Source organism: Lepidochelys kempii, chromosome 2, assembly GCF_965140285.1.
Source record: "Lepidochelys kempii isolate rLepKem1 chromosome 2, rLepKem1.hap1, whole genome shotgun sequence".
NCBI classification, from domain to species: Eukaryota; Metazoa; Chordata; order Testudines; family Cheloniidae; genus Lepidochelys; species Lepidochelys kempii.
In genome coordinates this window covers 39,253,948-39,398,126 of record NC_136381.1, presented here as the reverse complement: position 1 = coordinate 39,398,126, position 144,179 = coordinate 39,253,948, and the positions used below count along the sequence as shown (strand labels likewise).

The 144,179-nt window shown below is 42.4% G+C and overlaps 2 protein-coding genes across 3 annotated transcripts; both read right to left on the bottom strand.

Moving 5' to 3' along the window:
* Nucleotides 1-7,680: 7,680 nt before the first annotated feature.
* On the bottom strand, nt 7,681-18,573 carry COX6C (cytochrome c oxidase subunit 6C). Of its 2 annotated transcripts, none has more exons than XM_073330459.2 (4): nt 18,467-18,573; nt 17,117-17,244; nt 13,174-13,312; nt 7,681-9,134 (listed from the first exon to the last, which is right to left on the bottom strand). In XM_073330459.2, the coding sequence occupies exons 2-3, from the start codon at nt 17,228-17,230 to the stop codon at nt 13,187-13,189; spliced, it is 240 nt and encodes a 79-aa protein (XP_073186560.1). In that variant the 5' UTR covers nt 17,231-17,244; nt 18,467-18,573; the 3' UTR covers nt 7,681-9,134; nt 13,174-13,186. The 2 variants fall into 2 exon arrangements, with proteins under 2 accessions (XP_073186560.1, XP_073186562.1); XM_073330461.2 differs by having other exon boundaries at nt 13,178-13,312.
* A 19,140-nt stretch (nt 18,574-37,713) lies between these two features.
* Nucleotides 37,714-128,199, bottom strand: RGS22 (regulator of G protein signaling 22). The gene is made up of 25 exons (XM_073330455.2): nt 128,142-128,199; nt 115,088-115,309; nt 108,981-109,066; nt 106,505-106,670; nt 105,629-105,797; nt 103,461-103,544; nt 100,099-100,798; nt 93,204-93,365; nt 92,000-92,180; nt 89,817-89,980; nt 89,028-89,136; nt 83,103-83,228; nt 81,423-81,524; nt 71,237-71,431; nt 68,056-68,148; nt 67,217-67,383; nt 65,046-65,208; nt 62,517-62,675; nt 60,468-60,536; nt 56,769-56,930; nt 51,060-51,239; nt 49,340-49,501; nt 44,546-44,644; nt 42,928-43,030; nt 37,714-42,295 (listed from the first exon to the last, which is right to left on the bottom strand). Exons 1-25 carry the CDS (start codon nt 128,178-128,180, stop codon nt 42,126-42,128), a joined length of 4,032 nt encoding a protein of 1,343 aa, XP_073186556.1. The 5' UTR covers nt 128,181-128,199; the 3' UTR covers nt 37,714-42,125.
* Nucleotides 128,200-144,179: the final 15,980 nt, after the last annotated feature.

Below are 144,179 nucleotides of genomic sequence, written 5' to 3'. Positions count from 1 at the left end.
AGGCGTGAGAGCAGCAGCACACGGATGCTGGCCTTAAAAATATGCCTTTTTTTTTTTGAACAGACACAGCACTGGTAGATATGGCCCCATGGGAAGAAACTAAGAGAGCAAGGCATTCAGCAGAGCTGCAAGAGCTTATATTAAAGGCACAACTGCAAACGACCACAAGGCAGCATAGTAAGAGGCTACTATGGTGCCAGGCTTGTTACTGAGCTGATAAAGCAAATGGTGGCAACATAGACAAATTGCTAAGGAGCCGTATAGAAGAATAGCACAAGTTTGTAGGCATAAAATCAAAATGGGTTACACCACATAAGGGACATAAAGTGTTTCTTTAACGCCGTTAGGAACAAGCGAAGGAAAGGGCAGGTTGTCTACTTACCACATGGGTGGGCAAACTTTTTGGCCTGAGGGCCGCATCGGGTTTCGGAAATTCTATGGAGGGCCGGTTAGGGGAGGCTGTGCCAGGCTGTGCCTCCGCCCCCTATCTGCCCCCCTCTTGCTTCTCACCCCCTGACCTCCCCCCCGGGACTCCTGGCCCATCCATCCCCTCCTGCTTTCTGTCCCCGGAACCCCTGCCTGCTGCCGCCCCAAACTGCCCCCCTTAGGACCCCTGCCCCCCTTCAAACCTTCCTGACCCCTATCCACACCCTGCACTCTGACCACCACCCCGAACTCCCCTCCCCTCTATCCGACTGCCCCCTTACCGCGCCGCCTGGAGCACTGGTAGCTGGCGGCACCACGTCAGGCCGGGCTCTGCAGCTGCGCTGCCCGGCAAGAGCTCGCAGCCCCGCCTCCCAGAGCATTGCGGCAGCGGCGCAGTGAGCTGAGGCTGTGGGGGAGGGGGACCAGCAAGGGAGGGGCTGGGCAGGAGGGGCCCACGGGCCGTAGTTTGCCCACCTCTGACTTAGCAGGAACGCTGAACTAATAACTGGCGACACCAAGACAGAGATGGTTAATGCTGATTTGGCTTCGGGCTTAATGGTGGCCAGCTACTTAAGGGAGATGAACTGCAAGCCCCAATAGGGCGAGACCAGGCTAAAGTATATTTAATTAAGTTAGGTCTTCAAGTTGCCAGGGCCTAATGAACAGCCCAAGTCAGTGGTTCTCAAACTTTTTTTTCCGTGGACCACTTGAAAGTTGCTGAGGGTCTCGGCGGACCACTTAACGATCTTTCCAGATGTTGTGTGTACCATTAGCTAGCTATTGTGAAGCGCTTTGGATAAAAGCACTATATTAAAAAAAACTAATAATAAATGTATTTTTGTTCTTCAAATAAAAGCACACAACTCATATTTTAATATCCATAGTCTTACCTTTCTACTGCGATGGATGTGCCCTCTCTCCCCTGTCAGCACCTGGGGCTGGGAAGGGTGGGGGTGTCTCTCCCCCAATACAGCAGCCACACAGGTGGAGCTGGGAAGAAAGGGGGTCTCTCCCCGGGAGCTGCAGCCCTGGAGCTGGGGAAAGGCACCTCTTTCTCTGGCCACCGCAGCCCTGCACTTCCCAAATTCCACCCCACACCCCGCTCTTCTCACCCCACTGTCCCCTTCCACCTACCTCCCGCCCCCATTCTCCCCAAGGCCACCACCTCAATGTGCATCTTCATTCTTGTGTGCGGACCACCTGAACAGAACTTGAAGACTACAGCTTGAGAACCTCTGGCCTAGGATACTTAAGGAACCGTTAGCAATTAGAGAACGCATGCTGGCTGGGTGAGAGCTGCAAGGACCTGGAAAGGGCAACCATATCTTGAAAAAAGAGTCCTGAGGGCCTGATAGACCAGTCAGCCCCTCCCTATCTGGAAAGATACAACTTATTAAATTTGTAAGCACCTGGAGGAGACTAGGAATAGGGTTATAAGTAAGGCTAAGATTTCTTGTCATGGATATTTTTGGAAAAAGTCAGGGACAGGTCATGGGCAATAATGAAAAATTCACAGAAGCCCATGACCTGTCCCTGACTTTTACCAAAAATATCCATGACAAAATGGGAAGCCTGGGCAGCTGCAGTGGGGTGGGGAGCTCCCACCACCCCTGGGGGGCTCGGCGCTCCAGGGTCCCCCTCCACTGGCAGCTCCGTGCCGCAACGGTCCTCCCGTGGCAGTGGCAGCCAGGAGCTGTGGTGGGTCATTCCCCCCTCGCCCAGCTTCCTGCAGAGGTGGCAAGCTCTGGGGGGGGGGTCCCCCCTGCTGCCAGGGAGCTGCGGGGGGCTCTCACTGCCTGGGGTGCTGGGGGTACCCTGCAGCTCCCAGCCAGCACTGGATGACGTCACAGAGGACTTTGGAGGTCACAGATTCCATGACTTCCGTGACTAAATTGCAGCCTTAGTTATAAGTAATAGCCAGCATGGCTTTGTCAAGAACAAATCATGCCAAACCAACCTATTTTTCCTTCTTTAACAGGCTTATTTGGCTACGCTATGGTTGGGAGGGGGGCAGGTAGGAGGAGGGCAGAGAGCTATGGCTTGAGTTTAGTAAGGCTGTTTCATACGCGGCCTAGGAACCTAGTCGTCTAGGTGAAAATACTGTCTGGTGGATGCTCAGCTGGTCAAAAGTCCATAGAGTAGTTCTCAATGGTTTGCTGTCCGACTCGGAGGTGTGTGTGTGTGTTCTGGGATCAGTACAATTCACTATTTTCATTAATGACTTCAATAAATGGATGGCACCTCTGCTGATCAAATTTGCAGATGACAACACACTTGGAAGGGAGTAACAAGCACTTTCGAAGCTCTGCTTAGAATTCAAAAATCCCTGATAATTGGTCTGAAATCAAGACGAAATTCAAATGGAAAGTAAAGTATGTTGGAAGGAAAATCAAATCAAATGCACAACTACAAAATGGGGAATAGCTGGTGTGACAAAGCTCCTCCTCTGCCTTCGTGGATCCTGCGCTTTTTGGTGGATTTTCTTGCCTCAGAGGTTCACGGCAGCCCTCAGTTTGGCCACTTTCGTGACTCAAATCTACCGTTCACTCAGTTAGCCTCATCCCTGGCCAGCACGGGGAAAGGAAGAAGAACAATCCCTGCAGTCTCTGGTGATCCACCTAGGGGATCGGGGAACAGGCCAGAGACCTTCTCCTCTGGTGGAACCCACAGTCCAGGTCAACTCCTCTGGTATCAAGTAGGGAGTTGGGGGGAAGGAGGGAACCCAGGCCCGCCCTCTACTCTGGGTTCCAGCCCAGGGCCCTGTTGATTGCAGCTGTCTACAGTGGCTCCTGTAACAGCGCAGGACAGCTACAATTCCCTGGGCTACTTCCCGGAGGCCGCCTCCCAACACCTTCTTTATTCTCACCACAGGACCTTCCTCCTGCTGTCTGATAATGCTTGTACTTCTCAGTCTTCCGCCTTCTCACTCTCAGCCTCTTGCTCCCAGCTCCTCGCATGTGCACCACAAACTGAAGTGAGCTCCTTTTTAACCCAGGTGCCCTTATTAGCCTGCCTTAATTGATTCTAGCAGCTTCTTGATTGGCTGCAGGTGTTCTAATCAGCCTGGCTGCCTTGTTCCCAGAAAGTTTGAGTGTTCCGGAACCTTCCCTGTTACCTTACCCAGGGAAAAGGGACCTACTTAACCTGGGGCTAATATATCTGCCTTTTATCACTCTCTTGCAGCCATCTGGCCTGACCCTGTCACACTGGTGAGGCAGTAATACTGCTGAAAAGGCTCTGGGGATTATAATGGATCATGAATTGACTATTAGTCAACAGATGCATCCCAGACGATTAGCCTTTTTCATAACTGCATTGACAGGAGTCTTATATGGAAGGCAGAAGAAGGGATAGGCAGCAAGTGTCCCATGCGACTCAGCCTTGGTGAGGCCTCAGGTAGAGTACTGGTTCCAATTTGGGTGCAACCCTTTAGGAATGATGGGGACAAATTGTAGCAAGCTCACAAGAGAGCAACAAAAATGATAAAAGGTTTAGAAAACTTGACCTAGGGCTATGTTTAATCTAATGAAAGATGACCAAGGCGGAGAAACTGATACCATTTGAGGCATAAGGGGTTGCTCTATTGTTCTCCATGCCCACTGGAGGTTGAACAAGAAGTAATCAAGAAGGCTAGGTATTAGGAAAAACTTTTCAACTCTAAAGATAGAAATCTATTCCAGAATGTAACTAAGGAGGTTGTGGAATCCTCCTCACTGGAGGTTAGTAAGTACAGGTTGGACATACACCTGTCACAAATGCTTTAGATTTACTTAGTCCTGCCTCAGCACAGACGGCTGGACAAGTTGGTGTCTCCAGCTCCCTTCCAGCCCTATATTTCTTTAAGAAAGGCACATTTCTCTTCCAGCTGCGGGAAGAGGACACAGGACAGAGAGGGATTTTTTGTCTCTATGTAGTCTGCCTTTTTGAAGCAATCTTTACTACAGCAATCAACTTGGTAAAACAGAAGTCAGGCTTCAAAAGCAAAATGATTTAAAAGCTAAATTTGCAGAAAGGAATGAGAAAAATAAGGTCTGTTTAGATAGTGGCCTGCGCAAGAAATTGACTCCACGAGCCTGCCATCTGCCATTAACAAATTAGTGTCACCAAAGCTCTGTGGAACTAAAATATTAGAACCTATAGATGTGCTTGAGACAGCACTAGGCAGTAGAAATGTTTGCTGCACATGCTTAACAGGCTGGGATAGTTACAGCTTTGAGAGAGCAAGGATTGTCTTTTTCTATCATGCTATAATATTCAGTTTACATTTGTGGGAGAGAGTGTTTCCCTACCACCGTTAATACTATCTATATGAAGCTCAAATAAAAGTAACAAGGAGTCCGGTGGCACAAATTTATTTAGGCATAAGCTTGTGTGGGTAAAAAACCACTGCTTCAGATGCATGGAGTGAAAATTACAGAGGCAGGCATTATATAATGACACATGAAGAGAATGGAATTACCTCACAAGTGGAGAACCAGTGTTGACAGGGCCAATTCAATCAGGGTGGATGTGGTCCACTTCCAATAATTGATGAGGTGGTGTCAATTCCAGGACAGGGAAAGCTGCTTTTGTAATGAGCCAGCCACTCCCAGTCCCTATTCAAGCCCAAATTAATGGTGTTAAACTTGCAAATGAATTTTAGTTCTGAAGTTTCTCTTTGAAGTCTGTTTCTGAAGTTTCTGTAACAGCTTTAAAAGTAGCTATACTTGAAGAAAGAATGTCCAGGAAGATTGAAGTGTTCTCCTACTGGCTTTTGTATGTTACCATTCCTGATGTCCGATTTATTCTTTTACATAGGGATTGTCCGGTATGGCCAATGTACATGGCAGAGGGGCATTGCTGGCACACATAACATTAGTAGATGTGAAGGTGAATGAGCCTCTGATGGTGTCACAGCTTTGCCTCTCCTGGAATTGACACCTCCTCATTGGGAGCAGACTACATCCACCCTAATTGAATTGGCCCTGTCAACACTGGTTCTCCACTTGTGACATAACTCCCTTCTCTTCATGTGTCATTATATTATGCCTGCATCTGTAATTTTCACTCCATGCATCTGAAGAAAAGCTTTTGTGGTAAAAAAAAAACATATGCCCAAATAAATTTGTTAGTCTTTAAGGTGCTACCGGACTCCTTGTTGTTTTTGTGGATACAGACTAACACAGCTACCCCTCTGATACTTGACATCAAATAAAAGTGTATTCCCTACTTCACAGCAAAACCTTTATGGATGGGATTTTCTTCAAAACACTAATATGAAGTAACACAGAAGATTTGAATCAACTAAAAGTTACACAAGGAGTTTCATTACTGTTTCTGCATGGTCCATACTGAATGTTGAAAAGTTAATGGTCTATTTGAAATATAAATGCTATGCCAACTCTATTTGAACTTAAGACCTTCCAAATAGAATACAAATGGCTTAATTTGCTGTGCTTCTTCATGGGAAGACTTTATTGTCTGCTTATGGGAGAGATGGAGTCTATGTTCTCTGAACAGTAGGTATTACAAGGAAAATTACTTTAAAGACATTATTGAGCAACTCTAGAATCTTTTGTCAAGCCAAAAACACTCTGAAGCAGTTTCCTACATTCTAGCTATAAATGTGACACTGATTCACATTATTTGAGGTTAGTGTGTTCTGTTTAATGTAAGAACAAGAGTGTTTTAATTACTTCTTGTAACAGGCCATCTTGTCCAAGTTTGAGAATGTACAGGATAGCTTGACCTAAATTCAGTATGGAGGGTTGGTTGAAACACCACAGTGACTGAAGCTAAGCCTCACTCTATATTCCTAGACCTTATCTATGATAAAATGGAATTACAGTTAACAGCATGCATCATTACCTTAAAACACATTGCACAGCTGCTTTAGTTATCCCAGAACCAAACATAAACCCAGGAAATTCAAAGCCAAGATAACATGTTTGGATTCTTTTTAAAGTGTAAACGTAAGAAAGGCAAGTAAGCTATCCAACCGCATTTGCTCCAACCCCTCAGACAGAGACAAACACCTACAAGATCTCTATCAAGCATTCTTACAACTACAATACCCACCTGCGGAAGTGAAGAAACAGACTGATAGAGCCAGAAGAGTTCCCAGAAGTCACCTACTAAAAGACAGGCCTAACAAAGAAAATAACAGAACGCCACTAGCCATCACCTTCAGCCCCTAACTAAAACCCCTCCAACGCATTATCAAGGATCTACAACTTATCCTGAAGGACGACCCGACACTCTCACAAATCTTGGGAGACAGGCCAGTCCTTGCCTACAGACAGCCCCCCAACCTGAAGCAAATACTCACCAGCAACCACATACCACACAACAGAACCACTAACCCAGGAACCTATCCTTGCAACAAAGCCCATTGCCAACTGTGCCCACATACCTATTCAAGAGACACCATCACAGGGCCTAATAACATCAGCCACACTATCAGAGGCTCGTTCACCTGCACATCTACCAATGTGATATATGCCATCATGTGCCAGCAATGCCCCTCTGCCATGTACACTGGGCAAACTGGACAGTCTCTACGTAAAAGAATAAATGGACACAAATCAGATGTCAAGAATTATAACATTCATAAACCAGTCGGAGAACACTTCAATCTCTCTGGTCACTCGATTTCTGATCTCAAAGTGACTATCCTTCAACAAAAAAACTTTGAAAACAGACTCCAACGAGAGACTGCTGAATTGGAATTAATTTGTAAATTGGATACAATTAACTTAGGCTTGAATAGAGACTGGGAATGGTTGATTCATTATAAAAAGTAACCTATTTCCTTGTTTATTCCTCCCCCCCTCCCACTGTTCCTCAGATGTTCTCGTTAAACCCTGGATTTGTGCTGGAAATGGCCCACCTTGATTATCATACACATCGTAAGGCGAGTGATCACTTTAGATAAGCTATTACCAGCAGGAGAGTGGGGTGGGGGGAGAGAAAACCTTTTGTAGTGATAAACACCCATTTTTTCATGGTCTGTATGTATAAAAACATCTTCTGTATTTTCCACAGTATGTATCCGATGAAGTGAGCTGTAGCTCACGATACCTTATGCTCAAATATATTGGTTAGTCTCTATGGTGCCACAAGTACTCCTTTTCTTTTTGCGAACCCACCTTTAATGGCTCTGTATTGATGTCATGCAGTAATCACAATGGACATTTTAGTGTTCGCAGTCCCAGAGTAAATTAAACTGACTTTTACAGAACATTTTCCTCTCAAATCACCACAGCACAAAGGAAAGTTTGTTTAGGTACTTTAATCATGCATTTTCTTACTTCAATATGTTTGCACCTGAGTGCCTTCGGCTGCCACTAGGTACACTTGCCCTTGTCTTCCCTAGCCCCTCTCCTTGACCATACAGTGCCTGAGGTACAGGCATATATCTAGGATCTGGGGCCTTAAGTAGTTAAATGATCTTCCAATTGTCATGCACTGCTGCCTATACCCAAAGGTAGCGGGCTGGTGCCAGCCCTAGGAGTCACATTCCAGCACTATTGGGGAAGGGTGTTAAGGGGGGGCACACAGGGGAGAAAAAAAGTAAGAAGGCATTTTCAGCAGAAAGGGGAATAAGTAGGGGCCTTCAGCTTGTAGCAGGAACCGTGAGAGTTTAAGCTTCTGGAATGTGTTGGAGATACAGAGCATTGCAGGACAGAGGGGAAGAAAAAAAGAGTACTCCTAAGAAAGAAAAGGGAGGTGAGCCAAAGACTAAAATGGAGGAGAGAGGAAAACCAGCAGAGAACTCAAGAGTAGTGAGTCTAGGAACAGAAAGGAGAAGACCAGACAGCAAGCAAACAGGCAACTTGATGGGAGAAAGTATAAAAATACATTGGGGGAGGGGAGGGAAGATCTCACACTGTTCTCTCACCTTTCCCCTTCCCTGTGTCTGTTTCTTCCCCCTTTCCTCCAATGAATGTGAGTGTGATAGGGAAGGAAGTGCTAATGACTCAAAACTCTCCCATGCACACCTCCCAGTCAACCCACAACCCTTAAAGGTCATTTTATTTAAGAGTTCTATCAGTCAAAAGTTTGGAACTGCCAGATTAAGGTTGCATGGGCAATATTAATTTGCAACCCCTTTTGTGTATGCATTAGGATGCTGTCTTTAATTACATGACCACATATTCTCAAGAGGACCTTGCCTCATTCAGTAGTACAGGTTGAATTTTGAAGGGGAAGGGAGGAAATTATGTGGCCCTGGAAACCTTAACTCTGGTACATTTTAAACTTTGTAACCTAAGCAAAAAACCTTTCAATTTTTTGTAAATACTATTTATAGGAATCCTCTGAAAGTGCTGTCCAAGCAGCTGTTGCCTATTGAACACTTTAGGCCAGAAAGCAAACAATGCTGTCTGTATTGCCTACCTGCAAATTTGTTGGCTCAGCTGATTTTGGCCAGAATAATGGAGATAACACTCCTACTCTTGGGAAAAAAACTAGTTTTAGTAACCACAAGGGTTCAGGATCTCTATTTTATCTCTCAACTTGTCTTTAGCATTATATGAAGAGTACCACCTGAATTTCCACCCCTTCCCTCAGCATCTAAACAGTCATGGTCAACAGTTAAGATAAATAAGCTTCATTAAGTATTTAGTTTATTGAATTACACTATAGCATGCCCGCCACTGAAGTGTATTACACATTTTACAGTTGACTGAAGAAACAAGTTTAAGCTGTCAAGTCTCCTTGAAGATGATCTGCAAAATAAGAAAAACACGAGTTAATATATTTGGACAATCCTAGCTCTCAGAAGTAAAAACATTAGGATGTATGAATTCAAACAGAGAGGAAAAGTGTTTATGCCAGTAGTTTAGTCTAGAGAAATTTCCCACTATGATTTCCTCATGGCTTATTAAGACACTGCATGTGGTAAATAAAACTGAAACATGGAACAAATCAAGAGCTACAAAATAAGATCTGGAACAGCCTTCAAGATTCATTATGTACACAGCATTGATAAATGCACAAGTGTATGATGGAAAAAATAAGACATCTTACTAAGTACTGTAGCAAGAAGCCTAAAAAAGAAAGGAATGCAACAGAGGAAACAAATGAATGCAGGTGGATTACCTGGAAAGGAAGAAATCCATGTTTGTTAAATTACTTCTCTGTATTAAACTAAACACCCTCAATCTCAATCCTTCACAGCTGCGCTCTATGACAAGAGTCATGCAAGACCGTAGCACCAGAACATCTATATTGTATGTCCCCATTACCACAGTATCTGAGCACCTCACAGCCTGTGTGTTTATCCTTAACACGCCTGTGAGGAAGGACTATTATCCCCATTTTACAGATGGAGAATGGAAGTACTATGGGCTTGATCCACAAAACAACTTGGTGGTACCTAAATGTTGGACTGAGGCATTTAAATTCCTCAATATCCCCGCTCAGTTACCACCTAACTCTGTAGGTCCCCTAGGTACCTAAAAATCTGCCAGTGAGCATTCACACAGCTGCCTAGGTCTAGATGCCTAGCATATGCCTAAACCCCAGCAGAATCCTCAAACTAGCTCTCTTACATGCAGGGCCCTATCCAATAGGCACTCAGACTAAACCCACCCAAAATAGCTAGAGGAGCCAACGTTCCCCCTTATAACTTTTAGTCTTTCGATTAGGGCACTCACACAAGCTGTAGGACACCCAGGCTCATTTGCTACCCTAACCCCAGGGGGGAAAGGGATTTGAACTCTGGTATCCCCAGGAGAGTGCCCTAACCACTGGGTTGGGGTATTCGGCAGCAGGTCTCAATCTCTCTTGTAGAAGCTGTTCCACTGTGTATAAATACTTAAATATGAGCTGAGCAAAGGCAGAGATTCAGAGACCTGCCCCAGAATACCCCACGGCACAGTGGTTAGGGCACTCTCCAGAGATGACAAAGACCAGAATTCAAACCTCCCTTCTCCAAATCAGGCAGACAGGGGAATTGAACCCAGATCTGCAACAGCCTGGGTAAGAGTGGCTCCACTGCTGACACTATTTTTGGGGGGAGGAGGGGGCATGGGGGGAAAGGAGGACACACAGGAGGCGGCAAGAAAGAGATTACACACCTAACTTCCAGGGAGGGTTCATTCATGGCTGTGAATGCAAATGGAGAGAGGAGCCTCTCTCCAAACCAGACCTAGTCACCTGTCTTTGAGGAACGGGGTTTAGGTCTCCTCAGCATTTTCTTTTGGGTACCTTCAGCAGCTCCCCACACAGCATGCTGGTTTTTCTAGGTCTCATTCTTAGGCATCTAACTCTTTTCATGCATTATAAAACATCCTAGGTGCCTACCTTGGGGCTGTGGATTCCACCCGGTAGCAACACACCCAAAAGTCAAGCATTGCAAGACTCAGCACTGCAGTGCTGAAAGCTCTTTGAAGTGCTAGTCCTACCTCTTTGCCCTATGTCATGCATAAGTTTATAGCGGAGCAGGGATTTGAACCTCAGTCTCTCAAGTCCTATGCTAATCACTGATCTACTTCCTCTTTGGTAACTGCAAGAAACATTCCAAAAACAGCAGGTTAAAAGCAGTAGTATTAGCCCTAAAATTGGGGAGAAGGGATGGGGGGGAAACAAGAGGATTTTCAGAGTCTATTTTTAAGTTAGTCAGTCCAAACCACTGGATTTGCTGCAGTATTAGATATAGTCTAACACATCTTCAGCATGGATCACGAAAGCCTATGACAAATTTTCTATTTACTTATCCAGACCTTCAACAGGTTGGTATTAGTACAGTTCCTACAAGACAGGTGTCCATAGCAAAAATAGCATCAAAACTGAACCTTCATCCAGTTTCATATATATATTTGGAGGGGCTGGGAGATCTCCCCATTCACTATATAGGCAGAAAGTGCAGGTGCAATCTTCCACAGATGTCAGAAGCAGCAATGTTAAATTATATCTCCTCTTTCCCCCTCCTTCTGATTTACCTAGATCAGTGGTTCTCAAACTTTTGTATTAGTGACCCCTTTCAAATAGCAAGCCTGAGTGTGAGCCCCCTTATAAATATATAAAAAAGCATTTTTAATTTAACACTATTATAAATGCTGGAGGCAAAGCAGGGTTTGTGGTGGAGGCTCACAGCTTGTGACCGTTCCCCCCGCCCCCATGTAATAACCTTGTGACCCCTGAGCGGTCCCAACCACCAGTTTGAGAACCCCTGACCTAGGCAGTCATATGCACCCTACAATCACTGTAGGTCCCAACCAGCTTCTCTCCTACTGCAGAAGTTGAGGATATTTTTGCATTACATCTCCACATCTGTTGATAATTCTTCTAATGCTCTACCTAAGCACAGTTACAGATTAAGATTATAGTATTTGTGCCACTCTCTCTCAACTAATGCCACTGGGTAAATGATGAGGAAAGGATAATCCCAAAATCCCTTTAAAGCCTTGAGCTAGTTAATGTTTCACAGTTCTAACAAACAGGTGCACTCAACCTGGTCAGAGAAAGACTTTTGTACATTGGTTGCATACTGGAATGCGTACAGTGTCTTGGTGTAATCAAGAGTTTCTTTTAGCTCTGTTTGCACAGCAAAGCTCTGTTCTTAGTTTCAATTAAAGAGTTTTAAACTTGTAAGTTTGTTGGCAGTAGTCTTTCAGTTGATTTTCCTCCCATACTTAGATCTGACATTCTTGCCAGATAGCTTTTCAAAACACCCTGAAGAAGGCCACCTGACCAAAGCATTGGTGATGTAAGTGCCTGAAAAAGTTAGTTTACATAAACATACATTAGCAGTATTCTTTATTATGATCTTAAACTGAAGGTAGGAGTACAAAGGTAAAGTGATCCCTATGTTATTTACCACACTCTTACATGTTCCTAAAAACATGCAGAATTTCCATTGGGAGGAAGAATAAAAGGATGGTCAATAATCCCATTATTAGTTTACACTACTCTGTTTTGCATTTTTACTTTACAACTATATGAGAAGCATCCATCATCCTTCGTTTGTTATACCAGAACCAGCTGCTATCTGATGTTATGTTTGTGTGTGGAAGCAAGACAAACATTAACACCATTAAGTCCAGTACTTGACCTGTTCATTTAACAAGTAACAAACTGAATGAGACTAAAAGTCAAACCCTAGTTGGCCAGGATAATTTAGAAAGATAAATCATCATGTGATGATCACAGTGAACATTCCTGAGCACCGAAAGAATGGAGAAGCCATTGCCCTTGGTCAGTCTTTGAAGAAGTAGTTTTAAGAGAAATGGAAGAAAGTTGTCAATGAAGAAATCAATCTCAGTTTCATATCCCATATCCCAATTCTTCATCGAGTGTCTTCCTTTTTGAGATAGGGTTACCATAACTGCACACTATTGCAAGTTAGGGTGAACCACTGATTTATATAATATTTTCTACTCCCTATGCATCTTAACATTTTGCTTTTTTGACAACTGCACATCACGCAGAGATGAGGATGATGCCAAGTCCATTCCTTAAGTTAATACTGTTAATTTATTAGCCCCAAAGGGTGTATAAGTAGTTCAATTTTTCCCCTCAATATGCAATACTTTGCATTTATCATCACTGGCCCTAATGATATAGTAACAAAAGAAACATTATCTGTAGTTCCCACTGAGACCCTTTTTCCTTTTCTAAACTTCAGGAACTCTCACCTCCATTTAACTGGAAGCCAATTTAAGGGTAGAACTTGATCAAAAAAATCAAAATGGGAAGTTTCCAGTGTATCAATGTAAACAGAAGTTAGTGAGATCAGTTTGATGTAAGGCATTTTATTATTACCTACATATGCTGCTTATGAGTTTTTGGGTTGTACACTTTCAAACACACCAGCTTCCCTCATGGCCTCAAAGTCCTTCATGGAATCATAGTTTTTATAGAAGTCTGCATATGCTTGTTTTCTGGGTTCAGACACGCCGTACTGAAATGCAAAAAGGTAGAGAATTAAGTTTTAAGGAGTAGAAAAATTTGTGTAACAGATGCAGAAAGCTTGTAATTCACTTGGTGGTGCCGTATCACCTGATACAAGACTACTGCAATCTCAAAAAAGCTGTCTTTAGTTCAGCACAGAACAGTTAGATATTAGCAGGTTACAGCAATACTTTTATTCAGATTTAGATCCTGAACTATTTAATGGATGGGAAAACAAATGTTTAGTGTTGTTTCATCTAAAAATTGGAACCAGATTTACAAACAGCATTACTAAATTTTCAGGACACCAGTAAATTTATTCTTCCTTGTCAGATAACGTGCAGAAGTCCAAGTGATCATCTTCTCTCAAAAAATTGTCACCAACTGGTCATGGTTCTATTCTTAAAGGATTTAGAAATAAACTTTTAATATGCCCATGGACAATCACACAGTTAAGTGAATTAGGGATGCCCTTTTATCTATCGTTCCTACTAAAACTGAGTTACAGTTAGAACAATTCTGTAAGGTTATAAAAGGCGGAAAGGGGGCTGCCAAAGCAAATAGCCAAAGTGATGCACCCACTTTGGCCACATCTACACTAAGAAAAAGGTGGGTTCACACTCATTAATTAACACACAATTAAATCCTAGAGAAGACAAGGCAGTTTAATATTAACATGGTACTTAACTTCACACATATGAACACTACAAATTGCTTTGTCTTCACTAAGATTTTACCTTGTGCTAATTACCATGTGTTCACATATAAGGTGAGAACATCCGCCACCTTTTTCCTAGTATGAACACACCCTTGTGCTCCATGCTGTGGTTCATTTGTTTTGATAGAATCTTTTAGTCAACCGAATGGCCATATAAATCTGGGAGCTCCTTGAGGAATCATCTGATTGGGCACAGCAGTGGCAAAGGGCAAGATACCATACATGAATTTCTTTACCCATCCCCACCTTCCTCAAATTCTATACCAGCTGTGAGCATAGCTGGCTAGGAAAGGAGAGAAGACAATTGACAATATTCACAGACCAGGGGCATATTCTGCAGGTATTTTAAACTGATGTAAATCTAGACGAATGCCAGAGGTCAGTGGAGTTATACACCTGTACATTTGCAGGATTTGGCCATGTATGCACATAATTAAGGGACCAGTGGATGAAGACTAGTCCTCCCACACATACCCCTTCAGTTCAACGAAGTGTGCCAAAGCAAGGAACAAGAGTGTAGGAAACTAACTGCTCTTATGTGAGGAGCTTGGCTCTTCACACAGAAGACCCAGGTGGAAAAAGCACAAAACTGAGATTTATACCCTATCTGCATTCCCAGTTTTTGTAGTGTGCTCTTTGTACATACCCAAAAATCTGACCCTATATTTTTTTTTAAAAGATTGCCCCACCACATATGCTCCAGGTTTGTTTAAAAAAAGAGAAGCATTGCAGTGATTAATGATACATCAAGTGTCAGTTTAGTTATGTCCTGGTAAGTTGCTACTTTACTTTAATGGACTCTTTTTCAACTCTCCAAGGGGAGCTGAAGCCTTTGACTGTGCTGGTAACAGAGCTAGGCTTTACTGATGAATAACAGTAATTAAACCTTAATATTTACAGCTATCTTCAGCTAGGGCTTTCTGAAAATTTAAATGTTGCAAGTGACAAAAACGAAGTTTAGTAAGAGACTGGAGGGTCAGTTATTCTATGTACTTAGAAATGAGTTGCTGAATGCGTGTGTTTAGACTGCCTAGGTAATTAATTTTGAGTGAAACTTTTTTTGCAAGATATCACACCTCATCAATCTAGCAAACATTTAGTAATAAAGGCAATCAAGCCATCCTAAGACATAAAAAGTGATAGTTGTGCATTCAGTGTATTAAAGGTATTTAAAGTGTTTAATTACCGCTATTCTGTCTGCACGACTCTTTAGGGTCCCAGAAAGCAAAGCTTCACTCATGTGGCATTGCCCCTAATCCTTAAAGAAAAAGGTCTTCAACCTCACACTTAAGCCAGAGTTCTATTTTTTCACCATGTTGTCCTTATCCCTCCAGAGATATCCTGTATCCACCTTGCCCACTGTACCTTATCAGACAGATTGTCAACAATAATGATAGACGCTCCACTGAGCACATAGGTAGTCTTCTGACCAAAGCATGATATCAAGGCTATTAACAATTCTCTGGCTTTCAATGGTGGCTAAAGATAGTTGAAAAAAGTGGCTCTCAACCTTTATGAGCATCCAGCAGATAATAATTAATACAATAAAAATACTACTTCTATTGCAGCGGCATCTGAAGTCCCTTAAGCACTTTGCAAACACAGAGGAAGACCTCATCTTACAAGAGATCAGTCTAGATGTTTATTTTACACTCTACAACAACTTTACAAAATACTCAGATGCCAATGCGTATGCCAAGAAGGGTTAACCCACTCTAAGAAAGCAGAAACGGCTGAGAGATGTTTGACTCTCCTAAATGAGGGGGATGAGGGATAGCTCAGCGGTTTGAGCATTGGCCTGCTAAACCCAGGGTTGTGAGTTCAATCCTTGAGGGGGCCATTTAGGGAACTGAGGCAAAAACTGGGGATTGGTCCTGCTTTGAGCAAGGGGTTGGACTAGATGACCTCCTGAGGTCTCTTCCAACCCTGATATTCTATGAAATGAAATTAAGTTACACAAGGCAGAGATGACAGGTTTCAGAGTAACAGCCGTGTTAGTCTGTATTCGCAAAAAGAAAAGGGAGTACTTGTGGCACCTTAGAGACTAACCAATTTATTTGAGCATAAGCTTTCGTGAGCTACAGCTCACCGATGAAGTGAGCTGTAGCTCACGAAAGCTTATGCTCAAATAAATTGGTTAGTCTCTAAGGTGCCACAAGTACTCCTTTTCTTTTTACAAGGCAGAGAGTTTGCCCATCTTGCTTAGCTAAGAGTTTCAAAGACCATCACTCTGTTGATAACTTCATAAGTGGGACCCTCCTCAGGAAGCATCTCTCTCTCCCCTCTTCCCCCTCAATAAATATCCTACATTAAACATAGGCCAGTCCATGAACCAGTTTGAGCACCACCAATTTTAAATTTTTTAGGTCAAACCAGCATGAGCTGCACACAGCACTAGGGCTATGTCTGAACGGCACAAGTAACCTGGGTGATTGCATCCATGTTAACCTACCCTGGGTGTGGGCATCCTAACAGCAAACCCCTACCAGTATTTGTGTCCTCATTCACCCATGTGTGTATGCAGACATATCTCATTGTTCTTAGTTGTGAGATGCCCTAGGATTCTTTCCCACTCAACTGCAGGAAAACTTGACTGTCCTTCAGGAAAAATTGTGGGAAGGCATTGGAGGACTATCTCCTCACTTAAAAGCAGTCTGGATTAAAGTGGAGCCTGTATTCTAACCCCCACCTCCACCAGATAAAATAACCCAGGCTTAAAGCACTTCCAAATCTGGGTCAGATTTTTTTTTTCTTGTATGAACCATGTGGGCTAAAAGCCAGGTAAGAGTTCATGTTAACTGGGCAGTGTAGACATGAATTGTGCAATGCTTGGCTCCTAGGATTAGTCCAAGGTTTGCCAACAACTGCGTGGCCTCGGTCAAGTCACTCAAACTATCAAAGGTTATCTGTAAAATAGGAACAACTCCTCTCAAAGAAGCACCAAAAAGGTTTTACATAGCACTCTGGAGACATGCTCATGAGAAATCCACCACAGCAGTTTTCTCATAAACAGATAAATCAAGTCAAAGTCCTGAACCAGAAGGCTATATAGATTGGTCAAGATGAACTGGGTTCACAGATGTTATTAGACCTCACCTTGTACAAAACTGCACTTCCCAGGGATATAATCATTGCCCCTACAATATGGAATCTCAGCCGTTTGGCCAGGAGGCCTCTCATCTGTGGTTTGGGCAACAGAGTAGATGACATGGTGATGATTTCTCCTAGGAAAGTAATACATTGGAAATTTATTAAGAGATGTACACAGAAAGTTCCTGTCCTAATTGATGCATTTTGTTTTCTATGTATATAACAGACTTGTTAGACTAAACATTTCACAAGAGAATACTAGAGTAGCTTCACAACATATGCAAAATCATCCCCTCCATTAAAATACCTCTTTACAACATCTGAGATGCTTTTTGAGGACAATCTATTTGTAAGAGGAAACTATCAAAACACAACAGACCTTAAATACTTTACATATAATAGACTAGTTGATAAGAGTTTTTCTTTCTACTGTTTATGGTGTCTTATCCACACAATACCCTTCCGTCTCCTATGAAGTCTACTGTCATTTTATATTCCTGAGACAAGTCATACTCAGATTCTTTTAGGCCAGGAACCGTATTTTATTAAGCTAGATAGCATCATGTATGACTAATGCACTAGATTAAAAAAATAAAGGTGAGAGACAACCCTACTGTAAAGTAATACATCTCTTCAACAGGGATTTATTGTGCCATGTACACAGTAGTGCAGCAGACTGTGCACACGGTCGTATGAGACATAGAACTGAATGTAAGGAATTGTCTATACAAGAGTTTTGCCAGTTCAGCTATGCCAGCAAAGCCCTCCAAATGCAGATGCAGTCATGCTCAGATAAAAGTGCTGTTGCTGAAAAAACTCCGTTTGCACCTCGCGGTCTGCCATCTCCTGGCAGGGAACGCAAGGCAGTGGTGGTCTGTAGGTCAGACCCCCATGGTAACAGAGACCCTACTCCACTGTCCAACTTTATACACATCCCCGGGGATCATACGCAGAGAACTAGGCCAGGGCCCGCCCCTGGCCTGCGGCAGGTGCCTAGGCCACAAACACCAACCGAGTGACAAAATGGGGACAAGATTCACACGGCCCAGGCACGCCCGGGTCAGTACCAGGCCCAGAAGTGACCGAGCCTCCGGGCAACTCTTTCGCACGCGCCCCCCTCGCAGCCTCGTCCTGCTTCCCAGGCCCTTCGCTCGGCCCCTCACTCGCACGATGCGCGGAGGCTGGTAACGGCCGCGCGGCGCCGCAGGCCTCAGGGACACGGAGGTCAGAGGCGGCCGCGGGGGCTCCCGGAGCGCCGGGGCGGGGAAAGGGAGGGGGGAGGGGGAAGAGAAAGGCGGGGGCGCCTGGCTAGCGGACCAGCTCCGGGAGAGCGGGGCGCGGGGAGACGCCACTCACTTCAGCAAAGTACCAAGGTCCTTCCGCACTGAGAGCCGGACACCGACTACGGAACTACAGCCGCGCATGCGCAACACACTGACTAGGCTACGGCAAGCCGCCCGGCTCAAACCGCGAGCCACTAAACTCAGATTCGTATGGGGGTGGGGCTAAGCAACACAGCAGGGGACCACCATGGAGGGGGAGGAAGGAGGGAGTGAGGGAGGGCAAAGGAAAAGCTGTGGGGAGGGAGAGGACAAGCTCCCCTGCTGTGGCTCTGGCTACCCCACCATCTCTCTAGGCAAGGGCATGACAGGAGCCCCACCCCCACCCCGTACTGCTCCTTTTGCAGGAGCCTTCAGTGTGACAGCATCATCCTTGCATGCACATTGCAGTGCGCAACAGTGTCCTGTCCCACTCTGACCAACGATAGCCCCGCCCCGACTGACCAAGGCACCCCCCAACCTGCTCAGACCCACCAACAGTGGCGTCACCCTGACCAGCTCCGACTGGCCGCCCTACTCCAACCAACCGACAACAGCCCTGCCCCAGCTTGCTCCAATCAACCGACAGCAGCCCTGCCATGACCAACCAAGGCCAGCCCTTCCCCGGCCCGCTCCAACTGAAAGACGACAGCCCCGCCCCTTCCGACTGATGACAGCCCCACCCTGACTGATGACAGCCCCTTTCAGACCAACAACAGTCTCATCCCAGCTGGTCCATGATAGCCTCACCCAACCCTGACCAACAGTAGCCCCTCTCCGACCCATGACACCCCATCCCAACTGACTGACAGCCCCACCCCAAGTGACCGATGACAGCCCTGCCCCGACTGACCGATGACACCTCACTCCAACCAACGACAGCCCTACCCTACCCAAACCAACAACAGCCCCACCCTGACCGACCGACCACAGCCCCATCATGACCGATGACAGGCCCATCCCAATCGATGACAGCCCTGTCCCAACTGACTGATGACAGCCCATGTTGCTACCATCCGATGATGGCCCTGCCCTGTCCCGACCAGTGACAGCCTTGTCCCATCTGACTGACAACAGCCCTGGCCTCCCCACTTAGACTGAGAGAGGGGCCTTCAGATGTGGGTGAGCTTGGACCTATCCACCTCCCGGACTTCGATAGATGCCCTCACCATCAATAGCCCCACCCTACTCCACCCCAACAGACAGCAGCCCTGCCTTGACCAACCGACAACAGCCCCTCCCTGACCAGTGACAGCCCTGCTCCAATTGACGACCTCCCCATCCTGCCTTAACCGATGATGGCCCCACCCTGACTGCCCTGACCAATGACAGACCTGCTGCAACCTCCCCAACCGACCAACGACAGCCCCATCTCTGCCTGCTCCGACTAACCAATGACAACTTCATCCTGACCAATGACAGCCCCATCACAATGAACTGATGACAGCTAGCCTGCCCCAACCAACAATAGTTCTGCCTCACCTCAATTGATGACAACCCCGCTGAGACCAACTGATTACAGCCCTGCCCCAGCCTATGACAGCTCCATCCCACCCCAATCAACCAACAACAGCCCTGTCCTGCCCCGAATAAGAGTAGCCCCACCCTGCCCCAACCAATGACATCCCCACTACATTCAATGACAGCCCCGACCAACAACAGCCCCATTCCACCCCAACCAACCAATGACAGCCCAGCCCTGCCCCAAACAACGGAAGCCCCATCTTGCCCCAATTGACGACAGCCCCCCCACACCCGACAATAGCCCCGTCCCACCTCAGCTGACCGACAACAGTCCCCGCCTGTCCAACTGACAACAGCCCCATCTTGACTGACCAACAACAGCCCTTGCTTGTCTGACTGACCACAGACCCGTACCACCCCTCCCAACTGACGACAGCCCGCCCCACCCCACATGACTGACAGATCCATCCCGACCTCCAGACCAACAACAGCCCCCTTCATAAGTAAAAGGCCATCATGTCCAACCCCAGAAAGGCATAGAATCACACCTAGGAGGCAAGCAACATTGTTGTGACACTGCAATAAAGTCCAAATTAGACCCCTGTGCCACCTGGTTGAGCCCTGCACTTCAGGATTGCTGGCATTTTTCTTTCACTTTGAGCAGTGATCTTAGTAGGCCTGTGTACATATGCAGTTGCACAGGGCCCCTTCCATTTAGTCATCCTTGTCAGAAATAAATACTTTCCTCGCTGTTTAGCCAACAAACTAATGCCCCCTGCTCCACTTCCTATCCTATACCAAATGGTGATTCTCACACATCTCCAGAATTGGTGCAAGAGCAGATGGTAGATAAAATGAGATGATTTAGTTCATTGATAAGCATGATTGGTGCAGTCTGTAAATAAAACAAGCACTTTGTTGACGGTTAGCAACTAATAGGAAGATTTTTAAAATAAAGTGATGATTTGCCCATGTTTCCCTTCTAACTACTACCTTAGTCTTCTTTTATGGTCACCCGAAGTAAAGGGGATTTCTTGTCATTACAGGTTTGTGTATTTTTTACCTAAAATCTTCCAACACAACATGTTACCTTGGTCCTGTCAGCAATAACATCACTTTTAAGCAAATCAGCAATTCTATTTAAAAGGAGAATTAGTTAAATGACACTCATGTTGGCCTAAATGTTACCTCATCTAAATTCATGCACTATCCATAATTGTAAATTAAAGTGTAACTAACAAAGCTCTTAATCTTAACCATTTAGCAATTCTTTATATTTCAATATCACAATTCCGTTTGTGTGTATTATCATACCCCCTTAATCCATTTGGGGGCAGAGGATTAAAGAGCACTTTGACTCCAAAATATTGTCAATAGTTTCTTTATCTTCCTTTAGTATGGGTGTTCAGGAGCTCTTTTTCACACAAAGTCCAGCCTTATGGTTGCAAATCATTACAAAAAGCTTCGTTAGTAATTTTCCCTGTGTTGCATTTTGAGGGGAGCCTATATTTTAGGGCCTTAATAATTGTTTGTGCTGCCCCTTCACCTAGCGTTGGTGGCAGCTGCTGCTGCAGTCTAACGTATCAGACGTGGGCACCAATGATACTGCCAAGAATGACCTTGAGCGGATCACTGCGGACTATGTGGCTCTAGGAAGAAGGATAAAGGAGTTGGAGGCGCAAGTGGTGTTCTCGTCCATCCTCCCCGTGGAAGGAAAAGGCCTAGGTAGGGAGCGTCAAATCGTGGAAGTCAACGAATGGCTACGCAGGTGGTGTCGGAGAGAAGGCTTTGGTTTCTTTGACCACGGGATGGTGTTCCATGAAGGAGGAGTGCTGGGCAGAGACGGGCTCCATCTTACAAAGAGAGGGAAGAGCATCTTTGCCAGCAGGCTGGCTAACCTAGTGAGGAGGGCTTTAAACTAGGTTCACCGGGGGAAGGAGACCAAAGCCCTGAGGTAAGTGGGAAAGCGGGATACCGGGAGGAAGCACAGGCAGGAATGTCTGTGAGGGGAGGGCTCCTGCCTCATACTGGCAATGAGGGGCGATCAACAGGTTATCTCAAGTGCTTATATACAAATGCACAAAGCCTTGGAAACAAGCAGGGAGAACTGGAGGTCCTGGTGATGTCAAGGAACTATGACGTGATCGGAATAACAGAGACTTGGTGGGATAACTCACATGACTGGAGTACTGTCATGGATGGTTATAAACTGTTCAGGAAGGACAGGCAGGGCAGAAAAGGTGGGGGAGTAGCCCTGTATGTAAGGGAGCAATATGACTGCTCAGAGCTCCGGTACGAAACTGCAGAAAAACCTGAGTGTCTCTGGATTAAGTTTAGAAGTGTGTGCAACAAGAGTGATGTAGAGGTGGGAGTCTGCTATAGACCACCGGACCAGGGGGATGAGGTGGATGAGGCTTTCTTCCGGCAGCTCACGGAAGCTACTAGATCGCATGCCCTGATTCTCATGGGTGACTTTAATTTTCCTGATATCTGCTGGGAGAGCAATACAGCGGTGCATAGACAATCCAGGAAGTTTTTGGAAAGCGTAGGGGACAATTTCCTGGCGCAAGTGCTAGAGGAGCCAACTAGGGGGGGCGCTTTTCTTGACCTGCTGCTCACAAACCGGGTAGAATTAGTGGGGGAAGCAAAAGTGGATGGGAATCTGGGAGGCAGTGACCATGAGTTGGTTGAGTTCAGGATCCTGACGCAGGGAAGAAAGGTAAGCAGCAGGATACGGACCCTGGACTTCAGGAAAGCAGACTTCAACTCCCTCAGGGAACGGATGGCCAGGATCCCCTGGGGGACTAACTTGAAGGGGAAAGGAGTCCAGGAGAGCTGGCTGTATTTCAAGGAATCCCTGTTGAGGTTACAGGGACAAACCATCCCGATGAGTCGAAAGAATAGTAAATATGGCAGGCGACCAGCTTGGCTTAATGGTGAAATCCTAGCGGATCTTAAACAGAAAAAAGAAGCTTACAAGAAGTGGAAGGTTGGACATATGACCAGGGAAGAGTATAAAAATATTGCTCGGGCATGTAGGAATGTTATCAGGAGTGCCAAATCGCACCTGGAGCTGCAGCTAGCCAGAGATGTCAAGAGTAACAAGAAGGGTTTCTTCAGGTATGTTGGCAACAAGAAGAAAGCCAAGGAATGTGTGGGCCCCTTACTGAATGAGGGAGGCAACCTAGTGACAGAGGATGTGGAAAAAGCTAATGTACTCAATGCTTTTTTTGCCTCTGTTTTCACTAACAAGGTCAGCTCCCAGACTGCTGCGCTGGGCATCACAAAATGCGGAAGAGATGGCCAGCCCTCTGTGGAGATAGAGGCGGTTAGGGACTATTTAGAAAAGCTGGACGTGCACAAGTCCATGGGGCCGGACGAGTTGCATCCGAGAGTGCTGAAGGAATTGGCGGCTGTGATTGCAGAGCCACTGGCCATTATCTTTGAAAACTCGTGGCGAACCGGGGAAGTCCCGGATGACTGGAAAAAGGCTAATGTAGTGCCAATCTTTAAAAAAGGGAAGAAGGAAGATCCTGGGAACTACAGGCCAGTCAGCCTCACCTCAGTCCCTGGAAAAATCATGGAGCAGGTCCTCAAAGAATCAATCCTGAAGCACTTGCATGAGAGGAAAGTGATCAGGAACAGCCAGCATGGATTCACCAAGGGAAGGTCATGCCTGACTAATCTAATCGCCTTTTATGATGAGATTACTGGTTCTGTGGATGAAGGGAAAGCAGTGGATGTATTGTTTCTTGACTTTAGCAAAGCTTTTGACACGGTCTCCCATAGTATTCTTGTCAGCAAGTTAAGGAAGTATGGGCTGGATGAATGCACTATAAGGTGGGTAGAAAGCTGGCTAGATTGTCGGGCTCAACGGGTAGTGATCAATGGCTCCATGTCTAGTTGGCAGCCGGTATCAAGTGGAGTGCCCCAAGGGTCGGTCCTGGGGCCGGTTTTATTCAATATCTTCATAAATGATCTGGAGGATGGTGTGGATTGCACTCTCAGCAAATTTGTGGATGATACTAAACTGGGAGGAGTGGTAGATACGCTGGAGGGGAGGGATAGGATACAGAAGGACCTAGACCAATTGGAAGATTGGGCCAAAAGGAATCTGATGAGGTTCAATAAGGATAAGTGCAGGGTCCTGCACTTAGGACGGAAGAACCCAATGCACAGCTACAGACTAGGGACCGAATGGCTAGGCAGCAGTTCTGCGGAAAAGGACCTAGGGGTGACAGTGGACGAGAAGCTGGATATGAGTCAGCAGTGTGCCCTTGTTGCCAAGAAGGCCAATGGCATTTTGGGATGTATAAGTAGGGGCATAGCGAGCAGATCGAGGGACGTGATCGTTCCCCTCTATTCGACATTGGTGAGGCCTCATCTGGAGTACTGTGTCCAGTTTTGGGCCCCACACTTCAAGAAGGATGTGGATAAATTGGAGAGAGTCCAGCGAAGGGCAACAAAAATGATTAGGGGACTGGAACACATGAGTTATGAGGAGAGGCTGAGGGAGCTGGGATTGTTTAGCCTGCAGAAGAGAAGAATGAGGGGGGATTTGATAGCTGCTTTCAACTACCTGAAAGGGGGTTCCAAAGAGGATGGCTCTAGACTGTTCTCAATGGTAGCAGATGACAGAACGAGGAGTAATGGTCTCAAGTTGCAGTGGGGGAGGTTTAGATTGGATATTAGGAAAAACTTTTTCACTAAGAGGGTGGTGAAACACTGGAATGAGTTACCTAGGGAGGTGGTAGAATCTCCTTCCTTAGAGGTTTTTAAGGTCAAGCTTGACAAAGCCCTGGCTGGGATGATTTAACTGGGAATTGGTCCTGCTTTGAGCAGGGGGTTGGACTAGATGACCTTCTGGGGTCCCTTCCAACCCTGATATTCTATGATTCTATGATTCTATCAGGTGTTAGGCATACTCAGATCATGCATGAGGACTGGGACGCTCTGGCAAGATACTTGTTCCCCTACTTAGTTTAAAAATCCCACTTCAGGGCCTTGGCTTGAGCTAAAGCTCTGAGCAGCTTGTTATCTGTGGGGCAGCATCAGAGCTAAGGGTTTTGACAATGCTGACTGGTGAAAACTTAGGTGCCCAGGGGACTTAGGCACCTAGGAGGGTTAGGTAGTGCCTGAGCTGTGGCTGTGAAAATGGCAGTGGCACCTCCTGATGGTCTTAGGTGCCTATCTGCCTGTTTAGGGTCTAAATCCCTTTAAAAATCTGGCCCTAAATATCTAGTTTGTTTGCTTGAGTTTTTTTATTTGTTTTGTAAAGAAAAGTTGCCAGATTTACAACTCTGGAGACAAGTCCTCTGTTTATCCCCAGGATGGTGTAGCACTGGCAGGAACTGAAGCACCCTAGTACCTTTTGGCATAAAAAGATCACTTCTAGAGGCAGGAAGGAGGTAGTTAAAGCTCATTTATTGCCTGCTCCTGCTCCTACAGAAGTCAATGGGAACAGGATAGGGCCCGGAATCCTTGGCTTTGCTACTGAGACTTTCTGAAAAGGTACCCATTATCCTAGGGGTTTTTGTGACATGGACAATGGTCCACTAGGAACAACGCTGTAATAATCAATTATTTTCACACAGGCCACGAAACAGTCATTTGATGGCAATGATTGTTAGCCAACCTGGATCGAATTAGAAAGAATACTCTCGTGGAACAAGGCTGTGTGTCACAATAGCAATCCTCCGAGCCTGCCACATTCCTAATTTGTTTGTTATAAAGTCTAGTACTCTATCACCAGGAAAGGCTTTTTTTTTTTTTTTTTTAATAAAAACAACACTAGCTGCTAGCTTTGTGCTACAAACAAAAACATTTGTGCTCCTCATGCTGTTTCTGAGCTAGAAATTAACTAATTAAAGACTTCTTTTCTCAGAAATGTGTTGGCATCAATCAGAGGTGCTGGGGCACAAACATAGATGCTATGGTATGATAAGGCATTTTATAAAATTGAAGTGGCAGTTAAACAAAACAGCTGTATTAATCTCAGCTGTATTCAGAGCATCAGGGACGGGGCAAATCAATGATTCCCAAATGGAAAGAATACAAAATTGGTAGGGGAAAATAATCATTTTCAAACTTCTAAAAGGTATCCCAAACAATGGAGGAAAAAAAGCAAACATTAAAATCCAAATAAACTCAGTGGATGGGGATTTCATGAGCCTTTTGTTGATTTCATAAACTGTTTATATCATTTTAAAATCTCATTTTACAATTTTTTTAACTTTGTTGAACTTTTTAAAGGGCCAGATTCTGATGCCTGTGCTCATGTGGTACAGTACCTTTATTGCCTGCTCCTGCTCCTACAGAAGTCAATGGGAACAGGATAGGGCCCGGAATTCATTATTCATTATTCCATGAATGACACCCATTGATTGTCCAGTACATGGTGCCATGATTTATCATATTATCAAACAGGAGACTCAACTATGTCTCAAAATAGACAAATGTCATAGCTACAGGGCTAACTGCACCTGCCTTTCTGGTACCTCTGAGGGCACGCCTTCAGGTGTTAGGCCTCATGCTTTTACTTGTCTGAGGCTGGAATTTCACAATTCTCCCACTCCTAGACTGAGCCCTGTATATTAGCCATTCTCACCCTTGTAGTCCAACTGAGTTCAGACACCTCCGGTTCTTCCCTTCAAGAGTCCGTGACCATGGAATACAGTGACCAGACTGCCTTCTTAAAACAAAAGTATTGTTTACTTTAGCAGTAAGAACAAAGCTTTTAGATAAATAGGATTTTAAATCAACATCATACATACGTCTGTCTTACCTAAAGGTTTACCATCCCCTGATGCTAACTTAGGCAGGGCTAGCTTCTTCAGACACCCCCAGTGGGGTCCTGTTTCTCAGTCTATCTCCCCTGAATGATCACTGCCTCTCTTGAGAAAACACAACGAGGAGTCTTTGTGGCACCTTAGAGACTAACAAATTTATTTGGGCATAAGCTTTTGTGGGCTAGAACCCACTTCATCAGATGCACGGAGTGGAAAATACAGGAACAGGTATGAATACAGGAAAGAATTGAGTTGCCTTACCAAGTGTGAGGTTTAACAAGACAATTCAATTGACAGCAGGATACCAAGGGAGGAAAAATAACTTTTGAAGTGGTTATGAGAGTGGCCCATTTCAGACAGCTGACAAGAAGGTGTGAGTAACAGTAGGGGGAAATCAGTATTGGAGAAATTAGGTTTAGGTTTTGTAATGACCCAACCACTCCCAGTCTTTATTCAGGCCTAATCTGATGGTGTCCAGTTTGCAAATTAATTCCAGTTCTGCAGTTTCATGTTGGAGTCTGTTTTTGAAGTTTTTTTGTTGAAGAATTGCCACTTTTAGGTCTGTTATTGAGTGACCAGGGAGATTAAAGTGTTTTCCTACTGGTTTTTGAATGTTATGATTCCTGATGTCAGATTTGTGTCCATTTATTCTTTTGCATAGATACTGTCCAGGTTGGCCAATGTACATGGCAGAGGGGCATTGCTGGCACCTGATGGCATGTATCACATTGGTAGATGTGCAGGTGAACGAGCCCCTGATGGTGTGGCTGATGTGATTAGGTCCTATGATGGTATCCCTTGAATAGATATGTGGACAGAGTTGGCACCAGGGTTTGTTGCAGGGTTTGATTCCTGGGTTGGTGTTTTTGTTGTGTGGTGTGTAGTTGCTGGTGAATATTTGCTTCAGGTTGGGGGGCTGTCTGTAAGAGAGGACTGGTCTGTCCCCCAAGGTCTGTGAGAGTGATGGATCATCCTTCAGGATAGGTTGTAGATTCTTGATGATACACTGGAGAGGTTTTAGTTGGGGGCTGTAGGTGACGGTCTTTTTAACCCTGTCAAAGTTCTTTTGTCCTTCTGTGTTCGGGTACCTTTTCCTGTTCGGATCCAAACCAGTTTCGTAGGTTTACTGGAGAATAGGCAAAATCATCAAAGCTAATAGTTCTGGCCTTGTTCCTTATCAACTCATAAATGTTTGCCAAGAGCTCGCTTATCTAGAACCATTTTTTCCTTGCTATCTGTTTTTCTAGTCAGACTCCTGCTGAGTTAAATTAATATAGTCATACAGGAAACACCCCAATAACTAGGCCAACATATAGTATTCATAAATCCTGATTTCACCTGAAAATCAGGAAGTTTCTAACTGCCAACATTTCTTCAATTAATTAATTCTGCCTGCAAAATTGCATCTGCAATTAATTGTAGGCACAAAATTCTGAGTGCAAATTTGGAAGCTGGCTTTAAGTATCAGCTTACTGGTGTCAGGTAACACCTATGTTCCACACAGGAAAGCCTCACTTTCCCCTTCTGTGGCATATATTTGAGATGGACATTAAGACGGTTGCTGGTTCACAGTATGTCCTTGAGGCTCCCCTGCACTTCTTTTTAATAAAGAAGTCTTAGTATGCAAAGCTTGTTCAAGTATAAAAACTTCGCATAAATCTAAGCTACCAGGCATCAAAATTATTCTGAAGTTACTTGCAACGGCAGCCTTTTACACAAAACTTTCTTAGCCCTTCTGTTTTAGCGGATTTGAATTCCTATTGAGATGCTGATATGACAAGTCTTATAAGATCATTGCAAGTAACTTTAGAATAATTTTGATGCCTGGCAGCTTAGACATGCGCAAAGTGCATTTTTAATGGAGAAGGTGCATTTTTGATGGAGCTAAATGTCCCACATTACTTTATTGTAGTGACATGTCAGATTAATGATGTCCACCATTTGTGAAATGAGAGTTCATGAACAGTCATGACTACTGCTTTCCAGTACAATGTAGAACGAGACCCATAATCGATATAACACACTATGTCTCCAGGAGCAAATTGACAGGCAGCAGGTGAGTCATTTTCTTTTTTGATAGCTATCCAGCAACAGCCATCTTTGGAAGAGGAGGTGAACAGGGCCATCGCAGACTTGACAAACAAGTCCACTGGAACAAATTCTCCCTCAGCTAGCACAGTGTTTGAGCCAGAACCACTCCTCCCTGATTTTGAGACACTGTCAAAATCTCTACCATCCTCTGTAATTTTTTTGGATGGGTTATGACAGGCACTTACCATCTAACAAATCATAATGTATCCACCTCTACAATCTCAGCTCTGACACTGACTCCCTCATGGCTATGGGAAAGATGCTTAATCTCTCTCTGTCAGTTTCTCTATCAACAAAATGGGGATAATAACAACCTAACTACCTTCTAGCTCTGTGGTGAGGCTTAATTAGCTAATGTCAATAAAGCTGTTTGAAGATGAAAAATTATAGGTGTTTATTATGATCTATGTATGTATTAGGCAGACCAGACAGATTATATGAAAGGGACACAATTAGGAAAACATTTTGCCATTCAGCAAACAAATTACCTACATTCTAAACTAATCATCCTCTCACAATCAGACAGCACCGTGGATACCCCCATATTTTTAAGCAGTCTGATTTTGCTGTTAGTATCGTCTCATGCATCTGAAAGAACACTGGGGAAACTTTAAAGTTTAAGGCTTTGTTTTTTCTCCTGCAGCAGGCATGTTCTCTCATCAAACCAAAATAATAATAATAATAATTTAAAAAACCTTAGGCAGAAACAAAACACTACAGATTACTAACTGTAAAAATAATATAAAATAATACTTAGCATTTCCATAGCCATTTCCCAGTGAGGATCTCAAAGGGAAGGATAAGTATTATCCCAATTTTAAAGGTGGGGAAACTGAGGCACCATGACTGGCATTGATTTATCCAAAGTCACACACACACAGCAAGATTGTGAACCCCCTTTGTCGATAGATATGTCTTCACTGCAGAGTTAATGCAGATGATCAGCATCCAGGTCTGAGCACCCAGGTTAACCTAGGTATGAGCAGCCACACTGCAAAGCCACACTCGAGTTACTCTGTCCTCACTGGTGCTGCTCTCACCCGTGCGTATGTGTCATTAGGATTTCTGGAGACCTATTCCATAGTTCTTTGTGAAGCATTAAGCTGAGTTGATTCTTTCCCAGGAAATTGTGGGCAAACTTGTCTCTCCTTCTGGGCACACAGGGAGATGTGTGAAGGCGCTGGAGGGCGATCAGCATGCAGGTAGTTCAGCCTGCAGCTTTACTACAAAGTGGGCAGGTTACCAGCCTAAGTGAAAGCTTCACTCAGGCTTTAGCCTCTAGTCCCAGACAAGCTAGCTAGCCTGAGGCCAAAGCACCAATGAACTCTGGTCAGAGGTTTTTCTGTGTGGCCAGGAGGGGGCTTAGGGGAAACACCCAAGTAAAAGCCTGGGTTAACTAAGCAGTGCAGACATACCCAGTGGGACTACTCCTGGGAGAAGCTGCTCACAGCAGGAACAAGGAGGTCACAATCTGGTCGATATATAGCCAGTGGCAATCTGAAACAGAATCCAACTTTCCTGTCTCACAGCCTCTGCGCTCTCCACTAGAGTACACCACACAGCACATATCAGACTAATTAAAATATTCTGTCTGGGATATTGTTTGTAGTATAAGCATGACAGCACAGTTAAAGTATTATTATCTCATTTGAACCACTTTGCATTTCTTCATGGGTCTGTAACCCTTGCTGCCTGCAAGGCAACACTTTTCTAACAAAAGCATTCTTCCGTGGTCCTGGTCTCAAACTGAGCTGGAAGGCCATTTCTCTCTCCCCAAGACCTGCTTTTTCCAGAATACCTACAAAAAGGTATAGGTTGAGGAACAGATGGGTATAGCTGAAGTGTTTGTGTTCATTATTTAAAAAATATTAAAGTACATAATTTGCATATAAATGTTGCATAATTTGATTGTATCCCTCTCCCTTACACTGTGTACACTGCTTGTCATCTTAGAATGTCAGTTCTTTGAGACAGGGACCATTTCTGCCTCTTCCTGGTACAGCACCTAGCACCATCAGGTGCCCAATGCAGGGACCTCTGGCACTACTGCAATACACATCATAACAAAAAGAAGGACTCTGGATGATATGGATTCATTTATAACATATGAGGGACCATCAACTTAAAAGAGCGCCATGCTCGACTGCTAAGCTGTATGCCTCTGCCTGTAATGTCATTTGATGTTCAGGATTTTATAAATAAAACTGATTTTATTTATGATCATGACGTTAACAAGGTTTGTCATCCTACCAGTTAGTGATTCAAGTTACTTGCTCCCATCATTCTGCACACAAGATTCCTAACTAAGCTAAAATCAATGTCAGGATATGGTCCCAAGTTTGAAAGATAAGACAAGATAATAAGACGGGACTTTCAGAAAATCACAGAATTATCTATTTTTATTTTTTACCTAATCTACTGATGGCATTCAACCGGTTTTAAAGAAATCATAAAATGGCCTGGTTTTACTTTATTGTTGTGTTTGAAAAGAATCGAATGAGGAAATTGTAGATCTCATGTTTCGACCGCATTGAAATGTTTGAGCTTTGTGATTAACAGAGCTGGCAATAGATAACAGTGTAATCCTGGCTAAATGTATTTTGATTAAATGAGTCTAGAGTACATTTTCTTAAGACACATTTGGCCATGTTCAGTCTGGGGCTAGATGTATGTGAGTGGAAAAATTGCAGCATTTTTCCAGGCAGGAGGCATGAGATTGCTACAAGCCATAGCCTCCACCATGGTATTAATTAGCGTGTCTCACCAACCAGAGCTGTAATATTTGTAAATGAAATTCTAGAAAGGCATCAGCAGAAAACAGGGTGATGAAGCCAAATGGAAAACAAACCAGTAAAAGGCTTAGCTAGCTAGAAGTGCAAGCTCAGCCTTTGAAGTCAGTTCAAGTATTGCATGCTTTAATTTTGGTGTAATCTGTGATGAAGGGTACAAACGAACTCAGAACCAGCTTTTGTAACTTTTGGCCCACTTGTAGATGAATCAGTTTGTTGATGGTTACCAGTGATTGCACAGCCAACAAAGCTGTGGTCTTCATTAAGTTAGATTTGAATAATTGGCTTCAGTGGAAGTTTTGGGCGCAGAGGGAGTGCAGTGTCATGCCCCAAATCATACTTTAATAGAGGATGAGCATTTGAATTCAGAGGAAGCTGTATATCTCAGTGACTTGGAAAAGTGGATACTTCTTTATATCTCTGTACTGGTGGTTTTCTTTTGCTTTTTTTCTGTTGGCCTCAGCTGTAGAGCTGAGGTGGCACAGGATCTAGTGCTGTCCCGGCATTTCAATACCTGGATGGTGGATAAACAATGGAAGGACCAGCTGGATTACATTGCTCTGGCCCTATGGATAGCTTTCTTCGGACCTACTGCTGCCAGATGCTGACCATCAATGAAGTCAGTGGGAACTGAGATTGCTCTGCACTTGCCAGATCGGGCAGCCAGGCATTAAGAGGGCCCAGGAATGGCCTAAACACAAATACTATTACTGGGAGATACACACACACACACACACACACTTATTTTTTATGTCAAACATTAGTTATTATTTCTCCAGCTTGAAAACAGTAACACACTAGTCTGAGGCCAGCAGTTAGCCATCTGCTGTTAATTGCTACTCAGTAAAACCTATGTACCTATTTTGGGAGGAAAGAATAAAGAGAGAGTTACTCTTCTCTTGTAGCTGTTTCACAAGGCAAACACACTTAAAACAGGGGTGCATTTTCTTTCCCCAAATGGTGATACATGAGTACAGAGCAGTAAAGGAGGAATAACTCTGGACCAAGGCAGTATTATATCTGCATCCTCTGAGATGCAAACGGGTAAAGAACCAAACCCTTGAACCCAGTGGTCCCCAAACTTTTCACGGTCATGTCCCCCTTACCCCTGTCCATGCCCACCCCCCTGGAAGCTGGGGCCAGGAGTGGGGCCACGGCTGGGAGGGAAGCATGGACAGGAGTAAGAGGGCCAAGACTGAGGCCACAGTATGGGGCGGATCTGGGGCCAGGTTGGGGAATAGAGCAGCAGCCAGAGGCCGAGGCTGGGGGCGGGAGTGGAGCTGCAGCTGGGGGCCAAGGCTGAGGGTGGGGCTGAGGGTGAAAGGGGAGAGCAAGGTTGGGAGCCATGTCCGTGGCTGGGGCCAGGGCCAGAACAGGGCTGGGTAGCACTCCCTTCCTGCCCCCTATAGGGCCTGGCCCAGATCCCACCATGCCCCCCTGAACGTTCCTCTGTGCCCCCCAAGAGGGGCTCATCCCACAGTTTGGGGAGCTCTGCTTTAACCAGATACCATAGTTTAAACAATGATTTGGAAGAAAATGGCTGGAAAATTATTAGGGAAGGTGATTTATACTGAACTTAAACCCCTATTGATTGCAACATTGAAATAGTTCACAGAACAAGACAATTTAATGTTTCATAGGTTTTAATTTGAATATATTTCCCAAGCGGCAAAGTTCTAAATTCTCATAGAAATGTGCCAGGTTTGTTTCACAATCTACTTGGTTCACGCATGAATGGTATTCAAGCCCACCAGTATCTTTTGTTTCCAAGATGGATGCCTTAATATTTGACCACCATATCGGGGGGGGGGGGGGAGGGGAAATGCATATGGGTAAAGAGTACTAATGAAGACTGAACAATGGTTAGAAAGCGAATTGTCTAATAGATGCACTTACTTAGCTTTGTGTATTTCAGACTAGAGTTGTTTATATATCTACAATTAAATCTCTTTATTTGCTTGCCTTGAAAGCTACTGTGTTATGTATAAGCCCTTGTGTGTTGATGCATTCCGGAATTCTGACAAAGGTGAGGTTTTTTATTTGTTTGTGCTATTGTTTCTTTCACTGAACTTCCTTGCTGAGGACAAGAGCACTTTTCTTTGTTCAAGAATCCTCTTCTGAGAACTGATAATTCCTTTAAAAAAAAATCTTGTTAACAAAAGACCTTCAAACACATACTGCACAAAGGGATCTCGTTCAAAATAGTTCTAAGAGAGAAAAGAAAAATCCCAAATTAAAAAAGTAACGCTGTTAGTGCATTTCTGTTTTCTTTTGACGTTTCGGAAATGAAAAGTCAAAATGAGTACACACAGTTCATCAGAATACTAAATAACTACATGTTCTAAACAAACATTTAATTAACATATGGAACAAGCAACCGCTTCAACATTTTTAGTTTCTTTAAAAAAAATAAACATTTTAAATTCAATAGAAGAAAAATAGTAGCAAATCCAACATAAAAGCGTGTGCATTAGAGAGGTTACAAACCTTGGCTAACTGATTATTTAAACTAGAAACAAGACCTCATATTTATACCTAGAATATCCATATCATGTTCCGGCAAGCCCAACAGACCTCTGCATATCCCTATCCTTTTCTAGTATCTGGGCAGTGTGGAAAATTATTATTTGGCACTAAAGCAATGCAGTGTATTGTGTATTTGTTTTCTAGCTACATTATTATATTGCCAGTGCAAATTGCAAAGTATGAGTACATTTGTTTGGAGGTGGAAAATTGTATATTTTTAATGTTTCATATCAGTCCAATTCAGTGATGGAATTTTGTTGCAAGATTTGTCTTCATATTAAAGGAAAAATCAATTCTGTCTGGTTTCTAGTTTGGGGACTACAAACTTAAAATATTAGATATGGGTCTGTTCCAATACTGCATATTCAAACAGTCTGGTACATAGGGGTTCAAAATACAGATCTGAATAGTGAATTTCCCTGATCCTGGGAGTGTTCTGAATCAGGTCATTAGAGATAGGTGTGAATGGTGAGCTTAGATCCAAACCCAGGCACAGATCTGGAATTTTGGTGCAGACCCATTTCTAAATATATTTACAGAACCACCAATAGTCTGCAGACACTTTGATCACAAAGTTTAAAAGCTCTAACTAACCATTCTTAGCTATATTCTGAAATGATTTACAATTGTTAACTGAGAGCACTGTAATCAAAAAGTGAAACAAATATTGACCAACCAGCTATATAGCACTTTTAAACCCCTCGGTCAAGTTCATCTTGGTGTAACTCCACTGGCTTCTATATATTTACAGCAGGACTGAATTATGTCACATTATTTAAAATTGGATACACACATTATTTCAGGAGTTTTATTAATTATGGGGTGAAATCTTGAAGCACTTACCCTAGTTTCAATCAATTTTACCCAAGCAAAACATCCATTGCAATCAATAGTTTGAATAAAAACAAAGGGCTAGATTGTGTCTGTCCTTCTAACGTTTCCAATGGGGAGGGCACCAAGAGCCTTTCTCTTGCCTTGCATGCCTGTGTGCACTAGCTGTTACGGCTGTAGAACGATGAGGGTTTGTGGCTGATAGCCTCCATTTTGGCAGGCAGGGTTCTGGACTGCAGGAAGCTGAGGGCTGCAGTCAACACTAGCTTCTGGTTTCAAAATTTGATAGTTAAATACAAGTTTTCCATGACTTAATAAGAACAACACAACTCTCAGCACAGGGACAAGACTACTCCCAGCTAGCAGCCTCTCAAGCATGCTCACCAGAGGTGATGCGAGGCAGGGGGCATGTGGGGTCCCATGCCCCCCCAGACTGCTTGGTCATGTGGTGCAGCTGAGCCCCCTCCCTGCTCCGCTGAGCCAGCGGAGCAGGGAGAGGAACAGCTGGGAGCAGCTTAGAGTGCAGCTGCTTTAACTGTGCTGGGAGAGGCAGAGGAACAAGTGGACGCTGCAGAAAGGGGCGGCTGCTTTCCTGGGGGGGCTGCTTTCTGGAAGGGAGAGGACTGCTGAGAGGGTGGGGTGTGTGACTCTAGTTCAGAGGTGGGCAAACTTTTTGGCCTGAGGGCCACAACTGGGTATGGAAATTGTATGATGGGCCATGAATGCTCACAAAATTGGGGGGTGGGGTGCGGGAGGGGGTGAGGGCTATGGCTGGGGGTGTGGGCTCTGGGGTGGGGCCAGAAATGAGGATTTCAGGGTGTGGGAGAGGGGTCTGGGCTGGGGCAGGGGGTTGGGGTGGGGGGGAGGGGAGAGGGCTCTGGGGGTGGGGCTGGGGATGAGTGATTAGGGGTGCAGTAGGTTGCTCCGTGCTGGGACAGAGGAGTTCGGAGGGTGGGACGGGGATCAGGGCTGGGGAAGGGGGTCAGGGTACCGGAGGGGGTCGGGGTGCAGGCTCCAGGTGGCGCTTACCTCAGGCATCTCCCAGAAGCAGCAGCATGACCCCGCTCCAGCTCCTACGCAGAGGGGCAGTTCCCGGCCAATGGGAGCTGTGGGGGCAGCGTTTGGGGCGGGGGTAATGTGTGGAGCCCCCTGCCTGTCCCTACATGTAGGAGCCAGAGGGGGATATGCTGCTGCTTCCGTGAGCTGCACGGAGTGGGGCAAGCACCCGACCCCACTCCCCGGCTGGAGTGCCAGAGTGGGGCAAGCCCTGGATCCTGCTGCCTGGCGGGAGCTCGAGAGCCGGATTAAAATGTCTGGAGGGCTGGATGCGGCTCCAGGGCCAAAGTTTGCTCACCCCTGCTCTAGTTGTCCTGGGGTTGTGCCCCCCCACTTGTCAGCAGGCATGTATCATCTATGAATGACAGCCACCCTCAAAGGGATCAGGATGTAGAAAAGGCAATGGCCAGCAGCACCGGCTGGATACACTAGGAAGATCATTCTGCTCCCTTTTAAAGGGTGGTGCAGCAGCCAAGCCTGCCTGCATATCAGGGAGCTAATATGGATCTATGCCTTAACGTCACAATCAAGGCCTATGTATTTCAGCTGTAGCAACTTGCATGGAACTTGTGAGGAGCATGGGTTGCTGGAGGCAAAAATTTAGATAAATAATAGATAAAGTTTAGGTAAATAATCCTTTTAATAAAGAGTCAGTTTAGCTTTAGAAACAGAGTCCTCTCCTGTTATTAATCAGTATATGGCATATGAAACATTGGCCATTCATCACACAGTTTGATGGCTTGTTTCATACATTGGCAGGTTTCCAGGCTGAGAGATATGTATAGGGCCTGATCCTGAAGCAGGGGCGATGGATTCCTCCTAAAAGTGTGAGGGGGATGAGGCCCCACCCCCTCTGTGGCCTGCCCCCACCTCCTCTTCCCTCCGAGACCCCTCCCGGCCAAGCCAGAAGCTGGAGCCAGGTCCGGGATCCCAGGGGCCAAAGAGACACAGCCAAGCCATGTTAAGAGCCGCCCAGCCAGCTGTGGGGAGCCGTGGGCCCTCTATCTGCCCTGGATTGGAGGCCCAGGAGACGGGGATGTGGGCCAGGGGCTGCTCTTGGGCTCACCCCACGCCGGACAGGTGGAGGGTCCACAGCTCCCCACAGCAGCCCAGGCTCCCCGGTCCAGGCTTCAGCTTCTGGCCCGGCCAGGGAGCTGGAGGGTCTCAAAAGGAAGAGGAGGGGCAGGGGCCAGGCCCATGGCAAAGAGTGGACAGGACAGACCCATCCACTTTCAAAAGTGGGAGGGCCTTGCCCCCACTCCATTCCAGTGCCGCTGTTCTGAAGTCCTTATTCAGTCAAAACTTCTTTTGAAATCAAGGGGAGTTTTGACTGAATAACTTCATGGCTGGGCTTTTAAAAATAAACAGTCCACTCTAGACAAAGAATACAAATGATTTTCATAAAAAATGTCGGATTTGATGGGAGAAATGTGAAGTAATATGGTAAAGGTACTTAGTATAAATACCTATATATTCAAAACATCAGTTAAGAAAACTCCAAACAGTTTCAATATATTTGAGTTTGGAAGGATTAATTTTTTATTGGTAAATGTCAGTGAACATCGATTACATGTACAAATGTATGAAAACATATTTCCATCAATAATAATTGAAATTTACAGAGAGACACAGAAAAGTGCTGCTTGAGAGCTTATTAGAGTTTGATTTAAGGATATTTACTTTGAATATTTTGAGCTGTGATGTTTACAATTTGTGTTTTAACAGCTCTGAAGCTTGAAGTTTTTGAATCTGTGTCTACTGCCATTAAATAATAATTGCCTGACCCACCCACCCCAAAATTTGCCACAGCTGTGAAAATTTCAGTTGATAAACATTGGAAAAAAGGCTTAATGATATTATCCTTCAAAATGATAAAAAAATAAAAACCAAATTCTGCTAAGCCTAAATATATTGTATCCCATGGCACTAAACGAGAAAAGTATATGTTCAAATAAGTATAATTAGACTCTGTGTTTTCACCACCGCTAGAGCAGATAAATCACCAATCAGATTGGAATGGTTTCTGATATTGCATATTGCCAAATAACAGGAGTTTTTGCCTCAAGCTGTAGCAACAAACTCCATACAAAACTGTTGTTCTGCTAGAACCCTACAGTTTTCTAAAAGGCACATTTGATAAAAGCCAAGGTACCCATGGTTGAAGCTAATGGAAATGAAGTGTGGTTTGACAAAAGGGAGGGATCTTAGACATACACAATGTAACCTTTTTACTTCTTAAAAAAAATATTTACTGCATTGAGTGCTAAAGAAAAGTGCTGGATCAACAGCCCTAGCGCTGATTTATCCATAGAACAGGGAAAGCCAAAGGCAGTGCTGACATTCCCATTTGTAGTGATCTAGAGTAATCCCATTTCTTGGGTCAGAAAATAATTTAATCTCCATACCTATTTAATCCTCAGCCTCTCTGCTGAGACTGGTAATTGCCATTACCTGACACTAGGTGATGGACTAAAGCTAACAGTGCTTTTCAGATACATCACCAAACAGCCATTAGGTGGTAAATTTCAGTCACTGTTGGATAAGATTAGAGCCAGTAACCTGGAGCTGAAAGGAGCTCTATCACTTAGCTCTGTCCACTCAGACACCCATTCCCCCAAATTTACACCCAACCCAGCCACCTTCTGTCTAAAACAGATGTATAAAAATGATGATATATTCCTTATATTTGGTGGTTTTAATAACACATGACCATCATCAGATGCATACTCAACGGGATACTGGCTACATGTGATTTTTTTATATAACATAGAAATTCAAATGTGAAATGGACTAAAGAACATCAGAGAGACAAGGTGGGCGAGGTAATATCTTTTATAGGACCAACTTCTGTTGGTGAGAGAGACACACTTTTGAGCCACACAAAGCTCTTCTTCAGGTCTGGGAAAGGTACTCCAAGTGTCCCAGCTAAATGCAAGGTGGAACAGATTATTTAGCATAAAGAGTTAGTGCATATTGTAAGCGACCATTAAAGGTAGAGTGACCCATTAACTCCTCTGAGTCATAGGACAAAAAGAGGGGGTTAGTGGTTAAAGATTGTTGTAATAAGCCATAAATCCAGTGTCTCTGTTCCGGCCATGATTTTAGTGTCTAGCAGAATTATGAATTTAAACTCCCAGGCTCATCATTTGAAAGTGTCATGCAAGTTTCTTTTGAGGATGACTGATAGGTTAGATATAGAGTGATTGCTGTGTGATGCTCTCTGCGGGACCTTTGGGTTCATAAAGCAATGAATGGATTGTACCAGCCTTGCAAAATTCTAATCCCTGACTGAGAGAAGTATTTTTTTTAAATAGGCAAGTAAGGTAATTTTTTCATCATCATTGTCATGGTAATGGGTGGGAGAGTAGTTTTTGTGCGTGGGCTGGTAAATGTTCGTGACAATATTGCAAGGCTGAAATACATTCATGTGGAGTGTTATCATCTGTGACATATATCTGGATAATAGGCTTCATTTAATAAGTAATCCAAGTATGACTCAAGTAAAAAGCTACTAATGAAAGATAAACATTGTCTTCATGCTATTTAACTGTTTCAAAATACCATGCAGGCGAGAATACAACAAATCAGAAACAGACCATCAGTCTGCAGCATTTCATACCATGCCACACACTTCCCAGAATACAGGTAGAGTCACTCACTGACTTTTAGACTAGGACATGCCACTGCCTTGGTGGCATGGCACAACTCTCTTTTGCCTTTCCCTTTAATGAGAGGCCGGCCACATGCCACTGCATGTGCTCTGCTAGCTGCAAACAGTTGCAATGTGTGCTGTTCAGGCATACAATGCAGAAATAGTAGAACCAAAAGTCTATCTGAACTTTAGGAAGTTCTGTGATATGTGACGGGCGGGCCTGAACCTACGAAAGTGAGGTTGATCCATCTTTGCCCTCAACTCTGCAGAAACCCTTCCATAAAAGCTCCATATGGTTCCAGCTCCCTGAGCTTAAGAAAAAGGGGCTGGCTGGACTCTTCCAAATTCCCCCCGCAGCCCATATGCTGCATTAATTTCCCACAGCCTACCACTCTGTGCTGTGGAATGAATCCTTTATGGGGAGGGGCTCTAGGAACAGCAGAGGGCAAGGATGTTCTTGGTAGGGGGCTACACTGGCGTTACAGTGGATAGCCTGGTCTCTGGCAGGTCCCTCAGATTCACATGTATCCTTGCCTTCTTCTACTGGGTGTAGAGAGAGAAAAACACCCCATCCTGTAATTGGTATAATTCCTAGGAACCGCCACAAACTGAAACTCAATGAATTTCCGTTCCCATACCTGGGTTATGCCCATGTACAGCAGAAGCCACTAACCTTGTGGCTTGGAATCATATTGACTGAACAACAGGGCTAGGGTTTGGTTTTGACAGCTCTGCAATCTCATGAATCATTGTCAGTAATGGAATGCGAGTTGCATGCGAGTATGTAAAGGCAGAATCAGGGTCATAGTGCACAAAGCCACCCTGCTTGACAATTATAGAATCAAAGGCAGAGGGATCCTTTAGCAAATGCATTGTGCTGTATTTAAGATGGTGTAGCACTTATTCACTAGCTCAGGCACTGAAGAAGCTGAATCCAGTTGTAAGATCTTTGGGGCAGGAACCACATCTACCTGTGTGTTTATATGTGTGATTGGACCTAATCCTGATTGCAGCTTCTAGGCACCAACCAGCGTAAATAAGAACAATATATTGCCACTGAGTATGTTGGAGGGCTTTCCTTTGTTATATTGATTCTAGCGTCTGTTGGCTCTTATAATATCCAAACTGATTATCTGTGCTCTGAAAAGATGAGTGCAAACCAAACCACACATTATTTATTTTGACTGCTAGCTCGTCCCAAGGCCGCCATAATTCATTATCTCTGCGTTCTGTTCTTCACTTAGGTTTTAAATCCTCCTGCAAAGGGTAATAGAATACCATTAGCAAGACGGCAACCATGGGGAAGGGATGGAACTTGTAATCACCAAGATATCAAGAGGCTTTAGTTCATATCTAGGCAGTAATGAGATGTGCTGCTCTTTGGTAATACAAGAAGGAGAGGAGCAGTGCTAAGAGTGAGCTGCATTCCTGTGTCAGAGGCAGAGTCACAAGAGCAGACAATCACATCACAGTCAGAGTCAGAGTCTCAGGGCCACCCTAAGGCAGCCAAAACCTTGGGTTGTTTGTGGGGAAAAGGAAGGGACAAAAAAAGAGATGGAGTACTAAGGAAGTTAGTGGGGCAACAGAAGGTAGCAAGGAAATGGGATGGGATGAGAGGAAGAGAGAAAAGGGAACTGATAATGAGGAACCAAAGATGTGGGAGTGATTTAGAGAGCATAAAGGAGGACAGAGTCATGAGGGGAGGAGTTGAACAGGCTGAAAAACCATGGGAAAGAAAGACAGAATTTGAAACAGTGATGAAGAAAACCTAGCCTATCGCATATTGCTCCTTCTGCTGGTCACAGACAAAAGGTGTTGCCTCAAGAAGGGCCCATCCAGGCACTGCGAAGTGCACTAGCAATAGGGAAGGGTTGAGTCCACCTTGCCTAAAGCAGGAAAATTAAAAGAAAGCAATAAAAGATGAAGGGGAAACTGAGGGCTTGTTTACACTTACCAGGATATTGACGTGCAGCGATCGATGCACAGGCGGTCGATTTAGCGGGTCTAGTGAAGACCCACTAAATCGACCGCAGATCGCTCTCCCATCGACTCCTGTACTTCAACTGAACGAGGTGGGAGAAGTGTCTACTGTCGACATAGCGTAGGGTGGACCCCGTGGTAAGTAGATCTAAGTATGTCGACTTCAGCTACGTTATTCACATAGCTGAAGTTGTGTAACTTAGATCGATGTCCCCCCATAGTGTAGACAAGGCCTGAGAAGGAATGGAGGCATGTTTCCATAGACATTACAGTAATTCTAGACTGCATCAATTTAAAAAAAAATTCAAGAGAGGCACCATAGGTTCAGCCTAGCCTGAAGGAACCCAGGGGACTCTTAACCTGGGGATTCAAATTGTAGCAAAATCTGTTTTTTCCTTTGACATCTCTTTCATTTTCTCTCCTCTACCCTTTTTTATTCTGTTTTAGCTGCAGTGGCAGAGTTAGTCTCTAGCTAGCTCTGAGTCATAATCTGAGAATTTCAGAATCCAAGGATGTAATTCAACAATTAATAACAAACAGAAGCAAATTATTAACTATTTGGGACTCACTTCCCACGTCTTTGGGAAGATTGGACTGTTTCTCCCAAATCAGACTAGTGTTTGATGAAGTGATGGATTTCTCTGGATTTGCAGTGAAGTCAGGCTTCAAATAGGTCATGGATGAGATACCTGTATAAAGAAAGCAATTTGAATTTGAGGGAAACTGTGCTTTTGCTTAGGAGAAGTGCCTATTTTATATACAATCATACACAATCTCCAAAAAATTAATGGATCACCACAGTTGACTGTATAGTTTTGGGGCATGGACTATGAGGACACTAAATTCAATGCAGATATGAGCTGCTGCAACTCCCAATACCTTCAGGGAGAGAACACTGACAGTGTAATAGAATGTTTAAACTTATTTTGTCCACATAAAGTTCAAGTGGCTGTAGTGCAAGGAACTGGGGAGGTAAAATGCAGCCTAGAGCACAGAGCTGAAATGCACGGCTGCAGAGTCAGTGCACGGGCTGAAATAGAGTGCATTCTCCTCTGTGCTACATGTGCATGGCACTGGTAACATTGGATCCCAAGGCCCTTCCCCTGGCTGCTCTGAACACCACCCTTATCACTGAGCAATATGGGGCTGGCGTGAAGAGCCAATCCACAGCAGACAGGGTAGTTTGCTAGTGGAGGCGAGGACCACCTACACAGCCCTAAAGCAGAACAAATGAGGAGGGCCTCATGCTGTGTGACTTTCACCATATAATGTTTAGTAGTCAGAATACTGTCCTCCTAAACCACAGAACATGATTAATAACCTGTAGAAAATAATGATGTCCTTTTCTCCAGATCTTCTTGTATTTTAAGGAGTACTCTCTCCTGCTCGAGGGCTTCTATGTACTTGGAATAAGACCAGGAAACCTGAAAGAACCATTTTCAAACATCAGCCTCTATACCATGTGACTGGTAGTTGATGGTCTATTTCAGCAGCAGGAGGGCTTGTTTATGTTAATACAATACCAGCTTTCTCGCAGCTGAAGAAGTTATTGAAAGGGGAGTTATGCCATTAAATACTGAAATTATGAAACAATTCACTAGCAAGAAGTGAATCACAAAGCATTGGGAGGTGCAATTCAAAAAAGTCTGACAGATTGGATGCTTATCCTAATTTATTTTGGTCTCCATTTTCTTTTACTCTTCCCTTCTCCATGTCACATTTTTCTTCCTTTCCTCTTCCTAAAACATTACAGAATCTTACCCCTGCCAAAATTTCATTCTTTTTGTTCCTTTGAGCACTCAAAAGTGCCCACTCCCCTGTCACCCCCCCACACCGCCGTGAGCCTCTCTATGTTCTAGCTACCCCTCCCAGATCCCAGCAGGTGATATGAAATCTCCCGATTCTTTCTGTCCACACTTGGCAGCACCTTTCTACCTACTGAGATGGTTGGTCTACGACATGGTACCTTCTCTCCTGCAGTAAGGAAAAAATGCTGCTCTTTAAATTTTAATGTACCCAGTCAGGTTCAAAGTAAGCTTTAGGGCACTCACCCAAACGTTATGAGACTGTACCTCTGTTTGGTTTAAGGCAGGAATGTTCTGTATCAGCCTTTTTTTCCCTAAAACATTGAAAGTCTGAGGCTAATTTTAGATTTGGTGGCTCAGTGGGAGGAACTTTAATTCACTTCCTACATTAGTACAGGTTTTGAAGACAGAAGCTGGTTCAGCAGAGGTTACCAGACTCCTAGAAATTCTGAAGCCTCTCCACCCTGGCCTGTCCATGTAGGATAGCATCCTGGCTTCAGAATCAGCCAATTGAGCCTTTTCCAGAGATGGATGTCAGCAAAGGTAAAAGGCCTCTTTGAGGGAGAGGACTGTGTAGGGGACAGTGTGCTTAACCAAACTTCACTGAACCCAAAAACATGGATTTTGGTTGGTTTGAGATTTTGGATGACATTCAAGCTGGTCTATATTCCAAACTATACTCCATTCATCCATTTTACACTATAAACCATCACTTGGTATTCAGAAGCAGCTGTGCTCATTCCTTTTGTTATTTGAAAGAAAAAAAAATTACTATTCCCCTGGCATTATAGATCCCCAGTCTTTGGGAAAGTTCTGATATGAATCTGAAACTCCATTGCCTTGGTCTTATCTCAAGTGTAAATCAGTGCTACCTTCACTTATAAACTCAAAAGGCCTCAAGTTGTTAGAAATACTCCCCAGCATCTAAAAGTGAAAGAACATTAGAAGAGGCAGGGAAGGCTTTTAACGTGAAAAGTTAATGTACCAGAAATGACCAGTTCTTTAAGAACCCTGCAACAGCAGCATTAGTAGCCAATCCTCCACCTTCCCTTTACATCAGCACCCTGCCTTACTTCTCTCAATTGATGCAGGTGGGGGGTGTGGATATCTGTAGCAAGATATTTTATTACTCACCTGTCGTCCATATCCAGTTACAGATGAAGGTCTTCTTCTACCCACACTGTTCTGATCTGCAGAAATACTGTCTGATAAGCTGACAACTTTTTTCACTTGCTGTTACCAATAGAAACAATTCTTTGATTAGTTGCAAATAATTGCAGCTGAGCTGGGGTGAAGAATTAAAGTCAGAGAAGATAGTATTGTTGCATTTCAGCTGACACATGCAATATCACATAGCACTCCAAGCATATTTTGTGCATCTTTTGTATTTCTCATGCCCAGTTTTGTAGTTTATCATTCTTGCATGCTAATAAGATTTTGGTTTTTATAGGCGTTGGGATGTGAATCTACCTGCTGTGGACTAACTGTCTGTGTGGACCCCGCTAATGCACATTAACAACTTGTTAATGCATTTTGATCTAGTCCTCTTTGAAATAGGAGTAGATCAAAGCTCATTAACAAATGGTTAATGTATGTCAGCAGAGTTCAGTGGACAGTTAGTTCACAGCAGGCTAAAGCAGAGTAGATTTGCATCCCAATTTGCCGCAAACTAAATGTTTGTGTAGACAAACTCACATAATCTAGATTTTTAAGGCCAGAAGGGACTGTTGTGATTATCTAGTCTGACCACCTGCATAAACAGGTCACAGAACTTCCCTGAATAATTCCTGCTTTAAGTCCAATAGGTCTGGGTGAACTAGAGCAGATTATTTAGAAAAACATCCATTCTCAATTTAAACATTTTCAGTGATGGAGCATCTACCACAACCCTTGGTAAAAACCCTCACTGTGAATGTTTTTCTGATGTCATAATAATGCTTTGCATTTGAACCTTCCATCTGAGGAACTCAAAGTCCTTTACAAACATTGATTAATTAACTCTCACGACAATCCTGTGAGGCAAGTGTTACCCCTATTTTGCAGATGGCACAACTGAGCAAGAGAGGTTAAATGGCTTGCCCATGGTCATGCAGCAGAGATGACAGAGCCGGCAAAAGGACCAATATCTTCCAATTACCTGCCACAGAAGAGCATCTTTCCTCTATACTTCCCTCATTCTCCTCACCATCCAACTGACCAGAGCTCCTAAAACACTGCCCAACAGGGTCCTGAGCTGCCCCTCCAGCACGAATTTTATCTTCCATCCCAAAGCAGGACCTCCTGAACCCTCAAACTCTCCGTTGATTGGACAGAGACACAATATAACCTTGAGTACAAATTTTATACTTCCTATTCTTTAAACTGGGAATGGGGGATTTGTGAGAGTTTTTGGATGATGACAGGTTTCAGAGTAACAGCCGTGTTAGTCTGTATTCGCAAAAAGAAAAGGAGTACTTGTGGCACCTTAGAGACTAACCAATTTATTTGAGCATAAGCTTTCGTGAGCTACAGCTCACTTCATCGAATGTATACTGTGGAAAGTATAGAAGATCTTTTTATATACACAAAGCATGAAAAAATGGGTGTTTACCACTACAAAAGGTTTTCTCTCCCCCCACCCCATTCTCCTGCTGGTAATAGCTTATCTAAAGTGATCACTCTCCTTACAATGTGTATGATAATCAAGGTGGGCCACTTCCAGCATAAATCCAGGGTTTAACAAGACCGTCTGGGGGGGGGTAGGAAAAAACAAGGGGAAATAGGTTACCTTGCATAATGACTTAGCCACTCCCAGTCTCTATTCAAGCCTAAGTTAATTGTATCCAATTTGCAAATGAGACTGGGAGTGGCTAAGTCATTATGCAATGACTATTTCCCCTTATTTTTTCCTCCCCCCCCCCCCCCAAGACGTTCTTGTTAAACCCTGGATTTGTGCTGGAAATGGCCCACCTTGATTATCATACACGTTGTAAGGAGAGTGATCAACAGGAGAGTGGGTTTGTGGGGGGGGGGGGGGGGGGAGGGGGAGAAAACCTGGATTTGTGCTGGAAATGGCCCAACTGGATTATCATACACATTGTAAGGAGAGTGATCACTTTAGATAAGCTATTACCAGCAGGAGAGTGGGGTGGGGGGAGAGAAAACCTTTTGTAGTGGTAAACACCCATTTTTTCATGCTTTGTGTGTATAAAAAGATCTTCTGTACTTTCCACAGTATGCATCCAATGAAGTGAGCTGTAGCTCACGAAAGCTCATGCTCGAATAAATTGGTTAGTCTCTAAGGTGCCCCAAGTCCTCCTGTTCTCTTTGCGGATAGAGACTGACACGGCTGCTGCTCTGACACCTGTCATGCTGATCTAACACACTAATGACCGTATGTTGCACTGGCACAAAGTAGTACCACTTGGTCAACAAGTCACCCACTGCAGGATTTTAAAGCAGAAATCGGTTCAACAGCAGCAATCCATTCATGTAATAGATCGTCTCTTCCTCTAACCTTGGATTTTCTGTTTCCTACATTCCTTGGAATTTTCATAACATTTTATTTATCTTCCTCCCCTAATTGTCCTAACATACCATAAAATCTTGGAAATTAAAGTTAAGTAATTTTCCTATCCACCAAAGAACTGAAAGGTTTTATAAAATAGTGACTGACTAACTTACATCTTCCAAGAAACTGCTTTAAAAAAATAGTTAAAGCTTTATGGTCTAAAATTTAAAGATCCTGTTTCTGCTAGATACTGAGCACCCTCAACTTCCTTGGATAAGAGAAGCTTAGCACTTAGCAGGATCTATTTAGTAACCTACATTTGTGCCAAGCGGCTAAAGAGAAGGAAAAGTCAAACCCTGGCACGGGGGATTGTCCTCTCTTGGTGGAGGGCAAGGGAAGGATGAGCACAGATTTAAACTAAAACTAATTGCAACTTTTCAGTCAGGCTTTGGGTGCTTTTCTGGTTAAGATTGCAAAAGCTCTTTCTGTAAGTGAAGTGCAGCTGCTTATGCAGAAATATTGTCATAAGAGCAATTTATAGAGTGACTAATGCAAATAGGAATAAGGAATGGAGCATGTATAGCCTAATGCCTTACCCAGGAGCAAATCCATAGCTCAAAGCCCAGGATGAATTGCTGGGTTTGGCCATGGGTAGATGTGCAGAAAGGGAGGGGGGAGAACAGCCTCCCTCAAGCTTGCGACCTTCACAACAGCTACTTCAGCCCAATAGCTGAAATACTGGTATGTGAGTGAATCCTCTGGCCCTGCTATGGGCAACCTTCACCTCACGCCCACACAACCCAGCACATTGCCACCCAGGGACTGTGCATAGAGCTGGACTCTGCACTGGACAGAGATGATGCAACCCGTGTATAGCTCCCCTGTGTCCAGCCCCTCTACATTGGATTCACTGCCACAGGGCCATCAACAGCCACAGATGAAGGAGCTGGATTTTCCCCTAACGCTGACTGGCACATACACAGAATATTAAAATATTCAAATAATGTAAAGAAAAGATTTTGCACAGGCATCAACTTTTCCTTACTCCATAACAATCTCCTCTTCTACACGGGACTTTCTTTGTGCTATATAAGGGCTAGGGAGTTTCAGCTTTGTTGCTCCAAACTCCATTCAAACAATAGTCTTCAAAAAAAAGAAAGAAACTAGAGAGAAGGAAAAGTCTGTTTTTACCGAGGTGAAGACACAAACATGCACTACCCATAAATGTTGCACTCTTTATCCATGCCCATGCAGGCATTTCAGTAGGGAGAAGATGTGCTCTGGAGCAATGAGCACGAGCTGGGGGTTTCGGTCTTGGCTTGACACTGACAGCTGTGTGGCCTTGGGAAAGCCACAGCATTTCTGTGTCTCTGTTTCCCTTTCTAAAAGGGGATAATAATAGTTACATGATCTCCCAGGCTGTTGTGAGGATTTATTAGTTAATGTCTCTACCTATCTAGCTACTCATATAGTTCACATCACTACAGTATCTGAGCACCTGTTTGTACGGTATTTTGAATACGTACAGTGCTATATAAGTGCTAATTAGAAGGCTTGCAGGTGTAATAATTTATTTGCTCTTAAAGGGACACACACGTATCACAGTTGGCCCAACATTTAGATTTTGTAAACGCAACCTTTCATCACACAAAATATCAACAGAATTTTTTCCATATTTTAAAAACAAAATTTCAAGATAAACAGCTTCACAAACATTCCCCTGTAGTAGCTGCATCCCAAACACTACTGCATGAGAAACTAACAACTCAGACAAATTAGAAACTACCCACTAACAAAAGTGAAAGTGAGTAGACTGATAATGTCATTGTCAGCGCTTAGGGAAATGCAAAAAATAAACAAAGAGGATAAGGAGAGAATCTTGTATTGGCATTTCAAAATCTTTGTTTGAATAATCTAAAAGTGCTTTTTATTACATATGCAAAGAAACATGTTGATTTTAAATATAATTTGTGGCCTGATAGTAAACAGCTAAGCATGGTCTACTGACAATGACAGCGTGTTCTAATGCAATTCCATGTGCAACTGACAGTTTTACGTATGCAGCACATGCAGGTCCGTTTGAAAATTTAGCCTTTCATGTTTTTACTTTTTCCCTCACCACAAGAGATGAACAGAAATATATTTCCACCCTATTTAAAATGAGAGGGAGAACAAATGTCCCAATCCTGCAAACACTTACCCATGGACTTATCTTTAAGCACACAATTTAAGCATATGCGTGAGTGTTTGCAGGACTGGAGCCTAATTCTCCAAGGACTGAATTGTATCTGAAGCCTGTATTCTAACAAAAGACATTTAGGGCCTGATCCAAAGCCAATTGAAGTCAATGGGAGTCTTCTCATGGCCCATAGAGGGAATATTTGAATGTTTTACTCTTGTTTGCTGAAAAATGTGTTTATGGTATTTCAGCTTCTCACCTTTACGAGTGCAAGTCTTTCCTCTGTTGTTTTTCTTTTCACTTTTTGTCTCTTCTTTTCCTTTTTTCGCTCCAAAGTAGGCAAAATTTTCTCATCTGCCAAATTGCTTCTAAATTCACAAAATTTTGGCCAAAATTTAAACAGAAGAGCAAAAATAGTCATCTGAGCAGAAAGAAAAGGAAGCATAACATGACTATGTTAAGAAAACAGAGTGTACTGTAAAAAGTAAATGTAGTTTACCATAACAATGCAATAACTATTTCCTTTTTAGTACACAGCACGTTTCCTCCCACGTATTGTCTCTTGACATTTCAGTCTAGCTTTGCTCTGCACATGCTTCTCATCAGTATGTTTGTTACTGGTGAGAAATATTCCTAAAACACAGTTAAAAGACACTCTTTTTTATATTTCCGTAAACAATTGTTTACATTAATGAAAACATCCATCAATTTTACAAGTATTCTTTATAAAATATTCACCACTTGGATTGCTTTTTACACCATTCTTCTGCTTAAGTATTCCAAATATTCTGTTCATCAGGGAGACAGCTTTGTTTTTTTGCCCTCCTTAAGAGAAAGGAATTTTTTTTTTTTTTTTTTTTTTTCCTCTGGAAAAGCTCTTAAACCACATTAGAGATCTATGAGCAAATCTTGGATAATTTTTAAATGATATAATCTCTCATGGGGTCTTTTTTGAACTGGAATAAGAAAAACAATAAAAAAAAAGCAATCAGAGAGCAATACATTCTACTAACACATTGTACTAAGGCATGATATTGCTGAAAGTCCTGTATTGTCACTTGACTTCAGTGGGAGTTGAGGGCGCTCACCACTTTACAAAATTGAGGTCAATGTGCTTAATAGTGATATTTGATAAGAATGTCAGTCATATCGTTGTGCCAAATTCTTCCATTAGTCCCACGCTGTATTTCTGGACTTTGCTGCATTCTATACAAGTTGGGCCCTTAAATCAGCATCTTCCCTTATCTTATGATCTGTATGAATCCTCCTGTCTTCCAAATCATTCACCTCATGATCTGAATGTTTTGTGGATTTGCATTAATAGATTTTTTAAAAAGGGGTAGGAATTTGGTGGGAAAAGGCACAGCTACATGGTTTTGAGGAATAGAAGTATAAAAGGTAATGACCATAGAAGGTAAAAAGTGTGGGTTTACAAATGACCTTATTTGGTCTGTGCAGCAGAATGAGCAGAGAGAGAAAAAACCTGTTCACAGCCTGTTCCTATTACACAGACCTTCTGAAGAAAAGGAAAAAGAAAAGGCAGCATTTTCAGTAAGTTATAAGCTGCCTTTGTGTTTTGCTAATGTCCGTAACATTTTTTGTATCTACTTAAGTGGTTCCTCAAACCACAAAATTTGGTCCCTACATTTTAACTATTCACATCAAGCAATTCAGTAAAATGGAGTAGTAGGTCTAAAGCAAGAACTCCTAATGCAGGGCTGATCACCCCTTCCCATGGTAAAACCAGCTGAAAAAGATTATACAGTGTATTGGTGATTAACAATATTCAGAGGTCTCTCCCACATCTTGACCCTTTATTTTTCAGGATAACAATTCATATAATGACAGCAACTTTGTGCCCACAATGATTTCTGGGCCCAAAATTGTGCCCATAATAACAGAGACCATCTCTAAAGATCAGGCACAACATCTCTAACCAAATCTGATACTTTTCTCCTCACCCATCCCCATCGTCTTACCTGTGCCTCTCTAAATACATATGGCCCTAGTTCTCTCCTGTGCTCTATAATCTTCTGAGCTTGCTCCGGTGGGATGTCAATTTGCAGAGCTGGTGGGATGGTGGAATTAATAAAGCAGTTGATGATAGCTGTGATCTTATTCTGGATAGTGGCATCATCACAGTGAGAATGGCACAAATCCTGAACAGTGGAAAATGCAGCATACAGTGAATGTATTATTCATCAGTAACTAGTCATTCAGTCCTTACTCAGATTGCTTAGCTTTTGTAAAGATCAGTTATATGCAAATAATTATGACACACAGTGGTGCAAGTAGATTTTAACTCTTACCGATATGACGACTCATGGGAGGGACACAAAGTGGGGCACCAGCTAAAGGGGGGCATGCGACCTCCTCACGTGACCCCCACACACGACCTCCCATGTGACCTCCTCCCTGCCCTGTTCCCAGCCCGGGGCCACTGTGCTCTCCCCATCCCCCATTACCTGGGAGGAAGGCTCTGTCCTCCCACTGCACCGGCTCCTTCTGTAATTCGGCTGCTCTTCCTGGCAGCCAGGCCCCAGAGCCACTCCCGGATGCTGCCCGGTGCAGCACAGCAGCTGCCTGGAAGAGTGCCTGGCTCTCCCAGGCAGCTGCTGCACTGCACTGGGCAGTGTCTCAGGCAGCATGACTGGAAGAGGAGAGGCGCTGGCCTTCTAGCCCCTTCCTCTCCCAACCACAGGCCTAGGGAGGGTCACTTGACCCTTTGTGCCCCTCCCGCCAGTCGCCCGTGCCTCACAAAAAATGTTCTATGACTAGAGCCCTGCATGAATACAAATTTATACTTGTGGATGTGGATATCCATGGACAGAAATCGGTATCCACTGAACTGCAAGGCTTTCCCAGGAACCACAGTGGCAAAAGGAGCAGAATGTGGGGCTGCCAGGTGGTCCCACGCCAGCAGCTCCTACAGCGCAGCTGTACCGCCCCCATCCCCGCCCGCAGCCCTGTTCTCTGGCAGGGCTATACAGACCCCAGAAAGGAGATACAGCTGTGTGGAAGAGCTGGGGGCCGGGACCGGGGATGGTACAGCCGTGCCAGAGGAGCTGCTGGCGTGGGGCAACCCAGCAGCCCCATGTTCTGCTCCTTTCGCCGCTGTGGTTCCTGAGACAGCCCTGGGTGTTCAGCAGATACCGAATGTGTCTTTCTGGTATGGTGTACCAGCAATAAATATCTTAATGGTACAGTGTACCTGACCGTACCGGCTTACTTGCACCACTGATCATACACACACACACCCCCTTAACTAAGATGCAACAGAATTCTTGCATTGACTTTTTTAACAACAAATGACACCATAAAAGGCCAATGACATCCTGGGTTGTATTCATAGTCATTGAGCAGACGTGATAGTCCCTGAATGTGCTTCTGGTGAAGCTGTGCACTTGATATTCTAGATTCAATGTCAGCATGTTATTGACAAAAGTAAGGTAGTTCCAAACACGAAGGCGTGAGAAGGACTGATTTCCAAAAAAGGCTATGGTGACTCATAACTAAAGGGGACAAGGAGACTCCCTACAAACAGTGAGATAAGAATGACTCAGGATGGTATAAGGAGCTCTAACCAGGAGAAATGGCATGAAATTAAGAAAGGGAACAATTTAGGCTCACGAAAGCTTATGCTCTAATAAATTGGTTAGTCTCTAAGGTGCCACAAGTACTCCTTTTCTTTTTGCGAATACAGACTAACACGGCTGTTACTCTGAAACCTTCCTGACACTGAGATCTTCAGGATTGTTTTATAGTTTCCCAAAGTCCCATGGCTTGGGATTATTAAAAGTAGAGTGGACACAGCACTAAAACATGGAGAACAGGAATTCACTTGCAAGGGTCTCATTCCTATGATCCTATAATTCTGATAAAACCTGTGACTGAAAGCAAGTGCTGTGTAGTCAAGCTCTGACGAAGTGCAGTGGCAGCATTAACCTATGAGAAAATGTTATGAAGAACTGCCTTCAAATCCTTTGATATGCATTTTCCTTCTATGCAGAATTCCTAACTTTCCATAGTATTATGAGTTTATCACAGTTCCTTAAATATCTCTATTAAGATGCAGTGAGCACTCTAGAGAACCTGTGGGAGCAGATCTGATTGAGCTCAAGAATTTGGGTTAACTTTTGATAGAAGAATTTGTTTTGCAACTTGATCTTTAATCTGAAAGGAAATTAAACCCCATTGTTTTTAAAAGATATTTCATAATTCAGAGAACTGTTTTGTTTTTATTATTAATACTTTTTAATGGTGTGAAAGGCAAAGATGATAACAATTACAATGAGAAAAGATAAATGCATGTTTGAAAGGACAATAGAAAACCATATTCATCATATCCTACAATAATATTATGCCTTTTCTTATTAATTTAGGATGTAAAAAATATCAAATAAATCATAGAGGAAAGAGAAACAAGCCATAGGATATAAAAGGAAAGATAAGAGGCAGAACATAGTGTAGCAGACAGAAAAAAAATCCTACGGTCTAATATTTATTTTAAAAGTCATTTCTTCTTATTTATTATCTTTTAGTTGCCCAAAAATATCCTACCAATCTGCCAGGTGGTAAGGAGCACTGCAGACGTCAACTCTCACAGGGAGTTCTGTTTGAAAACCAATGGCACAATATGATCCAGGCACTGCAGGCAGGCACTATGCAAAGTTCTGCACACAGCTTTTTGGCAATGGTCCTATGGTACATCCTGACCTGCAACGCGCCTGCTCGTCTAGTCCTTGGCATCTATGAAGAGCAGCAGCTGCCAACTCTGCCAAATTGTGTGCATGTATAATTATGGTCAGATTGTACTTTTCTTTGTTAGATAGGAAAATAAATAAAATTAACATAAATGGAGGGTAAAACAATAGCTTTCTTCATAGAATATGTCCACAGAGAAAACACTTCAAATTGGAGCCCACTTTTCTCCATAATGTAGCTCGGGAGAACCACAAACCAACATAAACCTCAGTCATTTGTGTGTGGGTTTTGGCCTCTCAGCGCTACTCCCAGTTCTGGAGTAACAAGTGAATCACCATCTCATAGCCTTAGCTAGAGTCTCAGTTCTGCTGTGCCTTCGGAACCAGTGGCCTTGGGAAGCACTTACGGTTCAGTAATTTCAAAGCCTGATGAGCCAGCTCTGCTTTTCTGTGGTGGCAGCATTATTCATGTGTTAACTTGTATTTATGATGGCTAAGCAGGTGGCCAGCAATGATTACTGGTATCATTAGTATCTCATTTATTTATAGCTATTATTTATTTTTTAAATAAACCTTGAAACATGCAAATTAAGCTCATAGCTTGCCCAAGCAACCACATATTCTTACACTATTATCCTCATCCTCCCTCCTGCCAGCCCTTCCATTTGTTTGTTACTCCTACTTGGGACTGTCTTTAGTGTTTGTGTTCATACAGTGCCTGGAACCACTGGGCCCCAATCCTGACTGAGGTCTCCATCTCTTACTGCAATATGGGATGAATGATAAATAATAATAATCATTGATCACATTAATTGATCACAGCAGCCTTCCCCACTCTCTGCAGCCTATGTGTAGGGGCCAGGCATTGTCGTAGTCATAAGAACAGCCATACTGGGTCAGACCAAAGGTCCATCTAGCCCAGTGTCCTGTCTTCTGACCAGTGGCTAATGCCAGGTGCCCCAGAGGGAATGAACAAAACAGGTACTTACCAAGTGATCCATCCCCTGTCGCCCATTCCCAGTTTCTGGTAAACAGGGGCTAGGGATACCATCCCTGCCCATCCTGGCTAACAGCCATTGATGGACCTATCCTCCATGAACTTACCTAGTTCTTTTTTGAACCCTGTTATAGTCTTGGCCTTCACAACATCCTCTAGCAAAGAGTTCCACAGGTTGACTGTGCTTTGTGTGAAGAAATACTTCCTTTTGTTTGTTTTAAACCCGCTACCTATTAATTTTATTTGGTGACCCCTAGTTCTTGTGTTATGAGGAGTAAATAACACTTCCCTATTTTCTCTCACCACACCATTCATGATTTTACAGACCTCTATCATATCCCCCTTTAGTCATCTCTTTTCCAAGTTGAAAAGTCCCAGTCTTATTAATCTCTCCTCATACAGAAGCTGTTGTATACCCCTAATCATTTTTGGTGCCCTTTTCTGAACCTTTTCCAATTCCAATATCTGCATGCAAGATATGGGCGAATCATGGATTTATATAGAGGCAATATGATATTTTCTGTCTTATCATCTATCCCTGTCTTAATGATTCCCAACATTCTGTTTGCTTGTTTGACTGCCGCTGCACATTTAGTGGATGTTTGCAGAGAACTATCCACAATGACTCCAAGATCTCTTTCTTGAGTGGGAACAGCTAATTTAGCCCACGTCATTTTATATGTATAGTTGGGATTATGTTTTCCAATGTGCATTACTTTGCATTTATCAACACGGAATTTCATCTGCTATTTTGTTGCCCAGTCACCCAGTTTTGTGAGATCATAGAATATCAGGATTGGAAGGGACCTCAGGAGGTCATCTAGTCCAACCCCCTGCTCAAAGCAGGACCAAACTCCAATTTTTGCCCCAGATCCCTAAATGGGCCCCTCAAGGATTGAACTCACAAACCTGGGTTTAGCAGGCCAATGCTCAAACCACTGAGCTATCCCACCCCCCTGTAGCTGCTTTGGACTTCACTATCTTGAGTAGTTTTGTATCATCTGCAAATTTTGCTGCCTCACTGTTCAACCCTTTTTCCAGACCACTTATGAATATGTTGAATAGCACTGGTCCCAGTACAGACCTCTGGGGGACACCACTATTTACCTCTCTCTATTCTGAAAACTGACCATTTATTCCTGCCCTTTGTTTCCTATCTTTTAACCAGTTAGTGATCCATGAGAGGACCTTCCCTCTTATCCCATGACAGCTCACTTTACCTAAGAGCCTTTGGTGAGGGTCAAAGGCTTATCAAAGGCTTTCTGAAAATCTAAGTACATTATATCCATTGGATCCCCCTTGTCCACATGCTTGTTGACCCCCTCAAAGAATTCTAGTATATTGGTGAGGCATGATTTCCCTTACAAAAATCATGTTGACTCTTCCCCAACAAACTAGTCCTTGTGCTCTCCTGAACACAGGCATGACTTACTTCCTGCTAATACTCTGGTGCAGTTCCATTAAAGTCAATAGAGCTACGCTGATCTACTGCAGTGGAGGATCTGGGCCAAAGGAGACATGACTAGTTTGGGAGAACGAGAGGATGATGACAACTCAGACTGCATCTTTCCTGAACACTTACCCTTTGTAAAATTGTGTACATATTGTGTATAAAATTAGTATTCCCTTTACTTACAATGGATAATACTAGTGGAATTTATCTATAACCTGAATAAACATTTTAAGAATGCCCACTGTGTTTTGTACAGCACAGAGCACATCAATGCTCAACATATAAATAATAATAAAATTTTGGGCATGAGTTAATTGACAATATCCCTGTAAAGGTCAATAGGATTCTATAATGTATATAAGCACAAAGGAATATGGGTATGAAATTCTCAATTAATTTAAAATGAACCAGGTGGCATTGATGTTGACAGTAAATTGCATCAAGGCACTATAGTTAAAAGTCTCCTGAAGTATGTTAATGGATATATACTTTTAAATCTACATGATATTCCCCTGCTCACATTATGGCACCATACCTTATATTTCTGAACCTCTTGCCAGAAGAGCACTCCATTCTCCAGTAAATCTCCTTTCAAAGACACAAAGCGCTGAAATTGTAATGCTGTTATTGGATTCAGCAGCGCTTTACGGAACATGATTATTTCTCTAGATGAAGAAACCCACTTATTGTCCACATGCTGTCAAAAGGAAAAAAATGCACTGAATAAACTGTTTCAAAAAGCAATAACAAAAGCATTAGTTAGGGTAAACTGTCTGATTCTTATCTTTGCACTGACCCTAACTTTCAGTAGTTTATGACAAGGATACAATAGAACTTGGCAATCTTTCTTTTCTTTTCTTTTCTTTTCTTTCTTTCTTTGTGTGGTTGGTTGGTTGGGACAACATTTTTTGGAAAGGAGGGACGAGAGAGGAAATGGAAACAGCCATTGCTATTAATTATGGCAACAAGCTATGTTTCAGGGAACAGTTTGAGTTTTCTACAAACAAACAACAGCAACTAAGAGAAAAGAACAAACAAACCACATTGCTAAAAACTCCAAAATGCTTTTGACATGGACCTCACTAACAAAACCAGTTTTGAAAAGTGTTGCCATGATCACCAACAGAAGCTGGAGAGTTTGCTGTTTCTGGAATGAATTCCACGAATAGTAAAATGTGATTTAAAGTCATCAAGACATTTTGGGAATCTTCATGCTTCAAAATAGACAGTGAAACAGAGCGCATGAAAGGGTGAGCGAAAAGAAAAGCCAGAGGGGATAGAGAAAGAAAGACAATTTATGCAGAAGTTCATTTGACATGAAGTTTAGAATGGAAATCAACCCTCAGTCCTTCTTTACTGAGCTCACAATTCTCATGCTTTACTATTATTCTTGTACAATAAGCCAAGCAATTCCTCGCTGTTATCAGATGGATGACTGAAAACTACCCTATAACATCAGTATACAATCCATGAGGATCTAAAGGGAGGGAGTAATGTCCCATGGCTAGCAAGCAAGGGGTAGAGGAATATTTTTTGTTGCAAATAGCCTTGGAAATGTAACGTGAAAGCTGGAGCTGAAAGTCTGTCAATGGTTTCTCTTAATAGTAAAATAAAATCACAGGTTATACACAGTCCCCTGCTACAGTCACCCAGCCTAACTTTTGGGCACTGTGGGAACTATAACAAGTCCCTCAAAGTTTCGGAAAGCCACAGACAGAATCAGGGCTGGAAATGCTGCCGAGGCTGCTACTGGTGATGTTAGTGCCGTTACAAGCTCCCTCCTGGCTGCCAGCCATCTGGGTGCCATCGAGTGGGTTCCTCTGCTGAGCAACCAGCGTGGCTTTGGGCCACCAAGAGCGCAATTCAATAGAATCAGAGGCAGCACAGCTTAGTAACTAAGGACAGCACTGAGAGCACTCTTGCTTGCTAATACCGTCCCTGATACAGACTCTGACTGTCTTTGGTCAAGTCCCTTAGCCTTTCTGCCTAAGTTTCCCCATCTGTAGACTGTTGATGTTACTATTCTGGGCTGTGCTTGATTCTCTAGTTAAATAACTGTATAAAAACCCCAGAGCAAACAGGAGAAAATAACCCCAACTCATCAAGATGATGACTAGCTTCAACTCTTTTGACACCTCTGCTCATGAGCTTTTGTTAGCTCAACTGCAGCCATAACAAGGATGGTTGGGGCTGCTCTGGGGACTGGCTTTATTGTAACACTGATGAGCACTCTTAGAGTTGGTGGGGCAACTGCTCCTTGATCCTGAAGTTCTGCAAGATTCCAGCTTGTCGCCCCTCTTGTTTAACCTGTGTATGAGCTTCTAGGAGGGTTAGTAAGGAAGCAAGGACTGTGGTGCCTTAAGTGCACTGATGATACCCCGTTGTACTCCTCCATGCCTTCTGACTGTCCAAAACTGCTACATGCATTACTTAGGGTTTGTCTACACTACCAGGGTTGTCTACCTATGTTACTCTACTCTAGCTACGTGAATAATGTTGCTGGAGTCGACATAGCTTAGGTCAACTTACCGCAGTGTCTTCACTACGCTGCATCGACAGGAGACACTCTCCAGTCGACTTATCTTACTCTTCTCGGGGAGCTGGAGTACCGGAGTCAACTGGAGAGCACTGTGCCATCGATTTATTGGGTTTTCACAAGACCTTCTAAATCAACACCCACTGCATTGACTGCAGCAGCATTGATCTTCCCCGTAGAGAAGACAAGCCCTTAATGTTTGGCTGAGGGCAAGCTGGGTGAGTCATAATCCAGATAAGACTGAGGGGATTCATAGATTTTAAGGCCAATGAAGACTATTATGATCATTTAGCCTGATCTCCTGCATAACACAGACCAAATGATATTGGGTGGGGGAAGAAACTGGATGATATGGCAGGAGTAATATAAATCCCTAAGTCTAAGATGATGTGCTCATCACTGGCTGACTGGATTCACAGTCTGGACTTCTGGTTTGCCCCTCAACTGCTACTAGAATATTCAGGACAACAGCAGCTAGACTGGCTTTTTCTCATCCTCAGCTCGGAAGGAGGTTGCAACCATCTCTTCTGGATGCCGACTTTGTGACCACCATGCATGCTGTTGTCACCTAAGGGCTGAGATACCATATTGCTTTCCTCATGCAGTAGCTATATACAATCTGCAGCACAGGCAGCTGGGCTGTACTTCTCTTCCAGTGGAGATGGGTAGTGGTGACCCAAAAATCAGCTTGGTTTAAGAGAAAATTAGTTAAATTTGACTCAAAAGAATCATTTTACTATAGTCCTCCCTCACATGCTAAAGCTGCTTCCATTCAGAGTGGTGTGATCACTGTGATCAGGAATTGGTTAAGTGCTGGGAGATGGGAGTGAAAAAATAATCAAATGCATCCTGCTTATATGATGAGATGTGACAAAAGCACAGCCCTAAGTGAGATGCTGCAAATAACTATTTCCCTAAACACAGGTACCAGGTGAAAACCCAGTTAACAGAACCCACCTGCACTTTGGATTTCTTTCTATCTAGTGGTCTGCAGCGGTAATGGTGACCTGGTCTCTAGTTTGAATTCAACAGACAATAAAATGTAGACTGAATAAATGTATACAACTTGCACGTTGGCAACCACAAAGAGTTCACTGCTCTTCAAGGGGAAAAAAACTGGCAAAAGTCTCCTGAAATGTCAGATGACTGAGGTTTAAGATGTTTAAAATCGATATTATCTTAGCGCTGTAAGGTTAAAATACAATTCTAAATGAAACGGATACTGTGTGATATGATTAAACTTGCCCATTCTGCTGCATACTTCACATTCTCTTTTGTGTCTGCATGTAATCCACTCTCAATAATAAATAAACTACCAGATGCTGGAATGAACAGCTTGTCCCAATAAGTCCACTGCATGGAAAATACAGATGAACGTGCATTAAAAATCCAGTACCAATTATGAGTCTCAGGGGAGTTCAGACTGCTGCACAATCCCTGGGGAGAGACCTGAATTGCTCCAGAGCGACCCCTCTGGCTAGTACAAGTATTGCTGGAAGTCCCATCCAGTTGGCGGCCAAATTAATCACTAATGTCAGCAAGTACAACTCCACTGAAGTCAATGTAATTACACCTACAAATGCCAGCAGTGAACTTGGGCCTAGATATGTAAAGCAGGGAAACAATGAAGAAGTCTCCAGGCTTCAATAGGGAAACAAAGGAATACCAGGGAAAAGAGACATAACATACTTTACTTGCCTTCCAGGACCCAATCTTCTTCTCATTTCTCTGGATTAGGAGATCTTCAGCTATGTCCCTTATCTGTGGCTGAACACAAGATTATCAGTATGTTCATATGCCAAGTAATAAATTCTTCTTGTTTAATGTGCAGGCTATAATGGGTTTGGATATAAAATGCTCCCAGTTTTTAAGTCATCTGCTTCAGAAAAGGTAGATTTGATCAGGCAGCCCCTTTGCAGCCAAAACACCCACCTAAATCAAGGGAAGATTCTCTGAATAAGAGCTGCATGGTCAAACGCAGCATGTTTGGTCACCCTGAATTATGAAGATGGATGGAGAATGTCATCTGGTTTCAATTCCACTAAATAAACACTAAAGCAGCTGTTCTCAACCAGATTCTAAAGCCCCGAGCCCAGCATCTCCTATGGGGCTGAAGCTGGGCACCCCAAGCCCCGGTGCCCCTTATGGGGCTGAAACTGGGAGTGGAGCCCGGGGCTAAAGCCATAAGCCCTGGCGCCCTCTGTAGGCCTGAAGTCAGGATCAGAGTTGCGGGACTGAAGGCAAGCCCTGGCACCTCCACGGGGCTGAAGCCAGGAGCAGAGCCACGGGGCTGAAGCCCCGAGCCTCAGCACCCCCTGAGGGGCTGAAACCGGATGCAGAGCTGTAGGACAAAAGCCACAAGCGGTTCCTCCCTCCCACAGCTGAAACCCCAGCCCCCCCAACCCAGGGGCTGAAATCCAGATCCCAGAGCCCCCGCCCATGACTGAACCCCTGAGCCTCTCAGGGCTAAAGCTCTGAGGCCTCCCACCTCCCCATACCAGTGGCTGAAGCCAAGAGATCTGAAACCCCCGCCCACTGCTGGGCCTGGAGTTTTTATAGTATGTTGATGGGTGGGGGGGCTAGGAAAGAAAAAGGTTGAGAATCCCAGCTTTAAAGGACCTTTTTATCCTTTCACTTTGTGATAAGATAGGGAACATAGTAAGGAAACATAAATGGAGGTAGAAAAAGACCAAAGCTCCTATGATTGTTACAAATCATAGTCTTGCAAATAAAATAATTTGGCTTACTTAAAAACCTACAAAATACAGATTCGTGAAAAGTGTCCAGTGCTCTAAATCAACAAATAGAGAGATGGACGATCCAATCTGCCCAAATTTTTGTAAGCCCTTTGAAACGTCTTTATGTTAAAAAAAAATTAAAACTAAGTTACATGTCTGATTTGAATGACTTCAGTGCCTGGTTGGAAACGGCAGGTTTTGCCTCAATCAGTACAATACAAACTCTCCATTCAGTTTGTGTGTGTCTGCTAAAAACAGGATTTTTTGCTATTCTCAGCAGCAGTGTAATTCCCCCTACCACTCATAGATCCCATCCTAGCTACACTGCCATAAAAGTCAGTGAGGTGGAAGCTATGCCCATAGCAAAAAAGCTAGAGGACGCTGTGCCAGCAGGAGAAAAGCTCTCCCTACTCTGAACACTCATGTGTAATTTAATTGATCATTCTTTAATGTAACCAGTCAGAAGCCAGGCCTGAAGCCAGCCAGTCTTCCCACTTGGCAGCTCTGCAGAAGGCCTGGAGTAACTCCTGTAGGTGATACAGCTTCAGGTGGGAGGACATGGGCAGCGTGAGAAACAGGAGTAGCAAAGTGTGGGAAACCAGCTCATTTGTTTGTGCTCTTGTCTCCCTGAGCATCCCTCCAACTCTTTTCTGTGGAGCTGGATTTCTTCTGGGTGTGACTATGTGTGGTGGGGGAGTAGAGAGGGTGAACTCTGATGCAAAGATCCAACTTTTCCCTATATTGGCTGGCTGTGAAGGCAGCATCAACTGCCTTCTTCAGCTTCAGTGGCTAACGAGGCCATCAGCAGGATTGGGCTATTAGAGGGAAAAAAACCTCATTCGCAGGCATCAACTTAACACTGCAAGCTGTATGCACAAGTCACTTCCCTTCAGTTTAAATTCAATATGAGCTATGATTGACTGTCATTTTTCTGCACCATCTTACCCTAGCAGTAAGCTACATCTCAGCATGAAAACAGTACTGGGATGGGCCATATCTGAAACATTACCTTTGTTTTTCTACGTGCCCCAGATTGTTCTTTTGCCAGGAACAGTGGCAGCCACTTTTTTTCTAGCCTCATCTGGACGTATTTTTGAATTTCTAGCAGAACTGCTGCGGAAAGTCGATCATGAAGTATGCGTCCCCAGCCTCCACCTGACTGCATTAGCTAAACAATCCAAATACAATAACAGATTAGAGAAGCTCTTTTGTGTATGGGCAAATGTTACTTATCCCTTGTGATAGATGCAATGTTATGGAAACATGGAACATTCAAAGACTATTGTGTTAGCTTTATAAATATTAAGTGTATCTATATGGGCTGGCTAGTGACTGCATTCCTGGCTAAATGGGTCAGATAAGGAATGGCTCCTGCAGGAACTAAAGTCAATGGGAGAAATTAACACAAATTCCCAATAATGAAACTATGCAGGTAGCAAGTCTTTTTCAAGTTTCGACCCCTGAGGAATAGCCTGACCTAGTTCAAAGGCCTTGGGGCACAAACGATTTGAAACTGTATAAAATACCTTCCCTGAGTTGAGGAGGGTCTCACACACATCACCCAAAAACCCGGGAGGTGGTGGTCAGGGGACGGGGGGGTTGGACAGGGGGTGGGGTCCCAGGAGGTCCAGGAGGGGGGGGGCAGGGGAGGTTGGATAGGGAGTGGGGTCCTGGGGGGGATAGTTAGGGATGAGGGTCCCAGGAGGGGGCAGTCAGGGGACAAGGAGCAGGGGGGGTTGAATGGGTGGGGGATTCTGAGGGGAGCAGTCAGGGGGCGGGAAGTGAGAGGGGGCAGAGGCCAGGCTGTTTGGGGAGGCACAGCCTTCCCTACCTGGCCCTCCATACTGTTTTGCAACGCTGATGTGGCCCTTGGGCCAAAAAGTTTGCCCACCTCTGTGCTAGGAATACCAAAAATACAAAAATAAATCGCAATTAAATAATCTGTTAGAAAAATAAACTGGGTATTCATCAAGTGACAGCTAATTAAAGTGGACACCTCTCAGTCAACGCAAAGTTCTGCTGGAATAAAGACATGTATTTGTATAATTGTTATTGTGATGATTTCAGGAATCTGCAGACAGCTGATGAATTCTATTTGAAGCTGGAGTCTCTCTATGTGAATCTGGGTCAGACTGCAAACTCTATTTCTAATGTGGGGCTTATTTGCCTTATCTTCTGTCTTTTGCCTCATATTGAGTTAACACCCACAGGAGGTGACAAGAGACATTCTTGCACCTGGCAGTGGGCTAACAATAGAGGGTTGTTGAACTCTGGTGATCCTCCATTTAAATGGTGTACCCATGGACAAAGATGGCTACTGCTCCTAGTGGGGGGAGGGAGTAAATAGTCAACAGCTCACCTGGTGAGGGATTTTGATTACCTGACAAAGGGGACTGGAAACTATAAGATAAAGGGTCTTTCAACAACCACTGTAGAGAGCAAAAAGGCATTGTCTGAAGGGGTCAGAGAGAGACTCAGTGATTCAGAGGAGAAGCCATATGGAGAAGAGGAATCCTGGACACCCAAGATGACTATGACCTAAACCCAAAGAACAGTCAAGATTGGTGAGTAAACTGAGGCAGGGAAATGTGTAAAGGCATTTTATTGATTTGTCTAAAAATGTATAATTCTTTAGCTATCTACAGGAAAGAGTGATTACTTTTGGAACCTTTCAAGGTCTGTGTGTCTGTCTGCTTCCACCATCATGAGTCCCAAAGGAGGTGAACTGTAAGTTTGAGTGCCCACAAAGTGGATCTCTGGGAAAGGGTGTGTTTAAGCAACTGGGGTGTCTATGTGGGCTCAGCACTGGTCCTGGGGGACTCGGGCAGCTGGACCTTGAAGTCCCATTTATGCAAAGGGGTAACAGACAAAAAGAAAAGGAGTACTTGTGGCACCTTAGAGACTAACCAATTTATTTGAGCATGAGCTTTCGTGAGCTACAGCTCACTTCATCGGATGCATGCCGTGGAAACTGCAGCAGACTTTATATATACTCAGAGAATATGAAACAATACCTCCTCCCACCCCACTGTCCTGCTGGTAATAGCTTATCTAAAGTGATCATCAGGTGGGCCATTTCCAGCACAAAGGAAATGGCCCACCTGATGATCACTTTAGATAAGCTATTACCAGCAGGACAGTGGGGTGGGAGGAGGTATTGTTTCATATTCTCTGAGTATATATAAAGTCTGCTGCAGTTTCCACGGCATGCATCCGATGAAGTGAGCTGTAGCTCACGAAAGCTCATGCTCAAATAAATTGGTTAGTCTCTAAGGTGCCACAAGTACTCCTTTTCTTTTTGCGAATACAGACTAACACGGCTGTTACTCTGAAAAGGGTAACAGACAGAGATCTTGCCCAGAAAATGTGCCAGAGATACACAAAGAGATGGTGGAGGAGCCTATTCTGACTCAGGAAGCTTAAAGCCTTTATGGCCAGTATCTGGGACCCAACCACAGCAGCCTGAAGCGTGTCCAGCAGGGGGAGATCTGCCAGAACTGTGACAGCTGTGTATAAATATTGTTTTATATACTGATACCTGGTCTTGTTGTTCTTTTGTAGCTGGACTATTGGGTCCAAAGAAGTATTTTTTATTTAGGTACTTGTTTTTAATATCTTTAGATTTTTCCTCTCTTTTTTCTTTTTCCTTGTGGAGCATCCTTCTGAATTGTTCAATATCTGTCCAACACATGAGATCCATGCTACAAAGAAATCAATGAGAATATTCTTCATTATTCCATGTTGATGTCATTTTCATTAGAATTCTAACAAGTTATTATTTTAATTACAATTAACAGAAGTGGAATCAAGTGTCCAGATCTTGCATGCTCTATCAGGGATAGACTTTTTGCCTCGGTTGTTCCCTACTAGATGAGAAATAAGCTAACATGAGAACGACTATGCCACTTGTTCAACAATCAGATGTAGAAAGGGAATGCCTTGAAGTCTCAGTCTACAGTGGACCAGACCAAATAATTTCTTTGATGAATTTGCCTCTTGTGCTCTTTTTGAATCATCTATTAATAAATTCCTATTTCCTCAACTATTTTATTATCCATATTAAAAGATGAATAATTTCTACATAAAATTCCTGGTCTGTAAATTGCTCATAATTAGTTCAATATGAGTATTTGATATTAAAAATTCCAGCTTTTTAACGGGATAATCTTGATTGGACACACAGGTTACATGATACTGGTTTTGTTCCTTCATTGGAGAAGAGAAATATTTACAATACTCACACTTCCAAATTCACTTTCTATGATTATTCTCTTTTAAAATTTGGTGTTTCTGTGAACATTCCTGACAGTAAACTTGTTTGCTAGAATATTTGCAGAAAGTGAAACATGCAGAGGGAGATCCAGCCAAACCACTTTAATTTCTTGTTCTAATAAATATTTGCTGACTTTTGTTTCATTTTTTGAGGTATTAGCTCATGGGTAAAATTTACAAAAGTATCTAATTGACTTAAAAACTGAAGTCTCATTGTCAAAAGTCTCTTGGGTACTTTGGAGTTTAAGTCCTACTAGGACTTAGTCTCCTTAGTAGAGCTGGTTGGAAAAATTCTAACAACAACGTTTCACTGGAATTTGCCGATTTGTCCAAATTGGAATGTATAACGGAGACAGTTCAGTTTCAAAAAACGTTCAGCTGGAACACTGCCTCGTTTCCTAGCAGTTCTCCCACCCAGTTCCTTGGCAGCCCACTATGCAGACTGCCTCAGAGTTGGGGACCACAGGGCTTCCAGGGTCTGCGGCTATGGGGCAGCTTGCTAGGTAGACTTCCTCAGAGCCAGGGGCCCTAAAGCTTCCAAATCAGAACAAAACCATAGTTTAAAATCTCAAAATCCTCCATGAAACAGAATGCCTTTTCTCCACAAAGCTCTGCACCTGTCACTTAGGCATTTTTGACTCTTTTGCTCTATGCTAGTCTATAATTATATTACCGTTTACCCTGGACGAGTAGACAACACCCTCAGCATTAGTTTAGGGGAACCTAATTTAAAGAAATGGATGAGTGTAAAAAGGGATTGGAAGGTTGAAAAAAGGAAATATTTTAACTATTTTCAGCAGTTACTTAAGAACTGAGTACTTTTGCAATTTTCTGGAATGTTAAAAATATGGGGACTAATGTGGGAAGATATAGGGAAGTTAGGCGCAAACCCCGCATTTACTTCTGTTGAAATCTTTATTTTACATATGTAGGCTCAAATTTTGAAAATTTGTGTGTGCATGCATAAATTACACATGCAGTTACTATGATGGTGTATTTAACTGTGTTAACTACATGAACCAAAACTGCAGTTGCTTACACACTTGTGATAGCTGTGTGCCCAAATTCTGTGTGTATATATTTGTCATTCTGAGCCTTCAATTTGAAAAAAAAATAGATTCAAATTGTTCTACCAAAAAAAGAAGGTTTAATTCATTATAGATCAAAGTCTGTGTTGGGCGCATGCCTTTAAATGGCCCTGGGACATATGCAGGCAGCATTTGACCACAAATGATTTCATCACAGGAGATTTATTCCTAGCAAACAGCTGAGACTGCCATTCTGATGTCTGAACAAAATTCTCATTTTAATGCATACATATAATTCTCAAAAAAAAAAATGGATAGATTGCAATCCTGTAACCCTTACATGCCAAAAATCCCATAAAAGACAATGGGCATTTTGAGTGCAGAAATTATTGAAAAACAACAAACATACACTGCTGAATGCTCTTCAAGAAAGAGTCGGAACTGTTCTAACTCCAGTCCATTGTGGATCAGGTCATGAAGGCTACAATCTCTGTATTCCTCAGGGACTTCACTTAAGACCTGTCCTTCTCGGAGAACATCAGGCTGAGGTAGGGGACTGACTTCAGGAGCAACACTCTAACAGAAGAAACAATTTCAATTATATAAAGAAGTCTTCTACCTCTATAACCTGGACAATCTAATAATCCTCCATTAATCCCTCTGTATTGTTTTTAATTCCTTCTCTTCTGTTGTTGCTAATTGCTGTCATGCAGTCACTTTTTCTCCTGTTACAGGAAACACTGCTCTGTCATAACCAAGCAGACAAGGAATGATGCTGCTACACAGAGATTATTACCACTGCTGAAAAGGAGAAGAATCTGTCTTGATATAAAAACTTCCCGATTCCTAAGGAAATAAGTTGCATATATCACTAAGGTTTGTCATCGGCTTTATTTTAAACATATTGGGCCAGATTCTATCCTTAAATAAACCAGTCACTCAACTGAAATCAAAGGATTTCCTCAATATTTAGGGCCCAATCCACCTCCCACTGAAGTCAGTAGAAGTCAGACCATTGACTTCAATGGAGGTGGAATCAGGCCCAGATACTGATGTAACTGAGAGCAGAATTGGAACCATAATTAAAACAATGATGGCTGTCAAGCATTCATTTGAAAATTAATACTAGTGAACAGCACTGTTGGTCCATCAAACCTGCTCACAGTCTCCTTTCATTGCTGATACATAAAGTGTTAAGCCTCTGAGATAGAAATCAAGTTTGTTTTTGTTAGTAGGTGCTTGTCTTACCTCATCCTTCTTGGAAACACTCTCTTGATGCAAAGACTGTAGCTTTCTAAAGTACACTGAGTCCAGCTGTCGACTTTCTTCCACCAGCTCCACCTAATAAAAATAATATCTTATGTCATTCCCAAAGTACATATTATAGAAAGATGGAGAGCTGGGCAGGCAACTTGCCAATGACAGTGGGTAGAAAAGAAACACCCTTGCCAATAATGAGACAGATGTTTAGAAGAAAAAAAAATCACTGCAAGTTGCATCCCTATGAGAGCCACTGAGAAGCAGCAATCCAGTTCTTAGAACTTTAGCACTCACTAGGAAATGATGCTCATCACCAGTTTTGAAACATGAGCACCTCAATAGAGAATCCAACCAATAAATATTAAAGCTATAAGACAACTATTCTGTGCTTTTCCTGTTTTGTTCCATATTGTGTCAGTTGGTGCCTTTTGACTGTAAATTGTTCAGGGCAAAGATTTGAGTGGTATTTTTTAATCTGTGTAGCCCCATGCACATATATGGTGCTTAACAACAACAACAACAGTAATCTTGCATTTGTATGCTCAGATCAGCAATTAGGTGCATAAGTAACTGTTTTATGCATCTATGTGTTGGTTGGAATGTTCAAATGTGGCAACTGGACATTTACCAAACTTGGACCTACAGGTTGTAGTGGTGCAGTAATCCATCACAGACAGACTTCCCCCACCATGGTCTTAATTATGGAAGAGCTTATATGAAAGAGAAAAGACGATATTTCCAAATTAACATCTATCTAGACACTCATACCATACTCAGCCTTGTATATCTGAACATCCACGGGCTACAATCTAACTCTGTTCTACTGCTGGAAAACCCTTTTCCGTTTCTTCGTTGTTGGGTTTTGTTTTTTGAGAAATAATATGTAATAATAAAACAAGTTGAAAAATAATTTCAGACCATTTTGTACAAAGATTAAAGAGAGAATTGATAGAAGTGTGATGAGACACCATAATGAAAAAGGTTTGATTTGGTGTTTGGGTTTTTATAAAAGATATTTTGACCATGCCTCAAATGTATGATTTAAGCCTCTTTTTTATTGCTGGTTGAAATATCTTGTTTTCTATGGACTAAATGAACTGTTCTGTGTTGCCAAGCAAGTTGGGAAAGAGGACACAGGGAGTCTCCTCTCCCTAAAGAAGTAGCAAAGCTGGATCTTTCGTAGAAGGAGAACTAAGTTACTGAAGAGTGGATTGGATCAAGAGGGCATAGTCTGAGAGGAGCAGCACAGAGCTTTCCAGAGCATGTGCTGTTCTGTCCACCCTAAGGAATATGTCTTCTCCTTTTTGCTGGACTCAACAGTATCAGGCCCTATATTTTTTTACGCATCTGCCCAGCTCTCTTCTGTTATTAGAGTATTGACATTTGAAAAGTTTATGCACAACCATACAACAGCAAAGCAAAACACCACCTGTGCAGAAAGGGTGATAAAAGTTTCTCATTATATCACTAACAGAGACATTGTAGGCTGCATGCATGAAATTAACATAAAGCAATCATAGAAGGTTTTAGATTAAAACAATATGTTAAAAGAATGTTCAGAAAATGTCATCCCTCTTTTAATAAAAAATATTAAGAATTATGCTTTACAATGAAACCACTTGGTCAGAGGAGCTGCTATTCTCAGTATATGTTAAGTGTTAATAATGTTTGCAAAAGGTGTAATGCTTAGTATAACATTAGTCTGGCAAAGTCTAAGTGGAATTTCATACTAATGAATGGGTTGGCCAATTACAGCGTTGTTTTTGTGGATACAGACTAACACGGCTACCCCTCTGATACTTGATAGCATATTCTGTAGATCACTAAGAATGTAGTTGAAATATCTTTCTCGTGACAAAGCTTAGAAAGAGAAGAGATTATGGCATAAAATGTACAGCATGGCAAAATTCTGTTCTCAGGCCTGTCCGTCTTCAACCTTGATATCCTGGTCTCCCCATATGTGTGGCATGCTCATAGCTGTTCATGCATGTAGAGAGAATATAATAATAATAATAATACTTTTCACTGCTATAGTGATTTCCAATAAAAGATCTCAAAGTGCTTTACTAATATTAACAAATATACCCTCATCTATGGAGGTGTTATTATGTAATGCTCTTTTCTTTACATATAATAAAAGAAGGCCACTTAACCCAAGATTATAGTGAAACTACGAGGATCAGAACCCAGGTTTCCAGATTCCCATTCCCATTAAACGGATCACTGCCCCTTCTCACCTAATCCACAGATACACTTTATGAATCTGAGAGCAAAACTTGGTCCTAATTTTTGTAACCGCTTGTGAGCAGTTGCATTTCCCAACATACTCTTAAACAAAGTCCACATACAGAATACAGTCAGAACACACAGCCTTGCCTAATTACTTCTTGTTCTGATTTTTTTGTAAGAAGCAAAACTGGAATTTCCAACTTTCTCTTCTGGCTTTGCTGTTCTTACAGTTTCTCCCTCAGGATCGCCCAGCCCTTACTTTAGATCCTCTGTCTAGAGAGCCACTCCCACCTCATATCTGGATTGGACACTGAGCAGGCTGCCTCAATAAGCCTGCAGAATACACTCAATTCTTTCACAGGAGACTCACCACGTGCTTACATGGTAGAGTGTTTCAGGCAAACACTCCTTGTCTGTTGTACAATATTTCCTCTTACTCTAAGCATTAGCCACAACTAATTCTAAGCACTAAGACATGTTTGAGGCAGTTAGTCTTGACTTAGGGTCATTATAATGACACTCTGACAACTCTGCTTATTATCTCTTCATGGTAAAAAAAATGACTCCTTGACCACTCATGCTAAGTAAAATCAAAGGTGACCTTTAGTCAATGGTGTGATTATGAGACCGCACAGAGCACACCATCCCACAGGGAAAGCCTGTGCCTCAGGAAGTTACATTCCCTCCCAGAGCAGACTGGTCCAGTTCATTAGAGAACAGTGCAGGTTGCATCTACAGAACGGAGTAGCCTGCTCTCCACAATGTGTCCTACTCACTCCAGGGGTCAGTGCAGAGGGGAACTGCAGCAATGGCCCCATTCTTTCCCTTATGAGGAACACTGAGGGAGCAGTACCTGCACTCACTCAAGCCCAGTAACTGGAATGGGGATGATCAAGGGACAGAATAAAGGGCACTCACTAGCTGGCCCTATATAAGTTACCTTTCCATAAATGCATTTGTCTACTTCCACCATTTTCATCCATGGTACCAGCAGAAGGGTGAGGATATATTCTTCTGCTGGGTCAAAAAGATCCTCATAAGGTGGCTCAATTTTCTGATAAATCTCATTTTTCTTATCCTGTTGCAGTCCAATATCCATGCTGGCAGAAGGAGCAATGTAAGTGGCATAAAGGAACTACAATAAAAGAGAAGACAACAGTTTTTTAACCACCATCCATTCTAATGGCCACAGTAAATAAGTTAGTTAAAGACGAGTGTGGTAGCAAACTGTTTTTTATTATCCTAGTTACTCTCTCGAACACATCATCTTTCCCCCGCTTCCTCTATTCCCTCGATGCTACTAAGTTTTCCAAAATACAGTTTATGCCACAGCTCCCTGACTTCCTTACTCCTACATTTTCTGCTTATTAAAAGCTTCTTTGATGCCAAAATCATGCATAACGGTGATGGTAATGCTTACACAGAGACATTTTGCTGATCCTTAGTTACATTCAAGCAATCACAATTAACAACAACAAATGCGGATCTTCATCTTTGAGTTACACACTGTTATTACTCTACACATTTAACTGTAACAGGATGCACTGTTCTGTAGCACAATAAACCATTTTGTGAAAGATGGTTACTTCTTGCTTTTTAGAAACCAAGCCAAGCAAGATTTTGGAATTTTAACCTAAAATTGAAAATTTGAAATACCAATAAGACCGCAGTCCTGCTTCGGGATCCACTAGCATGGACTTCTGTGCTTATGCAGACCCCCACTGATTTCACTAGGACTCGGCCACAGCACAGGAGCCCACTTCAGCGTATCCCAATGGAGTGCTGGGGCCTAAAGCCTCACCAAAGCAAATATCTATGAGTCTATGATAAAATTCATATAGTTTTAAACATTCTTGTCTTTTGTTGTTATCAGCACCTTATATCATTAAAGTTGTAAGAATATTCAAAAATATAATGCAGGGGTCTCAAAATCGCGGCCTGCAGGCCATCTGCGACCTGAGAACCTCCCCACTGAGGCCCAGGGAGGAGAGATGCATGCAGACAGGCTGCCAGCAATCTCAATTACAGGCACCATCCCCCGCAGCTCCAAATGGCTGGGGGAGAGGGAGATACCACCACTAGTTGCCGGGCAGAGTCAGTCATGGAGGTAGCATCATTGGTTGCCAGGCAGAGGCAGCCATAGAGGCAGCATCACTTTTTCCCCCACAATGAATACAAGTCAAAATACCGAACACAACTATCTGATGCCCACCTTGCTGCAATCCTGCAGGTTTCCACTGCTCAGTCACACAGGCCAAACATCAACAAACTGACAGAACTGAAGCGTTGCCAGGTGGCTGGCCAACACTAAAAACTCTCTGGCAGGCGAAGAATTGTATAAAGTTGTATGACAGCTTTATTATTTCTAAGAAATTCAAAATAAAAAATACAATATAAACATTTTCTTTTCTGAACACCATCTTCAGTGACATTATTGGCCCGCTGGGAGGATTTGAGGACTGGCCCTGGCCCTAAGGTAAATTGAGTTTGAGACCCCGATATAATGCAACTTTTGGGACAGATTCTGAGCTGGGGTAAATCAGCATGGCTCACTGACTTGAATGGGGCTACACTAATATACACCAGCTGAGAAAATAGCCTTCCCTGTTTTGTCTCACTCAGCTTAGACAGTGAAGTAAGGCTGGTCAGTTTTACTTTCTGGTTCTCATGCACTAATAAAATACTATTGTGTTTTAGTGTCGAGCACAGCAGAGGAATGTTTGAATAGTTAAAAAATAACTTCTCTTTTCTTTATTTAGCATATCAAACTTCAACCATAAAAAAAACCAAACCCAAAATGGTTACTAACCTTTCTATACCTGTTGTTCTTCAAGATGTGTTGCACATGCCCATTCCAATGTATGTGTGTGTGCACCCCGAGCACAGTTGCATGAATTTTTTCCCCTAGTGGTATCCATGGGTCAGCTCCAGTGGCCTTGGATGCCTGCCAGCCCTGTGCCCCTTCAGTTTATTTTTACTGAGTAACTCCAATAAGAGATGGAGGGTGGGTTTTTGAATGGACATGTGCAAGAGATCTTGAAGAACAACAGTGACAGAAAGATTAGTACCCATTTTTTCTTCTTTGAGTGCTTGCACACGTCCATTCCAATGTAGGTGACTCACAAGCAGTTGTGCAGGAGGTGGGCTCAGAGTTCAAGGACAGGCTGACTGCAAGACTGCATGGCCGAAGTTGGCATCGTCTCTAGTCTGCTGGGTGTTGGAACAACGTGTGCTAGGAAGTGTGTTGAAAACGTGTGCACTGGCCACCAGGTTGTTGCTCTCCAGATGTCCTGAATAGGGACTTGTGCTAATAGGAAGGCAGCTGAGGAGGTGTGGAATGAGCAGTCAGATTAGCTGGAGGTAAAATGCCCATGAGTTCATAGCATGTCCAGATGCATGAAGTAATCCAGGATGAAATTATCTGGACAGAGATGAGGAGGCTCTTTCTTCTCTCTGCTATTGTGATGAACAACTGAGTTGATCTGCGGAACTGTTTGGTCCTTTGTATGTGGAGAGCCAGAGCCTGTCTAAGATCTAAAGGGTGCAAGTGCTGCTCCTCTCTGTTCGCACAGGGTTTAGGGCAGAATACCAGCAGGAAGATTGCTTGACTGGAGTGGAATTGTGGCACCACCTTTGGGAGGAACAACAGATGTGGATGCAACTGAACCTTATCTTTGAAGAAGATCGTATATGGGGGCTCCGATGTAAGGGCCAGGATCTCTGATACCCTTCTGGCTGAAGTGATGGCCACTAAGGAGGCCACTTTCCAGGAGAGGTGTAACAATGAGCACATTGCTAGCCGCTCAAATGGTGGGCCCATGAGCTTTGACAAGACAAGGTTTAGATCCCAGGGAGGAATGGGTTCTCTAACCTGGTGGGTATATCCTCTTCAAGTCTTGGAGAAAATGGATCACAATCTCGTGTGAAAAGACGGATTGGTTGTCGACCTTGGGATGGAAGGCTGAGATGGACACTAGGTGGATCTTGACAGAAGAGAAGGCCAGACCTTGTTGTTTCAGCAGCAGAAGGTACTCCAAAATGAGCTGCAGAGTGGACTGCATAGGTGGAATTCATAGAGAATCATAGAGTATCAGGGTTGGAAGGGACCTCAGGAGGTCATCTAGTCCAACTCCCTGCTCAAAGCAGGACCAATCCCCAATTTTTGCCCCAGATCCCTAACTGGCCCCCTCAAGGATTGAACCCACAACCCTGGGTTTAGCAGGCCAATGCTCAAACCACTGAGCTATCCCTCCCGCCATTGGGAGGACCAGATGGAGAACCGCTTCCATTAATGCATTGGAGGGGTTTTAGTTGGGGGTTGAAGGTGACGGCTAGCGGCGTTCTGTTATTTTCTTTGTTAGGCCTGTCCTGTAGTAGGTGACTTCTGGGAACTCTTCTGGCTCTATCAATCTGTTTCTTCACTTCCACAGGTGGGTATTGTAGTTGTAAGAAGGCTTGATAGAGATCTTGTGGGTGTTTGTCTCTGCCTGAGGGGTTGGAGCAAATGCGGTTGTATCGCAGAGCTTGGCTGTAGACAATGGATCGTATGGTGTGGTCAGGATGAAAGCTGGAGGCATGTAGGTAGGAATAGCGGTCAGTGGGTTTCCGGTATAGGGTGGTGTTTATGTGACCATCGTTTATTAGCACTGTAGTGTCCAGGAAATGGATCTTTTGTGTGGACTGGACCAGGCTGAGGTTGATGGTGGATGGAAATTGTTGAAATCATGGTGGAATTCCTCAAGTGCTTCTTTTCCATGGGTCCAGATGATGAAGATGTTATCAATATAGCGCAAGTAGAGTAGGGGCGTTAGGGGACGAAAATAACAGAACGCCACTAGCTGTCACCTTCAGCCCCCAACTAAAACCCCTCCAACGCGTTATTAAGGATCTACAACCTATCCTGAAGGATGACCCAACACTCTCACAAATCTTGGGAGACAGGCCAGTCCTTGCTTACAGACAGCCCCGCAACCTGAAGCAAATACTCATCAGCAACCACATATCACACAACAGAACCACTAACCCAGGAACCTATCCTTGCAACAAAGCCCGTTGCCAACTATGCCCACATATCTATTCAGGGGACACTATCACAGGGCCTAATAACATCAGCCACACTATCAGAGGCTCGTTCACCTGCACATCCACCAATGTGATATATGCCATCATGTGCCAGCAATGCCCCTCTGCCATGTACATTGGTCAAACTGGACAGTCTCTACGTAAAAGAATAAATGGACACAAATCAGATGTCAAGAATTATAACATTCATAAACCAGTCGGAGAACACTTCAATCTTTCTGGTCACGCGATTACAGACATGAAAGTTGCGATATTACAACAGAAAAACTTCAAATCCAGACTCCAGCGAGAGACTGTTGAATTGGAATTCATTTGCAAATTGGATACAATTAATTTAGGCTTGAATAGAGACTGGGAGTGGCTAAGTCATTATGCAAGGTAACCTATTTCCCCTTGTTTTTTCCTACCCCTCCCCAGACGTTCTTGTTAAACCCTGGATTTGTGCTGGAAATGGCCCACCTTGATTATCATACACATTGTAAGGAGAGTGATCACTTTAGATAAGCTATTACCAGCAGGAGAGTGGGGTGGGGGGAGAGAAAACCTTTTGTAGTGGTAAACACCCATTTTTTCATGCTTTGTGTGTATAAAAAGATCTTCTGTACTTTCCACAGTATGCATCCAATGAAGTGAGGTGTAGCTCACGAAAGCTTATGCTCAAATAAATTGGTTAGTCTCTAAGGTGCCACAAGTCCTCCTTTTCCTCTTGTAATGTGGCTTTTTAAAAAGCAAAATACATCTTTCTTTGATGGAACTGTTCTCTCTCTCTAAATAGAATTTTTTATATACAAAATGTTTTCATTCAAATGGCTTTCTGTTTGTTTTGGTTTAGAAATTGGAAAAGTGGGGAAAACTAATTTATAATTACCTTGATAGACAATGTCATAAATTATTAACAGGCTTTGAACTCACTACCTTTGCAACATGAGGGCCTGATGCAGCAGCTGCTCCACGTGTGGAACTGCTAGTGATACCACTTCCATTTCACATGTGGAGATGCTACAGAATGAGCTCCTACATAAAGCAGATGTTGTATACATTAGGCTATATATAGTTATTACTTATTAGACATGGGAATTTACAGGTGTTAAATGAGCTTTAGGAGGGCTCTAATTTTCCCTAACTAAGGGTATGTCTACATGGTACATGGAGGCCAGGCTCTGACTCAGACTGGAGCCCAAGCCCTACATCCATCCACCCACAGATCAGTCTGAGTCAGGTCAGCAAGCACTCGGGACCTGGGTCCTGGGACCCCACTACGGGGTGGGTCAGAGCCTGAATACCACCGTGACTTGGGTCCAAGCCCTGTCATTTTGCAATGTGGATGCACTCGCAGAACTGAGTCAGAAGGTCTGTGCAGTGCAGTATGGATGTGTTAGCATGGCTGTGAGACCAGGGTCCAGCAATTGTAAACCCAGTTTTACAATTCGGTGTGGACACTCAGGTTTACAGTGCAGCATAGACATATACCCTAAGGACCAGCTCCTCAGTTGCTCTAAACTGATGTAATTCTGTTGACTTCAAGGGAGATATACAGATTTATGACATCTGAGAAGCTGGCACACAACAATCTATCAAGATTTTTATACTATGCCCATCATTGTAATGTCTGAGCCCCCAAGTAGAAATATAGGGCCAGAGTGTGACTAAGTGCTTGTGCTGATGCATGATGGGAGAGGTGACACGGAACCTTCCACCACCTTGTGTTCCCAATACAGGGGTCAGTCACAACTGCACACCTTGCCCTGGCCTGAATGTAAGGAGTGAATGGGATATTACTGCAAATTGTGCTGGTCATCACAAACAAGTGGAGGAGAAGCGGTGCCCATGACTTTCTCCTTCTGCACTGTCAAATGGAGCCAGTCAGTTTCAGAGGGAAGAACACATTACATGCTCTTAATGGGTGTATCCAGGAGCACCCCCAGGGTGGAAAACATTTTCGGTGCTCATCTCCACTCTTTGAGCGGCCGAGACCAAAAAAAGCGAGCTGCTTAGCAGTTTGGCTCCTCCTGGAAGCTGGTGTCCAAGATGACTGCCCTGCTCAACTACCGTGGTGTATCAGAGGCCCTGTTTCCGCTCCATGCAAGGGAACTATAAGAATTACTGTTCTTCCAGATTTTCACTGGGGCTGTGAAACTCCTGAATGGCCCCTATGCGAACCTGTGCACTAAGGAATTCATAGAGCATTATATTGTGTATTACAAGAGACTTGCTTTAAATTAAATGAACATAAGGCTGTAAAATTCAAATAAAGATCTTTGCATATGTAAAATCTCAGGCCCATCAGACTTAATTTATTCAATGTTTTGCAACTTCAGTAAAACACACAAAGAATTTTCCTACCTTCCAGCTATATATTTTTCTATAAAAGTATTAAAGTTAGTGATGGGTCCAAACCAAAACCGGAATCTGGAGTCTGATCAGAATTTGCATCTTGAAGTTATTTATAAAGGACCAAATGTAAATATACCAAACTTCTGGGAAAGTCAGATTATGATTCAGGTCTGGATTATGAACTCCCAAATTTGGGAGTGTTCAGATCTGGGGTTTTGGTTAAACTCATCCCTAAATGTAAAGATTTTCAGTATGTAATCTCAGAATGCTTAGGTTTATGCAAAAACACAAAGGATGCTTAGTATTATTCCTCAACAAATCCATGATAATAATAACTCTTCATCTAAATTGGCTCTAGTATTAAAATACTATATTTCCAATAATGGTATTAAATTTGTCTAACCCTAAATACTATTTTTCATAGCAGATTGCAACTTTTGTTTCTTTATTATTTTTCTTTTTCCAATTCGTTTTACACTCCAGCATGTGTGTTTATAGTGAAATAACCCATACATTCCTGGATTATTACTGTCACTCATCTTTTTCTAGTGCATCACATTTCATCCTCACTTGAGTTTCTTTTATTATACACACTTATATTTTAAGGAAACACATGCCAGGGCATATCATAAAGCTTAGATAAAACACTGACCAGGAAAATACAGTGATCAAAGTTTCTTCTTTCTTCTAACTGTGTTATGTACAGAAAATCGTATGAAACACTTGATCTCTCTGAGTAGTAAATAGTAAAATATATGACAATGTGCTGTTAGAAATCTGATTGACATTAGGAGTAGCTGGAATAACTATCTCATTGTTTCAAAGGTGAGTGCAGAATTCGGGAAGGCATCTTTTCCAGAAGCAGGCCCTTTTGATTGGATACAGCTTGACTCTCATCTGTGTTCCAATGAAAACAAGAATAATTTGTGTGCAGCCTTAAAAGGCAAACTTGAGAATGATACCAAATGTTTCAGCACATGTGTTGATTTGTTATATTTCATTTCAGCTGTGATGCTAATGGAACAGTTTCACATATTTCGTTCTGATGTATTTACTTTAATGGTCATGTGTATGTAGCTTTCTGTGATTGCCTAGTAACGCTGATTGTATGATGTTTTGCTGTCACCACCAGGCCAGGGCTGGAAATAAGATAAGACAAGACTAAAGGCTTGCTTTTCAGTCGTGTAGCCTTTTAGTCCAGGGCAAAGTAAGTATAAAACTTGACCAAATCAGAATGGCAGTATTTCATATCCACTTTGCATTGGTGCAAATGACTGCACAAGGTGCAACACAATGGAGACTCGGGCCCAAAGGCTAAAAATTTCAAAAGTAAATTTGGCTCCTAAATCCATATTAAGACACCTAAATAAAAATTGCCTTATTTTTCAAAGATCCTATGTACCTGCAGCTCCCTTTAATATATATGTGTTCTGCAGGCACTCAAGGCAGGCCATTCACATATTTAAATGCCTAAATATGAATTTAGACATCAAACTTTAGGCGACTAGGTTTGACATTTTTGTCTTAAGACAGAGACTGATACATACAATTTATAATGTGTCCTCCTGAATTTTAGGAAAAAGAGAAAAACTCAACATTGTGACTGCTTTGAGTGTTTGTTATCCCTGAGTTATTGTGGTGTTTCCCTTATTGCCCATGAGTAAGAACGCTTAGATCAGGACAGACAGAAGAATGAAGATGCAGAACTGAGGTGGAATTAAAGAAGCAGGCTGCAACTTTATTAACTTTGAACATGCTGCCATACTCCGCTCTCACCCCTTCAGACTACCAGGCATTAATTGGCTCTAGTATGAGATTAACCAGCCTTAAGCATTAACATCCCAATGAGTGAAGATTGACTCCTTTAGTCTAGCCCTCCCTAACTGAAGACAGGATTCAGTCCTGCTACTCTCCCACTCTGAAGGAGAGTGAGGGTACAGACAAAGGGTGTTTTATTCTTCATGCACCTTAAAACATTCCTATGCCCACAGGCTATTGAGGCCCAGGACAAAGTCCCTCAGGCTTCTGTGGACATTGAGGGAGTGACTCAGCCAGTTATACCTTCTGCATCCTCCTCCGCAGACAAGGTGGTGGGGGCAACAGGGGTGACTCCACCACAGGAACTCCTGGGTCCCAGGCTTTGGTTTAGCCCAGAAGCTAGCCTCTAAAGCCTCTCATGTGTACTGGACATTGGACACAAGTATTAACAATAATTACTCTGTTTTATTACCCCTTACTAATGACATTACCACCGAAGTCTAATGTCTATTGTTTGTTTTAATTGTGATCTCTTTTCCTTAATTTCCTACATTACCAGCCCTTTAGGATGCTGTAAATACAGGAAAAAATCGTCCGTAGCCCCGCCAAAGCAAGCCCAGAAACCCAGCTGTGACAACTGCAACTAAAGGGTAGGGGTAGCCAACACAGCACCTGTGGGTCTAAGATGGCTCTAAGAGGGCCATAGGTGATGCGGGAGGAGAGAGTCCCTGTCTCCAGTGAACCTGAATGGGAGACTGAAGTAGGTTGAGACTCCCCAGCTCCCCATGGACACACATGGACTCCACGTGTTTCTGGGCAGGTATGAGAGCATGGAGTAGGAGGTGCCTCCTCCTTCCCCTGACAAGGATCCCAAGGAGTAGCCATCCCTCTGCCAGTTCAATCAATATCCACAGTCAGCCACTGACCCATGCACACTCAGTGCTATGGAAAAGCCATGGAGGGAGAGTTACAACTGCTCAGTACAGCAATAACTTATAATGCAAATTACATTGTAATTTAAATTACCCTGGTTGTTTAAATTGCCATTCCTCTCTCTACAGACATATGCTTTATGGACATGGGAAGTGGTGCTCCCTAAGTGATACTTGGGTCTGCTGTCTTTGGGGCAACGGACATATATTTAAAGGTTTAGATACAATTTGCCCAGTCACAGGATAATTTAGAAAGGAAAAGGAGACCCAGGTTTCTCAAAATGACAGTAAAATGTATATGGCATACTTAAAATGGCTGTATCTTTCTCCCACATCAGTATCCAACAGTCTTATAGGGCCAGGGTCTGAGTTATCGACATTGCTGGTCAGTGGGAGAATAATTAACTTTTTCATTGCACCTGAACTTACAGTGTAAAGCTAGTGAAGAACTCTCACAGGTAAGCAATCTCATTAGCACCCTAAAAATCTATGCAGCAGCTTAACACCAAGGAGGGAGAGTAACTGTATAATCAGGAGTAATAATGGGCTGAAATTAAGAAAAGGAAAAGCTATAAGACTGACAACTAGAAGATCCACTTCTATGACTAAAGTCAATATCCTAAGTTTAGGCTTCAGGATTTGAAATTCTAACCCTCATGGGAGAGGGTAGCAACTGATTTACACATAAACATACGAAAAGAATGATCAGCATTAACAGTAGCTATTTTCAAATAAGAGGTAACATGGGCAGTGAGTAGCAAAGGGGAGACTACGCAAACTGAATATTAATAGAAAAAACTGGGAATGGAATTGATCCTATGAAACAAACTATGCATGGCTAACATTTAAGTCAAGCAATTCCATAGTAACAATTTAAAGCTGGATTCATTGTCCACAACCTCAAATTTCCTTTGCTTGGGGTTGAGGAGACTTGGAAACCCTTTCAGTTCTTCTGTCTTTTTTAAACAGTCTTACATTGAACAAAGATATTACTGAAGGGAAAACACATTTATAACTTACTTGAGCTTGCTTGCATAGTTTAAAAGGCTGAAGGGTTTCTTGGTAGAAAAGTTGATGATAAGCCTGTAGGTCAAACCAAAAGTACGCACTGTTCTTCCACAGCTACAGATGGAAAAAGAATATAAGTTATTACTACCCAATTATCAGGGCTTTATAAAAGCTTGGGTTTCCAATCCAAGTAATTGTTTAGCTCCTTGGGGTCACCATAAATCAAGCTCAATTTAAGATGGTTTTAATCTTCTGTTGCATACTGGCAACATGACAACATGTTTAATGGCATTGTCACTGCGATATTATATCTTTTATTGTATCCTTTGCATATAATTGGCCATTAAAATTGTTAACGTTACAGTTAACATTTGAAAAGTAACCACATTTTGATGGCGTGAAGCCAGCACTTAAGAAATGTTGATAATGTACGTGCAGAACTTGTGCCATGGTGGGATTGCATTTTGCAGCAATAATCCAGACAATTAAATGTTTTATACTGGGCATATGTTATTGTGACTATATTGTTATTGACTATATTGTTATTATATTTGTTTCTAAGGTATCATATCTTGGCCCCCATTTCATTGAGTCAAACAAAAATATCAAACATCTTTCAGAAGAAAGAGCTAGCTCTTCCCCTCCTCCCCCCACCTCTCTGTTCTAGCCCTTCACTTATGAGGGTTGGGTCACATTTCTTGGGCTAGCTGCTTCATGAGACTGACAATTAAAGGAATACCTGCTGAAGAGAGGAGTTTTGCTCCATAACCTGTTTGTTGCAGACTTGTTTCAGTCAGAGGTCAGGCTGAACACAAGTTCCACAGCTGAACACACTTGATATAAATGGCTTGATTTTTGGAAAGGAGTGATCACCACAGATCCCATTTACTTCTGTGGGATTTATGGATGCTCATCCTCTTTGCAAAGTGAAGCCAGTTTTATGTAGGTGGCTAAATGTAATTTAGGATTCTAATTTAAGGCATCCAGGTTTGAAAAATTGTGGCTATTTGTCTCCTGGAGAGCCAAAGGCAGAAGAAAGCATTTCTGGCCACTGCTGCTGCATTCTAGACATCTGTGAGAAATCTATAAGAAACCTGCCAATGGATGGAATGACCACTGCCTACGTCCTCATCTTTTTCAAATCCTTCCTAAAGATTCACTGCTTCTGCAAAGCCCACACGCTGACTAGCTCCAACATATTCTCCCTCTACATCCTGCAGCAAGTAGTGGCTTTGCAGACTGCAGAGAAGAAATATAATGATGTTTCCTAGAAGTTCATGGAACTTCAGTTAACGCTAAAGAACTTTTTGCAAATGCTGGATACTTCTGGACATTACTGACACCACAAAGAAGGGGGTGAAAGACTAGCATGTGAAAGAGATTATATTCTAGTAGATATTCTTCTTTCCCCCCCTTTTTTAAATCTTTCTGCAGGCCAGGATCTCATCTGGTTTTTCTGCCAGATGGAAAAGGCAGTTATTCACAATGAATAGTCCCTTTCATCCCTGATGGAACACTCAGACTTCAAATAGGTTTGGGATAGTCAGGTTGAGGCCCGTCTTTAGTTCCAAAATATGCATGACCACCACCCCTTTCTTTCTCCAATTATTTTTTCAGCCTGGCTGCCCTCTGTAGCTTGGTGTTCAGTCAGTTATGGAATAAATTACCACAGGGTAAGAAAATACCTCATACCTCATTCCCTGACTTCTCACAGAAGCATGTGAAGAAGTAGCCTGCTCTGTTCTCCACATAAAGAGACTGCAGCATGCATTCCATTTTAGAACCCCCTAGGACAACACTCTCTGTAGGACTTTTACCCTAGGTTAACAGAACAGCAAGAAATAAAGGTGATTAATTTTTCTTAGATGTCATTATGTTGAAATGGGGTGCTACGCAGACTCTTCAGCTGACATCTTCACTCCAGTCAACCAGATTTTACATTATATTACACATACAATTGGTGTGCGGAGGTCATCTAGTCCATCCCCCTGTGTTGAGGCAGGACCCATAATACCTAGGCCATCACTGATTGGTGTTTGTTTAACAAGTTCTTAAAAACCTCCAGTGAGGGGGTTTCCACAATCTTCCTTGGTACTTAAATATTCTTAAAGTTAGAACATTTTTCCTAATATCTGAACTAATTCTCCCTTGCTGCAGATTAAGCTGATTACTTCTTGTTCTTCCTTCAAGGATGTGGCGAACAATTGATCATGCTCTTTATAACAGCCCTTAATAGATTTGAAGTCTTATCGGATCCCCCTCCATGTTCTTTTCTCAAGACTAAACATGCCCAGTTTTTAAAATTTTTCCTCAGAGGTCAGGTTTGCTAAACCTTTTATCATCTTTATTGCTCTCCTCTAAACTCTCTCCCCAATTTGTCTCATCTTTCTTAAAGCATGATGCCCAAAACTGGACACAATACTCCAGCTGAGGCCTCAGTGCCAAGTAGGGTGGGACAATTACCTCCTGTGTCTTACATACAACACTCCTGTTAATACATCCCAGAATGATATTAGCCTTTTTTTTGCAACTGCATCACAGTTTTGACTCATTCAGTTTGTGAGCTACTGCAACCTCCAGCTCCTTTTTCGGCAGTTCTACCATCTAGCTAGTTATTCCCCATTTTGTAGGTGTGCATTTGAGTTTTCTTTCCTAAATGTAGCACTGTGCACTTGTCTTTATTGAATTTCATCATGTTGATTTCAGACCAATTCATCAAGGTTGTTTTGAATTCTAATCCTGTCCTCCAAACTGCTTGGAACCCCTCCCAATTTAGTGCATCGACAAATTTTATAAGCATATTCTCCACTCCATTATCCAAGTAATTAATGAAAATGTTGAAGCATACCAGACTGAGAACACACACCCCGCCCCCATGGGTCCCATCTGATATCAAACCATTGATAACAACTCTCAGTACAGTCTTTCAACAAATTGTGCACCCACCTTATAGTAATTTCATCTAGACAGCATTTCCCTTGTTTGTTTATGAAAATATCATGTGGAATTGTATCAAAAGTCTTACTAAAAATTAAAGGAAATCAAATCTGTTGCTTTCCCCATCCACTAGGCCAGTAACCCTGTCAAAGAAGGAAATTAGGTTGGTTTGGCATGCCAGGTGCTTACAAATCGATTGTTTATTAACTTGCTCCAGTAACTTTCCAGGTATCAAAGTATCCAGGAGTATTGTGTAGGACAGGAGAGATTTAAGGGAGAGAGAGTCTATTTTGACATCTCCCTCCTATCCTTCTGCAAAGAATCCCAAGGAAAATGCAGGCCAGTGAGCTGACCCCTGAAGAGCTGAGGAGATATGTGGCAGACTGGTCTCATCCTGTGAGGACACTGGGAGTGGATGAAGGATTGGGGATGGGAGGTTTCTCTCCAAAGATTGCTCAAGAGCAGGTAGGAAAGAAAGAGCAGGGCCTTTTGAGAGAGGGTCTCGTGAGAAAAGGGTCACACACTGGGAAGCCTGAGGGTACGGGATAGTTAGAATCCTTGATACTCAGAATATGCTCAGTGTGCCCAGCCATTTGATAGCATCATCATCAGCTGGGTGGCAGCAGCAGTGATCCCCTGAGGTCAAGGATGATCTCTTCCACAGATTTTACTTTTTATGGGTCCTTTGGTGACTGAATCCTTGAGCCACAAACTCGTTGGCAGACATTGCAGGTGATGTTGGAAGGCAGGGTTGGGCCATGATTGCTGTATGACAGTTGTCGGTTCTTTCTTTTCTGCCATTTTTCTGCAACCAGGGCAAGGCAATTTTTCTCAAAAGTGATCATTCCTTCTCTGACAAGTCTTCACCAGTTAGCCCTGTCCTGGGCTACTGTCTACCAGTGCGTGGTATCGATGACACATCTCTTAATCTTTGTCTTGAGGGTGTCTTTGAAGTGTTTCTTTTGGCCTCCCCATTTCCTTTCTCTTTTGGTGAATTGGGCGTACAGCAGTTGTTTTGGTAGGCATGCATCAGGCATGCGCGCACAGTACCCTCTCTACCTCACCTGGTGCTGGATAATCATGGCCTCAGTACTGAAGGTGTTGGCCTCCATGAGGACAATGACATTAATGTGGCGATCCTTCCACTTTCTGTTGAGGATCTTCTGGAGAAAGTGATAGTGCTGGCTTTCCAGGTGTTTTCTGTAGGTCACCCAAGTCTCACAGGAATAGAGGAGAGTTGGAATTACCACTGTAGTCTAGTGTGTGTTCTGATGTCATGGTTGTTGAACACCCATCAAGACAGTCTGCCAAAGACAAGGCTGGCACAGCCTATTCTGTGCTGAATGTTAACATCTATGGCTGCCCTCTGTGAAAGATGGTGGCCAAGGTAGGCAAGGTTCTTCTCTGGTTTCAGAGTTTCAGTTCTTCTCTGTCAATGTAGAACTTCCTTGCTCGGTTTGATGATTGACCAGGAGCTGGCTGGCGGAGAACTTTTGTTTTTCCAATGTTCAGGGTTAGTCCTACACTTTTTTTAAGCTCAGAGAAGCAGTTAAGGGCTCTTTATAGATCCTTCTTTGAGTGTGCAACTACAGCACAATCATCTTCATACTGGAGTTCACCCACCATCAAAGTAAGCCATTGGGCACTCGTCAAGGATATGCAATGTAGGCTGAAGTTGACTATATCTACATCATGGGTCATTAGAGAAACCCCATTTGAAGAGCGACTGGCTGCACAATTGCCCTGTGTTGTTCGAAACCGGTTCAGGGATGGCCACAGGTGCCTTGGCAGGTCAAAACCTGGTGGGCAGATGGTTGGGTCAGTGATGAGAGAGTGATTAACGATTGTCATTGCTGACCACTCATTACACCAAGCAGATTCCACCGTCATGTCCTGTGGTGGCATAAATGACCATAAGGGTCCTTGATAGCCTCCATGAATAACCAAGTGGAGAATAAATGACTGGGCCTCTCTTCCCCTCAGCCAGAGATAGACTCCTCCAGACAAAAGACAGGGATATACAAATAGAGATATTCAGTTGTGTGAATATTTCCTGAATGTTTGGTTCCCCAATATAAATTTCACTTGACCACAAATATCTGCCTGTTCCACCACTGTTAACTAAACGAGAATACCTTCAGCAAAGGAATAAACAAGAGTACTATCCTAATAAAAGAAACCAGTCCATTAACAGATTAAGGAACTCAATGCACATATGAAAGGTTTAACCATTAGAGTTTATTTCCTGAACAGTGCCAACATCTCTATGAAAGAACAGGACACCTCTGGAATGTTCAATGGACATGAAGAGTTTGGGATTTATAGTTGTATGTGTGGCATTATTTCTTAATTCTTGGACTTCAAGAAGCAGGAAGCCCCCAAAGCCTCCATCAGTTCAGCAAAAATTAAGAAAACATTCTTCTGTGCACTGGATTCAGGGAGTTGCTTTTGGAGGCAGTAATTTTACAAGCCATACAATAAAGTGTAGGAGTGATGAAAAAAAATGTTCCTCATGTATATTTTACTGTTTTCATCACTGCATATTTTAGGGCCATATTCAAGCTCTCACTTCCACTGATCACTAAAATACTGCCCAAAACTGTACTAAGGTGTGGGAATGTCTCTATTGAAGCATTTATCCATTAACTCACACATAGTAATCCTTTTTACTATCACACAAAGGACATTATTATGATTAAAACATAATCATTTATTAGTAGTTACCATACCACAGTATGACACTTACCACCATTATTTCCTAGTCTAAGAATAAAAAAATAGAATAGACCAATGGATACCATAGAGTGGTAACTATGAGTGAGTTCTGGCTTTCTAATAGGGCTGTGAAGCAATTAAAAAAAATAATCGAGATTAACCGCGAGATTAAAAAAATTAATCGCGATTAATCGTGCGATTAATCACACTGTTAAACAATAGAATACCATTTATTTAAATATTTTTGGGTGTTTTCTACATTTTCAAATATATTGATTTCAATTATAACACAGAATACAGAGTGTACAGTACTCAATTTATATTTATTTTTATTACAAGTGTTGGCACTGTAAAGACAAAATAAATAGTATTTTTCAATTAACCTAATACAATCTCTTTATCATGAAAGTTGAACCTGCAAATATAGAATTATGTACAAAAAATTGCATTCAAAAATAGAACAATGTAAAATTTTAGAGCTTGCAAGTCCACTCAGTCCCACTTCTTGTTCAGCCAATCACTCAGACAAACAAGTTTGGTTACATTTGCAGGAGATAATTCTGCCTGCTTCCTGTTTACAATGTCACCTGAAAGTGAGAACAGGTGTTCTCATGGAACTGTTGTAGCAGGCATCGCAAGATATTTACGTGCCAGATGCGCTAAAGATTCATATGTCCCTTCATGCTTCAACCACCATTCCACAAGACATGTGTCCATGTTCATGATGGGTTCTGCTTGATAATGATCCAAAGCAAAGTGGACCGACGCATGTTCATTTTCATCATCTGAGTCAGATGCCACCAGCAGAAGGCTGATTTTCTTTTTTGGTGGTTCGGGTTCTGTCGTTTCCGCATCAGAGTGTTTCTCTTTTAAGCCTTCTTAAACCATGCTCCTCCACACCTCGTCCCTCTCAGATTTTGGAAGGCACTTCAGATTCTTAAACCTTGGGTTGAGTGCTGTAGCTATCTTTACAAATCTCACATTGGTACCTGCTTTGCGTTTTGTTAAATCTGCAGTGAAAGTGTTCTTAAAACGAACAACAACATGTGCTGGGTCATCATCCGAGACTGTCATAACATGAAATATATGGCAGAATGTGGGTAAAACAGAGCAGGGGACATACAATTCTCCCGAAAAGAGATCAGTCACAAATGTAATTCACACATTATTTTTTTAACAAGCATCATCAGCATGTAAGCATGTCCTCTGGAATGGTGGCTAAAGCATGAAGGGGCATATGAATGTTTAGCATATCTGGCACGTAAATATCTTGCAATGCCGCTACAAAAGTGCCATGCAAATGCCTGTTCTCATTTTCTGGTGACATTGTAAATAAGAGGACACATTATCTTCTGTAAATGTAAACAAACTTGTTTGTCTTAGCGATTGGCTGAACAAGAAGTAGGACTGAGAGGACTTGTAGGCTCTGAGTTTTACATGGTTTTGTTTTTGAGTGCAGTTATGTAACAAACAAAGTCTACATTTGTAAGTTGCACTTTCAGTACAAAGAGATTGCGCTACAGTACTGGTAAGAGGTGAATTGAAAAATAGTATTTCTTCTGTTTATCATTTTTACAGTACAAATATTTGTAATCAAAATATACCCTTTGATTTCAATTACAACACAGAATACAAGATATATATGAAAATGTAGAAAAACATCCAAAGTATTTCATAAATTTCAATTGGTATTGTCTTGTTTAACAGTGCGATTAAAACTGCGATTAATGGCGATTAATTTTTTTAATCATGATTAATTTTTTCGAGTTAATCGTGTCAGTTAACTGCTATTAATCAACAGCCCTACTTTCTAATTAAAACATTGCACAAGGCAAAGATATTATCTGTATAATCAGACACATTTTCCAAAATCAGAGGGTGTACCCCCTTTGATTGGTTATACTGTAGAATGAAGTGTCTTCAACCATAGATTCCGGGAAGCCAGGTTCTTCCAGGGCTACTTACTGGGAGCAACTCAGCATAGGTGTATTTTCTATCTGTCTGGGACTTCAGGCATTTTGTATCATCAGTAACAGCTGAGAGACGAGTCATGTTGCTTCCCACTGATTTTGGCCTGGACCCACAAAGAAACAAAAATGTTTGATAATTGCTTAAGAAAAGATTAGGAATGTTTAGTTTAGAGAGGAAACAAATAAGAGGGGACATGATGTAGGCGTAACAAAATAATAAATGGTATAGAGAAGATAAATTGAGCATTACTATTTAGCCTGTCTTCTTATAGAAGGAACAAATAGAAATTCAATTAAATTGAAAGGCAACAGATTTAAAACTAAGTTAGAGAAAATATTTTTTTATATAACACATAATTAACCTGTGGAACTCCTTCCCACAAGTTATCATGGAGGCCAAGTGCTTAGAAGGATTTAAAAAAGATATGTATGTGCCCAGTCAGAACACTGACAGTTACATCAGAAAGGATAATAAATGTTGCTCATCTAAATAAACCTGTTCATCTAGGCTTCCATCAGCCCCTGCATACTTCCCTGGACAAAGCCTTCAAGCTCCTGGGCACAGGCAAACCACTAACAGCTAGAGGTTAGGAAGAAATTTCCACTACAGGCAGATTAAATCATAACTGTGCTCTTGTGAGCAGATTATTGTATTAAATTAGTGGGCAATGGAAAAGTTGCATTCTGTAAAAACAATGAGTATCTTAAGACTTTTGTAAAACCATGTTAAATATGTGAGAAGTATGGGATTTATAGATAGTACACAAGAGATTTTTGCACCTACCTGTTTCTACTAACATCAGGTTTATTGGTTACATTGTAGAAATCATCCCTTATGATGGTTTCACTTGCTGGCAGGGTAGCTGACAATAATCTGGTAGCTCTCTTAGAAGATAAATTCATCACATTTGTTTTTAATAAGGTTGTGGGTGAGCTGGTTTCATTTCTCTAAAGGAATAGAAAAATAGAACAACTCAGTAATAAATTTTCCCACCTTTGTTCTTTTTGATGCTCTCCAATTAAAGGTTTCTATTGACATCAGGGACTTTCTTTCCAATCACAATATGTAAAGTAGGTTCAAGCTTTTTCCATCATCCTTTAATAACTACAAAGCATTAAAAGTTGCTAGCAGAGGGCAATATTTCACCTCCATCTTTACATAAAATTCCAATTGACATCAGTGGGATTTCTGCAAATGGAATGAAGGTACAGGAGAATATGGAATATCTTGTTTAACATGACCCATATTAAACAAATCACCTAAACAATCAAGATCCTTCAATTTTAATGTAACCTTTTTTGTCTTTGTAGCTCTTGATTCCAGATTTGATCCAGAAGACATGGAAACTACAAAACACAGCAGATAGACATTGCACAGGGAAGCAGACAACTTGTGTAGGGGGAAGCTGTACATTATTATACTATTCACCATCAGGGGTAAATGTGGGCACATCCGGGGGCACACACAGTGCAGATGCAATCTACTAATCCTTTCTTTACCCAGTGGTGGCACCTGCTCATCTAGACTTCCACCACCCCCTGCATACTTCCCTGGACAAAGCCCTTTTGCTCAAACTTTGCTCACAGGACCAGGATTTTGTTCCTTTTGAACTCTAAGGATGCTGATGAAAATGAATGGCAGCAGATGAATGTCCTCTAGTTTACAAATCAGTTGAGATGTTCAAAGGATAACTTAGAATTATGAACGTTTTGCACAGCTCTGACAAAACCTGAGACCACACAAAGCTCACCTAGTTTCAGGCTTTCCTATAAATTCAGTTATCTGAAGCTAGGTTCCCAGAAAGTTTTGCTAAAATGCAAAACTCTTCCAAGCAAATCTGGACCAGTTTAGGGCTATGCAATGAAACTGCACTATGTATGAGTTTGAAATGAAAACAGGTGAAAATTTGTTTGTTTCCATTAAGACTGTGAGTTCATTCAAAATCCAGACTCAGCGAGTATCTCAAGGATCCAAGCCCACGTCATTAAAAACAACAACCAGAAAAATGTTTGCATAAATCCCTATAAAGTGAAATCAAGAAGTTTCATGAAATTTTAATTAAACAGCTGAAGCCATTTGCAGTAACATCAGGCCACAAAGATTAATTTAGACCATAATGAACCATCTATCGTATGAATTACTTTTTTAATATACATAGATATTAAAATTGCATTCCAAAAATTATTCCAATAAAAATATTAGAAATGGGTTTGAACTCACCCCTGAATCAGAGCATCCTTTATCCTTGGGAGTATTTGAAATCTGAACTGTGATCTGGATTCACAATTTGTAAATAGCTCCTATCTTGAGACCTGATCCTGAGTGTTGCTGAGTACGTGCAAATTCCATTGAAGTGACCTCTCATATTCAGGCCCTTTGTGATGAGCTGAGTCAAGAACCCTGATCTCGCAATGTACAAATTCTAGTATATTAAAAATCCATATCTAGATCTGAGTTTTGTAGCCTGAGACCATCTCTAGAAAAAATGTCACAGATGGCTGTTCTGACTAAACAATTATGATCTGAGAGACAGTGAGCCAGATTCTGCTCTCCGTTACGCTAGTAAGTATGTATCCAAAGTAACTTAATTGAAACCAGTGGAATTACTCCAGATTTACACCAGGATACTAGAGAGCAGAATCTTGCCTTCTAGCTCTTATGTAACTCAATGAAATTTGAAATTTTCAGCTAAAATCTGCTCTCAGGTATATCCTTGTGGCCCACTGACATCAATGGAGTTGTCAGGGTGTAACTGTGAACAGAAATTGACCTGCAGTTTGAATGGGAGCTACTGTACAAAACACAGTAGCATTCTACTGCATTTTACACATAGATTTTGGATGAGACAAGCTTAGATTAACTAGATCTGACTCTAAATTGACTCAAGGAATGAGGACGAAATCCATGTCCCTTTTAATTCAATAGAACTTTTGCCGTTAACTTCTGAGGGTCCTTATCATGCCTACCTGAGGGTGGGAAGGTGCTAACCTTGGAATACAAGATTTAGCTCGCAGTGGCAACAATGTCACCATTTGTGGGTAAGGATCAATATCTGTCCTTGGTCTCTCCTGAGAGGTGTGCCACTGTTTCAACTTTGCACTGGCAGTTCGTATTGCAGCTGTATGAGTGACACAAAATCTGGGACCCCTGCAGGGGGGGAATACATACAAGCAGAATTTATTCAAAACACAAACTATTGGACTAATGTGACATTTACTACATCAATGTATGGTGCTATTAATAACCAGAGTTAAAGATCAGACAACATAAAAGATAAATTTACCTCTTACACTACTCTAAATATAAAAGTCACCTATTGCCTAAATTATGTTAGGGTTCTAAATGGCAAAGTATAATACAGCTGCTTTTGTTCACGAGACTGCAATTTACATTCAATCTAACAATCTATGTCTAGTCTATAAAAGAGAATGGAGCCATGAGACACCCAAACTACAGCTCCCATGAGGCACTGTGGTAGCATGAAGTAATTTGGTAGCCTTAGTTCATGAATGCAGATTTTCACTTTGGGGGTGGGGGTGGGGGGTGAGGAGGAAATGAAAAAGAATATGGCTGATTATGCTTTGCAAACTAGGTTAGAATCTGCATAATCTACTACAGCAGAAGGAGAACAATTAATATGAAGACAGATGATTTACTGTGAAGTCCTTGAGAGAACAGCCTTTGTAAATCAAAGCTAAATAAATAATAGTATTCAGCTCTGTATAACACTTTTAATGCTCAGATCTCAAAGTGCTTTACAATACAAGCAAATATAATTATCCACATTTAAACTTTTAGCAGCAGTGCAGTAAGCAGGCTTTCAAAGTTACAGCAAGGCAGCTATTAATATTCTGTATAACAGAGGTCTAACAGTAAATTGTCAGGGCCAAACTCTGCATAGATTTATATCATGTGCAACACCAGCGACTTTAGATGGGCTGTACAGGATGTAGTTTAATATAGAGTTTGACCTTGAGTCTCAGATCTCTCAAACAAAAATTCACAGAGCCAGGATCTGCTATCCCTTATGCTAACACTAGCTCCATGGGGTTGTACTAGAGTAAATGAGGTCAGAATTTCCCTCACAACTTTAGCAGATTGGGGTCAAAGTAAAAGGAAATAAACACTACAAAAACAATGGCTTCAGAGTTCATCTTCGGTTATCCCTACCAGTAAAGAAGTAAAGGTTTCACTACTTCAGGCTGAATCCATTTTAAGTGTCTTGTATTCCACTGGTCTCCAAGTAGCAGGTCCAGTTTGAATAAGACTTCTGAGTTGAGAAAATAATCTCCACTGCTCACGAGATAGAGTTTTTTCATTTTATCAAGCTGTCTTGAGTCAAAGAAAATATATACATATATTAGACCCTGCACATAAATTACTAGATTCCAAGGGCAGAAGGGACCAGTGTGATAATCTAGTCTGATCTCCTGTATAGCACAGGCCATAAAACTTCCCCAAAATGATTTAAAAATTGTCAATATTGGAGAATCTACCACAACCCCTGTTAAATTTTTCCAATGGTTAATTACCATCACTGTTGAAAATTTAAACCTTATTTCCAATCTGAATTTGTCTAGCTTCAACTTCCACCCACTGGACCACATTATACCTTTCTCTGCTAGATTGAAGAGCCCATTATCAAATATTTGTTTCCCCATGTAGGTACGTATAAGGTACATCTATGTAGTATGTAAGTACAGGCACTGCACACCCAGCTAGCATGGGTACATAGGTGCTGGAACAATTTTTATAGTGGGGTACTGAGAGCCGTTGAACCAAACTGTAAACCCTATATATGACGGAAACCACTTCAAGCCAGGAGGTGCTACTGCACCCCCAGCACCCCTAGTTCCAGCACCTCTGCATGGGTATAAATAGCAGTGTAGACAGTGAGCCAGAGCTTAGAAAAGCAGAGTAGAGAAGAGTGCCCTACATGTCTGAACCCCCAGGGTATATACCCTACACGTCTCTCCACATGCCCAAGCAGCAGGGCCGGCTCTAGGCACCAGCAAAACAAGCAGGTGCTTGGGGCAGCACATTTCTAGGGGCGGCGTTCCGGCGCCGGCCATGCCGCCCCAGCTCGCCTCTGCTCCACCTCCGCCTGCTCTCCTGAGCTCGTCACCGCCGCTCCGCTCCTCTCCCCTCCTGCGCAGCAAGCCTGGGAGGGCGGGAGGAGACGCCGAGCGGCGCTGCGCTCGGGGGAGGCAGCGCTGGTGGAGCTGAGGTGAGCTGGGGCATGGAGCGGTTCCTCTACCCCCCCCGTTACTTCCTGCGCTCCCCCCAAACCTCGCTCACCTCCACTCCGCCTGCTCCCCTGAACGCACTGCCTCTCCCTCGCCTGAGAGGGAGGGGGCAGAAGCGGAGCGGCAGCATGTTCAGGGAGCAGGCAGAGCGGAGGTGAGATAAGGCAGGGGGTTGTGGGGGGGAGCCGCAGGAAGCAATGGGGGGGAGGAGGCGGGGCCAGAGATTTGGGGAAGGGGTTGGGGCGGGGCAGAGTTGGGGCAGAACCGGGGGTAGGACACGAAAAAAAAGCTGGGGCGGCCAAAAAATTTTTTGCTTGGAGTGGCAAAAATCCTAGAGCCAGCCCTGCCAAGCAGAGCCTCCCGTGTCTATAGTGCTATTTTTACCAGTGGAGTGTCCTGCTGCCTACTCACTGCTGGAGCCTTTCCCCAGCACCAGCGAAAGGTTCTGGCAGCTCCCTGATGCCAAAGCCTTTCTCCAGGATGTGTAGCTACACACCACAGTGACAAGTATGGATGCAGCTTGCCTTTCACTGTGGCATGTAGCCACACTTGTAGTACCTGTGTTCTGCATGCTGCCATAATCAAGTCACCCCTTAACCTTCTCTTTGTTAAACTAAATAAACTGAACTCCTCAAGTGTAACAATAAAAGGCATGTTTTCTAATCCTTTACTCATTTTCCTGGCTCTCCTCTGAATCCTTTCCAATTTATCAACCTCCTTCTTGAATTATTGACACCAAACTGGACACTATTCCAGGGGTGGTCACACCAGGGCCCAATACAGAGGTAACATAACCTCTTTGTTTTGTGAGAGTCTATACTATTATAGTCACCACTTTTACAAGACTGTGATAAATTTTGTACAAGTATGCCTTGTGGGGTATAATTTGAAAACTCATAACCTGCTGAATATAATTGACCTGGTAAAATATAACTTTACATTCAATGTCGATATACATAAGTTTCGACTATATAACATTGCTGTAACATACTCCAAGTTTAGGAAAAGTAGGCCCAAACCAGTACCACAGGAACAAAGGACAGACCAACACCCCAGCCAGGTGCTAAAGAGCTATCACCAGCTTACAGAGCCATTCTCCGGCAGGGGGAAGGTATGAATAAGAAATTTATATTTCATCACAGGGCTGGTTCAAACCTCAAGTCCACAAAAGACTGTTTTTCACCTTCACCCCAGCTGGGGGTAATCCTCAAAGAGGGGAGAGTGGTATAAGAATGAGAGACAGTGGCCTCCACGTCACCCCTTTCTCTTCCCATCTCTACTCCCAGCAGCTACAATGCTTGAAAGACAAAAAGGAAACATCTTTAAACTGGGAGAGGGGCCTCGGCTGGAAGGCTTTTCAGCCAATACAGACTGTTGTATACGGTGAGACAAAACCCCTTTGTTTTTAAATTCACATAGCTTGTTAAATTAGGTATTAGCTTGTGTTTTATTCTTTTATTTTCTTTTTATAACCAATCTTGATTTAATGCATCACCACTTGTAATCCCTTAAAATCCATCTTCCTGTAGTTAATAAATCTATCTTATTGTTTTATCTTAACCAGTGTTTTTGGATTAAAGTGTGTGGGAAACTCCATTTGTGATAACAAGGTTGATGCATGATCATTTTCCTTTGATGAAATGGCAGACTTTCTAGGCTCCAGTCCTGTTCAAAAGGTACTGAGCAGCACAGGCCCTGACTTTTGTTTTTGCTGGTAAGTGCCCGCTCCTCTCCACCTCCTTCCCCTCATGTGAGTGGTGGGTGGGACCTCACAAATAGAGTTTAGGGACAGGTTTGCTGAGTTGGAAAAATGAAGCAGGGCATGGCTGGCAGTAACTGAAGGGGGGAGGGAAAGGAAGAACAGAAGTGTGGATAGTCTTATAAGAAGAGGGGACGAGTCAATGGAGATACCCAGAGTTCAGAGCCCCAGGAGGATACAGGATGACTTGCAGAAGATTGCAAGGGAGAATAAAAGACAAAAAGACTTGCAGCCAAAAAGAACAGGCAGACGGCTGAGAACAGGCAGACGGTGATGAATGAGACACACCGTCACCAGGAAAAGGCAGGTTTACATGACTGGTGACTCCTACTAAGAAGAACAGACAGGTCTGTCACCAGAGCGGATTCCTAGAACAGAAGGGTGTGCTGCCTGCCGGGAGCTAAGATTTGGGATGTGGACCTGAGGCTGAAGAGGATCCTAATGTGAGCAGGAAAGAATCTGCTGATTATCCTTCATGTGGGAACAAATGACACAGCTAGATTCTTGCTGGAACATATCCATGGAGACTATGCCAGGCTGGGGAAGACACTTAAGGAAATGGAGGCTCAGATGATCTTCAGTGGGATTTTGCCTGTCCCTAGAGGAGGAGAATGAAGGTGAGACTAGATTATGATGATCAATAGATGGCTCAGACAGTGATGCTAGAAGGAGGGCTTTAGGATGTTTGACCACTGGGAGGCATTCATGGACAAAGGACAGTTCTCATGGGATGGACTCATCCTGAGTAGGGAGGAAAACAGACTTCACGGATGGAAGTTGACACAACTCATTACAAGAACTTTAAACTAGAAACTCAGGGGAGACCACTGGGAGATGCTCATGTAATTTCCATGACTGATTTTAAGTTTGAGCGGGAGGAAAATCAAGTAAGAAAGGATATAGCAATGGAGAAAGGAACAGCAGTGGGTAGGAGAATGGGCATTAAGAGGAAGGATAGTGCTGATACCAGTCAGGTAGGTGATATTGGCAGTAAAATGACTGTACCCAATTGGGCAAGGAATGTGGGCGAAGCCAAGCTGCAATAGTTAAGACGTCTGTACACCAATGCAAGGAGTCTGGGTAACAAAATGGAGGAACTAGAGTTACTGGTGCAGGAAGTGAAACCAGATATTATAGGGGTAACAGAAACCTGGCGGAATAGTCGTCACGACTGGAGTACGGGTATTGAAGGGTCTGTGCTGTTCAGGAAATACAGAAATAAAGGCAAAGGTGTTGGAGTAGCATTGTATATTAATGATGAGGTAGACTGTAAAGAAATTAGAAGTGATGGAATGGATAAGACAGTCTGTTTGGGCCAAAATCACTTTGAGGAAGAAAGCTACTAGAGGTTCCCCTAATATATGCTTGTGGTCTGCTACAGACCACTAGGATCCAATTTGGATATGGACTTCCTTTTTTAATGAAATAAACTCTACTGGGAATTGTCTGATTATGGGAGACTTTAACTTCCCACATGTAGATTGGAGGACAAGTGCTACTAATAACGGTAGGGCCCAGATTTTCCTGGGTATAATAGCTGACAGATTTCTTCACCAAAAAATTGCTGAAACTACAAGAGGTGATGCCATTTTAGAGTTGGCATTGGTGAGTAGTGAGGACCTCCTAGAAGAACTAGTGAGGACAACCTTGATTTGAGTGATCATGAGTTAATTCAGTTTAAACTAAATGGAACAATAAACAAAAATAGATCTGCAACAAAGGTCCTTAATTTCAAAAGAGCTAACTTTAATAAATTAACGGAGTTAGTTCAGGAAGTGGACTGGCCTGAATAACTCAAGGATCTGAATGTGGAGGAGGCTTGGAATTACTTTAAGTCAAAGTTGCAAAAAGTATCTGAAGCCTGCATCCCAAGCAAGGGGGAAAAATAATAGGAAAGGGGAGGGCTTTGAGTTACTACAGAGAATTCTTTCCCAAGTATCTGCCTGGTGGGTCTTGCCCACATGCTCAGCATCTAACTGATCACCATCTTTGGGGTGGGAAGGAATTTTCCCACAGGTCAGACTGGCTGAGGCCCTGGGGATTTTTTGCCTTCCTCTGCAGGATAGGGCATGGGTCACTTACAGGTTTAAACTAGCATAAATGGTGAATTCTCTGTAATTTGAAGTCTTTAAACCATGATTTGAGGACTTCAGTAACGCAGCCAGAGTTTAGGGGTCTATTTCTGGAGTGGGTGAGGTTCTGTGGCCTTCAATGTGCAGGAGGTGAGACTAGATCAGGGGAGGGCAAACTATGGCCTGCGGGCCGGATCCGTCCTATCAGGGCTTTTAACTGGCCCACGGGATTGCCAGCCCCATGGCACGGCGTGGCGTGGCGGGGCTAAGGCAGACTCCCTGTCTGCCCTGGCCCCATGCCGCTCCCAGAAGCTGCTGGCACCATGTCCCTGCACCCCAACCCCCTGCCCTGAGCTCCCAACCCCCTTCCCTGAGCCCCCTGCTATGCCCTGCACCCCTCCTGCACCCCAAGCCCCTGCCCTGAGCCCCCTCCTACACCCCAACCCCCTGCCCTGAGCCCCGTAGCCCCCTGCATTGAGCCCCCTGCCACACCCCTCCTGCACCCCAACCCCCTGCCCTAAGCCCCCTCCTGCACACCGCACCCCCTCCTGTATCCCAACTCCCTGCCCTGAGCCCCCTGCTGCACCCCACTCTCCTCCTGAACCCCTGCTCTGAGCCCCCTCCTGCACCCCTCCTGCCCTCCAACCCCCTACCCTGAGGCCCTTTCTGCACACCTCACCCCCTCCCACACCCCGCATTCTCTCCCAGACCCCTGCCCTAGCCCTTCATTCATGGCCCTGCATACAATTTCCCCACCCAGATGTGACCTTTGGGCCAAAAAGTTTGCCCACCCCTGGACTAGATGATCACGATGGTCCCTTCTGACCTTAAACTTTATGAGCTGATCGTCCAGTTCCCTAGTAAGATTTGGTGATCTTTAGTAAATACCAACTAATACCACATCTTGTGTTTTATCAGTTAGGACACTAATCTATAAGCATTCAAGATAATGTTTTTTCAAGTTATCAGTGACTTGGAAATATGTACAACCATTTTTTACATAAAGTGCCACTCCCCTTTCCCTTTTGCCCACTCAGTCTTTCCTAAATAAGCTATAACCACTGATATTAACATTCAGTCATAATAGGCATGATTCATCCCACTGAGCAAACAGCTGTCATTTTGGAAATACATTTTCAAACATTTCTAAATAGCAGAATCCAAAACATTTCTATTACCAAATAAAGCCAAGTTTTGTACAGAATAAATGTTCCTACTGGCTTAGGACAGGTGACCTAAATCTAATAAAGCATATTGATAGGGAAAAAGAAAAGGAGGACTTGTGGCACCTTAGAGACTAACAAATTTATTTGAGCATGAGCTTTCGTGAGCTACAGCTCACTTCATAGGATGAAAGCTTATGCTCAAATAAATTTGTTAGTCTCCAAGGTGCCACAAGTCCTCCTTTTCTTTTTGCGGATACAGACTAACACTGCTGCTACTCTGAAACTTATTGTTAGGGAAAAGGAAAGGAGTACTTGTGGCACCTTAGAGATGCACCCGATGAAGCGAGCTGTAGCTCACGAAAGCTTATGCTCAAATAAATTGGTTAGTCTCTAAGGTGCCACAAGTCCTCCTTTTCTTTTTGCAAATACAGACTAACACAGCTGTTACTCTGAAACCTGTCATTGTTTGGGAAGTGTGTCATACTGTATGCCCTGCTTGTGACTTTAAAATATTACATTTATAGAGTATCTTTCATTCTGTTTTCATTAAGACATTTATTCATATTCAGTTTTATAAAAAACCCTTTTGTATAAAGCCTTAATTTTCACCCTGATTCTGACCTCACACTAGTTTTGCAAACATATAACTCAGCCAACTTCAGTGGTTATTCATGAATTACCCTTGTATTAGTGAAATAATCAGAATTAGAACCATTGTGTTTGCATTATTCACTCATATCCATTATGCATGGGTCATTCTAAATGCTCATAGACAACATTTATCTAGCCTTCTTTATAAGCATTAAAAACAATGGCAAATACCTTTGCTGCCTTCTAGTGTCCTTAAGGACCTTTAATCTTTCAATGTCCATCCAGAGCCACCAGTACCTTTCACCCAAAGTTCCTTTTATGAACTTCTTGAATCTTTCAAATTCATTTCTGTTGCCAATATCATAAGCTCTGTAACTGGTACACCAAGCAGCCCGACTGTCTGTGACATCACTTTCAGACCTTGAACTTGAACTCACTTCTTCAGTCTCCTGTTTTATGCAATGTGCTTTGGAGTCTAACTTGTTGGATGGAGAGACACTTTGGGAAGTAAGTGGCTCTGCAGCAGTAGCAGAAAGTTGATTATTTGATAACTCATGTATAAATACATTGGACAGTTTACTGACGTTCATATCAGTCTTGCTCTTAGCAGCCGGTTGTCCCATCAGTTTTGAGATTGATTCACTCACTATATACTGAATATAAGCTGATGTAAACTCTTCTAATGTTTGAAAAGCTGGCATTTCCGGTCTACCATCGAATTCCAGATTTTCTTTCTCCTCAGCACCATTCTCCCATTTCTGGTCTAGATATACTCTTAACATAGTATGGGAAGGAGTGTCAGCAATGGATACAGAAGTGTAAAGCTCTGTACTTTTGGATCTCCCACTAACATTGCTAGTTTTTGAAGTTCCTGTCCTCTGTAGGAGGGGGAGACTCCTTTGACTGTATTCCATAGCCAGGGAATCCACTCCTGCATTATATCAAAAGAGATCATTGAAAACTCTGTCAGATTCAGAACTGTTCTCCTGGCCGACAGAAACAAGTTTTCAAGTTACAAAAATTGGAACATATTTGCATTTTATTGTTGACAGCAATGGAAAGTGCCATATTGCCACAGTTGGGATCAGCAGATGAGCTTGAGCTGCAGCTACCTTGCTATAAACAGGAGGGGTCTTCTGCCATAATGTTCTCTGTGAGAGCCCCTTGAGTCTATGAAACTCACTCCCCACCTTGTTCCACTAGATCCATGCATTCTCAACCATCTGACCCCAGCACACCCCAAGGCAACCAACCTTGCCAGCAGGCAGCACCCCACCAACTGGCATCCCAACCCATAGGCACCTCTACCCCCAGAACACCTGTTAAATGTCTGGTCATACTGCTAGGCCCATCTTTTCTCCCATGCATGTGGCCAGGTGGTGGTTTGAGGTGGGAGGCGTTTTTTATTTAGGAGCAACAGGGAATAATAAATGGTAGCTGTTTATCTACCTATGACGGAATGGAAAGTGTATTACTTGTCATATTGGAAAATGGCAAGAGCTTATTGATTTTAATTGTTGTCAGGGTGCTCAAAGCATTGGACAGGCACCTGTCAATGGAATAACATCTTTTTATGTATGGAAAGAGTAAATATACAAATGAACATGTCTGGGACCTTGAATCCTAGGACCCTGTGATCATAAGATTGGCCACACTGGGTCAGACCAAAGGTCCATCCAGCCAGTATCCTGTCCTCTGACAGTGGCCAATGTCACGTGCCCCAGAGGGAATGAACACAATGGGTAATCATCAAGTGATCTGTCCCCTGTCGCCCATTCCCAGCTTCTGGCAAACAGACGCTAGGGACACCATCCCTGCCCATCCTGGCTAATAGCCATAGATAAATTATCCTCCATGAATTTATCTAATTCTTTTTTTAACCCTGTTATAGTCTTGGCCTTCACAACATCTTCTGGCAAAGGGTTCCACAGGTTGACTGTGCTTTGTGAGAATATATACTTCCTTTGTTTTAAATCTGCTGCCTATTAATTTCATTTGGTGACCCCAGTTCTTGTGTTATGAGAAGGAATAAACAACATTTCCTTATTTACTTTCTCCACCCCCGTCATGATTTTATAGACCTCTATAATATCTCCTCTTAGTCATCTCTTTTCCAAGTTGAAAAGTTCCAGTCTTAGTAATCTTTCCTCATATGGAAGCTGATCCATGCCCTTAATAATTTTTGTTGCCCTTTTCTGAACGTTTTCCAATTCCAATATATCTTTTTTGAGATGGGATGACCCCATCTGCATGCAGTATTCAAGATGTGGGCAAACCATGGATTTATATAGCGGCAATATGATATTTTCAGTCTTATTATTTTTCCCTTCTTAATGATTCCCAACATTCTGTTCGCTTTTTTGACTGCCGCTGCACATTGAGTAGATGTTTTCAGAGAACTATCCACAATGACTCCAAGATCTCTTTCTTGAGTGGGAACAGCTAATATATGTACAGTTGGGATTATGTTTTCTAATGTGTATTAGTTTGCATTAATCAACATTGAATTTCATCTGCCATTTTGTTGCCCAGTCACGCAGTTTTGTGAGATCTCTTTGTAGCTCTTCGCAGTCTGCTTTGAACTTCATTATCTTAAGTAGTTTTGTATCATCTGCAAATTTTGCTACCTCACTGTTTACCCCTTTTTCCAGATCATTTATGAATAGGTTGAAAAGAACTGGTCCCAGTACAGACCCCTGGGGACACCACTATTTACCTCTCTCCATTCTGAAAACTGACCATTTATTTCTGCTCTTTGTTTCCTATCTTTTAACCAGTTACTGATCCATGAGAGGACCTTCCCTCTTATCCCTTGACAGCTCACTTTGCCTAAGAGCCTTTGGTAAGGGACCTTGTCAAAGGCTTTCTGAAAAATCTAAGTACTCTATATCCACTGGGTCCCCCTTGTCCACATGCTTATTGACCCCCTCAAAGAATTATAGTAGATTGGTGAGGCATGATTTTCCTTTACAGAAACCATATTGACTCTTCCCCAACAAATTATATTCATCGATATGTGTGACAATTCTGTTCTTTACTATAGTTTCAACAAGTTTGCCCGGAACTGAAGTCAGGCTTATCAGCCTGTAATTGCCAGGATCACCTCTGGAGCCCTTTTTAAAAATTGGTGTCATATTAACTATCCTCCATTCATCTGGTACAGAAGCTTATTTAAATGATAGGTTACAAACCACAGTTAGTAGTTCTGCAATTTCACATTTGAGTTCCTACAGATGAAATCTTTAACCCAAAAAGGAATCAGTTCCGTTTACAAATGTTTCATTAATAATGTGTTTAGATAAATAACCAGCTCCCCCCTCTCTCCCCGTACCATTGAGGCAACTCATTTCTTTTTGCTCCACTCCCACTCATCCCCTTTAGCCATCCTCCCTTTGATTGACAGCTCAGTGTAGATGTGTCTCATGTTATTAAACTGGCCTCCAGCCTCCCCTGTTCTTATCTGCTGAGCAGGAAACCTGACACTTTTACTTGCCCAGATTCCTTCTGCATATCCCAGGCTTCTGGGCAATAGGACTTTTCCAGTCCAGGTGGTAGTTGGCACAAGTGACCATTTATCTATAAATATCGCTTACCTAGATTACTGCTGCTACTGTTGTATAAATCAGCTGTGTAAGACTGAGCAGAAAAATTACATGTGCCTTGAAAAGGAATGGAATCTAAATGAAAAGCAAGAAGAAACAGTCATAATTTTACCATGGCTATACAGCATCTTGGTTTCAATTTGTTTTTTTAAATTTGAGAGTTAACCGAATCCCATCCGTATTCCTGTAACCATTCAGCACAACAAGAGATATAAATGTCCATGTTTCAGTGCATAAGACATCCATTACTAATCAGAGTTTAGGATGGGCAAGTTATTCCATAATTTTCCATTATAGTATTTCTTGTTACTTCCTGTGAATTATGTAGTGGTGGGCAATGTCACGGGCAGAATACTGAACGGAATGGATCACTGGTCAGAACTAGTATAGAAATTCCTATGTTCCATACTCACACTATTCCACTTTTTAAAAATATTTTTAAATTTTAAAAATCCACTAATTTTCATAATACTGAATCTAATCTAATTTACTCTAATTCTTAATCTACATTGATGAAGGAATAATTTAAATATTATTTTATCACATAACAAATTAAAAATATCACAAGTGGCAAAAAACATCAAGCTAACCCATGGCCCTGATCCCCCAGTGGCATAAATTCCAAGCAGAGGTGTGTGCCAGGAATCCCGGTCTCCAGGAGAGCTAGTCTCTAGGCAGCCTCATCAGTACAGTTGGTCTGCAGCAAGCTGTCTGATTAGCCAAGCAACTGATTGCCCGCAGATACCGGCAGATTGGCTCTTAAGCCAGCAGCAGCTCACTTGCTTTTCAATGCTCATGCTCATCGCTGTGCCTGCTCCTGCTTTGAACCCGTCCTTGCCTGTCATCCTGCTTGCAGTTCCTGCCCTCTCGTTTGACCCTCAGCTCTGGCTCCTGACTATGGACTCCAGCTTGACCCTTGGCTCTGGTACCAAGTTTTTGCCTTCCAGTTTTACCCTTGGCTTTGGCTCCCAATGACTGACTACAGCTCTGACTCTGGCCACTAGGCTAGACTGCCCTCATCCTTGTTGGCTGACACTGCTATCTGACCATGTCCTGCACCGCATATTCCAAGGATGTTCCCATGAGATAACTATTTTGCAACCAAACCTCACCTGTGCCAATTCTCTGACTCTGCCCCAGTCTGTGGAGGTTAAGGAAGGGAAGTACTGTGCATGCAGAATGCCTTTTAGATTGAAGGAGCAGCAGATTTTGCATGACAAAGTAATAGCCAGATGCAGATGAAAAACAGAGCTCCACACTAGAAGACAAAGCTCTCAGGCAGGAGAGCTAATAGATCTATAGGGTGAAAACTCACTGATTACTAGGCAACTGAGGGGAGGGGCAAGGAGAAAGACTGTCCACATGGCTACTAGCAACCCACACTAAGGAGGAAGTGAATGTGGTGGAATACGGGGGTGCACTGCTTAGGGACTCACTGAAGTGTTGTGGTTAAAAGTTCTTTCAAATTTAGATTATGCTAAAACACTTTGTGGCTCACCCAACATTTGAAGCCATTATACTCTGAGCAGAAAAATATAACAGCAAAGTGGACCTCCTGCTGGTTCCCATTCCTATCCCAGTCCCAGCCCCATGCAATACAGATCCTGCAAGTGCTGTACAGTCTTGACCTGACTGCTTGCAGCTCTGCATAAACTAATGATTAAGTCATGACTTACATATTAGTGCAACCTGTGTACATTAATGATTAATGAATGAGTCAGCATATTTTACAAAGGTAGGTTTCCAGAGCAATAATGTCCTGAGGAGTTACCATACCACCCCATCCACGCTTTGGATCCACATGGCCCTGATGAGGCAATTCTCAAATGCAGCAGTTTCTGTGTTCTCACAGGACTGGGGAGAGACATAGTTCCGACACTTCCCCATGTGTTTGGACTTTTCTGATCCATTTTGCTTCCCTCTGCTCTGCATAGCAGATGAGAGATTATGGGCCATTTATAGTAAGCAGCATTTAATGTTGTGGAGTGAAGAAGAAATACACCTATTCTCTTCCCCATCCAAGTTCCTAGGTATTGTGTTGTAGGCCACAGAACAATGACAAGCAGATATAGCAGCATTACTCTAACTCCAGAATAGCTTTGATTTCAATCTTGTCATATTTGTTATCTAAGTAGCATAGCTGCACTATTACTACTTACCTGGACTGACACTGTGGTTGTATGCAACAGTTCTCTGAGGGCCTGTAGACCAATACCGTGTGCCTTGAATTTGAGTGGAAACTAAAGGATGAGTAACTGTATCTGTAGTTGTTGTTTGCTGACTTTTTTTGGCTAGTGTAAACCAATCCTTTGTCTGAGTAACTGTAGCCTATGAAAAGCAACATTAAACAAGTTCAACATAGCTTATACAATAATTCTGTTTGATCTATTTGTTGCAGGGCTTCTCAGAACAGAGACCATATTGTCTGTAGTTATTCTGTGCTCTCTCACCACGTAGGTTTTGTTATCATGGTGGTTTACAATGGATGTAGAAATATGGAGGGAAACCTGCCAGGATTAAAGCATGGCCCCTGAACTAAGGGGAGGCGTTTGAAACCAGGGCCAGGAGGACACATGGGGAGAGGTCTCTCCAGAGAGGCCACAGTGGTGTGAATCTGGAAGCTGGGAAGCCAGCCAGGAGTGAAACACAGCTGTATGGAAGGAGGGCTGCTTGTGGATATTCTATCCAAAGGGAGAATAAGTTGGAGCCCAGAATTCAGGGCTAGGCAGAAATCTGAAGGAAGAGACTCTCCAGAGAGGCCAGGGGCTGGAGTGGGAACAGCAGAGCTCCCCCTGCACTTAGAGGAAACTGAAAGAGTTGTGATAAATGGGCCTACAAATTTACCCTGAATGTGAACTTAACTGAAAAGTGAGTGAAAGTTTGTAAAATGTCATAATAACATATAACACCAAATGTTTATGGTAAAAGATGCCAGAGGGAGACAGACAGACTAAATTAGTACAAAGGGTCTTAGCCCAGTGTGCTTCTTCCAGCACAAAATTGCTGCCATTGCCTATACGTTGTGCGGATTTTACCTGGCCAAGTGAAACATAGAACTTTCTCATAATTAATTCCTCTTCACCCTCCTCAGGAAAAGGAGGTGTCAGCTCTCTTTTCATAATCCAGGGATAATATGTTGTATCTATAATGAAGTTAATACCAGTTTGGCTCCATTCTACCTGAGAAAGCAGTTTAGCTAACCTACAGTTAAATATATTAGGAGACAAATGAGTGGTTCAGTTAAAACATTCATCAAGACATTCATTTGATTTCTCTTTACAACTGACAGTAAGAAACATTAGCATTCTCAAAATAAATTCTAAAGGGGAACTTCCTATGCTACTTATCTTCTATTTTACCCCCGGACCATATTTACATATGTGAAGAATGACAGCCATTCTACGGTTCATAGAGCCAGAGAAGAATTCCTCCAAAAGCTAGGCATGGTATACATTAGGCTTGAGCCTGGAGTTTATATCTGAATCTAGCTCCAAATCCAAACTTCATCATAGATGTGGGGGCAGGGAGGAAATGGAGTGTTCAGATCTGGTGTTCTGGGTCAGATTCGGTCTCTTTTTTCCTCCCATCTGTGCTCACTTTGGCCCTGATTCAGGAAGGTCATTAAGCATGTGTTTAGTTTTAAATACTAACTTCAGTGGGAATTAAGCAAATGATTAGAGTTCATTTTATATAATTTTTATTTTGTTTAATGAAGAAAATGGTTCGACACAACAGAAAAGGCTTAGGCATGTCCATTTATTGCCTAAAGGGAAAATACAGCATTTCTCTAGGATTTGTTATCCATTGTACAATTTTCCCTCCAATGTAAGCACAGTCTTCAGTATATTGAATATTGCTACATTTACAGCAAACATTTTAAAATATTTTTATGCAGCACTCAGTGCCCAAAGAACTGGTCAATTTCTACAATAAAAAAGGGACTTGGTAAACCAGGCTACCAAGCAGCCACTCTTTCAGGGACTCACCAGCAAAGCTGTGATCATCCTGCATACTACAACCAACAGAACCCAGACATGAACTTTAGGGATCTGGAGGAAGGGCCTTCCCACAGCAGGTCCAAGGCTCTGGGACATCCTCTCAAAGGAGGTCAGGAAAAGTACAAGTACATCAGGTCATGCTGCAAGACTCACCATTTTGCCATAGCAATCCTCAAAGAACCTGGGCAGAGGAAAATCTAACTACATTCACAAAGGTAGAAACCAGTGATTAAAACAAAAAGGATAACAGAGAATTGGCTGTCCCTTCCACACAGATTCCACTACTTTTTATAATTCATTTATAAAATGAATCCGCTGGAGGGGAGGGATAGGATACAGAAGGACCTAGACAAATTGGAGGATTGGGCCAAAAGAAATCTGATGAGGTTCAATAAGGATAAGTGCAGGGTCCTGCACTTAGGACGGAAGAACCCAATGCACAGCTACAGACTAGGGACCGAATGGCTAGGCAGCAGTTCTGCGGAAAAGGACCTAGGGGTGACAGTGGACGAGAAGCTGGATATGAGTCAGCAGTGTGCCCTTGTTGCCAAGAAGGCCAATGGCATTTTGGGATGTATAAGTAGGGGCATAGCGAGCAGATCGAGGGACGTGATCGTCCCCCTCTATTCGACATTGGTGAGGCCTCATCTGGAGTACTGTGTCCAGTTTTGGGCCCCACACTTCAAGAAGGATGTGGATAAATTGGAGAGAGTCCAGCGAAGGGCAACAAAAATGATTAGGGGACTGGAACACATGAGTTATGAGGAGAGGCTGAGGGAGCTGGGATTGTTTAGCCTGCAGAAGAGAAGAATGAGGGGGGATTTGATAGCTGCTTTCAACTACCTGAAAGGGGGTTCCAAAGAGGATGGCTCTAGACTGTTCTCAATGGTAGCAGATGACAGAACGAGGAGTAATGGTCTCAAGTTGCAGTGGGGGAGGTTTAGATTGGATATTAGGAAAAACTTTTTCACTAAGAGGGTGGTGAAATACTGGAATGCGTTACCTAGGGAGGTGGTAGAATCTCCTTCCTTAGAGGTTTTTAAGGTCAGGCTTGACAAAGCCCTGGCTGGGATGATTTAACTGGGAATTGGTCCTGCTTCGAGCAGGGGGTTGGACTAGATGACCTTCTGGGGTCCCTTCCAACCCTGATATTCTATGATTTACAGTACCTAGATATGGCTAGATAGATTCACAGATTTGAAGGCCAGAACCAACCATTGTGATTATCGAGTCTGACCTCATGCATAACACAAGCAGGCATAGCAGCATTACCCTAATTCTAGAATAGCTTTTATTTCAGTCTTGTCATTTCATGGGCAAGGGAAATTAGAGTAAAGAGGAAGTGGAGAAAAGGCATCAGCCTCATTTTAATTTATCCAAATCACTGAAATTATGTGGATTACATGGGGCAAAAGATCTGAGAAAATGTTGTAAGAGTTATGTCAAGACAAACTAAATAGAGGAGATAAATTAACAAATGTAATACTTGATACGACATTAGAGGGGACGATACCTGTATTCAAAGTAACAATCACTTTTTAGAAAGGCTGGGAGTCTTTCTTGCTTAATCCACTGAATTCCCTGTTCTCGCTCAAGACACTATTAAAACAAAAAAAAAACAAATTATCTGTTAATGCTTCACTTCATCAGGTTTTATTTGCCACATAGTTAATTGATAAAAAGAAAAGGAGGACTTGTGGCACCTTAGAGACTAACCAATTTATTTGAGCTTAAGCTTTCGTGAGCTACAGCTACAGCTCACTTCATTGTATTTTCCACTGAATGCATCCGATGAAGTGAGCTGTAGCTCACGAAAGCTTATGCTCAAATAAATTGGTTAGTCTCTAAGGTGCCACAAGTACTTCTTTTCTTTTTGTGAATACAGACTAACACGGCTCCTACTCTGAAACCAGTTAATTGATAGGTTACCTTGTAGTAATTCTAGCAAAGTAAACAACTTTCCCCCTCAAACATAGTCTAACCAGACAAGTGAATTAATTTACATTCCTATAACAACTGGGGGTCTGATTCTGATCTTTCTTAAAACTGCATATATGGAAATGTAAGCCATTGCAAGTTCCCTGTTCAAAACTAGTGCAAGTGACAGAGGAATGCAAATCAGAGTACCAGCTGCCCACAAATCATCTGCAATGTGAAACAGGTAACTTTGGGGACGATACTTGTTTTAAAAATAACCACAGTTAGTGTTTTCATCAATATGTTGAGGGCTGAGGAAACTTTCAAGTGGTCTTAACAAGAGCGCTAAAGCAGGAGGACTGTGGATATTTAAAAAAAAACAACAGTTTTCACCTACACCCATATGGTGTATTGAGGACAGTGTTAGAATTGCAAGGTATCACTTTAAGTGTGTGTGAGGGGTAGGGGCTGGTTCCTGGTCCTGTTAGCAGGCTAAGGAGCTCTGTAACAAAGTATGCAATCCACATCAGTCTGGAAAGAGCCATCTTAAAGCAAAGTGGGATGAATTGTGCCTCTCTGCCTTAGGGAGCAGCCTGTAGGTTCTTGGGTGTTATAGTTTTGAATTCTAAGAAATAAAGTACTGTTACATTGCAATCTTCCAGCAAGAGTATCTATGTTTTTATCTAATTCTTCTGTGTGTATGCCATGAACATAATAAGCAGTTATATACTGACATCAATAAAAAGAAAAGGAGTACTTGTGGCACCTTAGAGACTAACAAATTTATTTGAGCATAAGCTTTCCTGAGGTTCAGCTCACTTGCTACTCTGAAACTGACATCAGTGGAATTATTGCTGATTTACACCAGCATAGGTGAGACGAGAAGCAGTCCCATAGTATCTCTCTATTGGCTAATAAGAAATAAGCCTAAAATCTGGCACCTTTGACAACTTTAGTTTAGCTTTTTCACTTCTCTCAAGTGTATTTCTCTGTTCCTAGATTTTATTTTAGTGACTTGATTGCTAGTGACATTGATGGCCTGGAAGAATGAAATCCTCAGCTTGTCCATAGGTATAACATAGGCAGTGTGGTAAACCCAGGACAAACAGCTACAAAAGGGAGGTAGTAATTAGTCCCAGGGGATTAAAAGGCCCCTCCCTATCCACTGAGGAGAGAGAACCAAGGAGCAATAAGGTTCAGCTGGAAAAGGGGTTGCTAGGGAACCAATTAGGTTCAGCTGACTCCAACTACTTGGGACCTTTTTAAACCCTCTCCTGGGTGGTAGGTGGGGGAGAGTGAGGGAGTAGGGAAGCTGTCAGTAGGCTGTTTACAGCAAGACACCAGACCTTCCCAGTAGGGAGGCTGTACTCACTCCCCAGAGGGGAAGTAAAACATGCACAAGGGACTGACTGAGGAGAGGAGTAGCAGGACCCTGTGCCACCTATAAGGATTCGCCTTGCCCCAAACCTGAGTCTCCAAGGCTAAAAAGGACTGAGGCAAACAAGGTATTTTGCCACAGCAGGGACAAAATTATGGCTATTTAGCACTTTGCTACATCAATTAATCAGTACTGGCTAGGTCCTGAATTATCTTTCTGTGATCTAATATTTCATAAGGGACAAGGGTTATTTCTGCTCCATAAATATCCCCAGGGGATTTAAAATATCTAAACTACTTTGAAATGTAGGTGGTTTCTTTTAAATAAAAGAAAATATATCAAAATGTGGAAGGCTTATGTTGGCTGTGGGTCATCTCCTTTGTGGAGATGAAGAATAATTATTCTCATCCCTACAGTGTATGCCTCTTTTTGGTAACTGATAAGGTTTTTGGAAATGCAAAAGGTTGTCTCTTTATTTTGGCCAATCTCTCTGGATGTAAGAAAAATATCTAACATTTAGGGTACCAGTTGAATCAAATCCTGGTGTTTTGAGTTATTTGTAACGTGTGTGGATAATATGCAAAATTATATTTATCGTCTGAAGGAAAGCGTTCTAAGAAAAAGTTCTACCCTTAATACAGTAGATTTTGTAACTACGGCCAGCTTTAGGCATTGCGGGACCCAATCCAGCATAGTTTTGAAGCATGTGTTTAATTTTAGGCATGTGGATGGTCTCATAGACTGCTCAGGTCTTATTTAAGTGCTTTGCTATGTGAAGAAAGATATGCAGAACCTCTACCAGTTTCCTTCTCTATTTGTCAATAGTTCTTCCCATTACTGCATATGCCTTTCCTTCATACGTTTCACCCCCAGTTGATTCTTGACTGACCTCAGATCAATTCATACATACCCCACATCTGTAATAAACCAACACATGTACCCTTTTCCTGTTTAAAAGTCCAAACAGGCTGAGAGAGAGACGAGGACTGAGAAAAAGAACACAAGATGTATTATCGCTGTTGGCAGGATACAACAGCTGTGGCTGATTTCTTTCACTTTGTGTAGCTGCTGTACTGATTTTTCGCATGCTGGTATGCCCCAGCAGCTTCTGAATTCATACCTGTCAGTCATAGGTACCACACGAAAGCTGAGGGGGCATACAAGTCACCCACCCAGGATGCCAGAAGGCAGAACAGAGGTGCAACATGACCCAAAAAAAAAAGTGTCAGGAATGCCCTGAAGAATATTTTTCTTTATAAAGGTCACAATATTTCCCTTATGTGAAAAATCCCCTGGAGGGTCAATTATTCTTAGAAACAATGCACCACTGTCCCCCTGTCCCAACCTATGTGAGAGGCATTAGTGGTGGTAAAAAAGAGGCAGGATATTCAGAGAAACACAGCAAAAACCCTGCTGATCTTAGGAAGGAACATATACCCTCTATGCAACACCACTGAAATCAATGTACTTGATTATTTCAAGGCTGAATTTGACCTAGAGCAGTGGTTCATAACCATTTTTGGTACCTTATCTGGACCTTGGATGTTGAACCTGCTTATACTGTGGTGACTATTACTTAGTGACTCAGATACCGTCACTTCTTGAATTTGCTCCTGTGGGTTACTTACGACTAAGTCAAGAACAGCTTCACTTCTCATGTGCTCTACAACTTGCTGTTCCAAGAAGCAGTCACTTACAATGTCAAATTGTTTCTCAAACTTTGTCCCATTGGACTTGTGTATACGTGGGCAGTTGAAGGCCATCAATACTATACTTTTGTTAGATTTTGCTGCCTCTTTGACCTCTCTCAACATTGTGCATTAATTTTGTTTTCTTATCTGGAGGCTGATATAGTGCTACTGCCCCATCTCTTCAGCCTATTCTCTTTCCTGTTTAGTTTGCCACCAAATATTGCAGTACTGCATAGATTTTTCTTATTCTGTTGTGAGCCAGAATCTCTGCTTCACCAAGCTTATGCTCAGCAAAACAGAGAGGCAGCCAGTTAGAGCTCTCTGATTCTGTAACTGGCCTCCAGCCCTGGCATAAGATAGAGCAGCCTCATTCCTAATTTTGACAAGGCATTAGAACTAGGGCTGTCAAGCGATTAAAAAAATTAATAGCGCAATTTAAAAAATTAATGGCGATTAATCACACTGTTAAACAATAATAGAATACCATTTATTTAAATAGTTTTGGATCTTTTCTACATTTTCAAATATATTGATTTCAATTACAACACAGAATGCAAAGTGTGCAGTGCTCACTTTATATTTTTGATTACAAATATTTACACTGTAAAAAACAAAAGAAATAGCATATTTCAATTCACCTAATAAAAGTACTGTAGTGCAATCTCTTTATAATGAAAGTTGAACTTACAAGTGTAGAATTATGTACAAAAAATAACTGCATTTGAAAATAAAACAATGAAGAACTTTAGAACCTACAAGTCCACTCAGTCCTACTTCAGCCAGTCGCTCAGAGAAACAAGTTTAGTTACAATTTGCTGGACAAAATGCTGCCCATGTCTTTTTTGCAATGTAATCTGAAAGTGAAAACAGGCATTTGCATGGCACTGGTGTAGCCGGTGTCACAAGATATTTACGTGCCAGATGCACTATAAAGATTCATATGTCCCTTCATGCTTCAACCACCATTCCACAAGACATGTGTCCATGTTCATGATGGGTTCTGCTTGATAATGATCCAAAGCAAAGTGGACCGACGCATGTTCATTTTCATCATCTGAGTCAGATGCCACCAGCAGAAGGTTGATTTTCTTTTTTGGTGTTTCGGATTCTGTAGTTTCCGCATCAGAGTGTTGCTTCTATTAAGACATCTGAAAGCATGCTCCACACCTCGTCCCTCTAAGATTTTGGAAGGCACTTCAGATTGTTAAACCTTGGGTTGAGTGCTGTAGCTATCCTTAGAAATCTCACATCGGTACCTAATTTGCGTTTTGTCAAATGTGCTGTGAAAGTGTTCTTAAAACAGACATGTGCTAGGTCATCATCCGAGACTGCTATAACATGAAATATATGGCAGAATGCGGGTGAAACAGAACCGGAGACATACAGGTCTCCCCCAAGCAGTTCAATCACAAATTTAATTAACGCATTATTTTTTTAACGAGCCTCATCAGCATGGAAGCATGTCCTTTGGAATGGTGGCCAAAGCATGAAGAGGCATATGAATGTTTAGCATATCTGACATGTAAATACCTTGCAAGGCCGGATACAAAAGTGCCATGCGAACGCCTGTTCTCACTTTCAGGTGACACTGTAAATAAGAAGCAGTCAGTGGTGTCTCCCGTAAATGTAAACAAACTTGTTTGTCTTATCAATTGGCTGAACAAGAAGTAGGACTGAGTGGATTTGTAGGCTCTAAAGTTTTACATTGGTTTTTTTTTTTAGTACAGTTATGTAACAAAAAAATCTACATTTCTAAGTTGCACTTTCACGATAAAGAGATTGCACTATAGTACTTGTATGAGGTGAATTGAAAAATACTATTTCTTTTATCATTTTTACAGTGCAGATATTTGTAATAAATAAGTGAGCACTGTACATTTTGTATTCTGTGTTGTATTAAAAACCAATATATTTGAAAATGTAGAAAAATATCCACAAATATTTAATACATTTCAATTGGTATTCTATTGTTTAACAGTGTGATTAATCACAATTAATTTTTTTAATTGCAGTTAATTTTTTTGCATTAATCACTTGAGTTAACTGCAATTAAATCGACAGCCCTAATTAGAATAGCCTTGAATGAAAGAAACTAGAGTCACATAATTTACTCCAGTACAATATAAGCAACAATGGGAATAAACCAAGTTTCCCAGTATACTGAATGTTATTTTCTTTCTATCCTCTTTGGCAGTATAGCTGCATCTGTACTAGGAATGCCTTGTCAGTAGAGTACTGACAAGTACTGTTGGGGATTGGTCCTGCTTTGAGCAGGGGGTTGGACTAGATGACCTCCTGAGGTCCCTTCCAACCCTGATATTCTATGATTCTACTGTGTTATTTCTATACTGATAAAGTGCTCCCAGTATAGACGTGGTCTAACTTTTGTCTTAATATTAGTGAGCATTCAGACCACCAAAACAAATTCTACTTTACAGGATGCGCATGTGTAGTTCAATTCACTTGAACGGAAGACCTATATGCGTCGCAAGACATAATTTGGGCCATCGTACTGTTTTCCTAACACACAAACTAACATTTTTCCCATGATAACAAGCCAAACACAACAGTAACTGCTGTCAGTATCAATATAATTGGATTTAAATATAAAGTCACTGGACGTAAGAAGCTTACCATAATACTGTAATTTGGGTCAACACTGAAGACTGGAAAAATGCTGCTCTTTTTGGAAAGCTGCCCATCGTTCTTTGCCTTCCTTGTAACATCATAAATGGGACTGGGAGGTTTCTGATCATGAAGAATTTTTTTCAGCTGGTTTTCCAGACATTGTGGGGTATCATTAACTACTTCAAAAACGTCAAAATCAGGGTTAAACTTAACTGGCTCTGCAAAGGTCTGCAAAAGAAGTTGTAATAAGAGAAACCTTTCATATAAAAATTCCTGTTTCTGCAGTAGGGAAGCACCCTACAGAATGCAAGATAGCATCATTAGACATTTTCCTTCTTCGTTCCATGGCTTTTGCTAGGGACTGCAATAGTAAATCTGCATGCTTGCCACTTTTTCTACTCATTATAGGGTTTTCCAATAAATTATTACCACAGCTCTCAACTATATCTAATTACAAACGATGTCACTCATTTCAGACACTAATTCACCTTCTTCCCATGCAAATATAGGCCTCCAATACAGGAAGTGCTTGCTCACACACGTAACTCCCGTTGTCTTCAATGACAGTTCTGCAAGCAGCTCAGTTACAGGATCAGGTCCCTACTTCCCTGTTTATATCATAAATTATTGAATCCCATATCCAGTGAAGCTTCTTGTTCTACTATTTTGGTGGGTGGATCATTCTGAGTGTTGGGCATATATAGTAAAGGCTTATGCCTCGTATTTAGATATAGTAGGTCAACAGCCTACCAAAAGTCAAATCCAAGAAATTTACCATATACTGCCAATTCAATCAGGTACTGTGTAGTATATAGGATGGGCCAAATCCCACTTTTAGATATTCATGTGCAACTTTTGTCAGCTCCAATGGGGGCTGTCTGAGCAAAAGCAAAAGCAAAAATACCCAAAAGCAGAGTATGGTAATCATTAGTTTGAGTGTTGTGGTTACCAGATTTTCCACTCCCATTTTTGCTATAAACCCAAACTAATCCTACCTTTCAATTTTTACATTCAGCAGAAATGATGGGGAAAATTACAGATCTGGTCAAAAATCTTGGAGAATGCCCAAAAAAATTGTGAAATTGAGGTTCTTTAAAAACAGAACATACAAATAGCCCACTATCAAACTGGAGGACAACCAACATTTTAAATTAAGAAGAATTTCATAAAAATTAGAAGGTGAAATCCTGGTCATATTCCATTCATTGGCAAAACTCCCTTCAGCTTCATACAATAGGGTCAGGATTTCACTCAGAGTTTGTAAAATTGGTGTTTACCTATATTGGAAAATACAATTATTTTCTTTCATTTAGCATATTTTTCATTTCATTGAGCTTCTTGCTTTTTTATGAGAATGCATACTGTAGGCCAGATTCTGTTCTCTGTTACACCGGTTTAAATCCAAAGTAACCATGTTGAAGTCCTTCCAAATTGTCAATGTCTTTCTGGTAACGAGGTGCCCAGATCTGAACACAATATCTTAGGCTACAGCAGAACCATAGAAATGGTCCGTTATATTCCTTTCACATCATGTAATGCTTCTACGTATAGGCCCTGATACAGCAAAGCATTTAAACACATGCCTAACTTCAAGCATGTGAGTAGTCTCCATGATGTCAATAGAACCATTCACATGCTTAAAGTTAAGCATGTGCTTATAGACTTTATTGAGTCAGGACCATACTGTCCAGAATTGCATTGGCATATTTCACAGCCATATCACTCTACAAAGGCACATGTAATGTTCTGTTCACCCCTGAATCTCTTTTGACATTGTTATTTTGAAGGTTTCTTTGTGGTTTCAATTCTTTTTCTCCAGATTTATAAGCCTGCATTTTAAAGTGGTTCTGTTGTTCTTGTTGTTTTGTATTGTCTCTCTGTGTCCAGAACTCCCCCCAACTTAATATCTGCAAATTTCTTATACATTTCACCTTAACTTTGGCATTTTCTGATTTTTGAGTGATTGTGTAAGCTAATACTGACCGAACATATTTTTTATTATTTCATTTCCTATTATTTTTAAAAAGAGGGCGAGGGGGGGAGAAAAAAAATCAAAATTTCCCAAGCTTTGATGTGTTCTCCCTTGCAGAAAAATGCAAACGAGGCACAGAAATTCCATAATCTGGAACTATTTGAGTAGACATCACCGGATTATTTTAGTTCTATGGTATTTAAATTGAAAACTAACCAAGGACAACATTAATTTATCACTCAAATCTACTTTTACTCAATCTCTAGTATTTGATTCGTATGCTGGATTTTTCATTGTACATTCTAATTAACTGAACAGAAAACATCTGGCAACATTAATGTAGTGAAACAGATGCCAATGAGAACTTTTTAAATATAAATTGTATTGTCATTTTGGATGTTTGACAACAAATCATTTATAAGACATATACACTAATGAAATGAAAAAAGTAAGACTTCAAATAATGTGTATGAGACCAAAACAGCATCAAAGATGTAGTTTTCTCTCACCAGGCTTAGTATGTGCACACATATACACAAGCTAAAACTCTACCAGATAGAGAATATCATCAGCACCTCAAACAGAAACACCCTTAGAACAGTTAAAACGTTGATGGGGGAAGGAAGCATTTACATCACTGCTTAAGAAAAATACAATAAACATTTCTTGTTGTTATGATGATAATAGTTTTATATCCATGATAAAATATGCAGTAAATCCAGGACCCCCAAGAATATTATGATCAAATCTGAAAGGCAAAAATCAACTTGGTTTGACCTGGTGGCAAAACACCCCCTCCTGCTTCTGAAAGTTATATGTCAGCCGTATTCTAAGCATCCAGTATGTGGGACATCAACTCAGTTTCACAAAAGTCACTAAGCCAAAAAAAACAAAAACAAAAAAAGCTGTTTTCATATTGCTGTTTATGAGAAATTTTAATAAACAATCATACGCAAACAGTCGAAAGCAAATAAACCTCTCAGATATCGGATGCAAACAGACTAGCTGAATATGCTCTTGGCTGAAGAACAAACTGAATGCACAGTTCTGAGTTGTAAAGTCTTATAATTAATTGTACTGATTGTGTTGTACTGTCCTTTATTCCTCCCAAAACAGCATCCATCACCATATGCCCAAAACATCAGATTTATCCATCTCTATGGCCTCAGCTTTTACAGCTGCCAAAAATATTTAACTTCAGCTGAGGTTCCTAATGTGTAACTTTGTTCATTTTCTGCCTGTTCAGATTCTGATCCTAAGAGATGCTGAGCTGTTGTCACTCATTTTCTCTTGGGTTTAGGTTATGAGACTGTGGGTGGGGTTTGGTGAGCAAAGTCCTAATAAATCATACAATATCTTTTTGACTTTGCCAAAACTCCCTTAAGATGTGTACTCTACATAAATGTCAATGAAAGTCCAAACCAGTACAAGTGATTAAGCAGCTTTAGGAATCCAGGGTGAAATCCTAGGTGAAGATAAGTCAATGGCAAAACTCCCACTGACTTCAGTGGGCCCAGGATTTCACTCCCAATGCTGAATAAGGAGCAAATCACAGGCAATTGGTAAAGATCTAATTAATGGAGAAGAAATGAGCTTTTTGTCAATCAGTCAATCTAGTGTCAGTAAGGAGAGAAATAAGGACGACTTCTTTTGATGATCTAGATCAGTGGTTCTTTAGCAACCCAAGGACCCCCATTTTGATTTAAAAATTTTTTCGCGGACCCCCAAGCCTTCCCACTCAGCCCCAGGCCCTGCTCCCACTACACCCCTTCCCCCAAGGCCTCACCCCAACTCTTCCTGCCCCCGCTCCACCCCTCCCGCTCCTACATGCCAGAGAAGAGCTGTTCCCCTGTGTGCAGGAGATACTGGGAGGGAAGGGGAAGAGTTTGGGGAGGAGTTGATCAGCGGGGCCACCAGCATTGAACATGATTCTGCCCTATCCCCGCTCCTCCCTCTCCCTCCCAATGCCTCCTAAATGCGGGGGAACAGTTGTTCCCTGGCATGCAGGAGGCACTAGAAGGGAGGGGGAGGAGTTGAGGGAGAGGAAGGGGTTGATCAGCAGGGGCCACAGACCCCCTGGATTACCTTCGTGGACCCCCTAGGGGTCCATGGAACCCAGTTTGAGAAAAACTGGTCTAGATTACTTCTTGAAGGCTTTCATTTAGATTTAGTCCTGGGTTAGGCCAGTTTCTGGCAACATAACCTAGGGCGCAAGGACTCAGTGGTGAAAAAGCCACTTGGAGACAGGTTGTAGTGGTGCCAAGTCACATGCAAATTTCCTCAGTGCAGCCTGGAAATTATGGGGACCTACTGACCATGATATGGTGTTTCCGAAGAGGTTTAGAGTTGTCTTAAAGATGAGGAATACTCTTAACTTTTTTCAGCTATCTGACTTGCTCTCTCCCACCCATCCACAGTCTGATTTTGCTCTAGTAACACCAGTTTTAAACCACTGTTCTCCTGATTTAAACTGGTATAAGTAAGAAGGCAATCAGGCCCATAGCGTCTATTTTCTGAAAGTGCAATTAGCCTAAACGTTATTTTATTTCTTTTGTTTAATTTATTTTCAGGATAATTTCAATAGGCTAAATCCTAGAGTCCTTCTTTACTCAGTCCTTCTTTACGTCCCATGGAAGTTTTGCCTGCATAAAGATTCCAGATCCCTAGCTAGACTGTGTGTTTAGGTATTTCTTCTGCAGCCATCACCATCGTACCTGGGTGCCAATAAAACCATTTAACAAAGTAACAATCTGCAGGACTATATTCATCTTCCTCTCCACATTACACCATTAATGTGTCTGTGTGTGTTTGTGTGCACACAAGAGAGAGGAAAATATATCTATTTTTAATACCAGAGAAGTGTTGAAATGTTTTTATCTCCAGAGAAGTAACATTGTCCATTCTTTAGGGATTTTATAGTGGAAAGGCTTTTGAAAAGAAGTAGGTCGTAAAATTTGAAGTTGGTAAAATCCATTATCATCCTGATTTCTGCTGTAAGGGAATTCCACAGCCAAGGGCATGCCACCAAGAATGCCTACTCCCTGTGAGTTTTAAGCTGGGTACTGTCAGCTCCAGCATCCCTGATTAATGCAGATATTGTGGTAAGTCACAAAAATAAAGGACAGTTCCTTAGATAACCAGAACCCAACTCACTGAATGCTTTGAAAGGGACTTTAAAAGGAATTTGGAATGCAATGGGAAGCCAGTGTGGCTTGAAGCGTGCAGGAGAAATGTGTTTCCATTCAGCTGTGTTACTGAGTAGATGGGTCTGTATACACTGAAGCAGATGTATCTGTCTTGTGTCTTTAACTGTCATGCTCTGGTAAACTACATTCCTGGAGGTGACGAATGTATAGTTCACGGTGCCCAGGTCCATATAGAATATCAGGGTTGGAAGGGACCTCAGGAGGTCATCTAGTCCAACCCCCTGCTCAAAAGCAGGACCAATCCCCAATTAAATCATCCCAGCCAGGGCTTTGTCAAGTCTGACCTTAAAAACTTCTACGGAAGGAGATTCCACTACCTCCCTAGGCAACACATTCCAGTGTTTCACCACCCTCCTAGTGAAAAAGTTTTTCCTAATATCCAACCTAAACCTCCCCCACTGCAACTTGAGACCATTACTCCTTGTCCTGTCCTCTTCTACCACTGAGAATAGTCTAGAACCATCCTCTCTGGAACCACCTCTCAGGTAGTTGAAAGCAGCTATCAAATCCCCCCTCATTCTTCTCTTCTGCAGACTAAACAATCCCAGTTCCCTCAGCCTCTCCTCATAAGTCATGTGTTCCAGACCCCTAATCATTTTTGTTGCCCTTCGCTGGACTCTCTCCAATTTATCCACATCCTTCTTGTAGTGTGGGGCCCAAAACTGGACACAGTACTCCAGATGAGGCCTCACCAATGTCGAATAGAGGGGGACGATCACGTCCCTCGATCTGCTCGCTATGCCCCTACTTATGTATCCCAAAATGCCATTGGCCTTCTTGGCAACAAGGGCACACTGCTGACTCATATCCAGCTTCTCGTCCACTGTCACCCCTAGGTCCTTTTCCGCGGAACTGCTGCCTAGCCATTCGGTCCCTAGTCTGTAGCTGTGCATTGGGTTCTTCCGTCCTAAGTGCAGGACCCTGCACTTATCCTTATTGAACCTCATCAGATTTCTTTTGGCCCAATCCTCCAATTTGTCTAGGGCCCTCTGTATCCTATTCCTGCCCTCCAGCGTATCTACCACTCCTCCCAGTTTAGTATCATCCGCAAATTTGCTGAGAGTGCAATCCACACCATCCTCCAGATCATTTATGAAGATATTGAACAAAACCGGCCCCAGGACCGACCCCTGGGGCACGCCACTTGACACCAGCTGCCAACTAGACATGGAGCCATTGATCACTACCCGTTGAGCCCGACAATCTAGCCAACTTTCTACCCACCTTATAGTGCAAACAATCCAACAAAGAAGGTGTAGCTACCTGGCCAACTGGAGATGGAAATATGCTTATTACAATATTTCTGTTTTAAGTATTTTATAAAGGACCATTGTTCTTAAATTAGTCACTGGGATATATGTAAACTGTGTTTATGTCATGTAATCACTTTATAACTTTCTCAACTCACTGCACCTTAGACCAAAATAAGTGTCCTTTGGTTATCCTGTATAATTTTATCTTTCAAAAAAAAAATTCTGACAACTTAATTAAAGTATACATCATTTGGTGTCAGAATGTACTGAATAGTAGTATGATAACCTAATTGTTTAAAGAATGTACTGTAAACTACAACAGAGTATTGCTCTCCTGCTATACAGAGTCACCAGTGCTATATTTTTACCATACACTGATGGTATATTCTAAATCAAGAGTCTCTCAAAGTAAATATATGCTGCCTCTGATTTGTTGCATCAAGTCACATGGCTATTTTTTCAGTTTAACTAGTTGCCTAAATACTAATAGACCTGGATAATTATGTTTCTAGGCAACAGCTATAACAGCATAAAGTCAAAAAGACAGAATTTTCAGTGGAGTGCTTTGAACAGGAATGTTGCACTATCTCTGAGTCAATCTTCTGGAAGAGGAGGGAAGTTGGGAATATAAAATATTCAGGCTATTCCAGATATTAAAGGAACTTAATCCTGAATAGAGAACCCCTTCAGCAGAAATCAAAGAGAAAATAAAGGTGATGAGACCACTATTAATAAAAAGGTCGAATAACTATTAGCTTCCATTAAAATACTTCGGATAAATGTAGAAGAGAGACTCTGTGGCATTGTTTCCCAAGAAACCCACAGGGGTTACCTGTGTAAAACAATCCTTGCTCAGTCAGCATTGCCAATGTGAGTTGTCTTCCGTAGATTTCGGGGACCACTGCAAGTGCTCAGACCATGGAAGCATGACTCAGGGTCTGTGCTGCCATGGAGGCAAGATGGTAGACTAAGCACTGTTGTTAGGATATAGATATTCAGGCCTGCCTGTAAAGGCCTATACTTTAAGAATTTAGGTATATGTTTATCATTTAGCTAGTTATAGAGGTATAAAAGAAAGAATCTGTGTAAGAGCCTTTTCTCACTGTGATAGTCTGAGGCCCTGTTCTTAGGCCAATGCCTTTGGCTAAGCAGCAGAGGCAGCCATAAGCTGGGAAGCGAACAGTCACATCCTCACATTCCAAACTAATCAATATGGGGCTGTTAGGAAGGTGATTCAATCTATCCCCTCCAGAGAAAGAAAAGAGCCTAAAAGATGTAAAAGGAAATTTAGTTTGATAGTTTTCTGTCTGGTAAGAACTCACTTATCAATAGACACAGCTGAGAAACCCTTGGGTCCTTATAGATGTAGCTGTGAAATCCTCACTTCTGTATTGTTTTGTCCCACTTTGCTATTGTTTATTTGCATGGTCTCTGTCTGGTTCTGTGATTGTTTCTGTCTGCTGTATAATTAATTTTGCTGGGGGTAAACTAATTAAGGTGGTGGGATATAATTGGTTAGCTAATCATGTTACAATATGTTAGGATTGGTTAGGTAAATTTCAGTAGAATGATTGGTTAACATATAGCAAAGAACATTACTATATAAATTAGGGGCAAACAGGAAGTAAGTTGGGATTCAAAAATAAGGAAAAAGGAACTTGGATTTAAGCTTGCTGGAAGTTCACCCCAATCTACATCGAATTGTTCGCACCTTCGGACTTTGGGTATTGTTGCTCTCTGTTCATGCAAAAAGGACCAGGGAAGTGAGAGGGTGAAGGAATAAGCTCTCTAACAACTGTGGAAACATAGGGTCTTCTGACAGACAGCCCAGCCCTGAACTAGGTGTCTTGAGATTTGTGCAGGGTAGGTCCAAGGACATCCACGGTTTTAGGGAAGCAGACTCCATCCCCAGCATCCTTTTTGATGGAATGATCTGGAGGAAATTCAAATGGAAACTCAGTTTCCAAACAAACATGGGATGGAGGGGGTATTCTTGTGATGAGGAAAATCTGACCCATTTACTATTACAAATTGCTACATCACAGAACAGTCCAGCTTTCTCAATAGATGGCCTATGCTTAAAGAATATCAGGTTTAGGTTTGGATTCATGTATAGTAAAGCAGCTAGAGAGCACTCCCATGTTCTTCTTACAGTGCCTTCATTGTTTAGTTGAGAGAGCGACAAGGAGTCCTGTGGCACCTTATAGACTAACAGACGTATTGGAGCATAAGCTTTCGTGGGTGAATACCCACTTTGTCGGATGCATGTAGTGGAAATTTCCAGAGGCAGGTATAAATATGCAAGCAAGAATCAGGCTTGGGATAACAAGGTTAGTTCAATCAGGGAGGATGAGGCCCTCTTCTAGCAGTCGAGGTGTGAACACCAAGGGAGGAGAAACTGCTTTTGTAGCTGGCTAGCCAGTCAGTCTTTGTTTAATCCTGAGCTGATGGTGTCAAATTTGCATATGAACTGAAGCTCAGCAGTTTCTCTTTGAAGTCTGGTCCTGAAGTTTTTTTGCTGCAGGATGGCTACCTTTAAATCTGCTCATGTGTGTCCAGGGAGGTTGAAGTGTTTTTGTATATTGCCATTCCTAATATCTGATTTGTGTCCATTTATCCTTTTACATAGGGACTGTCCAGTTTGGCCAATGTACATAACAGAAGGGCACTGCTGGCACATGATGGCTTATATTGGAGGATGTGCAGGTGAATGAACTGGTGATGGTGTGGCTGATCTGGCGAGGCCTGTGATGGTGTCGCTGGTGTAGATATGTGGGCAGAGCTGGCATCGAGGTTTGTTGCATGGATTGGTTCCTGAGTTAGAGTTACTTTGGTGCGGTATGTAGCTGCTGGTGAGAATATGCTTCAGGTTGGCGGGTTGTCTGTGGGCGAGGACTGGCCTGCCTCCCAAGACCTGTGAAAGTGAGGGATGGTTGTCCAGGATGGGTTGTAGATCACTGATGATGAATTGGAGATGTTTTAGCTGAGGACTGTATGTGATGGCCAGTGGAGTTCTATTGGTTTCTTTCTTGGGCTTGTCTTGCAGCAGGAGGCTTCACGGTACATTTCTGGCTCTGTTGATCTGTTTCCTTATTTCCTCATGTGGGTATTGTAGTTTTGAGAATGCTTGGTGAAGATCTTGTAGGTTTTGGCCTCTGTCTGAGGGGTTAGAGCAAATGCGGTTGGACCTCAGCAGTTGGCTGTAGTCAATGGATCGTGTGGCGTGACCGGGATGGAAGCTGGAGGCATGAACGTAGGCATAGCGATCGGTGGGTTTTCGGTATAGGGTGGTGTTAATGTGACCATCACAAAAAGAGCTCTCCAACCTGGAGACTCTCATAAATAACCAACCTTCCCTATAAATGGACTTTAATAAAATAAGACAGGAGATCTACATTACACACCTCACCTCTCTACAAAGGAAAAAGGACTGTAAGCTGTCTAAAATCCTACCTGCCACATGGGGCCACAACAATGGCAACCCTAACTCACCCAGCAATATCGTCAATCTATCCAGCTACACACTCAGCCCAGTAGAAGTGTCTGTCCTATCTCGGGGACTCTCTGCCCCACCAGCCCCACAAACACGATACAGCTCTGCGGTGAGCTGGAAGCCTACTTTCACCATCTCCAACTCAAAGAATACTTTCAAGATAACACTGAACAGCACACTGATACACCACACCAACAGCACAAGAAGAAGGACTCCACATGGACTCCTCCTGAGGGTCGAAATGACAGTCTGGACCTATACATAGGATGCTTCCGCCGACATACACAGACAGAAATTGTGGAAAAACAACATCGCTTGCCTCATAACCTAAGTCATGCAGAACGCAATGCCACCCAAAGCCTCAGAAACAACCCTGACATTATAATCAAAGAGGCTGATAAAGGAGGTGCTGTTGTCATCATGAACATGACTACCAAAAAGAGGCTGCCAGACAACTCTCCAATACCAAATTCTACAGGCCACTTTCCTCAGATCCCACTGAGGAATACACTAAGAAACTGCACCATCTACTCAGGACACTCCCTACACTAACACAGGAACAAATCAACGTACCCTTAGAGCCCCGACCTGGGTTATTCTATCTACTACCCAAGATCCACAAACCCGGAAATCCTGGATGTCCCATCATCTCGGGCATTGGCACTCTCACTGAAGGACTGTCCAGATATGTGGACTCTCTACTCAGACCCTACGCCACCAGCACTCCCAGCTATCTCTGTGACACCACTGATTTCCTGAGAAAACAACAATGCATTGGTGATCCTCCAGAAAACACCATCCTAGCCACCATGGATGTAGAGGCTCTCTACACAAACATCCCACACACAGATGGAATACAAGCTGTCAGGAACAGTATCCCTGGTGATGCCACAGCACAACTGGTTGCTGAGCTCTGTGACTTTATCCTCAAGCACAATTATTTCAAATTTGGTGACAATATGTACCTCCAGACCAGTGGCACCGCTATGGGCACCCGCATGGCCCCACAATATGCCAACATTTTTATGGCTGACCTGGAACAATGCTTCCTCAGCTCGCGTCCACTCATGCCCCTTCTCTACCTATGCTACATTGATGACATCCTCATCATCTGGACCCACGGGAAGGAAACCCTGGAAGAATTGCACCACGATTTCAATAGCTTCCACCCACCATCAACCTCAACCTGGACCAATCTACCCAGGAGGTCCACTTCCTAGACACCACGGTACAAATAAGTCATGGTCACGTTAACACCACCCTATGCCAAAAACCCACTGACCGCTATGCCTACCCTCATGCCTCCAGCTTCCATCCCAGACACACCACACGATCCATTGTCTACAGCCAAGTGCTGAGGTCCAACCGCATTTGCTCAAACCCCTCAGACAGAGACCAGCACCTACAAGATCTTCACCAAGCATTCTCAAAACTACGATACCCACATGAGGAAATAAGGAAACAGATCAACAGAGCCAGAGGTGTACCCAGAAGCCTCCTGCTGCAAGACAAGCCCAAGAAAGAAACCAAAAGAACTCCACTGGCCATCACATACAGTCCTCAGCTAAAACCTCTCCAATTCATCATCAGTGATCTACAACCCATCCTGGACAACCATCCCTCACTTTCACAGGTCTTGGGAGGCAGGCCAGTCCTCGCTCACAGACAACCCGCCAACCTGAAGCATATTCTCACCAGCAGCTACATACCGCACCAAAGTAACTCTAACTCAGGAACCAATCCATGCAACAAACCTCGATGCCAGCTCTGCCCACATATCTACACCAGCAACACCATCACAGGCCTCACCAGATCAGCCACACCATCACCGGTTCATTCACCTGCACATCCTCCAATATAAGCCATCATGTGCCAGCAGTCCCCTTCTGCTATGTACATTGGCCCAACTGGACAGTCCCTATGTAAAAGGATAAATGGACACAAATCAGATATTAGGAATGGCAATATACAAAAACACTTCAACCTCCCTGGACACACATGAGCAGATTTAAAGGTAGCTATCCTGCAGCAAAAAAACTTCAGGACCAGACTTCAAAGAGAAACTGCTGAGCTTCAGTTCATATGCAAATTTGACACCATCAGCTCAGGATTAAACAAAGACTGACTGGCTAGCCAGCTACAAAAGCAGTTTCTCCTCCCTTGGTGTTCACACCTCGACTGCTAGAAGAGGGCCTCATCCTCCCTGATTGAACTAACCTTGTTATCCCAAGCCTGATTCTTGCTTGCATATTTATTCCTGCCTCTGGAAATTTCCACTACATGCATCCGACAAAGTGGGTATTCACCCACGAAAGCTTATGCTCCAATACGTCTGTTAGTCTATAAGGTGCCACAGGACTCTGCCGCTTTTACAGATCCAGACTAACACAGCTACCCCTCTGATAGTTGAGAGAGTTTCCCAGGAAACTTGCAGTGAGAGGTACTATACAGTATATAGGGAGAGAGCTCCTGTGAGAAGACAGTATCATCACCATGGGCCATTCTTTTACATGCTTACAAATTTTATTTAAAAATCAAAAACTGGATTTTAGAATCCAATTCTACCATCTTCACCCAGGCAAAATTCCCACTGAAATCAGGGAAATATACTTTCAGACAGAATCAATAATGGTATATGGGGGAGGGAGGGTGCACCTCTAAATTAAATCAGTGAAGATGCGCCACTGCTGAATTTGGTCCATAGTCTCAATGGCAGAGAGGTGAATTAGGACTAATATTTGCAAACCTGAATGCCTTAAATTAGGCACCTAAATAAAAGTGGCCTGATTTTCAAAGGTATTTTAACATAAGCACTAAATATATCTTCTTCACTTCTAATCTATAATATTTTGATGAACTGGAAGTTACATATATAGATTGACCTGAAGCAAGAGAAATTTTATCCCAAGAAGTCCAGATACTATGTTGTATTTTATGGATATTGGCAAAGCTTTACTGATGATAACATCTTAAGACATTTAGATGCTACCAATATAGAAGCTCTTCAAAAGAATTGGAAAGCCAACAGAACACTTTAATTTAAAAAACACAATATGTGTTTCCAAGTCAGTTTGCCTTAGTACTAATCACAAAGTTTTTTCTTGCATTTAGGAAGAAATTAATATAACATACTTACTGGAAGACACAAGAATTCATTAAAGTAGTTCACAAGCATATCATCTGTCGCTAAATAATCTTCCTATGGGAACATGAAAACACAAGACAATGTTTACAGTAATCTATGTTGATGTGTATTTGTATATATTATAGTCTGTTATACTATGATTTGCCTTAAAGCAGATCAGAACTTTTGCACAAAAGTAGACTTTTCACTGTATCATTGTATTGTTATTTAATATTCATTGTACACCACTGATGTGCTCAATACCATACAAAGCATACAAAGACAGTCCATGTGCCAAAGAACTTACAGAGAAAATACTTGTAAACCTAAAAGCTAGTAAAAATGGGAAATTTGCAAATTTACTTCTGAAAAAAATTGATATGCAAGTAACCTACATATTCCTGACTCGTTCCACACCCTCCCACCTATCTGCACCTGGGAAAGAGGAATGTAGCTGCTCTGTGGAGCATTTTTCCATCCCCAAACTGATACCCACAATGGGGTAGCCACCAAAGGTGAATAAGAGGGTGCTAACCAGATCAGAATTTGGCACACCATGTCAAGCAGTAGTATGCCATAGTTAGGGCCTGGCCCAAACTGGAATTTTCCCCATCTTAACTTCTGAAATCAATGGCAAAACTCCCACTCATATCAATGGAAGAAAGAACAAGCCAGCATAGAATGTATTCTCTGTTGGCTTTTTAAAAATCTGTCAGCTTTATGATAGAGAATCCTGTCTAGTTTTTAATGTCAATTAATGGGCCAATCAAATACGTCTAGACAACCTGCCACAATACCCCAGCTTGTCAACTACACCACATACTAGAACTCATACAGGGTATATCCTTGAAAAACTACAACCCATAGTCAATGGGTACCCCATCCTGAAAGAAATTGTTCCTGAACACTCTCTTCTGGCCTTCAAGCAACCCCTCAACCTCTCCAGGCTCATCATCAGAAGCAAACTCCCCACAGACCAGGACACCAACTCAAAGCAGCACCAGACCCTGCCAGAACAACAGATGCAAAACCTGCAGACATAACTCCACTGCTATAATGATCAACACGCCTCCAACATACCTCTCAAGATCCCTGGGTCCTACACATGCCTATCACAACATGCAGTGTACCTCATCCAGTGCACTAAATGCCCCAATAGTAACTATGTGGATGAAACCAGACAATCACTGTGTTCACAAATGAACTCACACAGGAAAATGAAAAAGACCATATCACCTGTGGGTGAACACATTGGCATTGGCACCCTGACAGCAGGATTGACTGGCTATGTAGACTCCCTCCTCAGGCCCTACGCTACCAGCACTTCCAGCTATCTTCGAGACACCACTGACTTCCTGAGGAAACTATAATCCATCAGTGATCTTCCTGAAAACACCATCCTGGCCACTATGGATGTAGAAGCCCTCTACACCAACATTCCACACAAACATGGACTACAAGCCGTCAGGAACACTATCCCCAATAATGTCATGGCAAACCTGGTGGCTGAACTTTGTGACTTTGTCCTCACCCATAACTATTTCATATTTGGGGACAATATATACCTTCAAATCAGCGGCACTGCTATGGGTACCTGCATGGCCCCACAGTATGCCAACATTTTTATGGCTGACTTAGAACAACGCTTCCTCAGCTCTCGTCCCCTAATGCCCCTGCTCTACTTGCGCTACATTGATGACATCTTCATCATCCGGACCCATGGAAAAGAAGCCCTTGAGGACTTCTACCATGATTTCTACAATTTCCATCCCACCATCAACCTTAGCCTGGACCAGTCCACACAAGAGATCCACTTCCTGGACACTATGGGGCTAATAAGTGATGGTCAACATAAACACCACCCTATACCGGAAACCTACTGACCGCTATGCCTACCTACATGCCTCCAGCTTTCATCCAGACCACACCACACGATCCATTGTCTACAGCCAAGCTCTACAGTACAACCGCATTTGCTCCAACCCCTCAGACAGAGACAAACACCTACAAGATCTCTAGCAAACATTCTTACAACTACAATACCCACCTGCTGAAGCGAAGAAACAGATTGACAGAGCCAGAAGAGTACTCAGAAGTTATCTACTACAGGACAGGCCCAACAAAGAAAATAACAGAACGCCACTAGACGTCAACTTCAGCCCCCAACTAAGACCTCTCCAACACATCATCAAGGATCTACAACCTATCCTGAAGGACGACCCATCACTCTCACAGATCTTGGGAGACAGGCCAGTCCTTGCTTACAGACAGCCTCCCAACCTGAAGCAAATACTCACCAGCAACCACACACCACACAACAGAACCACTAACCCAGGAACCTATCCTTGCAACAAAGCCTGTTGCCAACTGGCCTAATCACATCAGCCACACTATCAGAGGCTCATTCACCTGCACATCTACCAATGTGATATATGCCAGCATGTGCCAGCAATGCCCCTCTGCCATGTACATTGGTCAAACTGGACAGTCTCTACGTAAAAAGAATAAATGGACACAAATCGGACATCAAGAATTATAACATTCAAAAACCAGTTGGAGAACACTTCAATCTCTTTGGTCACTCGATTACAGACCTAAAAGTTGCAATTCTTCAACAAAAAAATTTCAAAAACAGAATTAATTTGCAAACTGGATACAATTTAAGTTAGGCTTGAATAGAGACTGGGAGTGGATAGGTCATTACACAAAGCAAAACTATTTCCCCATGTTTATTCCCCCCATCCACTCCCCACTGTTCCTCAGATGTTCTTGTCAACTGCTGGAAATGGCCCACCTTGATTATCACTACAAAAGGTCCCACGCTCCCCCCTCCCCCCCGGCTCTCCTGCTGGTAATAGCTCGCCTTAAGTGATCACTCTCATTACAGTGTGTATGGTAACACCCATTGTTTCATGTTCTCTATGTATATAAATCTCCCCACTGTATTTTCCACTGAATGCATCCAATGAAGTGAGCTGTAGCTCACAAACGCTTATGCTCAAATACACTTGTTAGTCTCTAAGGTGCCACAAGTACTCCTTTACTTTTCACAAAATGATCACTCTATAGCTGATCTATTATTAGTCCTCATCCTCAAAGGAAACCTGCACAATACTTTCAAAAGACAAGCCTGGGAGCTTAAATTCATAACTTTGCTAGACACTAAAAATGATGATCTTAATGAAGACACTAGATTTATGGTTTATTACAACAATCTGTAACTCACTTTTTGTCCTAGGACTGCAAGGTTGTGAATGCACCACTTCACCTTGAATGGTCCCTTAGAATATGTGCTATTCATGTTAAATTATCCATTCAATCTTGTATTCAGCTGTGACCCTGAGTATTTTTCCCAGACCTGAAGAAGAGTTCTGTGTAGCTCAAAAGCGTGTCTCTCTCACCAAAAGTCAGTCCAATAAAAGATATTACCTCATCCACCTTGTCTCTCTAATATCCTGGGTTTGACACAGCTTTAACAACACAGCATACAGTTTCTCAAACACTTTATTATTTCTGTGCATAAAAACTGTCTGTAGTCTAAATCTATCTATCTACTGGCGCTGTTAAAGTTTTTAAGAAGGCAAATCCTGACACTTCCTCCATGGTGATTAAGTGCAACTACACACATGGGGGACAGTATTTGTTGGGGCATGTAGGGCATGAACATTCCCAGCACTACTGTGTTAAGCTCAGCTACACAGTGGCTTCCTGTGTACCTGCACTCAGGAACTGGGAGAGGCATGGAAGGGGAAGGGCAAATATATTTGGACTAAGCATTAAATAGGAGAATTTGGATCGAAGGGTCTGATCCAAAGCACACTGAAGTCAGTGGAAAGACTCCCATTGATTTCAATAAGCTTTGAACCAGGGTCTTAGGCCCCAGTTCAGCAAAACACTTAAGCATGTGCTTAACTTGAAGACAATGGGAAGCACATGCTTTAAATAAACATATGCTTAAGATCTCTCCTGAATCAAGGCATAAGGGCCTGATCTAGTGCCCAATTAAATTAGTGAAAGACTCCCATTTACTTCAATGGACATTGGATTGAGCCCTATTTATGTGAAAAGTTTTGTTAGAAACGGGTTGTGCATGTATAAAAAGTGTCTATATTTCACATTTGCTGTGCGTAAGTAATACATCATTAGATTTGAAATGGGTAAAGACTAGTTTGATGATGATGATTAGATACAATAACATGTAGTGTAAATACTTCTCTCGTCTACGTGAATTATTTGAAACAAAATATTTATTACGCACTGAATTAGAAGTCCTATGAAAATATACAGGTACACATGTTTTTTATTTGCCAGGAATATGTTCTTTGAAGTCTTATATAGCAGCAAGAAATATAAACAAATGGTGTCATTAATCCATAAAACTTTTACTATGCTGTTAACGCAAGCTTTGCTACTTATTGCACCTATCTGCAAGTTTTTTAAAGAATATGAAAAAACAATAAAACTCTCCTATAGGACTTCTATTTCAGCAACCAGTCTTATTCTCATTTCAAAATAATGTTTACACACTCATTTGCCTATTAGAGTCCATATAATTATATACAAAAATTTTTTTAGATGTTTGTGGCATTTTCTTTTAATTCTTTCCCTGATGTGCTCTGTGGTGTACAATCCAAGTTATAATTATTAAAAGCATTCTCATTATTCCAATAGGCAGTCTGGATGAACTACAAATGGCTTGAACTTCCAGTGCTTATGCAGGCAAAACTTATTAAAGTAACTGGGAATTTTGCCTGCATACAGTATGCAGGTATTAAGGGTCCTATTACTGTCAGTCTTAAAGCAGTGAGGGATGATCATTTTGTCAGTGGTATCCTGTAAAAATGCTGTTTACATTTTCTTGGGAAACGTATCCCGTGACACTGTATCTATTCTATATGCTAGCTTTCTCCATATCACTGCCGTGAGTGTTCTAGCACAGATGCAGAGTGATGTTATAAGATACCCAAGGAGGATCTGAACACAGATAGACTTGGTAAGACAATAGAACAGTACATCAAATGCAGCTTCTACTGAAATGAAAAGTGCTCACAGACAAAAATCTAGTGCTCGCTTTAAATGTCAAAGCCTTAAAGTGATTATAGAAACCCCAATCCTGTGCTGAATTCTGTATATTGGATCCATGCACCTACTTGAGTTCCACTGAAGTCTACTGCCCACATGGAGCAGATTGTAGAATCAGAGCCTAACCCAATGTAAACTTTTGGTTTAGCTAGGTTATTAATATGTTATGATATATATTTTTGTTTATTCCTAAATGAAATTAACCTGGATTTCAATATATATTATTTATATTAGAGTAGCACCTAGGGGTCTCCATCAGGGATAGAACTAAATATGTTTAAAAAAACATGCATACTGCATAGGCATTCAAATAGGGAAAGGAGTGTCATTTGGTATGAAGCAATAAGCAGAGAACAGATAAATCAGCTCTCAGAATGGTAAGAAAAATGCATCTGTAGAATATATCAGATTGGACCTTCCAATTAACTATTTTCTTCCTTCCTTCCTCTACCATTGTGCTTTTCTTTGCAAGCTTATTCCCTTTAAATTTCTGTTTCACTTTTTCTAACACTGCAGCATTTTTTTCTTAATCAAATGAAACAATGAGAACCATTCTTTTAAAGAAACATTGTCAGAAGTAGCAGTATTCCTGCTGGGAAAAACATGTCAATGCTCAGCTACTACAATGGAAGAAATAAGAAACCATAGAGCAATTTTCCATGACCTGCTATTTTCTCTGTAGTCCCAAAACGAAAAAAAATTATCGGTCCTTTTAAAGTTTACTTACAAATGCATCTTCTGTTATATCTGGAGGCTCTGAAACACAGGTATAAAATACTACTTGTTATTCATCCAACACATTTCCATTTATGCTTGTTGAGGTCAGTTTGACTGCACACATAATTTAGAGGTTACTCTGAAAAATTAAATAAGTGATGGGACTCTACTGATTTCCTGGGTTTTCTGAAATAAAATAACCTGATTCGAGGAAATAAAACAAACTCTAAGGAAATGTCAAATGTATTGTCAACCCCAAGCATTTAAAAATCATGAATCAGATCTCAAAATCATGAGATTATTTTAAATATGAGATTTTTTTTTGAAAAATCATATATTGGGGGTATTTGGTTTTTGAGCCTTTATGGTGCACTCAGTTCACATTTTTCAGTTGAAATCACATTTTACACTGAAATCATGAAGACAAAAAAACTTGCTCTTTTTATAAAGAAAGCTGATTCCTATGTAATTCCATGACTCCAGAAGCTGGGGCTAACCACACTAGATATTGTGCGACTCATAATAAAATCATGAGAACAGGCAACACAGGAAACGTTCCCAGGTGAAACAGATATGCTCCAAGTCTCACCCACTTGAGATATAGCTTCCCTTCTTTGGGATGCATATAAAGGAAGTGTTCATGGTCTTTCATTCTCAGGACTGAAGAATTTTGCTGTATGAATTTCAAGGATATAATTTAAATCTCCCCCCTTGGAGTCATCATCCCCATAGCCCGAGACACAGCCCTAAGTGGTTACTGCCCCTTTGCCCTGTTGGAAGAGCTTTACATACCAGTTGTGAGCCTCTTCTTCCTCATATTGGAACTTTTTGCGCAGAGACTGATCCCCCGTTGTGTTAATGCCGCATTGTCCCTGGGACAGCCAGGGAATCCGTGCTTGGGGACTGGAAAGAGACACTGTAGAACCTTGGCTCAGGGCACACAGGCTGCAGCAACCCAGCCTGGCTTTCTTGTGTGCTTCACAGCAAGTCTGGGTTGCTATGGAATTGCAGACAATGCATGGAAAGAACATGAGCCATTAGCAAATACTTTTACTCCTCTCTGAGCGTGACTCATCGAAACAAACTCACCAATTGGACAGGCTGGTGAGATTATCACTGTTCATCTCCAGGGGAGATATTCATGAATAAGTGACCTGGGGATATTCATTATTCACTGATATGGGGTGGGCACAGGCAGGAAAAAAGATTAGACCAAACAAACTTCTCTAAAGCAAACCTAAAGAGCTCTCTGCCCAAGAAGATTCTGTTTTTCCCTGGTGGTACCTCTCTCTCTCTCTCTCACTTGTCCTGATTCAAGGGGCTGAGTATTTTATGCACAACATTTGCCAATCGGTTTTCACCAGTATCAAATAATTCTGTGTCTGTAACTGGATTCTGGGGCCTGATCACACAGAGCCACTGGAAACCCCAGGCACCGTCTGCAATTCCCAACACACACAAACAGAAAGTGGAAGCGGGCAGGGGTTGTGTCACTGAGTTTGAGGTGACATCCAGGGTGTTTCTCTAACAAGTACAGCAGACTCCATTGTGATGTGTTAGCTGCTGCCCTTGTGACAGCCTCCTCCTGTGATCCTTGTAGCTGCTGCTGATGCTCACAGGGCACTGACTCAGCAGGAACACAAAGATAGCTGCATTTTCCCATATGAAGGGAGGCAGTATAAATAACCTGGGTGAGCAGGGAAGAGACCAAGGGAGGCAGAAGAGCGAGTGATACTAGTCTATCACTCGTTTTTTCCTTTCCTGAGGAGAGCACCCTGGGAAAAGAAAGGAAAGAGCCTTCCTTTTTAAACAGATATCAGAGATCTTTTCTTATACCTGCAACAAAATAAGTAGCCAATCCCTACAGACTATATCATTAATGTGAATAATTGGTTATCTTTTTCTTATGCCTGAAATTATTGGCATGGTGGTGACTTGAAGCCTGGTAGAAAAAGAGAACTGTTGTTATAATCCAACTGATCAAAAAAGCTTTACATGTACAAAACAGCCAACTTAGCCTAAAATGTGTTATTAGTAAAGAAATATCCAGCTAGGTTGAGATTTTCAATGGGGCCTAAAGAAGTTAGGCACCCAGCTCTCAATGAAATCAGTGGAATTTGGGCCACCCAACTCCCTTTGGCTCCTTTTAAAATCTTAGCCTGGAAATTTTAAATCAAAGAAAACACATTTAAGGCTATTTGGTGTTCTCTCCTCAGTTCAAAGATCCTTTGTGTAGGTACATTTACCTTAGGTGGGATACCAAGTCAGCCTTAACTTTTGTCTAACACAGTTGTTTTCAAAGACATTATTTCTCAAGCTGAACTGGGTGGTTTTTTCCAAATATAAAATATGTTTATTGGATGTTATTACTCTTCAACTGGAAGTTCCTTCCGAGAGTAAGTAATGTTCTGAAGACTAGCCAGAGAAATCCTGCTGGTATGACTGCTGTTGAGTGAGACTGCTGCTGGAATCTGAACTGTGATAATAAAGCATTGTAAATGAGATTGGTTTAGTGCTGGAGGAGAATGTTAGAAATTCTCCAAATTAAGTGGAAATTACAGCCAGGTAATTAAAATACTAATACATCCAACTGTCTAGATGAGAAACTGTTAGCTGTAACTGGTGTTCATTTAAAGTACTACCCTCTATTTAAGCAATAAAGCATAGACTGTACAGCAGTGCTGAATAATATAGCTGAGGTGTGCAGTGAAAACAAACATAAAGCCAAGTGCTTCTGATACACTGGAGAACTGTATTATTTAAAACAAGTGCAACACAAAAGGTAAATAATTTCAATCCTCCCAAATTAAGTGGTTTATAGATAATTATAGTATCTGTATAGTCAGTATTCTAGCAACTGATTGAAAAATGTTTAATTACTTATAAGTGGAGTTCCATGTAGGTAGTTTATAAGCAATGCAGAGGAAAGATTAATGCTGAAAAATGCACATCTAAATGCGTTATTCACCACTGCTACACAATTTGGGATTTTTATTGCAATGATAAAATAACTTTTTAAAAAGAAACATTTTAAATATTTAAAGTATATTTTTAAAAATATTCTCCCACACAGTTCTTTGGAAGAGAGAAAATAGCTGCAATATTTTAACATAATATAATTTAAATACAATTCTTTCCATCTGACAGCATTACACTGCATTGAATTAGCATTGTAATGACAACTAATAAAATAATTTTAAATATGTTAAATCAATCATTAAAATGGTGAACCAGTCTCTCTTTCCCACTCTCTAGGTTTCTGATAGCCCCTTATCTGCAGTCTGTTACTTATTTTTAATTTAAAAATACTAATAATAATCAATGGAAACTGGTTAATGTACCCTTTTTGAAAATAAAAAGTGAAAGCTATGAATCAACTCCATTGTGAGTGAAGTACCTTTAAAAATGCAGCCATGTGATTCCATTCTGATCACTAATAAACTCACTCAACAGGAAATAACATATTTCTCATACATGTTTCTCCTATTCTCAATGGATGAAATTCATTCTGGCATAGGGCACCTCAAAGCCCTCCAGAACACTGAAGTCCCACAATCGGACTAGGAAGTAGATTTGCAGAGGACTTTCCATTTTCTGCATACCATGGAAGGGGACTCAATGCCAACTTTGAATAAGCTTGTGTGTATTATTAGGAATAATAAGAATGATTGTTATTACTATTTGAGATTTTAGTAATGTTTGCGAGCCCTAATCAAGATCAGAACCTCATTGTATTCATCACTAAAAAAACCACATAAGACGACACAGACCCTGCCCTAAAGACCATCTATTCTGGAACTCAATTTCAGCTGCTTGTCTGGTTTATCATAGAATCATAGAATATCAGGGTTGGAAGGGACCGCAGGAGGTCATCTAGTCCAACCCCTTGCTCAAAGCAGGACCAATCCCAGGGGTGAAAGGGAGCCGGTAGGGGCCGGTCCTGCCTACCGGTAAGAACCCGCACCGGCCCATACCCAGCCCACAGTAAAGCATTGCCATGGCAGTGCTTTAATGTCCCTGCCCCTTTTGCCTCCCCTGTCGGCGGCCCTGCTGGTAGAGTCCGTACCGCCAGGGCCACCGACCGGGCGGGGGGGAATGGGCAGCAACGGACCCTGCAGCGCTTTAACGTTCCTGCCCCTTTTGGCCCCCCCAGCCACTAATGGGCGGCCGGGGGGAGGGGGCGGCAAAGGGAGCAGCTGCCCTGGGCAGCAGTGGCGTCCAGAGCCTGAGGCCCTTTAAATCAACACGGGAGCCCTGGGCGGCGCGGGCCAGCCGGACTGGAAGGGCTGGCTGGGGGATGCTGACCCCCAGCCCCACCCCTTCCACCCGAGGCCCCACCCCTTCTGGGGGCCAGAGATGTCCTGCCCCGTACCGGTAAGTGGCCTCAGTTACTTTCACCCCTGACCAATCCCCAACTAAATCATCCTAGCCAGGGCTCTGTCAAGCCTGACCTTAAAAACCTCTAAGGAAGGAGATTCCACCACCTCCCTAGGTAACCCATTCCAGTGCTTTACCACCCTCCTTGTGAAAAAGTTTTTCCTAATATCCAACCTAAACCTCCCCCACTGCAACTTGAGACCATTACTCCTTGTTCTATCATCTGCCACCACTGAGAACAGTCTAGATCCATCCTCTTTGGAACCCCCTTTCAGGTAGTTGAAAGCAGCTATCAAATCCCCCCTCATTCTTCTCTTCCGCAGACTAAACAATCCCAGTTCCCTCAGCCTCTCCTCATAAGTCATGTGTTCCAGTCCCCTAATCATTTTTGTTGTCCTCCACTGGACTCTTTCCAATTTCTCCACATCCTTCTTGTAGTGTGGGGTCCAAAACTGGACACAGTACTCCAGATGAGGCCTCACCAGTGCCAAATAGAGGGGAATGATCACGTCCCTCAATCTGCTGGCAGTGCTCCTACTTATACTTGTTCCTTCATGATCTCACCTCACTGCTAAATAGTTCCATTTGCAAAAGCTCAGTCTTGACTATTATCTGCAGCCTAATTTCCAACTGCTCCTCCTATTTCTTAATTTCCCAGGCCTAAATAAGTTGCTTTTTCTTCAGAAAATGGTATAATATCTCTCAATCACATCCCACAGATGGTCAATTTCTCCACTGGGATTGGAGAGTCAACTTTCACACACAAAATAAAAATAGCAAGAAAAAAAAACATTTCCTGTGCACCTTCAGTTTAGACTGTCAGTATTTTGAACTCTCTCAGTAATAAGAAAGGGAGGACTTGTGGCACCTTAGAGACTAACACATTTATTTGAGCATAAGCTTTCGTGAGCTATAGCTCACTTCATCGGATGCATCATCTCAGCCAGGGTTTTGTCAAGCCTGATCTTAAAAACCTCTAAGGAAGGAGATTCCACTACCTCCCTAGGTAACCCATTCCAGTGCTTCACCACCATCTTGTGAAAAAGTTTTTCTTAATATCCAACCTAAACCTAGCTCACGAAAGCTTATGCTCCAATAAATGTGTTAGTCTCTAAGGTGCCACAAGTACTCCTTTTCTTTTTGCGGATACAGACTAACACAGCTCCTTCTCTTAGTAATGTTTGTGTCCTACCACTCACTATCAGTTTGTCATAGGCTCCTCTGAATTTGTTGCCACCACCATTATCCATAACCTGGGACTACACATCCACACTTATATGAAATACAAAAGCTCACAAAGGACCCCAATTAACTTCATGTTTATAGCATCTCTTTGGTTGATAGAACGTTACAGAGAAGAATTTATGAAGTCACTTATCCTACTTTATACAGTCTTTATTTACAAAACAAAAATGCATGTAGATTAAATATGTCAAAAATCAGAACCAAATCCCAATAAAAAAAACCACTAGCTTAATCAATGAAAGCCAAACAAAAAGAATCCTTCCTGTCCAATAGAACTGTAATTCTGATGCCACCAATTCCATGCATTCTGAAGTCATCACATACTACTGTCTTTCCATCACTATAACATCCAATGCTTTCTTTGTTGCTAAGTGCCCTAGACTGTCACCATTATATTTATATCTATTTTGGTGTGGGAAAAAAATATATAATTTTGGTGACTTTTGCCATTTGTGGCTTCTGGATTATTCCATTAAATACAGTGTTTGCTTGATTTCCTTTTTCTACCTTAAATCTGTAAGTAATATACTCCTTTAAAATACTGTCTAGATGCCTATCCTAACACAAACATAATCAATATTCCCTTCCCTCTTCCCTTTTTCTTCCACTTTCTCTCCTTTCCCCTTTGTTCTGTGGTATATTTAGCTATACAAGTAGGGGTGACCAGATGTCCCAATTTTATAGGGACAGTCCCAATCTGGTTTTTTTTTCTTATATAGGCACTTATTACCTCCCACCCCCTGTCCCGATTCTTTACACTTGCTATCTGGTCACCCTATATATAAGCCTTGCGTCTATAAGTATATAAGCCTTTTCCTTGTACTGCACCTTTAAATCTCTAAGGTCTCTTTTGTCTCATATTTTAGATGCATTGAATACAGGTCATCAGAAGACACACACTGTGCTCTCTCATGGAGAATTTGCTTTTATTTCCTCTTGCTCTCTTAATCTAGGAAGGTACTAAAGCTCATTCTGATGGAATGCATCTTTTTGGTGTTTGTGTATGGAGAAACTTAACACTTCCTTCCTCCCCATCTCCTTTCTCACACCTTCTCCTTTTCTATTGCCAGTGAAAAGACCATCAGAGGGTGGAATTATTACATAGGAAGTAGCTCCTACTCTTTTTCCCACTTCTTTTCTCCTTCCCTATCCGTCTCCCTCCCCCAGTATTAATTGTCATTTTGAGCATTATGATGATTAAATATTTATATAGAGCTGTAAATCTAAAGAGAGTTTGATAAGCATAGGTTAGATATGGTCTGACACCTGTTAAACAAGATAAACACAATAAGAGATATAGAACAGGAAGGGAAGGTAGTGGAGAGGTTATTGTGGAGAAAGCGATAGGAGGAATAACTGGAGGAAGTAGATCTTAAGAAGGCATTTGAAGGGGGAAAGACAGGATGCCCAGCAGACAAGTGATAGGAGGCTGCTCCAGCCAGAGGGGCAGCATGATATAAGGCACATATCCAAGAGACAAAGGGCGGAGTAAAGCAGGAGGACTTGGGAGGAACATAGAACTTGAGTCAGGGGGAGTAGGAGAATATGTAATAAAAATGTAGGTGGAGGTGTGATTAAACTGCTTCAAAGGTGAGTAGGATGAGGTAACACCTCCTCTCCCCATCATCATCCCTTCTGACATCCCCCTCCACCACTGTTGCCCTAGGAAGGACTATTCTTGAGTGGTGGATTTGTAATAACACCCCCCACACCTCCTTGTCTTTCTTTTCTGTCCTTCTTCTGATCTTCTTCTTCCAGAAGTTTAAAAAATGCCTTCTGGTATCGGGACAGTTAAAGGAAAAGGTGATTCAAAATACTCCACTCTCATCCAGATCAGATTAGAACTGTAAAAATAGTTCACTGCACATAGAAACAGGTCTACAGAATACACTGACTTGATATGTGAGCATGTCTCCCTCTAGTGGCTAGCCTCAGTGAAGATAGGTGCTGGTTCTTGGGTTATTCTGTTAGCTCAAATGAAACCTGGCTGTACTTTTGGTGTTAAAGAAAGTTTGATCCTGCTGGAGATCATGGTGTCCATATATAGGCTGCCAAAATTCACAATACCTGTAGGAAAGGATTTTCAAAAGCACTAAGTGACTGAGGAGCACACGTCCCATTGAAACAAGTGAATATTTATGGATATGATATTATACAGTTACTTACTTTACAGAAACTGTTGTTCCTTGAGCTGTATTGTCCATATGGATTCCATGTGCCCCATACCTATGAGATTGGATTTTTTTTGGCCAACAGTGTCCACTGGGGCTACACTCTAAATGTCATCAAATTCCCCCTCCCATCCCAGAGCATAAAAGGCACAGTGGGCCCAACTGTTCCTCTGTTAAGAACATAAGAACAGCCATACTGGGTCAGATCAAAGGTCCATCTAGTCCAGTATCCTGTCTCCCGACAGTAGCCAATGCTAGGTGCCCCAGAGGGAATGAACAGAATAGGTAATCATCAAGTGATCCATCCCCTGTCACCCATTCCCAGCTTCTGGGAAACAGAGGCTAGGGACACCATCCCTGCCCATCCTGGCTAATAGCCATTGGTGGACTTATCCTCCATGAATTTGTCTAGTTCTTTTTTTAACCCTTTTATAGTCTTGGCCAGGTGGTTTAGGACTTTATAGTAGCAGGGAAAGAGGGAGGGCTGTGGAATCCATGAAGACAATACATCTCAAAGAACCACTGTTCCTGTACCCGGTCCTTCTTCTTTGAGTGACTGTCCACATGTATTCCACACTGGAAACTAACAAGCAGTGACCTCAATCACAAATTCAGAAAATATTTGAGTATCTCTGAATTTGCATTTTTCACTGAAAAAGAATTTCATTTGAAAAATTTCACCTAGCTCTACTCCCTATGTTCTTGAGGAAGTTTCTCAATAAACTGCAATACCCTGTCCCATTTAAGGAATCGTACTTTGACAAGAGCACCTGGTAATTTGTTATGTGCATCTGCAGCTTGATAAGTAATTTTTTCTTGCCAAATAAATCTATTTTTTTTTATTCCTGGTCTCTTGGAGTCATTTTTGGGAGTACATGTTGTCTGGACCTTTCATACATTGCCACCACTTCCAGAGACCCAGGAACAGGGTGCAGGCAAAAATATTCAAACCCATTTGAAGGGATTGAAAGCACCTATCTTGCCTTTTTAGAGGTAGGTGCTACTGATGCTAGTGTCTGCCATAACATTTGTATTGGTTCCAACTGTCCTTCATTAATTGGCTCAGCAAGCTTTCCAGGCACAGAGGAGTGCAGAATGTCCAATAGCTTGTGCAATTTTTCGTGCACTACCTCCACAGGGATTTCTAATGTGTCTCCCAATGTGACCCAGACATTCCTGAATTGTTTTCAACTCCTTGTTGTATCAACCAAGCAAGGTACTAACAATTCTCACAGGACTTTATTTTCAAAGTGGAAACCTCTTTACCAAGCTGCTGCTGCACCCTATGTAGCTCTCTCCCCACCTCTCAACTCCTTCCCCCTCCTTCCTGTTTCCTGTCCTTTCAGACTCCCAACAGCCAGTGCTCCCAATTCTAATAATTACAAGCAACATCTAAACACCACATTCCCTGCTCTCTTAAGAAACTCTCCCAATTAAAATAAACATTATTGTTCTAACCACAGGAACAAATATGAAACAAGACACTATACTGTTGGCAGAAATATTACACTGAAAACACTGTAGATACGACATAACATAGTCTCTAGTCCAGACAGATGGTCGTCTGGGTCTGACAGGCCATCTCTCAAGCCCTGGTTCCAGTGCAATGTCTTGTTGTGTTGGTACTATGGTGAAGTCATCCAATGTAGACTGGGTGTTGGCATAATCTCCTCTTTGTGCATAGGCAGGTGCAAGATAAGAAGCATTCCATACCCGCCCATCAGAAAGTCAATAGGTGTAAAATCCCTTCTTCTCTATGATTTTAAGAGGAGCTGTGAATTTATGGTCCCCTTTGCGTAAAATTCCAGGTTTTCGTATTCTAACGAAGGAACCACACTCAAACTTTGGTTCTTTAGCACCCCGCCACTTGTCTGTGAAAGCTTTAGACTTTGCTTGGTTTTGTTCAACTGTTTTTCTCACATCATCCTCGTTTGAAGCATCAGGTCATGCCTTTAACAATCCAGCAATGTTCAGTTTAGTATTCATCTGTTTCCCATGCAGTAACTCTGCGGGTGTTCTTTGCATTGTGGCATGTCGTGTAGCCCGGTATGTTTGCAAGAAATCAGTAGTGAAGGGTATCCACAGTCACCCTTCCAGTTTAGCCATTTGCAAACTCTCTTTCAAACTTCTGTTAAACGGTTCGATTTCCCCATTGGCTTGAGGGTAATATAGGGATGACCTTCTGTGTAAAATGTTCCTCTGTTCTAGAAAAGTTTCAAACTCCAGGGAAGTAAATTGACTACCATTATCTGAAACCAGTTCTTTGGGGTTACCTTCCCTGCTAAAAATTGAAGGGAGGAACTTAATTACTGTAGCAGAAGAGATTTGAGATGTAAATGCTCAGGCCATTTACTGAAATAGTCTATTAAAGTGATGGCATAATGGCAGTCAATTGGAGCAGTATCAAAGGGTCCTACAATGTCAATCGCCACTTTTTCCCATGCAGATTCAGGAAGAG

Excerpts from the sequence above, each read along its gene's own strand:
- COX6C (XM_073330459.2), bottom strand. The coding sequence starts at position 17,230 with ATGTCATCTACTCTGTTGCCCAAACCACAGATGAGAGGCCTCCTGGCC. Across the intron at positions 13,313-17,116 it reads GAAGTGCAGTTTTGTACAAG|TACGGCGTGTCTGAACCCAG; the intron begins GTGAGGTCTAAT and ends TTTGCATTTCAG.
- RGS22 (XM_073330455.2), bottom strand. The coding sequence starts at position 128,180 with ATGCTTGTGAACTACTTTAATGAATTCTTGTGTCTTCCA. Across the intron at positions 103,545-105,628 it reads CAACCACAGTGTCAGTCCAG|ATTCCATTCCTTTTCAAGGC; the intron begins GTAAGTAGTAAT and ends CTTTTCATTTAG. Across the intron at positions 83,229-89,027 it reads CCTATGCTGAGTTGCTCCCA|GGTAAAAGTCCTACAGAGAG; the intron begins GTAAGTAGCCCT and ends CTGTTAACCTAG.